Source organism: Schistocerca nitens, chromosome 4, assembly GCF_023898315.1.
Source record: "Schistocerca nitens isolate TAMUIC-IGC-003100 chromosome 4, iqSchNite1.1, whole genome shotgun sequence".
NCBI classification, from domain to species: Eukaryota; Metazoa; Arthropoda; class Insecta; order Orthoptera; family Acrididae; genus Schistocerca; species Schistocerca nitens.
In genome coordinates, this window is record NC_064617.1 from 922,936,836 (window position 1) to 923,081,014 (window position 144,179).

General features: G+C 41.4%; 1 protein-coding gene across 1 annotated transcript; it reads left to right on the plus strand.

The window, feature by feature from the left end:
- Window positions 1–23,705: 23,705 nt before the first annotated feature.
- On the plus strand, window positions 23,706–83,682 carry LOC126253548 (ubiquitin domain-containing protein UBFD1-like). The gene is made up of 6 exons (XM_049954954.1): window positions 23,706–24,003; window positions 24,390–24,602; window positions 51,779–51,930; window positions 63,065–63,187; window positions 77,155–77,343; window positions 83,108–83,682. Exons 1-6 carry the CDS (start codon window positions 23,991–23,993, stop codon window positions 83,216–83,218), a joined length of 801 nt encoding a protein of 266 aa, XP_049810911.1. The 5' UTR covers window positions 23,706–23,990; the 3' UTR covers window positions 83,219–83,682.
- Window positions 83,683–144,179: the final 60,497 nt, after the last annotated feature.

Consider the following 144,179-nt stretch of genomic DNA (forward strand, 5'->3'; position numbering starts at 1 on the left):
TATTCAACCAAGGCAAGGTTAAATATCTAAAGACCCTTTCCAAAAGAATCAGGATTTCGAGTCATACACTAGCAAAGTCACCAATCGTTAAGCATATCCAATGGAAATAACAGCTGCTGGTGTGTACTTTCAGACTGCCATTTTTGGTGGTAATCACCCAATCACAAATCTCGCAAGGTTAGGCATAAGCAGTACATGACATTAGCCTAAAGGACATCAGCCAACACGGTTTTTTTATATGTCTTACTGAAGCTGCAGCTCAAAAACACATCTTCAGAGTTTTCCATTAGGTGGAGCAGAGGATCAGAAACTATTTGGATCGAGAGCAGTGGGGTGGAAGTTGACAAAAGTGGGTACTCCCATTATTAAACTGAATTCCTCGACTGTCAAGAGGCTTCTTCAGCTTATATCTTGCAAATGTATGACAGACTGCAAAGATCAATGTGGGTGTAGGACAGCAGGACTATTTTGCACAAACTGTGAAACTGTACCAGCACTGTGAAGGGTCATGCTCCAACATCGACGACAATTGTAATGCAGGAGATGAAGACGAGGTGGATGAGCCCCTTGCAGTACCCATGTCTGAAGCAGCTGAGGCGACAGAAGGTGTTAATACACGTAATATTTTGCAGCGTTATGCATTCTTAACCATGGATATAACGTATTTTTCATTTATTGGACTTCTTCCTCAGGTACAGGCAGCACTCGTGACATGGCGTTTGCGTATTGCGGGGAAGATAACTGAATAGATTCTTGGTTTTGTTCCAATAATAATAATTATTACTCAGACACCACAAATGGCTGCCACACACATTTTGCAAAAATACGTCTTCTCCACTCGAGAACTAAAGACAGAGTCTCTCTATTAATTGACAAAACACTTGAATGAGGTTTCCCTCATTGGTTACCGCTTTGCGTCATAGTAAAATACACTTTTGTTGACGCTTACAGCGATCGCACTAATGTTTTTGTAAGTGGTTTTTTTAAGTAGCAATACACTAGAATGGCATTCATCACTAAATTAAAATTTTTTCAGTTGAAAAACAGCGACAGCTCTGTTCTGGCTGAACCTTCCACAGCCCCTGACCCTTTTCCAGGATCTTGAAAACCCGAGACCCTTCACCTGGACCTTCTAGTGCCCAAGAAACATTGCCTTGGCCACTAACAACCAAACAGAGACGAGTAAAAAAACTACACACATGATGTATTGTCCAATTTCCTTACTGACGTCTTTTTCATAAATATTTGGAAAAGTAACTTATTCGGGAGTAGTCGCACACTTGAGAGGAAACAGTTTACTTAGCATATTACTCTTTGATTCCAGAAATGCTGCTCGACTGAGAATGCTATTTATACAGTCACTCATTAAATAGTACATGCATTAAATAATAACATATCGCCAGCTGGTATTTTCTCCAAGGCCTTCGATTGTGTAGATCATGATACTCTCTTACAAGGGAACCTCCCCATCGCACCCCCCTCAGATTTAGTTATAAGTTGGCAGAGTGGATAGGCCTTGAAAAACTGAACACAGATCAATCGAGAAAACAGGAAGAAGTTGTGTGGAACTATGAAAAAAATTAGCAAAATATACGAACTGAGTAGTCCACGTGCAACATATGCAACTTCAAGGGTAACTAGCAGTGAGGAGTGCCGTGGTCTTGTGGTTAGTGTGAGCAGCTGTGGAGTGAGAGGTCCTTGGTTCAAGTCTTCCCTCGACTGAAAATTTTAATTTTTTTGTTTTCAGGCAATTATTATCTGTCCGTCTGTCCGTTCGATGCGATCACTTTTTTGGGAGTGATTATCACATCCACAAGAAAACCTAAATCGGGCAAGGCAGAAGAATCTTTTTACCCATTCGCCAAGTGTACAAGTTAGGTGGGTCGACAACATATTACTGTCATGTGACGCACATGCCGTCAACAGTATCGTATACAATATATCAGACGTGTTTTCCTGTGGAGGAATCGGTTGACCTATGACCTTGCGATCAAATGGTTCGCATTGGAGAGGCACGTCCTTTCGTCTACTAATCGCACGGTTTTGCGGTGCGATCGCAAAACACAGACACTAAACTTATTACACTGAACAGAGACGTCAATGAACGAACGGACAGATCATAAGTTTGCGAAAATAAAGAAAGTAAATTTTTCACTCGGGGGAGGACTTGAACCATGGACCTCTCATTCCACAGCTGCTCATGCTAACCACAGGTCCACGGCGCTCCTGACTGCACATTACCCTTGAAGTTGCCTATGTTGCACGTGGACTTCTCAGTTCGTATATTTTGCTAATTTTTTTCATAGTTCCACACAACTTCTTCCTGTTTTCTCGATTGATCTGTGTTCAGTTTTTCAAGGCCTATCCACTCTGCCAACTTATAGCTAAATCTGAGGGGGGTGCGATGGGGAGGTTCCCTTGTTAGAAAAATTCAAGTTTTGTAGAACTGAGGGCTTCACACATAGATGGTCTGATTTATACTTAAAAAAACAGAATGTAAAGTTGTAATGAATAATTCAGACAATATTAGAAAGGTAGAAAATTTTAATGACTAGGGTAAAAATCACAAAGGGAATCCCACAGAGTTTAATTTTGGTTCTAGTGCTATTTTCTATAGATATGAATGACTGTCCACTTAACATTCAAAAAACAAAATTGGTATTTTTTGTGAACAGTACTAGTGCCCCAATACAGACAGTAAATGATATTTTCCAAAGACTTATTACGTGGTTTTGTGAAAATGGACTCCCCCAAAATTTCGAAGAAACACACTACATTCAGTTCTGTACAACAAATAGGATCATGAAAACAGCTGATGTAGTACATCAGTGCCCAATAACAAAACGGCTGACATGTGGTGAAATAAGTCTTAAATCTAATTTAAAATCATTTCTCCTGGATAGCTCCCATTCCATTGACAAATTTCTACTTATAAACAGCCATTAAAAAAAAGCTAGTTTTAATTGTAGCGACAGGAGTAGGAATAAAATGATAAGGTGTTGGTGCAATCTACATGTACATGTGCATAAACATGTACATGTACATGTATACTCTACAAATAACACTTAAGTGCTTGGCAGGGGTTCATCGAAACACCTCCGCAAGAATTCTCTATTATTCCACTCTCTAACAATTCGCAGGAAAAACGAATACAATAATCGTTTCTCCCCTGTAGGTTTGCGCTAGCAAAATATTTTTGCATTCGGAGGAGAATGTTGGCGACTGAAATTTCGTGAGAAGTTCCCCACAATGAGAAACCCCCTTTTTTTTTTTAAGAAAGTGGTGTACAACCCAAATCCTGTGTTATGTCCATGAAATACTCTTCTCTATTTCTCGATAATAGAAAACGCACTACCCTTCTTTGAACTTCCTCAATGTACTCTGTTAATCCTACCTGGTAAGAATCCCACACCTCGCAGCAGTACCCCAAAAGAGGATGTACAAGCATAGTGTAGGCAGTCTTCTAAGTTATCTGTCAATAAATCGCAGTCATTATTTCGGCTTCTCCACAATGTTCTCTATGTGTTCTTACCAATATAAGTTGTTCATAACTGTAATTCCTACGATGACTTTGCGGCCTTTAGATTTGATGGATTTGTGGTGCAACCATTGTTTTTTTACAGATTCTTCTTAGCGCTCACGTGGGTGACCTCACACTTCTTTATTTGGGGTCAATTACCAACATGCACACCATCAAATATCTTTCTTAAATCGTTTCGCAATTTGATTTGATCTTCTGATGACTTTACTACACAATAAACTACAGCATCACCTGAAAACAACCTTAAGACGCCTGCTTATACTGTCTCCTAAATCGTTTATATAGATAAGACACTGCAGAGGGCCTATGATACAACCTTGGGGAATGTCAGAAATCACTTCTGTTTTACGCGATGACGTTCTGTCAATCATTACGAATTGTGACCTCTCTGATAGGAATTTACAAACCCATTTGCATAACAGACGTTATCTGTAAACACCCAACTTGATTACAAGCCACTTGTGAGGTACAAGTGTCAAAGCCTTCTGGAAATCTATAAATACGGGATTAATTAGAAATCCTTTGTCAATAGCACTCAACACTTCGTGTGAGTAAAAAGGCAGTTGTGTTTCACAAGAACAATGCTTTCTAAATCCATATTGACTGTGTGTCACTAGATCGTTCTCTTCGAGGTAATTCAGTGTTCGAACATAATATATGTTCTAAAATCCTGCTGCATATCGACGTTAATGATTTGGGCCTGTAATTTAGTGGGTTACTCCTGTTGCCTTTCTTGAATATTCGTGTGAACTGTGCAATTCCCAGTCTTTGGGCACGACTATCGTCGAGCGAGAGGTTGTATATGATTGTTAAGTACAGAGCTATTGCATCAGCATACTCTGAAAGGAACTTAACTGGTATACATTCTTGGCCGGAAGACGTGCTTTTATTAAGTGATTTAAGTTGCTTCACAACTCGAAGGGTATGTAATTGTAAGTTACTTATGTTGGCAGCTGTTCTTGATTCGAATTCTGAAATGTTTACTTCGTCTTTTTTTTGGGGTGGGGGTAACGGAATTTTGGAAGCCTGTGTTTAGTAACTCTGCTTTAACAGCACTGTCATGGATAGTATTTATATTGCTATCCGGCAGAGAAGGCATTGATTGTGTCTTGCTGGTAGCATACTTCACATTCGATTAGAGTCTCTTTGGACTTTCTGGCAGGTTTCAAGACAAATTTTAGTTGTGGAAACTATTATAATCATCTTGCTTTGAAGCCCACACTAAATTTCGAGCTTCTGTAAGAGATCGCCAATCTTGAGGATTTTGTGATCGTTTAAATCTGGCATGCCTGTTTCGTTGTTTCTGCTACAGCGTTCTGTCCTGTTTTGTGTACCATGGTTTGTACCGTCGTTTGTTAATTTATTTTGCATAAATCTCTCAGTTGCTATCGATACTATTTCTTTGAATTAAAGCCACATCTGGTCTACACTAACATTGTTAATTTGGAATGAGTGGAGATTGTCTCTCATGATGCCGTAAGGGACTTTTTGTCTGCTGTTCTAAAGAGGTGTATTTCTCCCCATCCGTCCCTTCCCAAATGTAAAATCTAGCAGTGGGGAGGGGGGAGTGTACAGTAGAGCGAACGAAGAATCTTGCCAGGGAGAAGGAGGAGATACGAATATACAGGGATTGTGGGAGCTAGATGAGAAGTGGGTAGAAGAATTATTGATGTCAGTAAATAGGGACTTAGAGGAAGCTATGGAAGCATTTCATGACGGTGATGACCAGAATGGGGGTCAGCCGAGTAAAAATAATGTAGAAGGAGAAGATGAGGTAGAAGAGTTAATGGAGGAACTAATTACTGTAGAAAAGGGAGCTGTAGATTTGCAGAAGTGTTTTAATCTATCCATAGTGGATAAGCTAAAGAATGTAGGAAAGGAGAATAGTGAAAGCAATCCTGTAGATATTTGTATAATCTCTGGGCGCAATGAAGGTTTCGAAAGGCATAAAATTGTACACGACTTGCTTGAGGAGGATGAAGTCACTATTAAGGAAGAAAGGAAAGTTCGACCAGTAATCAATCTGTTAGTGCAAGGGGTAGAAGTACAGTGCCTAGATGATAGTGGCAGTGATTTGTGTGCTGTTAGTCAGCAATGGTTAGATGCTTTGCCTAATAAAAGAGAGCTAGTAATTATGCCTGTCATGGGACTCTAGATAATTGTAGCCACAGGAAAAGTGAAGAAGCATGTAAAGTATGAAGTGATGTTGCCTATCAGTATAAATGGTAACCAGTTGTATCATAACTTTCTAGTTATTGAGGGCTTAAGAATAGATATGTTAGTGGGAATTGATTTCTTAATGAAGTAAAAGGGGAGGCTGGACTTTGAAAACGACAGTATAAGCCTGGAAGTGAGTGGGAAAAACATTATAGTGCCTTTCTCTAAGAAAAAAAGCTTACAAAGAGAGAAGGAGTAACAGGGGGTGTTGTTGTGATGAATAGTGGTAACAGTGTGAGTGAAGTATGTGTGGAAAAAGGAGCTGAGAAAGTTAGAGTAATGAGACAGGCGGAAATAATTTGAAAAATAAAATGATGCGTTATTATGATTTTGCAGTAGTGGGGTGTTGTCATGTTGTATATGAAGGTATACGTTTCGAAGTAGTAGTGAGAGAAGTAACAGAGATGACTAATTATAGAGTATAATAAAAGGGCTCAGAGTAATGAGGAGGAAGGGCATAACTTGTTGTAGAAGTGAGTGTTATCCTGTTGGATAATGGTAAAGGAATTGTGGAGTGTTGTAACAAAAGTTGAGGTTTGAAAAAAAAGGTTGTTAGTTAGCATTTGATTACTAATGGAAAGCGAGTAAGATGATTTGCATGAAGATGCATGGTCACAGTGGAAAATGAATCTATCCCAAAAATGACATGAAATTTACCGGAGGTGACTAGTAAAATAAACCGATAGAGACGACAACCAAAATATTACTAATACTAATGCTACCAGGTGTGAAAGGTAAGAGTGAATGGGTGTAAATAGTTATATGAATTTGAATTTAATATCTTATGTGATTTTGAAGTCATGCTCAAGTTTTGAATTTTGTGTATTATTTATTGTAAAAGACTTCTTAAAATTTTTTGAAGAAGAAATCATAAAGTTAAGCGTATTTATGGAACATGGTAAAACCTGTCATAAAGACTTTGCCATAGTTGTCAATATTTGAGAAAAGATTTAGTGGATAGGGAATAATCAGAATTTAACCTAATTAAGTGATTTCAGTGTATGCCTTAAATAGCAACGCATAATTTTGCTGAAGTAGCTCTTAAACACTTTAAAAGAAAATGCAAATTTTCTTGCAGTTTAAGAGTTAAATATTCTGTTAATTTGCTTTGAATAGTTAAAATATAATTAATTAAAGATTATAGCATAGGGAGAACAATTTTTTGCTATGTGTTGACACGGTTATGTATATTAGTAGTCTTAGACGAAACATGTTTTGTAGGTACAGGGTGTTTCAAAAATGACCGGTATATTTGAAACGGCAATAAAAACTAAACGAGCAGTGATAGAAATACACCATTTGTTGCAATATGCTTGGGACAACAGTACATTTTCAGGCGGACAAACTTTCGAAATTACAGTAGTTACAATTTTCAACAACAGATGGCGCTGCAAGTGATGTGAAAGATATAGAAGACAACACAGTCTGTGGGTGCGCCATTCTGTACGTCGTCTTTCTGCTGTAAGTGTGTGCTGTTCACAACGTACAAGTGTGCTGTAGACAACATGGTTTATTCCTTAGAACAGAGGATTTTTCTGGTGTTGGAATTCCACCGCCTAGAACACAGTGTTGTTGCAACAAGACGAAGTTTTCAACGGTGGTTTAATGTAACCAAAGGACCGAAAAGCGATACAATAAAGGATCTGTTTGAAAAATTTCAACGGACTGGGAACGTGATGGATGAACGTCCTGGAAAGGTAGGGCGACCGCGTTCGGCAACCACAGAGGGCAACGCGCAGCTAGTGCAGCAGGTGATCCAACAGCGGCCTCGGGTTTCCGTTCACCGTGTTGCAGCTGCGGTCCAAATGACGCCAACGTCCACGTATCGTCTCATGCGCCAGAGTTTACACCTCTATCCGTACAAAATTCAAACGCAGCAACCCCTCAGCGCCGCTACCATTGCTGCATGAGAGACATTCGCTAACGATATAGTGCACAGGATTGATGACGGCGATATGCATGTGGGCAGCATTTGGTTTACTGACGAAGCTTATTTTTACCTGGACGGCTTCGTCAATAAACAGAACTGGCGCATATGGGGAACCGAAAAGCCCCATGTTGCAGTCCCATCGTCCCTGCATCCTCAAAAAGTACTGGTCTGGGCCGCCATTTCGTCCAAAGGAATCATTGGCCCATTTTTCAGATCCGAAACGATTACTGCATCACGCTATCTGGACATTCTTCGTGAATTTGTGGCGGTACAAACTACCTTAGACGACACTGCGAACACCTCGTGGTTTATGCAAGATGGTGCCCGGCCACATTGCACGGCCGACGTCTTTAATTTCCTGAATGAATATTTCGATGATCGTGTGATTGCTTTGGGCTATCCGAAACATACAGGAGGCGGCGTGGATTGGCCTCCCTATTCGCCAGACATGAACTCCTGTGACTTCTTTCTGTGGGGACACTTGAAAGACCAGGTGTACCGCCAGAATCCAGAAACAATTGAACAGCTGAAGCAGTACATCTCATCTGCATGTGAAGCCATTCCGCCAGACACGTTGTCAAAGGTTTCGGGTAATTTCATTCAGAGACTACGCCATATTATTGCTACGCATGGTGGATATGTGGAAAATATCGTACTATAGAGTTTCCCAGACCGCAGCGCCATCTGTTGTTGAAAATTGTAACTACTGTAATTTCGAAAGTTAGTCTGCCTGAAAATTTACTGCTGTCCCAAGCATATTGCAACAAATGGTGTATTTCTATCGATGCTCGTTTAGTTTTTATTTCCGTTTCAAATATACCGGTCATTTTTGAAACACCCTGTAAAAACCACTGTACAATAAGGACTGGCCTGAGAGTGGACCAATGTGCAATGTTATGGACGCCAACCAACTAAGGTGTTGTGACATGCTAAGAGAAAAATCGTGAGGGAGAGGACACTTATGCAGTGCAATGTGTAAGGTAGGAGTGATTTCAAAATTACACCAGGACACCAATCAAAGTGCAGGTGGAGATTCAATGAAATATTGAGTTCATGTAAATAAGAGGAGGTAAAAGGCGAAAATTTTAATTGTAATGGACAAGAACTATTTTATGTAAAGTCACAATTTGTGGAAAGTTTGATTTTGAAGGAAAAAATTAATTAGTTCAACTGTAAAGTTTTGTAAAAAATTCCTAAAAAAATCAAAAAGTTTTGTAAAATATTAGACTTAGTTAGGCTAGTATGCCAAGTCTGAAGTAAGAATTCTGTAACTTAGATTAGTAATTTTCAAATTTCACATTTGTTTTGAGAGTAAGGAGACAGTCGCAATTTAGTAAAATTATAAAAACTTGTTTTCAACAATTTTTATAATTACAGGGGGTGTGAGGAGTAGGGCCTTCGCATCACTCCTGTCACTTGTTAGGACGATATTGTTATAGGCATGAGTCATCGACAGATGTCACCAGCTGACATGGACCTGAGTTACAGAGCTGTACGTAGTTGTACTAGTAGGTGGCAGAGGTCAGCAGTTGACGGACAGTGCTATCAGTCGTAGTCAAAACAATGTTGTAAAGTTATGTTTGATTAATATTTAATGTATTTGCATAACTATAATTGTTTTATATGTGTAGTAATTAGCAGTGTGAGTGTTGTATGAGTGAAGAAGAACAGAAGTAAATGAAAATTGTTTTGTTTATTCACAAAGTACCAGTTAAACTATACAGGGGATTTACTATAATTAAATATGCAGTCAGTTTATGGTACTAATAAATCGTGAGTAGAACACAAATTAATCGTTAATTTCAGGAGTAATTTTATATTTGATACTTTTCTAAATTTATTTATTTTGCAATTGCCATAGAAAGAAATGTTTTACTATGATTGGTCATTGAAGTAAAGCGCGGGTTAGCGCGGGATAATACTGCAACCTGATTTGCTGTTTGTGATATCAGCCAATAAGAAAAATGCAGGCTCGCAGCAATCTATGCTGGGAACAAAGCCTTTGGTGTGATCTAGGGGGGTCAGGGCTGAGGGTTCGAACTAGTAACATCTGATTGAAAGCAGCTCCGACGAAAGTACTGTAAAATCGCGGAAAAATGCTAATTACGAGTTCACGAAGTAGTACAAAGTTTATTTAAGTGAACGGTATAGTGGAAGTACGTGTGAATTTCGGACGGAATATCAAAATTATTGCTTTTGACTGTTAGTTAAAACCGCGTGGCGTGTTGTGCAATCTAAGACTGGAACAGGTATTACGTGTAGAGCAGAGTGCACAACATTTGAGCGAGCATTTTCATAACTAAACGATCTAGTGAACTCTATTAACTTCAGTAACTGGTGTAAATACCATAAACTGGCTACGGGTGTGATTGTTGTGTGCGTGTGAACTTTACATTGTGTTGCTACTTAGTACGGACTTGGCAGTATTAACTGTGATCTTTATCAGGAAAATACACCTGAAAATTTGCATTGCCAAGTTAAAACTTTTATTTCAGTAGCTAGCCACATCCCGTTTACCGCAAAATTCTATGATGTTGCGACCTGCAATAGACAGTAGTGGTCTAGTATTTTCTACTACAGACTTTAGCTAGACAAATGAACATTGCTGGACTCTGGCAGGGCGGTAAAAGTTAGCGTGCCGCGCCACAATCCTACCCCAAACAACTCCTCCCAATGGACTTCTTTCAATACCTCCACATATTCTGGAAGGTAATCATAATGATGGACGCCAACGCTAGGCAAAGGAATTTAGGAGACACCAAGGAAAATAACAACGGAAAACTCCTTTTTGATCTGCTGACAACAGAACCGTGGAGCAGACTCCCAATCAATCAATCGACATATATAGGACACGCAGGCCACTCCACACAAAACCACATCATCTACAGTCCATGCTTACAAGAAGCCATGACACAACAAACAATAGACCCAACGATAACAAGCGACCACCTACCAAGACTGTTCACAACCATAGCAGTCCCCCCTCCCCACCTCCCAGATCAGAAACATGGGCTATTAGAAACTATAAAGCAGCTGAATGGGAGGGATACCAGCCAAAAATACGGGACGAAATAGCCGACCCAGTAACGACCTCAAACAACCAGGATCTAGTAACGGTCACCAACAAAATAGAATCGACAATTCAAACCGCAATCGAAGAAAATATCCCCAAAAAAGTAATACAAAACCGGAAACCCACCATTCCACAGGCAGCACTAGCGCTTATAAGAGAAAAAAGGGTGTACACGGAAATCAAAAGAACAAATGACACTAAAAGGAACAGGCTAAACGCGAGGATAAACCGAATATTCTCCGAATACCGACAAAACAAATGGACTGAAACATGCAAAGAACTAGACTACAGGGATGGAGGCAAATTTTGGAACAAGTTTAAAACACTCACAGGCCAAAAACAATCCAATGTACCATTCCTGTTAATCAGGAAAGCCCCCCTAGAAACAGTAGCGCCAATACTAACGACACTATTTAACTACTGTTTAACCAGGGAAACGACACCAGACACATGGAAAAAAGGAAAACTCATTATGCTACCAAAATCGAATAAACCAAAAACAAACCCCAGCTCGTACAGATCTGTCACACTGCTAAACGTAATAGGAGAGACATATGAGAGAATTATAACAGATCGGATCAGAAAATACGTGGAAAACAAGTACATAATACCCTCCATCCATGCGGGATTCCGCTAAAACCACTCCACAAATGACCCGCTCATGAGATTATCCAATTATGTCACACAAGGATTTAATAACAGTCAATGCACCCTGGCGATATTTTTAGATATTGAGCGAGCCTTCGATAAAATTCTCATAGCGGTCTGCTAACACAGCTAATCAATATAGGAATCCCCAAAAACTGGTGAGGATAATAACAGGACAAATATACCGAGCGAGGTGGCGCAGTGGTTAGCACACTGGACTCACATTCGGGAGGACGACGGTTCAATCCCGCGTCCGGCCATCCTGATTTAGGTTTTCCGTAATTTCCCTAAATCGCTATAGGCAAATTCCAGGATGGTTCCTTTGAAAGGGCGCGGCCGACTTCCATCCCCATCCTTTCCTAATCCGATGAGACCGATGACCTCGCTGTTTGCCGGCCGAAGTGGCCGCGCGGTTCTGGCGCTGCAGTCTGGAACCGCGAGACCGCTACGGTCGCAGGTTCGAATCCTGCCTCGGGCATGGATGTGTGTGATGTCCTTAGGTTAGTTAGGTTTAACTAGTTCTAAGTTCTAGGGGACTAATGACCTCAGCAGTTGAGTCCCATAGTGCTCAGAGCCATTTGAACCATTTGAACCTCGCTGTTTGAACTCTCCCCCAAACAACCCAACCCAACCCAACAGGACAAATAAGGGAAGGCAATGCCGGGTACACGTAGGAAACGAAACATCGGACTACTTCACGCCACAGGCTGGCGTACTGCAGGGAGAAATCATCTCCCCATTGTTATATACACTTTACACGGAAAACATTCCGACCACGGACGGCAATAAAGAAACATTAGCCTTGTATGCAGATGATAAGGCATACTGGGTCACAGGCAGCCAAACACACACAATACAAAGAAAAGCAACTGCATATTTAAATAAACTAGAAAAATGGATGGCAAAAAATAGGATCAAGCCCATCCCCAACAAGACTCAAATGGTACTTTTTCGGCATCGAGACTTAACCAAGAAAATAAACGAAATTAAAGAGACATAAGACTCACACTATGGGGTACGCCACTCCAACTATGGAACACAGCTGAATATATAGGGATCCAATACGACAAACTTAATACCTGAGTCCCCTAGACTTAGAACTACTTGAACCTAACTAACCTAAAGACATCACACACATCCATGCCCGAGGCAGGATTCGAAACTGCGACTGTAGCATCCACGTGGTTCCGGACTTAAGCACCTAGGAATTGGCACACCCACCAACAAGAATTACTAAATAGAATCAGGAAAAGACAAAACTTCATCAGAGAGGTACAAGGAAGGTTTGAAGTATGTAGCACACGAACAGCAGCATACACATATAAAACCTTTATAAGACCAATGCTAGAATATGGGGTCCCAGCACTAAGATGAATGGCAGCCATAATAGCAAATAAAATGTACACAACAGAAAAACGACTCCTACGGAGTTTCCTTAAATTGCACAACACTACATCAAGCAATGAGGTATACAGGATCATCAAAATCACACCACTGCAAACACGTCTAGCCAACCTGAGTCACCCTGACTTAGAGCACATAATAACTACCAGAATCAACAAAACAAGGAACCGAAATTCAAATACATTCACCCCAATAGGACAGTGACTCAAAACACAACCAAAGCATTCCCAGAACTAGCGCCAACGATGGCACCACATCTGGATGAAAAATAACAAGAGCAAGATTAGAAGAACCACAGACACAACCAACAACAAGATCACAGCAACCAACCACAGCAAACAGCAAGGGGGATCTTCGCCCCACAAAAAAAAAAAAAAAATAATAATAATAATAAATAAATAAATAAGTAAAAAAGTCTGGTATCCATTCTCAGCGGTATTCATCAGCAGAAACAGCGTTCTTCTAAAGATGGCGAATAGTTGGATCGCCAAAATATTGAATTGAGTGATTTTAGGATCCAGCAGCAAACCTGAAGAGAGTTTCAAGACTTATTACTCCAGGAAAGCCTACGAAGTCAGATAAATGGGGTATGTTTTCTGATGATGCCAAGGTCTTGACTTGTTTCATAACAAAATACTGGGTGGTCATAGTGAAAGTGCAGCTACTCACGAAAGTCCAATGTGGGCTGTAATGTTTGTATGGTAACAGAACTTGGAAGATATGGTAATGCGTTAATACAGAACCGATTTACGCTGAAAACCACATTAGTTTCAGCTGTGGCCACCAGGTGCAAATCTGAAGCTATACATAATCTGTATGATGATATGATATCGACGTTGCCATTTGGCAAGCTATAATGTGAGTGGACAGCATGGCTATCGAGAAGAGAGATTGGGCACTCTTAATGAATCAGTTTTATGTGAATGACAGCAATTACAATGCTGCATTGAGAGAGTTCACCAACTGAAGTGTCATTATATGATGTAAGGAAGATGATAATGAAATCCGAAAACATGGGTGAGTTTGGTGTGACATCTGGAAGGGCAAGACGTTCTATCCCGGTCAAAGTTATTGACAAGGTTGCTGTTCCTGTAACTGATCATGCAGTACATGCCCCGACTAGCGCTGGTGCTCATGCAGTGAAACGAGAATTGTCTATCCCATAGTCAATGATACAGGAAGTTTTGTGGTCTGTTTTATTCCAGTACTGGTACAATATTCGCGGCGACGTTCAGAATTTGCTCTTCTGTTTCTGGCGTGGATCGAAGTTGATGACTTGTGGCCAGGCAATATTCTATGAGAGACCAGACACATTTTACAATATACAGTGCAGTGAATAAACAGAAGTAGCGAATTTGATGTACTGCTAAACCGCATGTTGTGCATGAAGAGTCATTGCACTCACCATATGTGACTGGTCGGTGTGGATTCACAAGCTCATTTATTCTCAGTCCATTCTTCTTTGAAGAGAATACACACAGAGGGCCTGTCAGGTGTATTGTGACGTCTGCAGGTTAGGGAGTCAAGAAGAAACGTAATCGACGGAAACGAGAGAACACATGATATTTAATGGGAATAAGTGCGCGATGATCACCGCTCACTGACTTGCAAACAGATGCAGTGAAGGAGGTGGAATGAGAGAAGAGTACATGGCCCAAATCACCATACACACTCAGAACTGAATGAGACAGGATAGACATGACCAAGGGGGTGCATCGTTGCCTGGCCGTTTTCAAAAACAGAAGTATTATGAAGTGGAAGAGGAGATGAAAGGAGAAGGTGATGAGGTCGACAATGATATTTGTTCAGTGTGTGCTAGTATTATATACGTGTAGTGCCGGAAACAACATATACTGTCGTTTTAGTGAACAGAGGAATTTTCCTTCTTTTGGCATCTTGCAATTGCGAGACTTACAAGTGTAGGAACTGATAATTTTAGAGCTTAAACTATTTCGGTTTTTTGTAGTAAGTGTAAAAGCTGAGAGGCGCTATGTTTTTCATGTTTGCTGCATGATGGAGAGCTGCAGATTGGGGGTTCAGGTGACGCACGTCAGCACCACACTGCACCTTGCTCGCCGCTGATGAAAGCTGAGAAAGAGAGGTGGTGGTTGCACAAAAAGGGCTGCATGCTTGTTCTGTTAACTCTTCGCTCGAGCAGCCAGAGGACATAGACCTTCATCCATACAGCTCGCAACACCCACTACCTATTGCAACAGTTGGCACTCTGATGCGTTCACACAATGTTCATAACGGAGGAAACCTGTCGAAATCAGCTGCTAACCACTACCTGTCAGTGAATGTGTGCATTGCTTAAGATGTTGTGTGGGAAAATGAAATGTCATTTATCTGTGTGTTTGCAAATTTTCTGTTCCAGGAAATTGATCTTCGACTTGTAGTAATTGTATTTCTGGTGTTTGTAAACCATAAGTGCTAAATCTTTTTTACATTATGTTTTACATTACTGACACAAAAACAAAGAATGAACTTGTATGTTGGGGGCTTGTTTTGGGGAAGGAGACCAGACAGTGAGGTCATCGGTCTCATTGGATTAGGGAAGGACAGGGAAGGAGGCCGGCCGTGCCCTTTCAAAGGAACCATCCCGGCATTTGCGTGGAGTGATTTAGGGAAATCACGGAAAACCTAAATCAGGATGGCCGGACGCGGGATTGAACCTTCGTCCTCCCGAATGTAAGTCCAGTGTCTAAACACTGCGCCACCTCGCTCGGTGAACTTGTATGTGTATATATTTTAACTGATACACACAATATATTTACTGATGTCATGTTATTGTTTACTCTTGAGGTATAACTATTTTCCATTTGGTTTGTGTTTCTACAGATATGGCAACGTACAGTAAAAACTTCTTGTCAATTAGAAGTACTGAAGTGGACAGTAAATATTGCTGTACTTTGCTTTTTCTGTTTGCTCCATTGACTTAACCAGTGTAAATTAACCTGAATTTCATGTCAGTAATTACACTCTACTTCATGTAAAGTCCTGAGATGTTTTACCACATTAGGTGGATAGATGTTAAACAATTAGCTTCCATTTTAATGAATGTTTAGATTTCATTTAATGGCTTCTATATATTAAGGTACATTCATATATAAATTGTCATAAAAGTGTAGATACGTTTTACTTAACCTGATCAATGTCTGGCTACACAGCTCACTTAAGGTATCATAATTCCTGGATTTATGGAAATATGTTTGGATGAAGTAGTAAGTTATACCTTGTTACAGTATCAGGCAATATTTTCAATGATGTTTAGCTGTGTAGAAAGAGAAGTCTGCAATGTTTAGAGTTGTGTCAGAGGTCATCATTTTTTAATTTTTTGTGCAATCTGTGAACATAACAGCAGCTGATTATGTGAACATGCATCTACAACTGCAACTTATAGTCTTACTTATTGGACAAATCAATAATTAGGATGAGATGTGTGGTCCAGAGCTTTAACTGGAATGCATTAAGTAGTTTTGGAATAGTACCCATGGTCACTGATTTCACATTGTGTTGTTGTATAATCTAATCACATAACAAATTGGATTTCCATGTATATTCTATGTCTACTCAGGACATATATAGACAAAAATGTAAATATATTGTAAATTTTCATTGTAGGAATGAGAGAATGTGAAGCATATGTGATATTTTTATTGTATTACGATATGATGACTCATTGTTCATTACTCTGAAGTTATTTCTTTCTCTGGGAATCTTGCTGGGTCAAAATTTCTTTGATATTTCTATATTCATTTTGGGTTTATGGAGAACTTTTTGTCACATCTTTTGAAAAAATTCCTGTGGGGGCGGGTGTGTGTAAAGAGTACTGCTGTCTTTGATGTTATGACATAGTGATATCATGCTCCTTATTCAACGCTGTATTCTGGTATCTTAGAACTTGTGTGCACTTTTTCTCTGACTGCGACATTGACCTGCTACTTAATCTCAATAATGCCCAAGCACTACTAGTCACACACAGAGATTGGAGTGTCAAATAATCAACACATTTAAGACCAAGCAATCAGCTGGCTGGGACGAAATATCTAGTGCCCTGGTTAAGAAGTGTCACAAACAATTAGTTAAACCTATTATCTATCACATTAACTGCTGTATGAGGGAAACGCCTACTCATTAAAAATTTGCATGGGTTAAGCTAATATACACTCCTGGAAATTGAAATAAGAACACCGTGAATTCATTGTCCCAGGAAGGGGAAACTTTATTGACACATTCCTGGGGTCAGATATATCACATGATCACACTGACAGAACCACAGGTACATACACACAGGCAACAGAGCATGCACAATGTCGGCACTAGTACAGTGTATATCCACCTTTTGCAGCAATGCAGGCTGCTATTCTCCCATGGAGACGATCGTAGAGATGCTGGATGTAGTCCTGTGGAACGGCTTGCCATGCCATTTCCACCTGGCGCCTCAGTTGGACCAGCGTTCGTGCTGGACGTGCAGACCGCGTGAGACGACGCTTCATCCAGTCCCAAACATGCTCAATGGGGGACAGATCCGGAGATCTTGCTGGCCAGGGTAGTTGACTTACACCTTCTAGAGCACGTTGGGTGGCACGGGATACATGCGGACGTGCATTGTCCTGTTGGAACAGCAAGTTCCCTTGCCGGTCTAGGAATGGTAGAACGATGGGTTCGATGACGGTTTGGATGTACCGTGCACTATTCAGTGTCCCCTCGACGATCACCAGTGGTGTACGGCCAGTGTAGGAGATCGCTCCCCACACCATGATGCCGGGTGTTGGCCCTGTGTGCCTCGGTCGTATGCAGTCCTGATTGTGGCGCTCACCTGCACGGCGCCAAACACGCATACGACCATCATTGGCACCAAGGCAGAAGCGACTCTCATCGCTGAAGACGACACGTCTCCATTCGTCCCTCCATTCACGCCTGTCGCGACACCACTGGAGGCGGGCTGCACGATGTTGGGGCGTGAGCGGAAGACGGCCTAACGGTGTGCGGGACCGTAGCCCAGCTTCATGGAGACGGTTGCGAATGGTCCTCGCCGATACCCCAGGAGCAACAGTGTCCCTAATTTGCTGGGAAGTGGCGGTGCGGTCCCCTACGGCACTGCGTAGGATCCTACGGTCTTGGCGTGCATCCGTGCGTCGCTGCGGTCCGGTCCCAGGTCGACGGGCACGTGCACCTTCCGCCGACCACTGGCGACAACATCGATGTACTGTGGAGACCTCACGCCCCACGTGTTGAGCAATTCGGCGGTACGTCCACCCGGCCTCCCGCATGCCCACTATACGCCCTCGCTCAAAGTCCGTCAACTGCACGTACGGTTCACGTCCACGCTGTCGCGGCATGCTACCAGTGTTAAAGACTGCGATGGAGCTATGCCACGGCAAACTGGCTGACACTGACGGCGGCGGTGCACAAATGCTGCGCAGCTAGCGCCATTCGACGGCCAACACCGCGGTTCCTGGTGTGTCCGCTGTGCCGTGCGTGTGATCATTGCTTGTACAGCCCTCTCCAGTGTCCGGAGCAAGTATGGTGGGTCTGACACACCGGTGTTAATGTGTTCTTTTTTCCATTTCCAGGAGTGTATAATAAAGAATCCAGAAAACAGGTTGAAAACTTTAGGCCAATATCATTAGTACCCATATTTAGTAAAATCTTTGAATAAGTTTTGCTTTCACAACTCACTGAATATTTCACAAAAAATAATCTACTCACTGAAACACAATATGGTATCAGAAAAAAAAACACAGCACTGCCACAGCAATCTCTGAATTTTTACATGGTGTATATAGTGTACTAGGTACAGGAAATTTGTCAGCGGATATATTCCTTGATTTTACCAAAGCATTGGATTCAGTTAAGCATGACCTATTAATAAAGAAACTTAATTAACATAACTTTAAAGATTCAGCAATATACCTAGTAATCAGCTACCTGTCAAACCGGCAGCAGTGCACAAGGCTAAGCTATTAAATTAATGACTGAGTTGTAACCTGTCAGTCTTTCAGTGAAACAGTGAAATGAGGAGTCTCCTGGGGGTCAATTTTCAGCCCCTTTTCTCTTCTTAGTAGACGTGCATGATGTCACCCACCTACAAAACTCGAAAATCGTGAATTATGAGGATGACACATCTCTGCTGTTTTTTGGTAAAAATACCTGTGAACTAACATCTTCTACAACAGATGGAGTAATAAATATAATTTTTTGCATGAACAGGTAAATGTATATGTTAATAAATCGCGATTATTATCATTTAAGACTGTTAACTCGACTCATACATCTATAAATCGTATATGTGGAACTGAAGCAACAGATGCTAATAGCTGCAGATTCTTAGGACTATACATAGATGAAAACTTGTGGTGGTCAAATCATATTGACTTTGTATGTGGGAGGATTAGTAGTGGATGATATGCACTCAGTCACCTAGTATAAATAGTTACAAACACTACTATCAAAACTTCTTTACTATGGAACAATATATCCCTTGCTAACGTATGATATTAAAATATGGGGCTGTGTTGCAGATACACACCTCAATAGATTCATGTTGCTGCAAAAGAAGGCAGTTAGAATAATGAATCGTTTAGGTTTTCATGACTCTTATAGATAGGTTTTTGTACAATATAAATGCTTACAGTATATTCCTTGTATTTATATAAGGTATATTATTTTTTGTAGATCATCAGAAAGATTATAGAAAGTGCAATAATATATGTGACCACAATACCAGAAATAAAAATAACTACTTTAGACAAAGAAGTAAACTAAAAATAACAAACCACAGCCCATACATCAGTGGTCTGTTTATACTCACTTTCTGAATTTTCAGTTGAAAACATGTGATCTAACAGTTTTCATTAGAAATTAGACATATTTTAATTATATGCCTACTTTTGTGGCTTTAAATTCTCTATTGTGGGCTTTTATTGTACGTAGTTTTGTTAATTTATGTCACCTATCTGTTTGCAAAATTCATCTTCTTTGCTGACTCTATACAAATAAATAAATAAATAAGTTGTAGGAGTTACATTTCAGATGGTTAGATGCAGTCACAACTCAGATAAAGTGGCAGAAGAATTTGGTAGAAAGTATGAGCATAAGTCGAAAACATTGTGTTGGTTCATGTGGTAAACATATTTAAGTGTTTTACTTTAGTCGCAGAAGGCGCACGAAATTATGTATGAAAATTGTGGTTGTTACAACATTGTGTTTCTTAATCAGTAGCTCCTGTGGTGGAACACCTTACTATTATACATAACTGAAAAAGGCTTTTGTGATCAGTGATTACCTGTTAAATTAATGTGGAAATGCAATACAGCTATGCTTGTTTCTGCATGAATGTGAAACGAACTTAAATGTTGATACAGGAGTTGTGAGGTTAGGTAGTGTTAGGAAGTCTGTTACATGTCAAAAGGATAATAAATTAAAGAGTCATTTCACAATGACATTTTGCAACTTTTAAGCGAGTGAGTTTCACATATGAATAGTGCAAGAGAAATGCCTTCACATTAGGCACATGGTAAACTTTAATTAGTAAGAAGGTGTATTCTCTTTGCAATGCTCCCACTGTCGACTCCAATAGCTGCAAAATAAATAAATTATAAAGGGAGAGCTTTACAATCCTTCATGTCAATTTGCTGTGGAATTACTCTACATGTCTTATGCTCATGTATTATGACGTGTTTGCAGAATAATACATCCTCTATAAAAATTATCATGGATTTTACAAACAGAGCTCTTGTGAAACTCTGCTCGATCTATTCCTTCATGAGATTCACAGCATTGTAGATAATGGCTTTCAGGTTGATGCTGTGTTCTTTGACTTCAGGTAAACATTAAACACCATGCTCCACTGTTGTTTACTGAATAAATACAAACTTACTAAATATCAGATCAGATTTGCAGCTGGATTCAAGATTTCTGTGAAGCTGGAACTCAATATGTCACTTTTAATAGAACACAATCGACAAATACAAAGATAATTTCAAGAGTTCCCCTAGGAAATGTAATAGGACTATAGCTGGTTCCAAATATATATAAACGATCTAGTAGAAAAGATCGAAACCTTCATAGGGCTGTTTGCACATGATGCAGCTGTCTATAAAAAGATAGCAATGCCAGTATACTGTAGCGATTTTCAGGTGGAACTGAACAGGATTGATTAATGGTTCAAGGACTGGCAGTTGGCTCTTAATGTAAATGAATATAACATATTGAGCATGTGTGGGAGAACAAATCTACTGCTGTAAAACTGCTCAAATGATGCCAAATTACTGGAACCAACATCTACCATACAATATCTGGTAGGAACTATCCAGAGCGACCTTAAGTGGTGTGCCCACATAAAACAAATAATAAGAAAAACGAATGCCAGACTGAGATTCATAGGAAGACTCTCAAAGAAATGTAATCTGTACGTGAAAGAAGTTGTTTACAGAACACTTGTTCGACCCATTCTTGAGTACTGTTCATCAGTATGAGACCCTTACCAGGTAGGATTAATGGGAGAAACAGATATGTTCTAATGAAGAGCGGCACGTTTCGTCATGGGAGCATTTAGTCAGTGAGAGAGTGTTAACAGAGATTTTCCATAAACTCTTGTGTAAGACGCTACAAGAGATGCATTGTGCATCACAGAGACGTTCTTTGCTGAAATTCTGAGAGAGTATGTTCTGGGAAGAGTCGGAAAGCATATTACTTTCTCTCACATACGTCTTAAAAACTCTCCACAGAGGAAATTCGAGAAATTAGAGCTAATACACAGGTTTAACGACAGTCATTCTTAACATGTGCCATTCATGAATGGAACCAGGAAGGGGGGCAGGGGGAACCAGTTAGTGGTATTGGGAGTACGCTCTGCCTAACACTGTCAAGTGTTTTGTGGAGTACTGATGTTTATGTAAATCTAATCCACCTGACTAGCGATAACATACTTCAAAATCCTCAAAAGTCACAAGTTTGGATTGCATAGGAGTTACGTAACTGAGAATGCTATATACGCATTCACCCATCAAATTTTACAAGCATTGAATAACAATACAGCACCGTTTGGTATTTTCTGTTGACTGTGTGAATCACAATATTCTCCCAGATGAGCTGAAGATTTAAGAAATTGATGCTGTAGGCAACCGAGGAATAATGCTATTTCCAACCAAAAGAATACAGAAAGTTGTACTTAATAAATAATTCAACCAGTGTAAGCAAGAGAGATTTTTCTGACTGAGAAAAAAAATGTTTAAGAGGTTCCACAAGGCTCTACCCTGGGTCCACCACTATTTCTCATAGATTTAAATGACCTTCTGTCAAATATACTATACAACAAACAGAATTAGTTCTTTTTGTGGATGACACTAGTATTGTAATCGATGGAAACATTTATACAGCAACTGAAGAAATGGTAAATAATGTTCTGAATATTATTATTGAGTGGTTTTCTGCAAGTGGCGACTCCCTCAATTTCAAAATGACTCAGCATATTCAGTTCGGGTCGTATAGAGGTTACTACACTACAGATAAGTGTAACACAGCAGTATGTTGTATCTTGCATTTACTCATTGAACAATGTCACATGTAATAATATTCTAGGGTAACTCATCTTTAACGAAAAAATTCGTCATTGCTCAAAAAGATGCTGCAAGAATAATGAGTGGTGATTACACACAAACATTTGTTTAAGGGTGTAGGTATTTTGACTTCTGATTCAAAGTGTATTTATTCCCTCATGAAGTTTGCTGTAAATAATCCACTGCATTTTAAATGGAACAGTGATGTACAAAATTTTCAATGCCAGATGAGGAAATGATGTTATTACTCCACATTAAAGCTGTCTGCAGCACAGAAATGTATGTACAGTGTTGCAATCAAATGTTTTGATCACTTGCCCAATGATATAAAATGTCTGACAGACAAGTTAAATCTGGAACAGACTGCAAAAGTTTCTCCTTGACAATTCCTTCTGTTCTGTACAATAATAATTGTTACTTTTGTAAGGTGTAAAAGCTGGTACATATAAATCAACTAGCTCACAACTACATCTAAAAAAATCTTAAATGGTCAGCATGTAGCCATATTAACACTGAATATCGTATGTAATGTGAATGTAAAATGACTTTTTCCATATCATTACGATTAATCTTACAAATAATCCATAGAAGATGAAACTAACCAACTAACTAACTAACTCTGCTCTCATAATTTGTATAGGGGCCTTTCATTATTCAGTGCCACTGGAGATAGTTTGGGTTTACTCTTTATAATTACTTTTATTTTGCTTTGGAAACAAGGAAAATAAACACATTTGGCTCAGACTGAGAATAAAAATGTCCTTTGTTACAATGAGAAGCACATGCAGCGTTAACTGATATTACTTTCAGTTATTGCGCTGAACAGGACTATCCGATTACGGATAGGAAGATCGACCTTCTGCCATTGCTGCCTGTCCGACCAAACGTTTCACACTCCATTCCTCTTAATCTCAGAATGTTGTGATTACCGTTGAAGTTCTACTGTCTTTCTTTTTCTTCTCTAGATAAAAATTTATTTTTGAACATGTGAACTGGATCAGGAGCACGCATTGGCTTGAGGTAAGTGTTAAACTTTATACCTCAAAATCCAGGCTCTGTGATGACGATTTCGCTGAAGTTCAATGAACATCTCGCTTTTGGGATGTTGTGCATCGAGGGGCTGAAGCGTTCAAGGCTTTAATGAGAATTATACTTGCAGCGAAAATAATTCCCAGCTGGTCTTATCTTTTTAATAAGGGACTCATACTCCTCACGGTATGAATATTTACGGTATGGACTTCCATTGTCGTTTGAATTTTGCCGCCCAGTGAGACAAAGATGGAAATTTAATAGTCATTCATTTTTCTTACAGTCCAGCCAACGTGTCAATTGTCAGAATTTGACTATTTCTGCCGTAAAAGTGCATGTGTGTGTTGTGCATTAATGAAGTTGTAAATTCTAACTAATTTCTGCAGTAGCGAAAACATCTTCTGAGACTGTTAACCAGTAAGCGTCCAGGCACAATAGTTCAAATTTATGTTTAGTTTCCGGCACTAATCATCTGTTTCGGCATCTAGAAGAACTGCATCTCGGAAGAATAAACAACGAAGATACTGCATTTCGAAATTCAAGTTAATGATTGGTTGAGCTTCGTCAAACTATAAGTTAACCAATATGGAGTGTGTTGGTATGAATATATTTATTTGCATAGTGATCTATTGTAGCGTTTTCTCATACGATTGCTCGTCTGTTCGGCAGCGTAGTTTTAAAATGTAAACAAATTAGACCAATAGTTAATTCTTTTTATCTGCTGTTTAAATCCTTTGTCAGTCATGCAGCTTTTCAAATAGTGCATGTCATTTTAGAGTAATATCAGGACAAAAGCTAGACGATTTTTATTGTAAAATTAAAATTAATTTTAAGTTGTAACCGATTATAATTTCGTATTTACACGTTAAGGGCGCTACGGCTGAAATAATACGCCGTAGTTGATGGGCTGTTTTTTCCCAGTGTTTGTACGTTATAACGCATAGTAGGACTGAAGGGTTACTTTCATTTTATTTGCATTTTTAGGGGCAGAAAAGGGTGATTGTAGTAGTGAAAACTGTAGGCCTAATGCAGAATGTTTGCAAGAGACAGAAAAGGAAAGTGGTACTGTTCCTGATGGTGATGTGAATGTTGAAAAAGTGGACTTCAAAGTAATATACAACAAGACGAAATACGATATTAGTTTTGGTTTAGATAGCACTGTCGGGCAGCTGAAGGAACACCTGCAGGATGTCATAGGTAGGTTCTGTGTGTTTTATTACGCTTAAATCTTAGTACTATGTTTTGGCATGATACATGTAGTTTATTTTTCCCTGTTTAGTGTTTAGCACTATTTCCTCTCTTATTCATAATATTTATAAGATCAATTGGTTTAGTTCATTGTGTTGCTGACGAATGTTTAGAAACATGCTCATTTGTGCCACTGTAGTTTCTAACCCTTGATTTATCAATTTTGCAGAGTCATTGATCATACAACTAGTAGTTTTATAAGAATGTGATCCTTGCTTCACCACTCAAATATTTTGTCAATTGTAGCAGGAAAACTGGCGGTAAAAATGAGGTTGGGTGTAGGTATAGATCTACTGTGGCACAATCTTGTGTAATTCGCGAAAAAATGACACATATTACATTAGTATAAAATTAGTATCTGTTTAAACCAACAAACTTGTGGGAACAAAATGTCAGCATCTGTATTTTTGTGACATTTAGCCTATTTGTGTATGCTTTCCACAGTGATATTTTGAACATTATTGTTGGAACAAGAACCATTTGTTTCATCTATATTGATTGCTCTTTCGAACAGAACACTGTTATTATCCACTTGTTGATATTTAGGCTAGAGTATGGCATGCTGTGTTTTTACTGAAATATTTGTAGATCAGCCATGATTTGATATTTTGTGTTAAAGGCCTATGCAGTTAGCGCACACACCCTACTATTTTGAAAACTACAACATGTTTATAAAACTGAGTGGGAAAATAAATGTTTGTCAGCAGTCATGTTGTGGTTTCAGTTATTAGAGAAATAATAAGTAACTGAACAAGTTTTGCAAATATTTTTTGTTATAATCAAATAAATAGAAATCATTGCTTGGTCATTTCAAGAAAGCCTTGTAGTGCACTACAAGCACAATTAGTAATTAGTGTTAGGCCTTCCTCACATTTGACTGACTGTGAGCAGAGAGATACGTTAGACTGCTTTACCAGTTTTCTGTAATGAAATGATTTTGATTAGCTGATAAATTGCCGCACTTAATATTTTGTAATTTCTATTTTTGTTATGTTTAAATTATGTGTTTTCTTCTATTGATAAGATGGAAATAATTCTGTGTTGAAATGAGCATCTGATACATCGGGGCCGAAGTAATCATGTAATTTCAACACAGTTAAAGGTGCAGAAAAGGTAATAATTGGGTTATGAATTTTCGAAGCCAGTGAATGTAAATGCCAAATACGTGTTGTGGTAATAATGAACTGAAGTGCTCTGGCATGTTTACGTTCGCTGTACACTTTTCATCATTAAAACAAAAACTGCAGAGTACTTTTCGAAAACATATGTTAGATAATGGACGAGTCTCAGTGTGTTTCAGTAGTTATTATGTGCATATATCGTACATAAACTACGACAAATACAAGGGCAGTACACTACCTGTTTCCTAGTTCGGGCTTATAAGTTAATTGGAATGTTGTGGAGTTCAGTGTGTATTTAAATAGGGTACAACTTGTTGTGGACTGTTTCAGTTTTTTTAACTTCTACTCTGTATTTGATTTCTGAACATGCAGTGAAGACATTCGAAAGGTAGCTAACTTTGGGTCGGGTTGACTAATTCATAAATGCCATATGAAATAATGCCACCAATTTAAACAGTAAGCCATGCTGGTATAAGTTCAAATAACACTTATGTGATAGTGTTCAACTACAGTTGGACTTCGTCATAAATTGACATTAATGTTATGGGTAAGTCAAAAATTACATCTACCATCTCAAAACTAACAACAGTATTGAGCATATATATCGATCAGTTGGATGGAATTGAACTTGTCATTCTGTGTGTATTTTCCACAATAAAAACAAAGATTTAAAGATCAGCAAATACCAGACTTTAACCTTTGTATGGAAGCATTTGTCGAAATTTTTGACGTAAACGCCATATGAAGTGACAAGCCAAAAAATGTAATACCATATGATAAATAATACAACAAATATTATATGAAAGTGATAAGGTTTAAAAATTACCATTTGTAGTGTCTTTGTTTATACTCTGTGGGGCCACTGGGGTGATTTTGAAATAATTTTTGAAAGGTTGCGATATTATTCAAATATTTTTTGACGTAGTCCCACTTTTTTATTCACAGCTTCAAATGGATAACAGAAAGCAGGGAAGCTTTTTGAGGGTCCCTTGTGTTCTGAATCACACCGAAATTCCATGTATTTGTCCGCCTGCTCAACTGAGTGGTAATGTGCTTCCCTACCATGCAGCGGGCCCAGGTTCGATTCCCAGCCAAATTGGATATTTTCTCCAATCATGGACTGGGTGTTGTGTTGTCCTCATCATTTCATCATCACTGGCACACATGTATTTATTGGTTGAAAGTATAACTTTAGGTTGGGCAACAACAATTTTTCTGTGTTTCCATGGCTGAGAGACTTTTCTTTTAATGAGTTTTTGATAATTGCTTCATCCTCTTGTGACCGTGTTTCTTAAGTTTTATCTTTGTTGTTCGAAGATCTAAAGTCTTGATCATTGGTAAGAAGCAGATCGGCTCTTACGAGAAAATAACGTGGTATCTTGTTGAAATGCCAAAAGTCTGAGAGAGGGAAAATTGAATCATTGTGATTACATTTGTGTCCAGAGCAGCCATCAGAAAAAAAATATGTACTTAATGGACATGCTACGAACTTCTGTTTCCTTTCTTTGCTTCAGTTTCACCAAACAGAAAGAGCATATTTTTTATTTGTCGAATTTTTAAAATTATTGTTTTCCATTGTTTATATAAGTAGGTGACGTCTAGAGGGAGTATTTTTGGTCATGATAGATTCTACATGAAGTCAAAATTTGTGCAGTGTCACCATGTTGTAAGCACAATTTAGTTCTGGGCTTCAGTTTCAGATGACAGTTCATATCAGTTCAAGGAGGAAAAGGGGAAAAAATCTTTCTTTAAAGTATCAGGTGTTACTGCATTTAAGATGTATTAAATGAAGTACTAAACATATATTTTTACGTTCGACCCAGAAACATTCCTGTCCTGGGAGACAGGCTGCAAACAGTGGCACCTCATCAAATTCAAAAAGATTTTTTCCCGATAAACTGCTTTTATTTTCCTTTTTCTCTTAATCAGTATTGTGCAATATTACTTTCCATATAGCGGTGAACTTCAGTTTTTCAGTGAAACGGATTTTATAAAAATGGAAAATAATTCCACACATTAAACCAGTTCCATTAACATATCTTCACATATTGAGTGTATGAATGAAAATACAGTTTTATTTGACATAGCATTTTAATTCTTGTTACATACTGATAGACATGATTGTCAAACACACAAAAACTTCAAAAACAGGTGTGCAAATTGTAACACATGCTGGTTCCAAACAATAGCACTTTTATAATTCCCACTTAGGACTGAAATTATCAGTTAAGTGAATTAAATGTAGGTTTGTCAGTTTCTTCCTTTGATAGTGTGTGATGCATAATAAGTCTTCAAAAATGTCTTACCAATCTGGCTATTTCCTCGTTTTCTCACATTAATTACATCCTTTACTTTTATCTGTTATCCTTTTTGCAATTTAAAGTCTACTGCTCACTTTTGTGTTTTTTGCTCACCTTTCTTTCTTTTGTCAAAATTTTCGATAGTAGAGCAGTTTGTTTGGGAAGGATTGCACCTTATTCATGATGTGGTCACCTACACATTCTCAATACACGGAAAACTCCTCTGGCCCAGAAGCCAACACAGTAGCCAATGGACTCTGAACAATGGACAGCACAGTGGCTGGGTGATGCCTATGAGGAGAGCCCTCAATGAAAGTAGATGACATTGTGGTTCACACCTCACAAATTAAAAAATTAAACTTACACCAGATAATAGCTGTCTAGAACTGGCTGTTGCAGTGGCTGGAAGAAGAAAATTTATTGCAGCTACACAGGGTGTTACTGTGGTTTGCACACTGTGGTAAAATTCAGGTGGAATGGGAATCATTTGCCCTGTTGTAAATTTTCAGTATTTTGACTAAATTACTGACACAAATGTCAGAATGGTTCCTTAGACAAAACTGCTAATTTTTTCCCCCTGGGCCAATTGTAAAGACACCATAGGGCCAGTCCATGCCAAGTGATCTAATTTTTGGAAAAAGTTACTACATGACCACCACAGATGTTGCTGAAGTTTTGTGTGAACATTCACACATATTCCCAATGAACATAGGTAAGATTTTACATTTGCCAATATAATAGTTACAGAGATATAATCATTTGTTTGTCCCTGTAGCACAGTATTTAACAGTGCAGCCCCTGAGATTTTTTAACTTTGAGACATAATGTCTCTGGTAGTATTTTCGTGAAAGAAACAAAACTTGGCAAACTTTTACAGCCTTTTGCACTCTCGGAAAATAATAAAAACAAATTTCTTGAGCAGTTTTCATATAACTTACCAGTACAAGATCTTACAATATAAAATTTCATTCTCCTACTGCATTCTCATAGTTTACAATTCGAGGAGGGCAAAATTGGCTTTTTTTTTTAAACACCAAAATGGTTATTGTTAAATAGTTTAAAAAATAATAAGATGGAGATGCACTGAAAATGTGTCCATATTTTGCTGAAACTCAAATTAAATCTGACATCTTTGATTATGTTCTAAAATTGTTTAGTAATCTCCGGGGAAGGCAATATAAAAAAAAAATGTTGATGACTCGGAAGTGAGATAAAGCATGACTAACTAGAAAAGCTTCAAAGAAAGATGTCTTTTGTCATGACTCATCATGACATATTTCAGTCTGTTATTCTGCCAAGCTGATTATGAACTTCAAAATTGAACTGTGCATTACCAAGGTACTGGAGATCATACCAGTAAAATTCTTGCATAACAGTTGCAACATACATATTCCAAAGTGCTAAAAAGTTTTACATCATCGTTACAGTGTGTAAATTTATTTGAAGTTCTCACAATGAAATGCAGTTCCAAGTTTGAGTCTTGGTCTGGCACACAGTTTTAATCTGCCAGGTAGTTTCTTATTTGAAGTCCATAGCAAAGTGAGAAAAGCAGTATTCCCACTGCCATAGGGGCCATGCCCAACAGCTGTCAGTGGGTTTCTGTATCAAAGGTTCCCAAGCCCAACAAGGGTTTTGTTACACAGGATCACAAGCATGATGGTATATTTAAATGTTAGAGGCCAAAGTTAGAAAAGGTCTATTTTTGGATCCTAAGCTTAAGTTTACTTCAAGCCACTTTAATTTTTTTACAGGTTTCACTAACATGCCGTTGAATTTCGTGACGAAAAACATATTGCCAGCCAGATGATGTTGGAATAAGTGTGATAATGTGGTGATGTGATGTGATGTGATGTGATGTGCTGTTCCAGAACCCAGCACTTTTCACTCCTTGGTGGACAATGAAATGAATTTGCTGGGCCATGTGGGTGCATAAAGCTTTTTAAAGCATACTTCTACTCAGTGGAAGCTCCACAGATATTCCCAATTCACCACTCTTCTTGTTAAATGCATGCAGCATACCAATGGTAGGCCATGAATAGCTGATAACTCCAATTTGTTAAATTTTACAGATGAAGCGAAAATTGTTCCTTAAAAAATAGTTTAAAGTGACCCAGAGAGTTGCTACATGTATAATGGTATAGTAGAAGCCTAGCTATTGACAGATTAGACTAATCCACCCACTTTCAAATCTCTTTGTGGTTATGGAGTTACTGGGCACTGGACTTGCAAGTTTTCACAGACAGATGACTTAGGTTTTCATTGCCTACCATCAATATTGCTGTGGCTAGAGGTCTGGGGTCACCTTCATCACTGTCACTAATTTTGGCCAGAAAGGATAATGAATTATTTGGAAACTTGCTGACCTGATTTGTTTTATCAGTTGGCAAAATGGCATTAAATTTGCTTTCATCAGCACAGCAGAAATTGAATGAAATCAAGGAGTGACAAATCCTGGGTTCCAGAATAGCATATTATTAAAATTATTCCAGCATCATCTGTGACATCATCTGGCTTGCAGTGCGGTTTTCATCTTAACGTTCAACAGCAAATTAATGAAACCTGAGGAAAAAAAAAAAAAAAAAAAGGAATAGTGGTGTTAAGTAAACATAAGTGTAGGATTGTAAAAGAGACCTCTTCTAGCTTTAGACTCTTAACACTTAAATATATCATCGCGATCGGGATCCTGTATAAAGAAGCCCTTATTGGGCTTGGAACCCTTTTGGTAAATTAACCCACTAGCAGCTGCTGTTGCACAGCTGTTGAGTGTGGCCTCTATTGCAGTGAGAAAGCTGGTTTTCTCACTTTAAAAGAAACCTGCAGTGATTAAGCATCCATAGACCACTGTAACTCATTTATACAGTATTTTACCAGTACAGTAATGTTCCACATGAACTACAACTATGCAAACACAAATATGCTATATTTTAAACCAGAATTAAACTAGCAAGTCAGTAGCATTGTACAATAAAAAAGATATATCCAGAGTTCTTTACAGCATAAATTTGATCAGAAAAAGAAAAAAAAAATCTGGCAGACTGCTGTGGATTTTATCAAAATCACACAATGTGACAGTAGTGTAAAACTTGAAGGCAGTTTATAGGGTGTATGTTGCAGCTGTTATGCAATAATTTTTCTGGTATTATCTGCAGTGCCTTGGTAATGTACAGAAGTTTTGAAATTATAACCAGTTTGTTTCTGTAGCTGTCGTAGCAGAAAAACAGGCTGAAGTATGTTGTGAGGAGTTGTGACAAAAGACACACTTTCCTCCTCCCCCTCCTGAGGTGTTTTGACTCAATCTCACTTCGTAATCAACATCTTTTGATATTACCTTTCCTAGAGGGTACTAAACAATTATAGAACATAACAAAAGACATCAGATTTGAGTATCTGTGGAATATGGGCACACTTCTAATTCACATCCACCTTGTTATTGCTTTTTAGGGCCTTATATGCTTGCATTGCAAAACCAAATCTAATTTTTTGGTGGTTTAGAAATCGGCTTTCTAATGTAATTGGTTTAAAAGAGTTTTCGGGATACTCTTCTTGTAAAAGTGGGGCATTTTTGCAAAAAATAAGAAATGTAAAGTTTTCCCTTAATTTGTAAACTGCTGGAAAGCAGTGGGAGAATGAAATTTTATTTTCTAAGACCTTGTATTGGTAAGCTATTACACACAAAGTTTCAGATTTATGTCACAATTGCTTCCAGAGATACTTTGCATTATTTTCCAAGCGTCTGTTTTTTTGGCTGACTTTGCTTCAAATCATCTATATGAAAATTGCTCAAGAAATCTGTTATTATTTTGCTTAATAGTGCAAAAAGTTTTACAAGATGGCTAAGTTTTGTTTCTTTCAAGAAAATATTGCCAGAGATATTGTATCACAAAGTTGCCAAAAAAAACTCAGGAGTACATTTTGGGATCAAACAAATGAGTATGTTGCTGCAAATATTACATTGGCAAAAGTAAAACTGTACCTATGTTCATCGGGTCCAAATGTTCACACAACATTTCAGCAAAATCTGTGATTGTCCTACGGGGAGCTCTATACCACTTGGCATGGTATGACTGGTAAGGGTTGAATGAATCACATTTTCCAACAGTGAAAAATACCATAAAATCATTAATGTAACATGATCACCACATGGTAAGTTTCATGCGTCCATGTTTAATTCCAACAAATTTACTTTTGTGGAGAGGAACATCAACAGTATTTAAGAGGGTGTGGTAGGTACCCTTTAGAGGCTCATTGCTGAAGTATAGATCAAAATTTCTGTCATAGTTACTGCGAATAGCAAATGGTATACAGATTTCAGTGGTGCCACATTGAAAATTAGCTCAGGTAATTGTGACAGCAGTTTGATCAAAAGTGGTGCCTATAATTGCACTTTCCTGTTCAGTGTTTCTCGATTCAAATTCTTCCAAACTTGTGATCTGTCTCCAGGTCACAGTATGATCATTTACAGTATGGTGTGACACTTGATTTATAACTATGAAATAATGTTAAAAATGTCAGACAACAGTTTATGAAGTTGTGGTAATTTGACCGGAAACTCATGCTAGGTAATACCTGCTAGTGCAGTAATTGTAGTGTATTGAAGTTCTTTGTTGCAGATTGTCAGGTGCTACCTGTCTACTTTTAGACTTCAGGAAGCTCTTCAGTTGCTGTGAGTTTAGGATATATTTATTCTTGCATCTGTGATAGCCAGGTCCACATGGATCCAGCAGTAATAATGATTGCATGTGACTCAATGTGACTTGGGTGTCCCTAACATCCCCCATTATCCGCCCCTTGTGCAGCACCTACTTCCTTTCTTGTGCTGGAATCCCCCATCTCAGACACTCCTTGTTTCTCCTATATCCCTTCCCATGGTGACAGTGTTTGATGTTAACCCAGCTCTGTCTCTAGCTTCTGTTGATTTACATCTTTATGCATTTCCTCTGCATCAGTTTTTCAGCAGAAGTAATTTCTGGTCCCTTTTTGCCTTTGACCTCCATTTTCAAAATTTTTTCTATAGTGTTCATCAGATGGGGAAGAATAGCTTAAATAGCACAAACTTTTTACGCCGCTAAAGATCCCCTGCCTACAGTGACTACTTAGGCTCATTTATGCACTTAAATGCCAATGCAGTAGCCAGTCTAATTTGATAGGGATCATTAATGTACCACTTTGATAGGCTTGTGACAACACAGGGATCACACTTCTGATGCCTGAGCTGCTAGCTCCCCATGCATGTGTAGAAATACATACCCAACTTCTTGGGGCATTGGGACTCCTGTCAACAACCTATAAGCCAGATGATCATTGCTGTGGCTAGGTGGCATCTGTGTGGAGAGCCCTTTATCAGAATATGTGGAATCAGTGTTGATGTTTCACACATGAAACATTTCAAACTACATCAATGTAATGGCTCTATTGATATGCCTGTCTCAACTAATAGGTATTGCCATTTCATTGAGGACAGTTATATAGGATATAACATAAATGATAAAGCAGAACAAACACAGAACAAGCAGCCAGAGGTGTTCACACACACTTCTCAGATTAAGCACCTTCTGTGAACAAATTCCTATAAACATTACACTCGAAACAATAGGTCATTCCATTTCAAATCAACCAATAAAAAAATTTTAACCTTTATGTTTTACAGTTTTGTAATTTTTTTGTCATACTATTCAACTTATCAAACTAACATCAAATAAAAAATTAGAGTATAATGAATAACAATCTGTTATCTGACAATGGCTCAAGAAAGCTGAAAGCCGGTTCATAACGAACTAATAAATAGTGTGCACCACCAACATATGGTACAGTATTTTTTTGATTTACACAAGGTGTTTGATACAACATGGCATTTTCACATTTTGTCATATTTGCACGAATAGGGTTTACAAGGAAATTTACCAGTCATCATCTGTGTGTGTTTTTTCCCCTCGACTATTTAGACCCTTAGTAACAGATACATGCAGGACAGTAGAGTCGCATAAGGGTCAGTGCCACACTTTTTGCAATTACAATAAACGGCATTGAAGATGTGATGGCACAGAGTCACACCAGAATTATATTTAGTTGATCTTTGTTTATGTTATAGCTCCATATCACTATGTAAAGCAGAATGCCAACTACAGACAGCTATATGGAAAGCAAGAAAATGGGCACAAAACCATGAATACCATTTCTCTCCGACTAAATCAAGAGCTGTGTACATTTGTAGAATACAGCCTCCCCATCCTTGGTGAGAAGTACATGTTGAAACCCAATGGAAATAAAGGATCACTACCATTTTCTAAGACTTCTTTTTGATGATAAGTTTATATGGTTGCCACATACGCAACAACTCAAGACTTCCAGCATGAAGGAACTCGGTATTCTCCATTTCCTCACTAACAGTACCTAGGCCGCGAATCACAGTTTCATTAATATTTTGTAAAGAACTCATTTTATCCTATTTGGACTACGGAAGCAGCTGTAACAGGACATCTGGCAGCATAGGGCTGGGAGACATCAGACACGAACTTCAACGTCCTCCAATTATCAGTATGCAACACTCCACCACAAACACCTCCATGGTATGTTCCCCAACCAGAAGTAAAGATAGACCTAAGTTGTGGCCACTTGTATTCAAGTTCCAATTTTTATCACTGTGTGCTTTATTCAGTCATCAAGAGTATTCACATGTTAAATCTCCTTTAGGCCGTTTGCCCACTGGTGCAACGCACCTGCAAGGAAATGTATGAGCATTGGACAGCTGTCACTTCAGAGTCTGACCCATTGTGCTGCATTGTACCTTGTCCACAGGCGCAACTGCGGTCCATGTGCAATGCAACATGTATGTGCGTAACTCCCACACAACCACGTCCAATGCAACTGCTCTGGCAGTTGCGTCACAACTCTGGTGTGACTTCCCGCACTGTATGTTCTTTCTTGGTTATTAGTTATGTCAGATTGGGTCCAAGTAATTTGTGCTAAGCTGGCTGTAACAATGGAGAGTCATCCGTGTCTATATAGTCACAGTTTGCCAGTATATTCAAACAAAATTGCTGTGGAAAAAGCATGAGAAACTGTAGGAAAAGAAACTGATGCGAGTGGTAAGTACATTGGTTGTTATTTCAGTAGTATCAGCATTGAAGTGTTTCAGGTTGGCTTGAGCTGCGTGATGGTTTGTTCTACTTCACGTCGTGCACCAAGCACTTAATAAGTTGCCACTTCAACATAAATAAGTTGCCACTTGAACATTCCTTTTATATACAATGAATGTTGTTTACTGAATAGTCGGTTGCTGTTAAGTATTATTAATCAAGGTCCAACTAGCCTGTGTCCTGAATCTGTGTGCCTTTGTCCCCAAATTTGGCTCAGACTTCGCCTCCTTACAGACTGCAGATAAAGCTGCAGAAAATTAACTTCTCATTTTTGTTCACCTCACCACCTAAATAAAAAGTGAGATTCAATTCACCTTCTTATATTATCTTCAAAATTAGAACTCAATACATGATAAATGAGGACAGCTACCAACCCGTATACTGCCTCTCTGTGCCATGTACATAACAAGTCTGATATTCAGCCAGGTAGTTAACAAGTATAATACCTTTATTATCTTTGAGATTTCGTGTTCTTAGATTTCATAGAGCTCTTTCCTTCTGCACTGCCTGCTCTATGGAAATCCTATCTCCACCTCAGCATGTACGATTGTCTGACTGCTACCCACTTCCATACATTCGCTGGATCATTAGCTCTGGTATCATCATCTACAATTTAAAACACCTCCCAACAATAAGGTGCTCACCACTTATCGATTACTCTCTGACATGTGTATTTAAGGATGTTATACCTCTTATTTAGGGAATGGGATGTATCACTACAGTGTACATATATCGTGGCGATGTACAGCAATTTAACTGTATGTAGATAATGTATTGTTCAGTGTTATGTGTTTTTTAATTATTATTGTGAAGTATTTTTATTAGAGCAACAAAAAAATCATCATGTGTTTGCATAGCTGATAATTGTTTTTATTTTGATTTAATTATTATTAACATAATACTTCCATAGCCAAGGTAAAGCAATATTTGGTGTCAGGAAATATTGCGTTAAAAGATTTTGTAATTGTTGGGCATTTGAGGTGTCATCAATGGGAGTGATGCCAGCTACTTGTACTGGCTGTCAAATTTGATCCTGGTCAAAGCCATATTTGCTTACTCTCTTCTCTGTTTCTGATATTGTGTAGCGGGCGCGCGCGCGCGCACACACACACACACACACACACACACACACACAGCTTTTATGATGCTACTCACTGTTTAGATTCTTTTGCAAAATGCAGGCTCATCATACTCAATGCATGACCCTGACTCAATCTACAGTTGAATATCCATGTGAGGTGATTGTCTTTTTTATGAAATGGTTGCATGAGATATTTTTGCAAAGGAACTACTTCATCCACAACAAAATAAAATGAGAACTTTAGTCTTGTAATGTCTTGAGGTAAGATACAAGGTTCAGGCAAACCAAGAGTTCATTGTTGTAGCCTGTGGTTCAGGCTTGAAGCTTTTAAAATTCCACCATCACCGTTTCTTCCCAAGATATCCTGTTTCATTTGCAGTGACATTTGCCATCGGAATTGGCTGCAGCCATCAGCATGATTGAATGGTATGACTTATAGCTGAAATCGGTTAGTCCGCTTCTAAGAATTTTCTTAAAAGTGTATGTGGGTTCCATGTATCGTGCCTATGCAGTTAGGTAGTTCCAAAGAGAATGAAAATGCTGTTTGTTCCCAGAGAGTTTTGTCTGATCTGGCATGCATTGCTTCTGCAGCATGTTCCAAATAGCTTCGCAGAATTTCTTTGCTGTTCTTCCAATGGTACAATTCCCAAGAATGAAATAAAATGATAGTGAGGGGTGACTGCATTCACTTCCCAAGTGCCTAAAACAAAACTATCTGTTATAAGGGGAGTTGTAAGCGAAATTACACTGATAAATTTTATAATTTTTTCTTGAGCTGTTGTCAAACTTAGAAAACTGAAACTTGGCAACTGAAAACACTGTGCTTAAAGGAATACTACTTTTTACAGTATTTTTAATGGTATTAAATTAAAATTGAAACACTGAAAAAAGTGATGTACCTGTTTTTCCAATACCATTGCTGATAGACAACTGAAATTTGGGGTAGCTTTAGTTGATGTAGGTACAAACAAATTGGTGGAAAGAATTTTTTAAAATAATGTACTTTTCTTTATATTTTAATTACCTTCTGTAAAGAAACATGGAGAAATGGGGACTGTATTTTCAAGGAGTCAAAACCAGGTTGTAGTGGCGGCAAATGAAAGAAAGAATATTATTTGTATAAGGAACTACAGTTTCTGGTTCCAGTCATGAAACCTTAAGCTAGCAGACGTTGCTGGAAGTTTGCCTCCAGCTCCCAAACAAGAAAGTGAGGCTCTCAGCAGTGCACATATCAGTGATGATGAAGAAGAAATTGATGATGATGATAATGAGATGTCAAATGAATATGCTTCCCCAGATAATAAAACTCCAATACAGGCATCGCAACCCAGTACTAAGTCTCAGCCTACCTCGGTATTTCTGAAATGAAGACCAAACACACTGTGAAGAAGGTAAAAGTCTAATCACTAACATCTGCAGCTGATAAAGCTTTTATAGACTTTTGTAATCAGCAGATTAATTTCATAGAAGACCGTCTGAGTAAACATGTTTCAGTAACAGATGTGAAAAACATGACACACAATTTCGTCTGTTCAGAAGTGAAATGGTACTATTGACAGATGGTATTCTCGACTCCTCCAACTTGTCAGTCATCTCCGTGCCCACAGATGACTGCATGAAACACCTCTTCCATATAAAACTCACAAACATGTATCCTCAGTTCTGTGTGCCACATCCCATGAACCATTTACTTCCTAGGATTCCCAGTACCCATCAGTCAATTGGTGGCAGTTTGGTGCAGGCAGCCCAAATGTTTAGTTCTATGAACTCACATTGTTATTTTTCATGTCTTTGTGTTAATTTTTTTTAAATACAATAGAATTATAACATTTGTAATGAGCTTAAATTTATAAATACATGGATTTGCTTCACGGTAAATTTCTTTTATACTTTATAATGATTAATAAATGCACCTTACCTCAAAATAAGTGGTCTTTATTCAACTGAAATACTTTTCCTCCATTTTATGTCCGTTTTTGAAATAATTGAGCGAAGATTTTCAGCCAGCTCCCCAGCTTCTTTGACATTCTATAAATTCCTTTGAATTTTACTTAAAATTTTTCGAATTCTTGCACTAATACAAAAGCTGAACATGGCTGATTATTGTGAATGAGAGGATGAAACCAGAATTTGTTTTCTTCGAAGCTTCCTCAACTACTAATATGCCACGAGAAAATTACAAAGTGCATAGCTTGGCATTGTTGAGCAAACTGACAAAATTCAGCACTTTTGAGATGGTTGCCCATTGCAAAAATGTTGCATCAATGGACAAAGAATGTGTGATGCAATTCTCCTTCAACTGTAGCCAAAACGTTCTGCATCAGTGGATGAACAGCCCTACACAGACAGCTCCAGAGATAATGAATAAGTTTTCTATGCATACATAAACAATTACAGTTGAGAACAACATTCTCTGTCAAAAGAATGCAGCATACATTCTGCAGAGTTGATCGCCATACATAGAACATTGCAAAAGTGATAATTTTTCCTTGACAGATTTTCATTGTTTTGCGAACAATAGGTAGGTGCTACCCAAAACATCCATTGGTCTCTTCTGTCACCCATGACAAACTGTCGAACTGTATGCCCTCAGCATACAGTGCTTTTTTTTTTAACCATGTTGGCATTCCAGGTAATGAGCTGGCTGACAAACTAGCTAAAGAAGCAACAGGGATGGAAGCACTCAAATTCAATGTCCCAACTGATGAACTGAGGACACACATTAGACCCTGCATCCTGAAGAAACGGGAAGACAAATGGCAATTAAGTACACGATACAATTAACTACGGACTATTGACACACTGCTAAGGCAAACTTTGCTACAAACCTCAAGGAGGAAGGTATTGCCTTATCCAGATTACGAATTGAACATACCAAAATAACTGTAACATCAACATAGTTGAGTCTCTTTACATTTACAGTCATCTTGAACATCCCAATTATCCAATGAGGGAAAGGAGACCAAAAGCTTAACATTGAATCTGAACTATTTGTCAATCCTGGTAGCTTGTCACGTTGTTGAGAGGTGAAGGTTAGATTACAGACAGATTGAAAATTTCTGTGATCCAAACCTGATTCTGTCCTACAACCTCTGTTTCCACACTCTTGCCTTAGCTTTAGATCACCAAGCCCAAAAATACATGCACTCTTTGACATGACTTAAAAAAGGTATGTTGTTTTCAATATTTTGTAGTCATTTGACACTACTTGGACATGTATCTTCGAACTGCTCTCTGAATAGCGCTTCTACACACATTTGCACATTTTTATGCCATTTTCCCACTCGATGTTATTTCAGATATCTGTTTTGCCGTTCAATCCATATTTGTTGTCAATTTTACCCTTTTATCCCATTGAGAAATCTGAAGTACTTACCTTACTGTGATATGTTGACCATTCAGCATCATAAAAAATACCTTATCTGTTCTAGTTTGACAAATAATAAATTTCTTGTTTACTGTGAGTGCGTAGTGCGTGGAGCTGAAACCTCAGTGTATTGTCGTTGAAAAATGAAGTGCTCACAGATGTGTTGTGGAAACTGCATTGCGAATATGGTTTTACAGCATGTGAATGTCAGTATTCACAAAGTCTGGGGCCAATGGGCACCTTAGCTTCTGAAGAGTCTCAGATATATTTTAGATATTTTGCAGTACACTAGAGCAAACCCTCCTATCAGGATACATTTTTGGGTATGAATAGCTCCCATTGGTTGCAGGATCATTTTCAAAGTGTATATTAGGATTCAACTTACATACAAAATTTGCAGCTTTCAAGAGAGATATCAATGTACATCTAACAAAGAAGTTGTTGAAGGAAAAAATGCCCTGATCTGTTATAGTTCCCTGGATAGTTTTGAATAGTTGTTCCAGCAGAGAAAATTTCTCTTCTGTGTAAGAATATAAGTTAGTTTATGCTTTGTTACATTGCTTGCAGACACCCACAGCAGTCCATTATGAAAAAGTAATATGCACCTCTTGCTACAAAAGTGTCGAGATGTTGATGTATCAGTAAGCAGTTTAAGGGGCACACGAAAACAAGAAATATGATGCAACAGTCAAAGGGAGTACTCCGTGACTAAAACAACTTGTTGTTTGATATTTGTCACACTGCAGTACAGTACTATCAGCTGCACCTCTGTTAAAGCTCAAACAGCACATTGTGGTGGGTGACCAGCACTGGCGCTTCTCCAACTTGCCCATCACTCAGCAGGAGAATGGACTGCTGTCAGATTGTGTCTACACTGCACTTCTTGAAAACTGCATGTGATCTGACGTTTGGCAGTGGCTAGTCCGTATCATGTTGTAAGGTTTGTTTAGATCAATTAAATTCCAAGGTTTTCAAAGCTGACAAATTATTTTAATCTGACTATTGTGATGTTGAAATGGACTAGGAAACAGTCAGTGGTTAAAGGGTCACTGCAGGTGAGGGGAAAACAAACAGCCATTGTTTAGAGTCTTTATGCCAGTGTCTTAGGACAAGTTAACTTTGATGCACATGTTATAAAAAACAGTGTTGATGAATAACGAGTTTTATGGGTAACTTTTGTGATTGAGGACCTTTACTCTTCCACAGAATAACACTTTTACCCACACATTCCTTCCTACTCCCACCCAGTGCTCAAGTGATTTCTGATTGTTAAAGATTTGTTTGTGTTTCTATATATGTTGATTACTTAAAGATCCCCAATGATATCCCCTCAGTGGGCTCACAACTATCTCATTAGTGAGTTGGTGGGTAAACAAGGGGCCCAAAGCTACTGCAGCACTTCATTCCTTTCTTGTGATGTGTAACGTGCCACACTATTATTTATTAATTTATATTTAATTGTTGCTTGCTGTGGTCTAGCTGTTTGGAAAATAAGGTGTAGGAAATTCATACATAGCCGGTTTTGGAGGATGACCTTACCCCAGACATACATGCGTCGATAAATAAAGTTCTGAACCTTTGCCTACAGCACATGCCTTGTCTATTCTCCCACATTGTTCTATAACTTGGTTCCTTCCATAATGTTGTAATAATAATGAAGAGATTGTAATATGTGAACATTTTGGGCAACACAGTTAATTTATTTCGCTTTAATTTCAAGTATCACATCCATACTTGTTCTGATCGCATTCACACTATAATTACAGTCACTCATTTGCCTCAAGCTTATATGAGTTTATCATTACCAATTCCTTGCAGCATGGTCGCATTTTAATTACCTGTCAACTACTCTGATAAGAAATGAAGCCATGCTTTAAAATTATTGTTTTACCACAAACACTTTTCTCTCATACGTATGCGTCCTACTCGTGTGAGGGCACTGGTGCAATTGACTCATTCCTTCATGCCATATGACTCCAGGTGCCAGTCTGTTCCTTTTAGAACTATGGGGCATCTCTGTCAGCGATGCTGCTGCACTGTAGCAAAGAAGTGTAAGGATGGATATATTTGATCCATCAAGTACAGGATCAATATGTATCTCCCAACTAATTATTCTCAAAATCCAAGTGAGATTTTGAAAGTAAAAGAAAAATTCTCCCAAATACTGAAAAAGAAAATTCGCTCCTGACTGAAAATAATTGAAAATGGCAGTGGTGCCCTCTTAGCTTGGCAACATTAATTCTCTCTCTCTCTCTCTCTCTCTCTCTCTCTCTCTCTCTCTCTCTCTCTCTGTGTCTCTCTCTCTCTCTACCACTGTAATGTGCTGCGAGCTCACTCTTCTTCCATGCCACTCAGGTTTATGTTACGTACACGATGACTAGGTGACCTATTGACAGCTGGCTCGCCCCTGTTGTTGTTAGCTGATAGGACCGATTTTTGTGCTTGCTGAAGACATCCAGCTGGCTGTTGAATTCTCTCCAGTCCATTGGCTGCTTCATTCACTGCCTGAAGTCTCACCACACCGTCAGGCTGCTCTCCGCAGTGCCATTCGTCAGGCTGCTCTCCGCAGTGCCATTCTGCAGTCAAATGCAGCACCTCGCTTCACTTGCTCTTAGCATGTAACAACCCATCACACAGTGCGAGCCCCAGCTTCTTCTAGTAATTTCTTTATGGCTGCTTGCACCCGTTACACTGTCTAACAAGTGTTGTTAGGGCTGGGCCCACTCTTACTATATCTTGTGCTTTCAACACAACAGACTAAATAAGAGGCTGTGTAACTGAATATGTTCAAAGCAGTCTGTCACTAAACTACATATACTCTTAATTTTTAGACATGTCCATTACAAGAGTCACAAAAAACATTCATAAACTTAAATAGAAGGAAACATAGTCGAATTAATATACCAATACAGTATTGACATGTTCATTATTGGCAGTTAGATATATTGCACGTAATTACTTCATCAGCACTGTTAATTTTACTTCCTATTTTCCTCTTCTTCTGGGGGGGACAGATCTCTAGTAAAGTATTTCTTTACATGTGCCATGTTGCGTACCATTTATGTATTCTTAAAGTTCCAACGTGTTTGGGAGTTTCAGTGCTGTAACCTTATATTGTCCTTTATATGCATGATGGAACTTTTAACACCGAATCCATGACATCCTAAATTGTAGGATACTCCAGTTTATCATATTATCTTCACCTAGCATAAGGTCTTCAGTAACTGTTTGTTCCACTATTTTGACCTTTTCCTTCCATGTAACATATATATCGTAGAGATCGGTAGAGTCCTGAGCTGGCAGGGAATCAAACCAGTCTTCTGCCACCCAGGAAGATTAAGGAAATGTTGCGACCCATGAAAGATAATCTCGGCCTGAGAGTACCGGAAATTTACAGCATTCCTTGTGAGTGTGGCAAAATTATATGGGCCAGTCTATAAGAACTGTTGCCGATCGTTGTGTGGAACATCGGCGTCACCTGAAATACAGGTATCTAGAAAAATCAGCGTTGGCTGAGCACAGTTTGTTAAATAAACATAAGATTCTATTCGATGCAACAAGAATACTTGCTCACACTTCAAACTATTGGGACTCTGTCATCAGGGAAGCAGTTGAAATTAGACTATGTGAAAATAATTTCAACAGAGACTCCGGATATGCACGCACCAAAGCATGGAAGCGCGCAACTGATAAAGAAAGAGCGCAAGGGAGACTTCTTACATTCCTCGCAGTTCTCCGTCTGTTGCGATGGATGGCGCTACAAGCAGCACTGGATAAAGTGCGGAAACAAAGTCTGTGGACATAGAGGCCACCACCTCCGTTTTCACCGTGACATCATCCAGCCAATCAGAAGCCGTCCACTGCTTATAAAAGCGGAAGCCTCACTGGTCCACGACAGTCAGTTTTACCCCTGATGAAGATGACGGAGGTAGTCATCGAAAGCTCAGGATTTTATCCAAATTTGACGCGGCAAGTGAACAGAGAACTTTTTATGCAAGGACTCTGTTGTGAAGAACTTCGTAGTCATATATATGCGACTTCTTTGATCAAATCTACAGTGAGGCCCTATTACACCATCAAGTTTCTTTGACAAAGATATTCGAAAAAGAAATTTGCTAGTGTAACACCAGCCTAAGCAAAGAAGGGAAAGCAGAAAGGTGGAAGGAGTATATAGACACTCTACACAAGGGTGATGTGCCCCCAGGGGGTCCACAACTCTTTTGTGGATACGTGCGTAGCGAGCACGGGACCCCGAGCTAATGTGGCCCTCCTTCCTTTCCGGGCTGCATACCTTCCCTTTCCGCATCCTTCCCCGTCCCCCATCTTCGCCCCCCCCCCTCCCCCTCACCTCTGGCTCTTTCCTTCCCTTTCTCCCCCTCTGGGAGTATGGTTTGTGCCTACGTCCGGAGACGGACGCTCGAAACTGTTACAAATTCCTTGCTTTCTACACTTGCAAGTCTTCGTCCTTCCTCTGTCCTTCTCTTTTCCTTCCCTCTTCTCTTTGCCCTTTTCTCCGCTGTGGCGTTTGAGACCCCTCTTCTTTCCTTTCCCTTTCTCCTTTTTCCTCCCTGTGCGTGTCTGAAGGCCGACCCACGCACTTCCATGCGTAGCCGGTGATGGGGTAACGCGTAATTCCCCGCCCCGGGTAGACAGGTAGGACACGTACGTACCCCCTGGTAACAGCCAGGCCCAGGGAGGAGTGATTACCCAAGCTGATACCTTCCGAAAGTGCCGATTGGTCCCTCCGTCCGTTTGTCGGGAGGTGTGACCTGAGGTGTGAACAATCACCTAAGGCGGGAGTGCCCTCAGAGAGGGCCCCCACAATGGAGGAGCGCGCCATCGGAGACGCCGGTAATCATGGGGGATTCTTCCGCAATGGTTTCCTCACCTTCCACTATGTCTGCTCACAAGCGTAAGTTCACTGAGTCTCAGCCACAGACAGTTCTTCCATCGTTGCCACAGTTCCATGTTGTTTCTCGGTCTGACGAAGGTCACGACTTCTCCACGGTCAACCCTTTCATTATTCAGAAAGGTGTCGACGCAATTGCAGGTCCTGTAAAGTCTTGTTCCAGATTACGGAATGGCACCCTGTTGTTAGAAACAGTCAGTGCCCTCCAGGCACAAAAATTGCTGCGTACCTCACTACTACACACCTTCCCTGTCCGGGTGGAACCGCACCGTACTTTAAATTCCTCGCGTGGAGTCGTTTATACACGCTCCCTCGATGGATTGTCTGACGAAGAAATTCAGCACTACCCGTCTGACCAGGGCGTAACGGCTGTTCATAGAGTTATGAAAAGGGTTGCCACGAACATCATTCCAACCCGCACTGTCTTCTTGACATTTGACAAAGTTCAACTCCCATCGAAAATCAAAGCAGGCTATGAGATAATTTCCGTTCGCCCTTACGTCCCAAACCCTACTCGTTGCTATCGGTGTCAGCGGTTCAATCACACCAGCCAGTCCTGTTCCAATCCGGCCAAATGTGTTATGTGTGGCAAGGATGTCCATGAGGGTGCTTGTCCACCTCCATCCCCTCACTGCATCAACTGTATGGGTGACCACGCTGCTTCCTCTCGAGATTGCCCTGTTTTTAAGGACGAAAAGCTCATCCAGGAAATTAGAGTGAAGGAAAAGGTGTCGACCTTTGCTGCTTGAAAATTATTCGCCAGTCGACAGCCCACCATGCCTCAGACAGGAAAATACAGCACTGTCCTTGCTTCTCCTCGGCCAACAAAGGAGGCGGCCACGCAGACTTGCGACCTCTCCTTTAGTGCCACGGTCGTCAGATCGGCCAGCGCAAAGATCGCCCGTTCAACCTCACCACTTTTGCTTGGCCACTCTCTGGCTCACCCTTCGTCTGGTTCTGCTAAATATTGAGCCCAAAAGTCAGACACCAAGACTTCGGAAAAAGAGCATACTCGTGAAGAGTTTTTACGTACCGCAACTTCCCAACCATCGGTTCCTCCTTCATCTAAACATCATACTTCCAAGAAGGCTACAAAGAAACCCAGTTCCTCTCCTTCTCCGCCAAGGCGTGTCCCATCTACAGCACCACCTGGCGGAAATCGCCCTCGGCCGTCTTCTGTGTCGCCGAGGCGCACTGTTGGCGGCCGATCGCTGGTGGCAGGAGCTGCTCATGAACAACCTATGGATCAGGATCTTCTGCCTTCGGCTGAATGCCATTCGATGTTGTCGGTCGCAAGCTCTGAGCATTCGTTGAGTTGACAGCAACCTTGGTCACATTCCTCCATTTTCTGTTCACCCTATGTCCATTATCCACTGGAATATCCGCAGTCTTCGAGCCAATCGGGATGAATTGTCGATCCTCTTACGTTCCTACTCGCCGGTCATCTTCTGTCTTCAGGAAACAAAGCTGCGTCCCCATGACCGCTTTGTTCTCCCTCCTTTTCAGTCCGTCCGATATGATCTCCCCTCTGTTGCAGGCACTCCAGCACATGGAGGACTCGTGCTTCTTCTCCATGAAACTCTCCATTATCACCCAATCTACTTAAACACTTCCTTCCAAGCTGTCGCCGTCCGTCTTTCCCTTTCCGGATACACGTTCTCTCTTTGTACTGTATACATTCCATCGTCCACACCAATGGCACGAGCTGATCTCCTTCATCTTCTTGGTCAGCTTCCACCCCCCTATTTGCTGGTTGGGGACTTCAATGACCACCACCCGCTTTGGGGATCTCCACATCCTTGTCCACGTGGCTCACTATTGCTAGACGTCATCCACCAAGCGGATCTAGTTTGCCTCAACACTGGGGTCCCTACGTTTTTGTCTGCCTCCACGACAAATTTCTCTCATTTGGACCTTGCGGTCGGTACTGTTCCGCTAGCTCGGCGCTTCGAATGGTTCTCCCTTGAAGATACACACTCGAGTGACCACTTTCCATGTGTCCTTAGACTGCAGCCTCAACTGCCATATATGTGCCCGCGACGCTGGAAGTTTGCCCAAGCTGATTGGACACTTTTTTCGTTTCTAGCGACATTCGATGACCGTCCCTTTCCCAGCATCGATGATGAGGTCACACATATTACCGACGTTATTCTTGCAGCTGCGGAACATTCAATACCACGCACCTCCGAATTGCCCCGGCGCCCCCCAGTTCCTTGGTGGAACGAGGCATGCCGTGATGCAATACGTGAGCGGCGACGTGCTCTCCACGTTTTCCACCACCATCCTACTTTGGCCAACTGTATCCGCTATAAGCAGTTCCATGCGCGATGCCGTCGTGTCATCCGCGATAGCAAGAAGGCAAGCTGGAAATTCTTTATTAGCTCATTTAACACCTTCACTCCCTCCTCGGAAGTTTGGAGTCGGCTTCGACGGTTCTCAGGCACGCCTAGTTTCTCCCCGGTCTCTGGGCTCACTGTCGCACATGATACATTCGTGGACCCTGTCGCAATTTCTAACTCGTTGGGTCAGCACTTTGCTGAGATTTCGAGCTCTTCAAATTACCCGCCAGCGTTTCTCCCGAAGAAACGTGCAGCGGAAGTGCGACCTCTTGCTTTCTCCTCTCAAAATCGTGAAAGCTACAATACTGTTTTCTCCATGCGGGAACTCCAACATGCACTCTCTTCTTCTCGCTCCTCCGCCCCAGGACCGGATGGTATCCACGTCCAAATGTTGCTGCATTTATCAACCCACAGTCTGCGTTACCTACTTCACCTTTATAATCGAATTTGGACCGGCAGTACTTTTCCCAGACGATGGCGGGAAGCTATCGTTGTTCCTGTTCCGAAACCTGGAAAGGACAAACATCTCCCCTCTAGTATCGCCCCATTTCTCTCGCGAGTAGTGTCTGTAAGGTTTTGGAGCGTATGGTGAATTACCGTTTAGCGTGGTGGCTGGAATCCCGCAGTCTTTTAACACCTGCCCAATGCGGATTCCGAAAGCATCGTTCTGCAGTTGACCATCTTGTTGTTCTCTCCACTTATATCATGAACAATTTTCTCCGGAAACGCCAAACAGTAGCAATATTTTTTGATCTGGAGAGAGCATACGATACCTGTTGGAGGACAGGCATCGTCCGCACACTGTTCTCTTGGGGCTTTCGAGGTCGGCTGCCCCTTTTTCTTCGCGAATTTATGGCAGAGCGCACATTTAGGGTGCGGGTGAACACTACTCTCTCCCGTACTTTCTCCCAAGAAAACAGGGTACCCCAGGGCTCCGTGCTGAGTGTTGTACTGTTTGCCATTGCCATAAATCCAATTATGGATTGTCTCCTTCCTGATGTCTCGGGCTCCCTCTTTGTGGACGATTTTGCGATCTACTACAGCTCTCAACAGACCAGCCTTCTTGAACAACGTCTTCAAGGATGTCTCGATTGCCTCCAATCTTGGAGCATCGAAACCGGCTTCCGTTTTTCTCCCAATAAGACCGTTTGTGTTAATTTTTGGCGACGTAAGGAGTTTCTTCCGCCCTCCTTACATCTAGGTCCTGTCAACCTTCCGTTTTCAAACGTCGCTAAATTCTTGGGTCTTATGTTTGACAGAAAACTGTGCTGGTCCTCCCACGTTTCCTATCTTTCGGCTCGCTGTCTGCGATCCCTCAACACCCTCCGTGTCCTGAATGGTACCTCCTGGGGAGCGGACCGAGTGGTCCTTCTCCGCCTCTATCGCGCCTTAGTGCGCTCGAAATTGGACTATGGAAGCATAGTCTACTCCTCTGCTCGGCTGTCTATTCTTCGGCGTCTCGACTCTATCCACCACCGTGGATTACGTTTAGTGTCTGGAGCTTTTTACACCAGCCCTGTGGAAAGCCTTTATGCTGAGACTGCTGAACCTCCGCTGTCCAATCGGCGAGCAGTCCTTCTGAGCCGTTATGCTAGCCATCTGTCTTCCATGCCTGCTAATCCAGATCCCATGACATTTTTTTCGACGCCTCCTTTGATGTAGGGTATGCAGGCCGCCCCTCCTCCCTACTACCACCGGGAGTCCGCTTCCGTCAACTGCTCCATTCTCTTTCCTTCCGCTTTCCTAAAACCTTCTTGACAACTTGGGGTACGGCACCGCCTTGGCTCCATCCCCGTATCTGCCTCCTCCGTGACCTTTGTCGATTTCCCAAGGATGGTACCCCTTTACTTGTTTATCGTCGGGCATTTGCTGCTCTCTGTGCACAAATGATGGACGCCACATTTATTTACACCGACGCCTCGAAAACACAAAGGTGTAGGGAGTGCCTATATCGTTGGCGACACCCCAAATCACTTTCGGCTTCCCGACCAGTGTTCGGTTTATACTGCGGAGCTTTACGCTGTTCTCCAGGCTGTCCACTACATCCGCCGCCATCAGCGGATACAGTACGTTATCTGCTCAGATTCTCCCAGCTCTCTCCTCAGTCTCCAAGTTCTTTATCCTGTGCACCCTCTGGTCCACCGGATTCAGGACTGTCTGCGCTTGCTCCACCTGGGGTGCGTCTCGGTGGCGTTCCTCTGGCTCCCAGGACACATTGGTATATGTGGAAATGAGGTGGCAGATATTGCAGCCAAGGCTGCAGTCTCTCTTCTTCGGCCAGCTATTCAATCGATTCCCTGCGCCGATCTACGGAGCGTTTTATGTCGTCGTGTTGTTCATTTATGGAACGCGCATTGGTCGACACCTCCCCATAATAAATTGCGGGACGTGAAAGCTCTTCCTTGTGCTTGGACCTCTTCCTCCCGAACGCGTCGTCGGGAGGAGGTAATTTTAACTAGACTCCGGATAGGGCACTGTCTTTTTAGCCATCGACATCTTTTAAGCGGCGATCCTCCCCCACTCTGTCCCCACTGCTCTCAGCTGTGGACGGTAAGACACCTTTTAATTGAGTGCCCCTATTTTAACCCGTTACGCTCCCGTCTACAGCTATCGCCTGATATATCGTCGATTTTAGCAGATGACACGCACTCAGCCGACTGTGTTCTCAAGTTTATTAGTGCCAGTGAAATGATGTCAGTCATTTGAAGCTTTTTTTTGGGGGACAACCAACCCCTTTCTGTAGTGGATTTTTAAGCCTTCCTTCTGCTTTTAGTTTCTCCAATTTTATGACTTTCGTTCCCATTGCTGCTGGTTTTCAATTTCGGTTTTTTACTGTTTCCTAAGCCACGGACCGGGCGCTAATGACCATAGCAGTTTTGCGCCAAAAAAAAAAAAAAAAACAACAACAACAACGACGGTGCGGCAGATATTGCAGCCAAGGCTGCAGTCTCTCTTCTTCGGCCAGCTATTCAATCGATTCCCTTCGCCGATCGCCGATCTACGGAGCGTTTTATGTCGTCGTGTTGTGTTCGTGTATTGCTGAGGCAATATTACAGAAGTGGAAGAGGGCGTAGATGAAAATGAAATGGGAGGTATGATACTGTATGAAGAATTTGGCAGAGCACTGAAAGACTTGGGAGTACACAACATTCCATTAGAACTACTGATAGCCATGGGAGTGCCAGCCATGACAAAACTCTTCCATCTGGTGAGCAAGATGTATGAGACAGAAAAATACCTTCAGATTTCAAGAAGAATACAATAATTCTAATCCCAAAGAAAGCTGGTGTTGACAGGTGTTGAAGTTACTGAACTACAAGTTTAATAAGTCACGGCTGCAAAATATTGACATGAATTCTATACTGATGAATGGAAAAACTGGTAGAAGCCAGCCTTGGGGATGATAAGTTCAGATTCCATAGAAATGCTGGAACATGTGAGGTAATACTCACCATTACGACTTATCTTAGAAGATAGTTTAAGGAAAGGCAAACCCACATTTCTAGCATTTGTAGACTTGGAGAAAGCTTTTGACAATGTTGACTGGCATACTCTTTCAAATTCTGAAGATGGCATTGGTCAAATAAAGGGAGCAAAAGGCTATTTACAATTTGTACAGATACCAGATGGTAGTTATGATGAGGGTCAAGGGGCATGAAAGGGAAGCAGTGGTTGGGAAGGGAGTGAGACAGGATTGTAGCCTATCCCTGATGTTATTCAGTCTGTATATTGAGCAAGCAGTAAAGCAAGGAAAAGAAAACATGGGAGTAGGAATTAAAATCCATGGAGAAGAAATAAAAACTCTGAGGTTTGCCAATGACATTCTAGTTCTGTCAGAGACAGCAAAGGAATTGGAAGAGCAGTTGAACGGAATGGATAGTGTCTTGAAAGGAGGATATAAGAACATCATCAACAAAAGGGTAATGGAATGTAGTCGAATGAAGTCAGGTGATGCTGAGGGGATTAGATTAGGAAATTTAAAGTAGTAGATGAGTTTTGCTATTTGGGGAGCAAAATAACTAATGATGGTTGAAGTAGAGAGGATATAAAATGTTGACTGGCAATGGCAGGAAAAGCGTTTCTGAAGAAGAGAAATTTGTTAACATCGAATATAGATTTAAGTGCCAGGAAGTCTTTTCTAAAAGTATTTCTATGGAATGTAGCCATGTATGGATGTGAAACGTTGACAATACATAGTTTAGACAAGAAGAGAATAGAAGATTTCGAAATGCGGTGCTACAGTAGAATGCTGAAGATTAGATGGGTAGATCATGAAACTAATGAGGAGGTACTGAATCGAATTGGGGAGAAGAGGAATTTGTGATACAGCTTGACTAGAAGAAGGAATCGGTTGGTAAGACATATTTTGAGGAGGGATCACCAATTGTATTGGAGGGCAGTGCGGAGGGTAAAAATCGTAGAGGGAGACCAAGAGATGATTACACTAAGCAAATTCAGAAGGATGTAGGATGCAATAGTTACTATGAGGTGTAGAAGCTTGCACAGGATAGATTAGCATGGACAGCTGCATCAAACCAGTCTCTGGACTGAAGAGCACGACGATGACGACGACAACAACAACCACCAACACCACCACCATTTAGTTAAGCCCCTTCAAAATTTTTATCGTCTTTTACTTTGGTATGTTGAACTTTCATGATGGTTATATTTCATGTGAAGATAAAGGTAGACATAAAAAAACCAAGTGTACACTGTAGTAAAACTATCATAAATGAGCATTTGTATATTTACAGTTGAGAAAGTATGTATGTCTTGGCATCTCACATAATTTCTGTTATGCATTTCTTGTATAGTTAATATCTACATAATCTGACTGGAACAGAAATAAGAGGATTATGGTTTATTTTGCAGGTGTTCCACAGGCCATGCAGAAAGTTATGATAAAAGGACTTGCAAAAGATGAAAGGACACTGAGGGAACTTGGTGTTGTTAAAGGTGCTAAAGTAATGGTTGTAGGATCAAAATTGGATGATGTGCTGGCAGTGTCTACCCCCAGCAAGCAGGTATTGTGTTTGTCGTCACTGTTGCATTGTAGCTTATTTGTGTAAGTTTGTAAGAAAAAAACAAATAATGGAGAAAGGAATTCAGGGAACTTGTTTACATCCAGATTAATGTGGCTGGCACAATATTATCTTGTTCTAGTAAAAGTACAACTCACGCCCCCTCCCCCTTTGTACCCTACACCCCCCCCCCCCCCCCCAGTGTTCACTAGGAACGAGAGATGGTTCTAAGGTCAGTGTGATTTTGAGAGTCCATAGGTACTTTCTGTCATTTATTCATAGAACAAGAGAATTCGCAGCTGCTTGTAGGTTTGTTGACTGATGCTGACACAACAGAATCAACTATTAACATTGGTCTGCTCACCATGCTAACAATAAGACAACTGATGTTTGCTGCAAGCACTTCACTACTTGTGTTGCATGTGGCATTTTCCTCTTACCGTGCCCCTCATCCCTCTCACAGCGGACTTTGTATGGTACGAAAAGAAAAGGATTGTTCAATAAATAATGCCCACACTTTTTTCGCAGAACGTGTTTATTCTTGAAATTCAGAATCTGGTTACACTATCAGTTGATAATTATTTTACATGTACTATTTTTCTGCATAGTCTCCAGGACATTGTATGGCCTTATGTCAGCATTGCGTAAGATCACAAACATCCTGTTGGTAAAAGCTCTTGTCCTATGTTCACTACCATGAATTACGTTCTCATTGTCTTCACAGTGTGTTCCACATGGAGAATCCTTAAGTGGTCCATTCGCATGAATGGACACAGGCGGACAGTGTGTGCAAACTGTTGCCTCATCAGGAAAGAGGGAAGGAGAGGGAAAGACGAAAGGATGTGGGTTTTAAGGGAGAGGGTAAGGAGTCATTCCCACATAGAATGCATCATAGTGTAGGCAGGTCAGTTGGTAAATCACGTGGGTGCTTTCACACGTGGCTCTGCCTTTGATCGTGTACACCGTCCGGGTTACAGGACTGGAGTAGGCTGAATGTGTATTAATTACTGTAAAAAAAAAAATGAGACATTATTTATTGAACAGCTCATTCATACACCTGTATGGCTACATTTTATTGGCACAGGTTTGATAGGGGTTTGTGTCGGGTGTGAGAGGGAGAGGCAGCAGGTGCACAGGGTAGAAATGTGGCACCAGTGAGCTCATTCTGGTTGCAGGCATGGGAGTAGTGTGGAGCACACAATTGTGCTGGCTTCAAATTATGCTAGCCCCTGACCTGCACTAACCACCTCTTCTGATCCATAACCCTAACTTCTGTCATACCACAATCACACCCTATTTCCCACAGTATCTTTCTACCTCTGTAGTATTTCATTCTCCCAGTGAGCTTCTCTATATCATTAGTGTCTTTTGCACAATTCCTCTTGCCTGCAACCAGAACGAGTTCTTCAATGCAGTGTTGCCATACTGTGCATCTGCTGCTTCCTTCTCCCCCGCCCTTCCCCACATCCTTTCTTACCCCACCCACTCTACCTGGTACAACCCCCGTTCCAGTTGAGCTGCCGTGCTGGCACAATTTAATCAGCCAGAACAATGAACTCCTATACATGTATGAATGTGTAGACTATTGTTCTGAAGAGGGACTCATCCAAAACCACGCCCCACGTGTTGAGCAATTCGGCGGTACGTCCACCCGGCCTCCCGCATGCCCACTATACGCCCTCGCTCAAAGTCCGTCAACTGCACATACGGTTCACGTCCACACTGTCGCGGCATGCTACCAGTGTTAAAGACTGCGATGGAGCTCCGTATGCCACGGCAAACTGGCTGACACTGACGGCGGCGGTGCACAAATGCTGCGCAGCTAGCGCCATTCGACGGCCAACACCGCGGTTCCTGGTGTGTCCGCTGTGCCGTGCGTGTGATCATTGCTTGTACAGCCCTCTCGCAGTGTCCGGAGCAAGTATGGTGGGTCTGACACACCGGTGTCAATGTGTTATTTTTTCCATTTCCAGGAGTGTAGTACAGGCTGACAGGTCTGAATGGTTGTACTATGGTTGCTTTAGAAGGAAGGTACTGTACAATACATGCGGGTTGTAGCATATTCCTAGAGTCATCATTTAAAAGTTTATGTTGAAACTTTGTTAATAGACTTTCTTGGAATAGTTATGTTAGTCTTAAAGAGTCTTCCAGTTCAGTTCCTTCGTTATCTGTGTGACACTCTCCCATGGATCAAACAAACCTGTGACCATTTGTGCAACCTTTCTCTGTATTCGTTCGATATCCCCAGTTAGTCTGCTTATTACGGGTCCCACACTGTTGGATCACACAAGTGATTTGTAAGCAATCTCCTTTGTAGACTGATTGCACTTCCCCAGTATTCTACCAATCAACCAAAGTCTACCACCTGTTTTACGCACAACTGAGCATATGTGATCATTCTATTTCATATCCCTGCAAAGTTTTATACCGGGTATTTCTATGAATTGGCAGATTCCAACAGTGACTCTTTGATATTATACTCACAGGATATTAATTTTTTTTTCATTTTGTGAAGTGCAAAATTTTACGTTTCTTAACATTTAGAGCAAGCTGCCAATCTCTGCACCACACTGAAATCTTATCAAGATTGCATCATCTGCAAAAAGTCTGCAAGGTCATTAATATACACTATGCGATCAAAAGTATTCGGACATCAGCAAAAACATAGATTTTTCATATTAGATGCTTTGTGCTACCACCTACTGCCAGGTACACCATAACAGCAACCTCAGTAGTCATTAGACAGCATGAGAGAGCAGAATGGGGCACTCTGTGGAACCCATGGACTTCGAACGTGATCAGGTGATTGGGTGTCACTTCTGTCATACATCTGTATTTGAGATTTCCACAATCCTAGTGATAGTGAAATGGAAACATGAAGGGACACGTACAGCACAAAAGTGTACAGCTTGACCTCGTCTGTTGACTTACAGACACCGCTGACAGTTGAAGAGCATTGTAATGGGTAATAGGCAGACACGTATCCAGACCATCACACAGAAATTCCAGACTGCATCAGGATCCACTACAGTTACTATGACAGTTAGGTGGGAGGTGAGAAAACTTGGATTTCATGGTTGAGCGGCTGCTCATAAGCCACAAATCATGCCGGAAATGCCAAATGACGCCCTGCTTGTTGTGAGGAGCATAAACATTGGACGATGGAACAGTGGAAAAACATTGCGTGGAGTGACGAATCACGGTACACAGTGATCCGATGGCAGGGTGTAGGTATGGCGAATGCCCGGTGAACATCATCTGCCAGCATGTGTAGTGCCCACAGTAAAATTCGGAAGCGGTGGTGTTATGGTGTGCTTGTGTTTTCCTGGAGGGGGCTTGCACCCCTTGTTGTTGTGCGTGGCAGTATCACAGCACAGGCCTACATTGATGTTTTAAGCATCTCCTTGCTTCCCATTGTAGAAGAGCAATTCAGGGATGGCGATTGCATCTTTCAACACGATGTTCTTAATGCACGGCCTGTGGCGGAGTGTTTACACAACAATAACATCCCTGTAATGGACTGGCCTGCACAGAGTCACCTTTGGGATGTTTTGGAACGCCGACTTTGTGCCAGGCCTCACTGACTATCACCAATACCTCTCCTCAGTGCAGCTCTCCATGACAATTGGGCTGCCATTCCCCAAGAAACTTTCCAGCACCTGATTGAATGTATGCCTGCACGAGTGGAAGCTGTCATAAAGGCTAAGGGTGGGCCAACACCATTTAGAATTCCAGTATTGCCGAAGGAGGGTGCCACAAACGTGTAAGTCATTTTTAGCCAGGTGTCCAGATACTTTCGATCACATAGTGTCTGTGCAAGATGAACAGCAAGGGTCCCAACACGCTTCCCTGGGACACAACTGAAGTTACTTGAACATCTGACAGTGACTCTCCATCCGAGATAACGTGTTGCATCCTCCCTACCAAAAAGTCCCCAATCCAGTCACAAATTTCACTTGATACCTGATGTGATCGTGCTTTTAACAATAAGCGTAGGTGTGGTACTGAGTCAGATGCTTTTTGGAAATCAGGAAATACTGCTTCTACCTGATTGCCTGAATCCAAAGCTTTGAGTACGTCTTGAGAAAAGTGTGAGTTGGGTTTCATACGATCGATGCTTTTCGAATCCATGTTGGTTGGCATTGAGGTCATTCTGTCCAAGATACCTCATTATGTTTTAGCTCAGAATATGTTCTAAGATTCTACAACAAATTTATGTCAATATGGGAGTCTCTTCGAGAGGATGTTATATTCGTAGGTTTCTCCTGTACAAACAATTTCTTGAATGCAAAATTTAAGACTTTGGCTTTTGTTTTGCTATTTTCAACTGCCACACAGACTGGTCAACACGGGTCTAAATGGAAGCCTTAGATGTGTGAAAGAAGGTTGTATACATGGATGAAGCCTGGAGATACTAGAAGGTATTAGATAGATTATATAATGGTAAGACGGAGATTTAGGAAAGAGGTTTTAAATTGTAAGACATTTCCAGGGGCAGATGTGGACTCTGACCACAATCTATTGGTTATGAACTATAGATTAAAACTGAAGAAACTGCAAAAAGGTGGGAATTTAAGGAGATGGGACTGGGATAAACTGACTAAACCAAAGGTTGTACAGAATTTCAGGGAGAGCATAAGGGAAAAATGGACAGAAATGGGGGGAAAGAAATACAGTAGAAGAAGAATGGGTAGCTTTGAGGGATGAAGTAGTGAAGGCAGCAGAGGATAAAGTAGGTAAAAAGAAGAGGGCTAGTAGAAATCCTTGGGTAACAGAAGAAATATTGAATTTAGTTGATGAAAGGAGAAAATATAAAAATGCAGTAAATGAAGCAGGCAAAAAGGAATACAAACGTCAGAACCGCTATGGTCGCAGGTTCGAATCCTGCCTCACGCATGGATGTGTGTGATGTCCTTAGGTTAGTTAGGTTTAATTAGTTTTAAGTTCTAGGTGACTGATGACCTCAGAAGTTAAGTCGCATAGTGCTCAGAGCTGTTTGAACCAGGGATGGTTAGAGGACAAATGTAAGGATGTAGAGGCTTATCTCACTAGGGGTAAGATAGATACTGCCTACAGGAAATTTAAAGAGACCCTCGGAGGAAAGAGAACCACTGTATGAATTTCAAGAGCTCAGATGGAAACCCCGTTCTAAGCAAGGAAGGGAAAGCAGAAAGGTGGAAGGAGTATATAGAGGGTCTATACAAGGGCGATGTACTTGAGGACAATATTATGGAAATGGAAGAAAATGTAGATGAAGATGAAATGGGAGATGCGATACTGCGTGAAGAGTTTGACAGAGCACTTGAAAGATCTGAGTCTAAACAAGTTCCCCAGAGTAGACAACATTCCATTGGAACTACTGACGGCGTTGGGAGAGCCAGTCCTGACAAAACTCTACCATCTGGTGAGCAAGATGTATGAAACAGGCGAAATACCCTCAGACTTCAAGAGGAATATAATAATTCCAATCCCAAAGGAAGGAGGTTCTGACAGATGTGAAAATTACTGAACTGTCAGTTTAATAAGCCACGGCTGCAAAATACTAACATGAATTCTTTACAGACAAATGGAAAAACTGGTAGAAGCCGACCTCAGTGAAGATCAGTTTGGAACACGTGAGGCAATACTGACCCTAAGACTTATCTTAGAAGATAGATTAAGCAAAGGCAAACCTATGTTTCTAGCATTTGTAGACTTAGAGAAAGCTTTTGACAATGTTGACTGGAATCCTTTCTTTCAAATTCTGATGGTGGCAGGGGTAAAATACAGGGATCAAAAAGCTATTTACAATTTGTACAGAAACCAGATGGCAGTTACAAGAGTCGAGGAGCATGAAAGGGAAGCAGCGGTTGGGAAGGGAGTGAGACAGGGTTGTAGCCTATCCCTGATGTTATTCAGTCTGTATATTGAGCTAGCAGTAAAGCAAGGAAAAGAAAACTTTGGAGTAGGAATTAAAATCCATGGAGAAGAAATAAAAACTTTGAAGTTTGCTGATGACATTGTAATTCTGTCAGAGACAGAAAAGGACCTGGAAGAGCAGCTGAACGGAATGTACAGTGTCTTGAAAGGAGGATATAAGATGAACATCAACAAAAGCACAACAAGGATAATGGAATGTAGTGGAATTAAATTGGGTGATGCTGAGGGAATTAGATTAGGAAATGAGACACTTAAAGTAGTAGATGAGTTTTGCTATTTGGGGAGCAAAATAAATAATGATGGTCGAAGTAGAGAGGATATAAAATGTAGACTGGCAATGGCAAGGAAAGCGTTTCTGAAGATTAGATTAGATTAATTATTCAGAGATGCTTATGCGTGTACGCAGTTAAGTCGCATATGAGAAGTACCTTCGCCCTCTTCTTGATATTTGAAGTGCGGCTGTTAGCTGCATCCAAGGTAACTGGACACGAGCTGTTCCAGCAGTAGCAACAAGCAGCCAGGTGCTACCTGGAAACATTTTCTTTGCGCGCCCAAGTTGCCAGATTCGCACATATGCAGTGCAGTCTGATTTGTAGTGAGGTGAGGGGTAGTCTCCACGTGAACCGTGTTTACATTTAGTGATTTTGTTGTTTTCTCTTGGTTGACAACTGTCAAGTCAAATGAAAACAAAACTGATTTCTGTGGCCCATAGCTATAAAGTGAATTAAATATGTTCATGTAATTATGGAAGGGTATAATATGGTATTAGTTTCAATTTTCTGATTGGATTTTATTTCCAGGTTTTTGGCAGTTGGGCATTAATTGCCTTGCAGAACACTGAAGTTATTTTTGTTGATTTCATAAAAAAAAGGCTTTAATTAATCTTTTCCTCAGAGGCAGTCAGTTTATTGGAAACACTATTGGCTATAGTTCAATTCTTTTATCTTGGCGGCTCGCACAGGCTTGCTCAGGTGTGGGAGTTGCTGCGTTGCCAGTCGCACGCACCATGAGAAGCAGCGCCATAGTATAGTATAGTTCACAAACTTACGTTTAGGGGGGAGCGCGCAGTTTATGAAGTAAAGCCGCCACGGCCACATTATCCCTTTCGCTGCTGCAGAGACGTACTCCCCGCATTTTGTCATCACTGCGCTGCTCGCCTGTACAGACGCATGGTGTTCTGTCTGCTTTGACACACTTGTCATTCAATTTCACAAGAAATATTTGGCCCAAAAAATTTGATTTTTACACCTCCCCCCCATAAATGACTTAATTTTGTTTTGATGTTCAATGCAGTTATTTTGCAGCATTAAATGTAGTAAACCATTGCACGAAATTTTGAAAAGTTTGCAGAGGTAAAAGTCCGTAGAGTATACTTTCCGTACGGTCGATTTTAGTTGCTACAATGTTGAGAATGAAATGTGGACAAGATACCTAAATTTCAAATAAAATTTACTGTTTAACAATATCTCATTTAATTTAAGTACCAGATAGGTGTCGTATGTAATATTGAGAAATATTCCGTCTTTCTCGACTGTAATAAAAGTTTTATTTACACTGGGCGTGTTTGGCTTTATTTTAAAACACTTCAGTCAATCAAAAGGAAGTAGACAAAATACATTAAACAAAACTGTGGACTTGGAAAAACAGGACTTGAATATACTGTGTATCCGTGAAGTGCTCTGAGCTATGTCAAATATAATTTTTGTGTGTGGCACACACAAACAGCATTTATTTGCTAAAACACTGATCAGCCGACACAAACGTTGAATATTGTGTTACCGCAGCACAAAACTACCAAAGGTGACTTGGCAATTGAGGAGACAAAATACTGTCCACTGAAGATGCTTCAAAAGAGAAAAACACGTCCGGTCTAAATAAGACGCTTATTACAGCTGCAGGAGAGGAATGTATTTCAAATTCTGCTCTAAATAATACTTTTAATACTGAAACTTCCTGTCGCAAAAGAATATATCTCAATATGAATAGTAAAACAGCGACTGCGGAAGAGAAGATATACAAACAAAACAGATAACATGAATATTGTATGTGTGCCTTTTCATTGTTTTTAATTTCTGTGCAAAGAAATATTGGAAGACAAAATTAGAAAAACCGAAAATTTATTATGGTTATAATGAAGAGACAAAGTACTAGAAATTTCAAAAACATTATATTCAAACGAATAAAATTCATGAAGTAAGACACTTCGATGTTGTTTTTAAATAAAGAAAATATTAATCACCGAACAAGGCTTGAACTCGGAACCTTTCGCTTAGCAGTCAAACACCTTAACCATTACGCTAAGGCAGCTCGTTGTTCATCTGAGCTTCTGGAGGACTCTACGATATCATGCAAAATACCGATAAACACTGTTGGTATGACTATGAATTACTCATGTTTCGTTGAAGTACAATAGGAAATAAACAATTACGGCTGTTCTTTATTGCGAAAAAGCATTTCGTGAGAATGATACAAACACCTTTCCTTGCTATCACCTGAATTAGGAGGCTTATTGCTTTTTGGTTTAATTGATTAATAGAATATGAAGCAATTGGTATAAAGAATGCTTTTTCCAAACTTTCTATAAAAGAAAGTCTGCTATCAAGACATTGCTTTTGTTCAGTTATTTTATTTATGACTGAATGTTTCTAAAACTGAAGACACTCGTCCGTGCTCTGCACTGCAGTCGAGCTCTGGCAACGTCGTTGTCTGTTCATTGGCTGACTGTGTTTTGTGACGTCAGATGCGCAGAACGAACCTAAACTCGGCCACCGTTGTAAATGACGCGCACTATAGTGTCAAATGTTCGCAGAATTTCAAGTGCACATTGTTATCTTTTGGAACGTATGGCATTATGCCATAATAAAGAACTAAACATGAGATAATATGGTACTGGTACTCAAAGAAAATTTGCATCCCGGAAACCACTCTGAAAAGATTAATATCAGCTTGGAGCGTACGTCTTTGTGAATCTGGACATACGAATGTGCTATTTAAGTCTAATAATCGTTTACGAAATTCTGATGCTCATGGAGTATCCTCTGATGTCCTGTTTTGTTTGTTACGTAATGTAAGGTCTCTTAATGCTATATACGTACGAACATATGGACTACCTACATCATCATAGCTGCACAGGCACAATAATGCCGCTTTCTGGTCTAATAGATCGCGGGAAAACATTGTGATCGGTGGTTTTAAAAGCGTTACTTTCAGAGTACATTTCATTTTACGCAATATGAGTAATGTTACATGTGCGAAGAAAAACAAGACAAAACCTTACACTCCAATCACGTTTCAATACCGACTGCGTTTACGTGGGAGCAAAAATCAATTGTGGAGTTGGAAAACTGGCAACCGGAAGCGGATTTCCAGAATAGATTTTGAAATGTTTACTTGACCACCCTCAAGCAGTATTGGGAGATCACTTTACAAAATCCAGTTTTGGGTGCCCCATGTAAACGCAATGAATATCTGCTACCATCAGCTGGTGAGGTCACATGACATGAGCTATGATTGGCTTACAAAAGCACATCGTGATCTCCAATTTCAATGCTTTGGGAACAAACATTCTGTGTTTGATGGAATTTGATTATATACGTTCGTAATACGAAAATATGCAGCGTACTTGTTGCTGCAAATCAAGTGTCTTTTGAAAACACATTTTTTTCTGGGGTTTGTTTCTTAAAGGGGCGGGAGGTTCTACGCTAGTGTACAAAACCTTGATCATTCAAAGGATTGATAAGTTTTCCGATTCTGAAGGAAAGTATACTGTCACTTAACATGAAAAAGTGTATTTTTTAACTGGCAAAATTCCAGGAATTTTTTTTCCTTGTCCACGTATACACCCTGTAATCATAGGTGGTGGTCGAAAAACACATTTCACATCATATTTCCACAGAAAACTACCAATGCTGTAGGAAGTATATTCTGTGCAGGCAAAAGGACAGTAGACTTTGGTGCCACATCATTATTAACATCACTTGCCGAATTCACAATTGATGCTTGGTACAACTGATCTGTCATTCACTATGCCGTTCATAGTAAGCCAACACGCACTGGTTACTATATACAGGCTGATAGTGAAGCCAGTACGCATTAATTTGTATCCATAGGCTGACAGTTGTCACCATTTGCTTTAGCATGAAGGGGTTCTTTGTACCGTGGTTTGTAAGGCCCACATCATCTGGAAGCTGACCTTCCATCAGAATGGCTACAGCAAAAGACAGAGCAGTCGCACTTTGCACCAGTGACCAACAGTGAATCTTGTGAGAGGTGATAATAACAATGTTACACCGTAAACTATGGCCTTTTTGTTTTACACAGGAAGTATTTCCAACAAGGTTGGTCATGTTCTGCAGAAAAATGATGTGAAATGTGTTTTTTGGCCAAAATCTAAGATTATAGCCTTTTTAGGAACTTAAATGATGATTTTGCTGTGTGTATCTATTGCATTCATTGCAATTGTAATATGTTGTATATTGGTCAAACTAGTATGACTGTGGAGGAATGGTGTACTGAGCATAAGTATCGCACATTTAAAACAGCTGAACAAATCTATTGTTGCAGAATGCTTGTCTTGGAACAAGTCATCCTATGGAATATCAGAATAGTGAGATTCAGGCATGCTCTTCCAGCTATTGGGATAGTATTGATAAGGAAGCAAGCTCAAATCAAATTAACATGTAACCTTGGAAATAGAGATGGAGATTTTGCTTAAATTCTGCTTGAAATCCTGCTCTATCTCTGGTCAAACAACAGAGCAACAGCAGTTTATTAATATTCATTATCAGTAACTTCTGACGTTGGTCATCTCTAGTTTTGTGATGGCAGTAGTGTTTAAAGTGTGTGTGTGTGTGTGTTTTTTTGTACATTTCTGCGTGTGATCTGCATACCAAGGTTTTAAATTTTCCTGCACAACATTTTCTCAATGCATTTGTATATTGAAAATGGCTGAGTGTGCACCTATCAAGAAAGTGGTTATTGTCAAAGATGTTACTCAGATGCATTCTTGTAAGTTATTTGAATATTTCACCATTGTTTTTATTTTTATATACACAGCTCGACAGCTTTGTGGGGGTATGTGTGCACGCAATCTCTTTAGCTGTCTGTCTATACATAATTCCCACTGCCTTTCTGTCCATAGATTTTTAAGCAAGCATCATTTGTATTTGTCAGCACATCCATTAGTCATCATAAGAAGTAACACCGTTCTTGTTAATAGGAATTGCTAGAAGAGAAAGCTGTATCCACAAGCAAGGAGCCGTTTTGCAAACAGAAACAACATCGGAAGGTGTTGGATAAAGGTGTTCCAGAAGATGCAATGCCTGGAATAAAAAATGCAAAGGTGAGATCTAATTGGGTAATGTTTTGAGATCCCTGATATCACTATTAATAAACATAATTTTCATTTTCCAGTTCTGACATTTTGCTCCAGTATGTAATAACTAAACTCCATCTGAACAGGCCTCAAAAGGTTCTACGGTGCCAATCGACCGGTCACTGGATACGTCCATTGTGCAAGATTGCTTTAAAATTCCTCACAATTGCTTGATCTAAAACTTCTTAATAGCTGTTGATTTATGTCTCTGTTTACTATTGGTGTCAGTGCTGGGGGTGGTAGTGAAGAACAAAATAAATGCCTATTTCTCTGTGAATTCCCTGTACTTGGTCCGTAAAATTTCAGCTATGTAGTGTATGTTTCCTTTGAATATTTCATACAGGTTCCAAATTGATTTCAGGTTTCGTTCGCCTCTACTTGTATAATTTTTCAGCTGTGTGTCTTTGATTTAGCACTAGCCCACATTATTTTTATGCATATGTTTGTTTAGTATGGTGTTGAACATTTATGTTAAAGTTGATGACCTTCAAATAATATGTAATTACTATTTATTAAGAATGCTGTAAGTGGAGTAATTTTTGTAGCAATAAAAGGCTGTATTTTGGATTTAATGAAAAAACACTGCAAGATGCTATGTTTCAACATCTGAAAATAACTGATCCTTCTCAATTTTAATACTGCACAAAGTTACAGAAACAGGAATGAGGGTTACATTTTTATGACTGCGTGCCTAAACCCTATGTATATGGTTTCCCCATGGTGTCAGTTCTCTTGCTTGTCTCACAGCCAGCTAAAGATTTGTTCCTGTAACATTAATTAGCCATGGCGGATTGTGGACACACAATGAGGTCCATTGTTATTTGGCAAGATCCCTATACATTCTGATATTCAAACGCTTCAAATTTTGGGCCTTCCTATTTACAACTAAAACATTACATTATGAGTGTAATTACTCATTATAATTTCAACTACGTAGTCTGTTGGAATGGATTGTCGAACAATCACTCGGTTCAAAAGCCAGGACCACACACACTAAAAATCCACTATTCAAACAACAAAATTTAGATGAGCGACACAGTTCTTGAACCCCCCCCTCCCCACTCCTCTCCCCATGAGGCTCGCCGCTCTTTGGCGGGTTCGGGCTAGGCTACCACGGAGCCCCTGCCTTTGCAGCATCTTTTCCCTTCCATGCTGCATATCTAAGTCTCTCTCTCTCTCTCTCTCTCTCTGTCTCTTCTTCTTCTTCTTCTTCTTCTTCTTCTTCTCCTCCTCTCTCTCTCTCTCTCTCTCTCTCTCTCTCTCTTTCTTCCCCCCCCCCCCCTCTTTTTTTAAAATCACACTGTTAACAACAGATTTTCGAGTGATTCTCCAATTTGCTGGTGCTCAGAAACGGCACATATACGTATAGGCTTGAAATGAATGCCAATATGGTGCCTCACAACTCTGTTCTGAAGGGAGATGGCGTGCATGTGACATAGGTGCCGTTGTGCCATCTCTTTGGTCAATGCTCAGACACACTCTCAGAATATGTGATCTACTAGACATTGCCTTGCATGTTCGGGAAGACTCTCGAACGTGCTATTCCATGCTATGACATCAGAAACTCGGCACACTCAACGTTCAGATGCACGGTCCGTGTGCCGACGGCTTAAAACCAGTGCATCCCCTTTGAGGGGGGGGGGGGGGGGGGGGGCAGAAGGAGTGCGGCATTGGAGATGCTGGCAGTCGTGGGGAATGTTCTTGCTGTGAGCCAATCATCTTCTTCACAGTCATTGTCTACTAAATGTAAACGGAATGAGGCTAATGATTCAAAGATTCTCCCAGCTGCACCATATTTCCTCATGGTTTCATGTGCTGAAGGCAGTGAGTCTCTTGCTACAGTAAATATGTTTGTTACTCAGAAAGATGATAGAATTGCTGGCCCTGTGAAATCCTGCTCTCATTTACGCAATGGCACTTTGGTTTTAGAGACTACTTGTGATTCTCAAGCACAGCAACTGCTTGCAGCTTTGCTCCTCCATGGCTATTCTGTTTGTGTTGAGACCCATCGAACCCTGGATTCTTGCCATGGAGTTATTCACACTAGGCTGCTCGATGGTGTGACCGAGGCAGAAATCCAAACATACCTCTCCGATCGGGGTGTCATTGCAGTCTATTGGGTGATGAAAAAGGTGGATGCATCCCTAGTGCCCACACGCATTCTTTTTCTCATTTTTGATGGAGTGGTGCTTCCGTCCAAGATCAAAGCAGGATATGAAGCTATCACAGTTCGACCGCGCATTCCAACCTGATGCACTGCTACATTGTTACAACCACAATCAAATGTCTTGTCGACACCGGCCCAAATGTGTAACCTGTGGTAGGGATGCTCACAAGGGCGATTGTCCCTCCCCTCCTCCCCGCTGTATCATTTGCAATGGCAACCAGGCCACCTCTTCCTGAGATTGTCCCTTGTATCCCGATGAACGGCCATCCAGGAGGTCCGGGTGAAGGAAAAAGTGCCCGACCCAGTTGCTTGCAAGTTCTTGGTGAGTCGGATATCCTAGGATATCCTACGTCCTACCATCTGGCACTTAAAGTACTGCTCTTGCTACATCTCATTCCACGAAGGACGTGGCAAGGTGGTCATTTGACCTCTGATTCAGCATTGCAGTTGTAAAATTGCCCAGTGTTATGGTAGCATCCCCAGCTCCCCCAGCTGTGCAACAACCCATTAAACTATTGCCTCACGGGGCAAAGTCACCTGCTACACAACTGGCAAGCTGGAAACGACAGAAGGAATACTCCCGTGAAGACTTCTTACATCCCTTGAGCCAACCGGAAGTGCTCCAACAAAACAAAGGCAAGTGGTCTTCTCCTTTGCCGACTTCAAGGTCCTCTTCAACGGTGTTGCCACGTGATACCATTGCCTGGCTGACCTCTCTATTGCTGGTGCGCACCTCCAACCATTTTTCTGCACTGGACTCCACAGACCGACAGTAGGAAAATGCCGACGCCTTTGTAGATCTCATGGAGAAGGATCCACCAGCCTCTACATCTACATCTACATCTACATCCATACTCCGCAAGCCACCTGACGGTGTGTGGCGGAGGGTACTTTGAGTACCTCTATCGGTTCTCCCTTCTATTCCAGGCTCGTGTTGTTTGTGGAAAGAAAGATTGTCGGTATGCCTCTGTGTGGGCTCTAATCTCTCTGATTTTATCCTCATGTCTCTTCGTGAGGGAGCAATATACTGCTTGACTCCTCAGTGAAGGTATGTTTTCGAAACTTCAACAAAAGCCTGTACCGAGCTACTGAGCGTCTCTCTTGCAGAGTCTTCCACTTGAGTTTATCTATAATCTCCGTAACGCTTTCGCGATTACTAAATGATCCTGTAACGAAGCGCGCTGCTCTCCGTTGGATCTTCTCTATCTCTTCTATCAACCCTATCTAGTACGGATCCCACACCGGTGAGCAGTATTCAAGCAATGGGCGAGCAAGTGAACTGTAACCTCCTTCCTTTGTTTTCGGAGTGCATTTCCGTAGGATTCTTCCAATGAATCTCAGTCTGGCATCTGATTTACCAACGATCAACTTTATATGATCATTCTATTTTAAATCACTCCTAATGTGTACTCCCAGATAATTTATGGAATTAACTGCTTCCGGTTGCTGACTTGCTATACTGTAGCTAAATGATAAAGGATCTTTCTTTCTATGTCTACATTGAGATTAAATTGCCATTCCCTGCACCATGCGTCAATTCGTTGCCGATCCTCCTGCATTTCAGTACAATTTTCCATTGTTACAACCTCTCGATATACTACAGCATCATCTGCAAAAAGCCTCAGTGAACTTCCGTTGTTATCCACAAGGTCATTTATGTATATTGTGAATAGCAATGGTCCTACGACACACCCCTGCGGTACACCTGAAATCACTCTTACTTCGGAAGACTTCTCTCTATTGAGAACGACATGCTGTGTTCTGTTACCTAGGAACTGTTCAATCCAATCACACAATTGGTCTGATAGTCCATATGCTCTTACTTTGTTCATTAAACAACTGTGGGGAACTGTATCGAACACCTTGCGGAAGTCAGAAACACAGCATCTACCTGTGAACCCGTGTCAATGGCCCTCTGAGTCTCGTGGACGAATAGCGCGAGCTGGGTTTCGCACGACTGTCTTTTTCGAAACCCATGCTGATTCCTACAGAGTAGATTTCTAGTCTCCAAAAAAGTCATTATACTCGAACATAATACGTGTTCCAAAATTCTACAACTGATTGACGTTACAGATATAGGTCTATAGTTCTGCACATCTGTTCGACGTCCTTTCTTGAAAACGAGGATGACCTGTGCCCTTTTCCAATTCTTTGGAGCGCTGCACTCTTCTAGAGACCTACAGTACACTGCTGCAAGAAGGGGGGCAAGTTCCTTCACGTACTCTGTGTAAAATCGAACTGGTATCCCATCAGGTCCAGCAGCATTTCCTCTTTTGAGTGATTTTAATTGTTTTTCTATCCCTCTGTCACCTATTTCGATGTCTACCATTTTGTCATCTGTGCGACAATCTGTAGCAGCGAGTCTTCAAAGGCTGGCAGTTGCCAGTTGCCAAAGTGGTACCCCTTCATTTTTCCCCTTGTCCATTTTCCTCGTCATGACTCCTCAAGTGGAACGTTTGCAGCATCCACTTGTTCTCTGCCTCTAGGAACCAAAATTGCGTCCTCATGACTGCTTTGAGCTCTCTCATTTCTCCTCGATCCACTGTGATCTTCCCCCTGAGCAAAGCATTCCATCTCATGGGGGAGTCATGCTGCTCATCCGGGATGATATTCGTAGTCAACCCATCTCCCTGACAACCGCTTCAAACTGTTACACTCCACATTTTTCTTCCTAACTTGACCTTTTCCTTTTGTACTGTTCACATTCCTTCGTCATTCGGTGTCACCAGGGCAGACTTGCTCCAGCTTATTGGGCATCTCCCTCTCCCCTTTTCTGTTGCTAAGTGACACACACACACACACACACACACACACACACACACACACACACACACTTTTAATATTTACATGGATAATTGTTCAGTGCATGTTACTTGTCCCATAACTGTTTGATGCTGTGTATTGTTGTTCTTATGTCAAGTCACATGATTTTGGTATTATCGTTCTGAAATAAATCGCCAGTACTAAGCCGTCAACGCCGATATGAAATACCCAACTTCTGTGGCAAGAATCTTAATTACTTTGACAGATTTACTCTAAATTGTGTCCCGCAGCTGTGGCATCAACACTGCATGATAAATGCACTACAGGAGCCAAGCCATGACTCCTCTGCATTCACACTATGAGCTCGCCAGAGTTTCGACTATACATATTCGCATGCATGGTAGGCTGCAGTACTACAATATGTTTACACCACCTTGCTGCCAGCAGTAATTCTGCAGTTTGTAAGACTACCTTTACCAAAACTGGAGAAGGAATTAACATTGGATGGAGGGGTGTATTGCTTTTCCACACAGTTGTTAAACTTGGTGTCACTGTTGAGACAATGACCAGTAGTGCATAAATCGGTTTAGCTATCATATCCAAGAACAGTCCAGTGGCAGAGTTTGTCAGATAATTTATAATGTTGTTGAAGCACAACTTTTAAGAAATACAATCAATGGATCAGTTGCACTTATATAAATCTCCAAAACAAAATACGGAGTGTGGCACAGAACACAGCTCACATTTACATCACGTGTCACAGTGATCCGTGTCTTGCAGTAATTCATCAAAAGAAAATTACCCAGAGATAGTTCATATGATCCAGTCCTTAATGGATGCCGTAACTTGAAATAATCAGTTGTGCCAATGACAATGAAGTCCCAAATTCGCTAATATATTCTTAGGAATCAACATTACTAAGTTTCTTCAATACTTGTTCTTTTATGGAAATGTTGACATGTTTACATTAGAGTGCTGACCTCTTTTACTCACAAGAGTAATGCGGAGATGTTACCATACGGCAAGTCTCCCCTGACCTGTGGTTCTGGATGAATTTCCCAAAGTCTTCCCCTTCTTCCTTCTCCTTCAACCCTTCTGCCTGAAGGAGGAGCCACTGGCTCCAAAAGCTTGCCAATTACAACAGTCATTTATATTTGTGTACTGCCATCGCTTGGTGAGTAGATTTTTTTGCCTATCCGATTAAATAACTTGTAAATCTTGACATTTAGCTTTCTAATCCTGTCCGCAAAATTCTTGATGGCTTCTCTTTTGTATTCGAGACAAATTGTTCAGCTGTTCCCAATACTTACAGCTGTTTCTGCTTCTATATTGCTGCAGCAAGCCTACCTTCAGAATTTCAAATCTCTGCATGTTCCTAAACTCTTTGTGATACACTGCCTATGCCTTAGTGTCTCCCACCAAACATAAGTTAGCCAAATGTAAAGCTGTTCCCGTGACCCACATCCCAGGTTTATGTATGTTAACAGGTTGTTTATAACTGCTAACATGACCTCTCCTGCTGGGTACTTGAAAAGAGAGAGACTAGGATAGCGATACTAGTGTGGAGGATGGCTACTGATATTTCCAGTATGTCAGTATTGATCCTTTTTGTCTTCTCTGTGAGGAGGACATAAAGTTAACTCATACGTATGTAAGATTATCACATAATAAAGATGTGGTGCCTCTTCATCCAAAGTACATTGCTCGCAAAATGTACATAAGGTTCATTGTGAACAAAGCAAATGAGGGTAGTAACTTGAAAACACTGTACCTCCTCTAGGGTTGGCCAGTAGTGCTATTTGATGAATTACACAGGGCAAGTGGGGCGTATATTTCCTTCTAAATGAACTTTGTGTGTGCTGCTTCTAACATCTGAGCATGGATACCCATTCCAGCCAAAGGCAGTTTCTGGAGGTCATGCCTATAAACAAACACCATTAATCATTGGCCAAACAAACAAATCGAAGAGGAATTTTCGTATGAAAATTGTTAATATTTTCTGCAGGTGACATCAAAAGTCAACCTGCATGCACCTGTGAACTCGGTTTTGCTTCAACTGTTATGCCAGCATATGAATCTGGTGGCCAAAGCAAATTCCCCATTATGAGTACTAGCCTGCTATTGACCATATGTCTTTCTCCAAAAATTCCTCGTACAGAGAAAATTTATTATTTTTAGTTGTCATTTTCCATATTCAGAAAAAACAACTTAAATTTCCAATAAAGTAATCTTACTTAACTTACATAAAGTTGCTACAATTTTGTCGGCAATGATTCCAGATTCAGCTTTCTACTGAAAACAAGATGAGCAGACATAATTTCCTGTTGCAGGAAAATGTTTGTGTTTGATAAATGTAAAGCATGTTGCAATTATTTGGAACTAAATTTGCATTGATGAAGGAAATGGGCTGATTTTAAATAACAGCTTCTTGGTCAGCACATAGAACTTGTCCAACTGTAAAACATTGATGTAGCAGGTTGGAGATTTGTCAAATACACAGAAAGCACTCGGTGTGCTGATTTCACGTGATTGGCATGACCAAAAATATCAGTAACTCCCAAAGTGAGGACAGTGTTTTCTATAGCAAATTTCCTATGATTCAACCACTTGTGCCCATTTAGTTCCCCTTCTTAATCCTGTCTTGTTTTTTAGTTTTTGTTTCCCAGTTCCTGTCTGTCTGCTCCTAGCTTTTGTTGTAACCCCGTCCCTTGCAGTAGGTATGCTTGACAGGTAGCCTACACAAGCTGCAGCTGCCTTAGAGAGAACGGAGGCGCACCTGCACCCTGTGAGGACAGCATTAGAAGAGTTGGCTCCAAACACACACATTTTTCATTTGTCTATTTTTCAATTACCATTCTTTTTTGAAAATGTTTTAAACAAAAGAACACACACATCCGTTTCTGGGGTGTGACTTTCTTCCTTGGACGTTTACTATTGATAACTTTGTTTCTGCTGTTGAAAATGCACGTGTTTGCTTTAAATAGAATTGTATTGTATGAAAACAACTCTTATCACTGAAATTTCCACAATAATGCATTTACTCGATTATAAGACAAGTTTTTTTTCCCCGGTTTGTTGTTCAAAAAGTAAAGAATCGTCTTATATTAGCAAATTAAACTACTGCTGCTGAGGTTGACATTTTTACATTGTTTAATAAAGTATATTGGAGTCTTCTTATATTAACAGATGAAGTTATGGCTTTTATTTTGAAGAATTTAGAAAGGCAGGCCTGTGCAAATGATACTCACCTTTCAGGTTCAGGATTTCCCGATATGCCGAAACGCTCAATGCAGTATTGACATTGCATGAACAATCGTGTGACATTTGACTGGCTCAGCACTGAGACTCTATGATCTAACCATTACAACAATCCATTGGTGTGCTTAAAATTTTGTGAAATGCAGAAGGAAACAGCACAAAATTTTATCATTTTACAAGCTCTTGTTCTATTTGAGCAGGTTTGCAATAAAAGTTCACATACATGTATGAGTACAAACATTATGCTGCTTTTTAAGTAAACATTCAAAAGCAGAAATGCTGTCCTTAAAATCCTTGGTTCTGAACTTGGATCAATATTTTATTTGATTACAAGAGACTGTAATGATTTACTAAGTGGGTTGCAAACGAGAAAGTCTGTCACTGTTCATTATTAGAATACCAGGTAAAAATGTTTCCAACTTTTAATCAGCTATAGAACATGATGCTGACATTCAGATGAAACAAGAAGGAAAATTTATTGAGAACGAAACAAAAGAAATCATATTAAAATGACTGTAATTGTTGTCACAAGAAAAAAGTACAGCGGCTAAATCTGTTGTGTGGAGATGGTACCAACAGACATCAGTAAATGGTGGGACGAGCGCAAGTTTGAGAATTGGGCTGATTGTGATTGCGATCTTCACCTATGTACTAGTTGCTGTTATTACATATGACTTGCACCCTAAAAGATATTGCAGTCCGTGTTCAGTTGCTAAAGCATAATACCACAAAAGGGTCGGAGGGGGAGTAGTGAGCAGTTAGCAAATTACGTTGTGTTGCCAACCGTGGGAATCGATACTGCATAGTTTAACGTTTCAGGAACATCTACCATGTTTAAACTGGAGTATCCCTAAATCTGTTTAATTTGCAGTTTACCTGAATACATTTGTAGCCAGTTGTTGTTGTTGTTGTTGTTGTTGTTGTTGTTGTTGTGGTCTTCAGTCCTGAGACTGGTTTGATGCAGCTCTCCATGCTACTCTATCCTGTGCAAGCTTCTTCATCTCCCAGTACCTACTGCAACCTACATCCTTCTGAATCTGCTTAGTGTATTGATCTCTTGGTCTCCCTCTACGATTTTTACCCTCCACACTGCCCTCCAATGCTAAATTTGTGATCCCTTGATGCCTCAAAACATGTCCTACCAACCGATCCCTTCTTCTAGTCAAGTTGTGCCACAAACTTCTCTTCTCCCCAATACTATTCAATACCTCCTCATTAGTTACGTGATCTACCCACCTTATCTTCAGCATTCTTCTGTAGCACCACATTTCGAAAGCTTCTATTCTCTTCTTGTCCAAACTGGTTATCGTCCATGTTTCACTTCGATACATGGCTACACTCCATACAAATACTTTCAGAAACGACTTCCTGACACTTAAATCTATACTCGATGTTAACAAATTTCTCTTCTTCAGAAACGATTTCCTTGCCATTGCCAGTCTACATTTTATATCCTCTCTACTTCGACCATCATCAGTTATTTTGCTCCCTAAATAGCAAAACTCCTTTACTACTTTAAGTGTCTCATTTCCTAATCTAATCCCCTCAGCATCACCCGATTTAATTTGACTACATTCCATTATCCTCATTTTGCTTTTGTTGATGTTCATCTTATATCCTCCTTTCAAGACACTGTCCATTCCGTTCAACTGCTCTTCCAAGTCCTTTACTGTCTCTGACAGAATTACAATGTCATCGGCGAACCTCAAAGTTTTTACTTCTTCTCCATGAATTTTAATCTACTCCGAATTTTCTTTTGTTTCCTTTACTGCTTGCTCAATATACAGATTGAATAACATTGGGGAGAGGCTACAACCCTGTCTCACTCCTTTCCCAACCACTGCTTCCCTTTCATGCCCCTCGACTCTTATAACTGCCATCTGGTTTCTGTACAAATTGTAAATAGCCTTTCGCTCCCTGTATTTTACCCCTGCCACCTTCAGAATTTGAAAGAGAGTATTCCAGTTAACGTTGTCAAAAGCTTTCTCTAAGTCTACAAATGCTAGAAACGTAGGTTTGCCTTTTCTTAATCTTTCTTCTAAGATAAGTCGTAAGGTTGGTATTGCCTCGCGTGTTCCAACATTTCTACGGAATCCAAACTGATCTTCCCCGAGGTCCGCTTCTACCAGTTTTTCCATTCGTTTGTAAAGAATTCGCGTTAGTATTTTGCAGCTGTGACTTATTAAACTGATAGTTCGGTAATTTTCACATCTGTCAACACCTGCTTCCTTTGGGATTGGAATTATTATATTCTTCTTGAAGTCTGAGGGTATTTCGCCTGTCTAATACATCTTGCTCACCAGATGGTAGAGTTTTGTCATGACTGGCTCTCCCAAGGCCATCAGTAGTTCTAATGGAATGTTGTCTACTCCCGGGGCCTTGTTTCGACTCGGGTCTTTCAGTGCTCTGTCAAACTCTTCACGCAGTATCTTATCTCCCATTTCGTCTTCATCTACATCCTCTTCCATTTCCATAATATTGTCCTCAAGTACTTCGCCCTTGTATAAACCCTCTATATACTCCTTCCACCTTTCTGCCTTCCCTTCTTTGCTTAGAACGGGGATGCCATCTGAGCTCTTGATATTCATACAAGTGGTTCTCTTCTCTCCAAAGGTCTCTTTAATTTTCCTGTAGGCAGTATCTATCTTACCCCTAGTGAGACAAGCCTCTACTTCCTTGCATCTGTCCTCTAGCCATCCCTGCTTAGCCATTTTGCACTTCCTGTCGATTTCATTTTTGAGACGTTTGTATTCCTTTTTGCCTGTTTCATTTACTGCATTTTTATATTTTCTCCTTTCATCAATTAAATTCAATATTTCTTCTGTTACCCAAGGATTTCTATTAGCCCTCGTCTTTTTACCTACTTGACCCTCTGCTGCCTTCACTACTTCATCCCTCAGAGCTACCCATTCCTCTTCTACTGTATTTCTTTCCCCCATTCCTGTCAATTGTTCCCTTATGCTCTCCCTGAAACTCTCTACAACCTCTTGTTCTTTCAGTTCATCCAGGTCCCATATCCTTAAATTCCCACCTTTTTGCAGTGTCTTCAGTTTCAATCTGCAGATCATAACCAATAGATTGTGGTCAGAATCCACATCTGCCCCTGGAAATGTCTTACAATTTAAAACCTGGTTCCTAAATCTCTGTCTTACCATTATATAATCTATCTGATACCTTTTAGTATCTCCTGGATTCTTCCAGGTATACAACCTTCTTTTATGATTCTTGAACCAAGTGTTAGCTATGATTAGGTTATGCTCTGTGCAAAATTCTACAAGGCGGCTTCCTCTTTCATTTCTTCCCCCCAATCCATATTCACCTACTATGTTTCCTTCTCTCCCTTTTCCTACTGACGAATTCCAGTCGCCCATGACTATTAAATTTTCGTCTCCCTCCACTACCTGGATAATTTCTTTTATCTTGTCATACATTTCATCAATTTCTTCATCATCTGCAGAGCTAGTTGGCATATAAACTTGTACTAATGTAGTAGGCATGGGCTTCGTATCTATCTTGGCCACAATAATGCGTTCACTATGCTGTTTGTAGTAGCTAACCCGCACTCCTATTTTTTTATTCATTATTAAACCTGCTCCTGCATTACCCCTATTTGATTTTGTATTTATAACCCTGTAATCACCTGACCAAAAGTCTTGTTCCTCCTGCCACCGAACTTCACTAATTCCCACTATATCTAACTTTAACCTATCCATTTCCCTTTTTAAATTTTCTAACCTACCTGCCCGATTAAGGGATCTGACATTCCATGCTCCGATTCGTAGAACGCCAGTTTTCTTTCTCCTGATAACGACGTCCTCTTGAGTAGTCCCCGCCCGGAGATCCGAATGGGGGACTATTTTACCTCCGGAATATTTTACCCAAGAGGACGCCATCATCATTTAATCATACAGTAAAGCTGCATGTCCTCGGGAAAAATTACGGCTGTAGTTTCCCCTTGCTTTCAGCTGTTCGCAGTACCAGCACAGCAAGGCCGTTTTGGTTAACGTTACAAGGCCAGATCAGTCAATCATCCAGACTGTTGCCCCTGCAACTACTGAAAAGGCTGCTGCCCCTCTTCAGGAACCACATGTTTGTCTGGCCTCTCAACAGATACCTCTCCGTTGTGGTTGCACCTACGGTACGGCCATCTGTATCGCTGAGGCACGCAAGCCTCCCCACCAACGGCAAGGTCCATTGTTCATGGGGGATTGTAGCCAGTGTTGAATTGAATTTAAATTTGGTCAAATGCTCAACAAGAGTACTAATTTCTGCAGGAGACGATAAAAGCCTAGATGGGGGCCGGTGGTGGTCTTATTTGTTTCATGCTGCAGTGTCATCTATGCTCATCGTGACATATGACAGGAATGAAAGGGGGTGTGTTAACTGTTGGCTCTACACAGCCAATGAGAGAGAGAGAGAGAGAGAGAGAGAGAGAGAGAGAGAGAGAGTGAGAGTGCAGCAGGCAGATGATATAGTTTGAAGCAAGAGACATTGTAACATTCCCATGTCAGTATAGAAGTGAAATCGAACATGTAATTGGAATAAACAGCTGTGTTCCCAGGTCCCACAGTAACCACAATCTCAGAAATTGCCACATATTCAGAAGAAATAGCCAAATGTTTGTGACAGCAAAAATATAAATTTCACAGCTGTGCTTTGAGTATGACGAAGATTAAAAATAGTGATACCACTGGTGACAAGGTTAGTAAGTGAAAAATTTAGAAAAGAAAACACCTTACAAATTAATGCAAATCATTTCTTTTTCATTTTATTTCTCATAATATTATCTAAATGTAGATAATAAATGTAGAATATGTATAATATTAACTTTTTAGACCCAAAATATGTTGAAAATTAATTTTTCTCAATAAGCCTCATGGAAAAAGAGGATTGTTTTATAATAAGGGTTGTTTTATACTTAGGTAAATATGGTAATTACCACTCTTCCTATTTATAAGTAGCTCTGCTCCTGTTACACCATTTTGTGCTGCTGTTGAAACTACACCTTTTTCATCTGACTGGAAATCCTTACACCTTATCTTCTTTCTGATTCGCTTCAAATGGTCTCCCCCCCCCCCCCCCCCCACCCACCCACCCCATTCCACCCCACCCCACACCGAAGTGATGGTCTTTTAATTATTGTGTATTTCATTACTTGTTACTTCATTTAAAGGTTCATTTTACACCTGCCAAAATATCTCATTAGTACAGGAAATTTGAACTACATTTGAATTCTTTCTGTTCCAAGACACAGACCTTATTTGTTTCACCTGATAGAAATAGTGACAGTGAAGGATAGTATGGTGTAGAAAGTTCATTTCTTGTGCTAGACTATCTGTGTTCATTCACATTTGCATCAGTGAATGAGTGGAAGTTGTTTGTATTGAAAAGAGCAACCATTTGTTGGTGATAGATATCAAATCATAATCTAGATGTTCGTTGGGAATGTTCATGTTAGTTTGATTCACAAATAAGTATGAAAAAATCGTAAATTGTTTTTGAAGGAGTATGGCATACATGTATACATTGTGTTATCATTTGATGAGAGATGTAATTACAGGTAACTGCTGATTGTGATGCTTTAGTAATTAATCTATAAAATGAAGAAAGTTGCATAATATTAGGAAATTGCTATTCTAAATCTGTTCTGTGTTTTTCGTACTTTCAGAAAAATGCAGTTTTCATTAAGATCACCTTTATGATCTGTTTTGTATTTAAAAAGGGTGTTTTTTTTTTTTTTCTTTAGGATCCATTGCCACCATTTCCTCTGTCAGGAATGTTAAATAAATCTGGTGGAAAGGTACGTCTCACTTTCAAAATGGAGCAAGATCAGGTGTGGATTGGCACTAAAGAACGCACTGACAAGATACCCATGACATCAATTAAGGCAGTTGTTAGTGAGCCGATTGATGGCCATGATGAGTATCACATAATGGTAATAGCCTCATTTCATTCATTATATCTTCATAGTTATAGCCTATTTGTTTTGTTACTACACACAGGAATTTGGAAAATTCCTAGGTTACCCCTTAAAATATATCACTCCAATGTTTAATGATTTTATTTCACAGTCACAGAAAGACACAAAAATTATAGAAGATACAGTACTAGTTCATAATGTTGATATGGTACATATTTTCTAAATAGATTGAGATTTTTGTTTCAAGTAGCAAATGTTTTCTTGTTCACATTCACTAAGATTTTATCTGTCAAGGTACTGAAGAAAGTATGCTGTTATAAATGGAAGCTGTACAATTTTGTAATGACTTTTGCTGACTCCTGAAAATACTTTACAGTGATAAAATCTATATTATCTGCTAAAAGGTAACCTGTCAACATTATCTGTATGAGGCTGCACTCACTTCGCCACTTGCTCTCCCTCAGTCAACGCCTTGGCGTACAAGTTGTTGTTCAAGACATAACTCTCTTGCAGCATGAAACAGTCTTGACACTCTTTGTGTCAGTTTGTGTTCCTTGCTTGTTAAATCCCAAATTAATTTATTTATACACAAGTTCTGCTTGCTGATAAATGCCACAGTTACAGTCCTTGGGAATTAAAACTGCATATTTGTACTCCATATTGGACATCTCATATAAAATCAAAGGTGCTGTAACTTACCAAACAAGAAAGCGTTGGTTGTTGATAGGCACAATAAAAGACACACAAACACACACACAAATGTCAAGCTTTCGCAACCCAAGGTTGCTTCATTGGGAAAGAGGGAAGGAGAGGGAAATATGAAAGGATGTGGGTTTTAAGGGAGAGGGTAAGGAGTCATTCCAATCCCGGGAGCGGAAAGACTTACCTTAGGGGAAAAAAAGGACAGGTGTACACTCGCACACACACATATCTATCCGCATCCATGGATTGTCTGTGTATGTGCAGATGGATATATGTGTGTGTGTGTGTGTGTGTGTGTGTGTGTGTGTGTGTGTGTGGGCGCGCGCGAGTGTATACCTGTCCTTTTTTCCCCCTAAGGTAAGTCTTTCCACTCCAGGGATTGGAATGACTCCTTACCCTCTCCCTTAAAACCCACATCCTTTCGTCTTTCCCTCTCCTTCCCTCTTTCCTGATGAGGCAACAGTTTGTTGCGAAAGCTTGAATTTCGTGTGTATGTTTGTGTTTGTTTGTGTGGGAAAAATATATCTAAAAACACACATGATGTGACTTACTGAACGAAAGTGCTGGCAGGTCAATAGAAACACAAACAAACACAAACATACACACGAAATTCTAGCTTTCGCAATCAACGGTTGCTTTGTCAGGAAAGAGGGAAGGAGAGGGAAAGACGAAAGGATGTGGGTTTTAAGGGAGAGGGTAAGGAGTCATTCCAATCCCGGGAGCGGAAAGGCTTACCTTAGGGGGAAAAAAGGATGGGTATACAAGCGCGCACGCGAGCGCGCGCTCACACACACACACACACACACACACACACACACACACACACACACACACACACACACATTTTCTGTGTATGTGCGGAAGGATGTGTGTGTGTGTGCGGCGGAAAGACACTCTTGGTGGAGTGGGGAGGATTTCATGAAGGATGGATCTCATTTCAGGGCAGGATTTGAGGAAGTCTTTTGGTTATGGTTTGGAAGTGGGTTACGTATTATTGAGTATATATAGGCGGGATAAAATTGTATAGTAGATTACGGTAAAAGGGGGAAGGTGAATACAAAGTGAGACTACTGGTAAAAACGGAAAGAGAAAATAAAGAGAAAATAAGACAACAGGAAAGATTTCGAAATGCAACAGCGACAATAACAAACGTAATTGTTGGGTTCAAATTAATGATATGGTTATAATAGAGGGAAACATTCCACGTAGGAAATATCCTGCCCTGAAATGAGATCCATCCTTCATGAAATCCTCCCCACTCCACCAAGAGTGTCATTCCGCCGTCCACCTAACCTTCGTAACCTGTTAGTTCATCCCTATGAAATCCCCAAACCACCTTCCCTACCCTCTGGCTCCTACCCTTGTAACCACCCCCGGTGTAAAACCTGTCCCATGCACCCTCCCACCACCACCTACTCCAGTCCTGTAACCCGGAAGTTGTACACGATCAAAGGCAGAGCCACGTGTGAAAGCACCCACGTGATCTACCAACTGACCTGCCTACACTGTGACGCATTCTATGTGGGAATGACCAGCAACAAACTGTCCATTCGCATGAATGGACACAGGCAGACAGTGTTTGTTGGTAATGAGGATCACCCTGTGGCTAAACATGCCTTGGTGCACGGCCAGCACATCTTGGCACAGTGTTACACCGTCCGGGTTATCTGGATACTTCCCACTAACACCAACCTATCCGAACTCCGGAGATGGGAACTTGCGCTTCAATATATCCTCTCTTCCCGTTATCCACCAGGCCTCAATCTCCGCTAATTTCAAGTTGCCGCCACTCATACCTCACCTGTCATTCAACATCTTTGCCTCTGCACTTTTGCCTCGACTGACATCTCTGCCCAAACTCTTTGTCTTTAAATATGTCTGCTTGTGTCTGTGTATGTGTGGATGGTTGTGTGTGTGTGTGTGTGTGTGTGTGTGTGTGTGTGTGTGCGCGCGAGTGTGTACCCGTCCTTTTTTCCCCCTAAGGTAAGTCTTTCCGCTCCCGGGATTGGAATGACTCCTTACCCTCTCCCTTAAAACCCACATCCTTTCGTCTTTCCCTCTCCTTCCCTTTTTCCTGATGAGGCAACAGTTTGTTGCGAAAGCTTGAATTCTGTGTGTATGTTTGTGTTTGTTTGTGTGTTGGTCGACCTGCCAGCACTTTCATTTGGTAAGTCACATCATCTTTGTTTTTATACACACACACAGGGTGAAGCGAAATTCGCACACGCAGGCTTCGCAGTGCGGCTTCTCACATGCCAGTGATAAAAAACTGTCTGTCATAAAATTTCGTCCAGCCAGTACATACAGCAGAAAAAGGACGTTAAAGAGTGGCAATCTGGCAACACATTGTATTTGTGTTGTACTGTTGGTGCACAGTGGATAGAGTTTTGGGTTAGAATGCAGGAGGTCGAGGGTTTGATCCTGGGTTTAAGCGTATGTTTTTTATTTGGTAAATGTAGTCCAAGTGGTACGGTATCTGACATCTTAAACGTCAACAGTGATTGCAGCGGGTCCTCTGGAAAACATTTGCACTTACATACGGCAATCATGGAAATGAAACATTAGTTAGCTTTGAAAGATGCCCTTTCCACATCATGGGATCAAATTTATTTGCACCACTTCCTCTACTAGAAGCGAAACCTGTTTTCTTTGTTCCCTGCTCTAATGGTCACATAGATTAGTACCAACTATTATTCTTGCTTCGTTCAGGTCCATTACACTTCGTTAGGGCCTTACATTACCAGTAGGACTAGCAACGTGCTTTGCAAATAATGTCCAAACTCGGTTACTGCACCACTGGCCCTTAAAATTGCTACACACGAAGATGGCGTGCTACAGACGCAAAATTTAACCAATGATTAGCTCTTCAGAGCATTCACACAAGGTTGGCGCCGGTGGCGACACCTACAACATGCTGACATAAGGAAAGTTTCCAACCGATTTCTCATACACAAACAGCAGTTGACTGGCATTGCCTGGTGAAACATTGTTGTGATGCCTTGTGTGAGGAGGAGAAATGCGTACCATCACATTTCCGACTTTAATAAAGGTTGGATTGTAGCCTATCGCAATTGCGGTTTATCGTATCGCGACATTGCTGCTCGCATTGGTCGCGTTCCAATGACTATTAGCAGAATATGGAATCGGTGGCTACAGGAGGGTAATACGGAACACAGTGCTGGATCCCAATGGTCTCGTATCACTAGCAGTCAAGTTGACAGGCATCTTATCTGCATGGCTGTAAAGGATCGTGCAGCCACGTCTCGATCCCTGAATCAACAGATGGGGACTTTCACAAGACAACCACCATATGCACGAACAGTTGGACGACGTTTGCAGCAACATGGACTATCAGCTCGGAGACCATGGGTGCGGTTACCCTTGACACTGCATCACAGACAGGAGCACCTGCGATGGTGTACTCAACGATGAACCTGGGTGCACGAATGGCAAAACGCCATATTTTCGGATGAATCCAGGTTCTGTTTACAGCATCGTGATAGTCGCTCCCGTGTTTGGCGACATCGTGGTGAAAGCCGCCATACTGGAGTATCACCCGGCGTGATGGTATGGGGTGCCATTGGTTACACGTCTCAGTCACCACTTGTTCGCATTGACGGCACATTGAACAGTGGACGTTAGATTTCAGATGTGTTAAGACCCGTGGCTCCAACTTTCATTCGATCCCTGCAAAACCCTACATTTCAGCAAGATAATGCACGACTGCATGTTGCAGGTCCTGTACGGGCCTTTCTGGATACAGAAAATGTTAGACTGCTGCCCTGGCCAGCACATTCTCCACATCTCTCACCAATTGGAAACGTCTGGTCAATGTTGGCCGAGCAACTGGCTCATCACGATACGCCAGTCACTACTCTTGATGAACTGTGGTACTGTGTTGAAGTTGCATGGGCAACTGTACCTGTACACACCTGACTCAATGCCCAGGCGTATCATGGCAGTTATTATGGCCAGAGGTGGTTGTTCTGGGTACTGATTTCTCAGGATCTATGCACCCAAATTGCGTGAAAATGTAATCACATGTCAGTTCTAGTATAATATATTTGTCCAATGAATACCCGTTTATCATCTGCATTTCTTCTTGGTGTAGCAATTTGAATGGCCAGTAGTGTTTTTGTATGTGTTATCACCATGGTCCCATTAATTGTTTCAACTGTCTATTTCTTATTTGTCTAACCACGTATTTGTTGTGTTCAGCATTACAAAATGTTATAAACTTAGGGTACATATGACATAAGAAATGGTGTATTTTACAGTATGAAATGTCAGAATGAAATTAACGAATAAAAAAAAAAATGCACCCCAACCCAGGATAGAACCCTCAGCCTTCTGCATGGTAACTCAAAACTCTAGCCATTGTGTCAACTGTGCAGCAGGATTAAACTGTCCTCTCAGGTGTAGCTACAATACGTGTTGTTACAGTGCTGCCAGAGTGCCACTCTTTAACGTCCTTTTTCTGCCAGATATACTAACCAGACGAAATTCTGGGCGAGACGTTTTTTTATCGCTGGCGTGTGATGAGTTATAGTTCCATCAAACACAAAAATCCCATAATTTATGTGAACAATATTACGGACAAAGATAGATTGCTACTCACAGTAAAGCTGACACATTGAATGGCAGATACACACAACAAGGAGACAGTTACACAGTTACATTGTTCAGAAGAGAAAATGTACCCCCCTACAAACACACACACACACACACACACACACACACACACACACACACACACCAGGAATCCGTCACTCTATCGCAGAGGAATTTTGGAAAGTAAGCAAGAGATACCAGCAGATTTAACCATTAATCAGACTGTTAAATGTGTCAGTAGAATAGTTAATTTGGTTAGATCATTTTATGAAGGTTCTGGATTTAATTTCTAGACCAATAAATAGTTTTAAAGGATTTGGAAGTTCTTTTACAGTGTATAAGTTGCCAGATAGTGGAGTATTCATTTAGCAATTTACCCGAATATATTTAGCCATAGCCTTTAAATTATCTGTGAGCCAGAACAGTTTTAAAATGTGCTAGTGACATTCAAAAACTATTCTTGCAGGGAATTCAGCTTGGGCCAACAGAGGCCTCAAGATACTGGGTGTACTGGGTGCCAGCTCAGTATGTAGATGCCATCAAGGATGCCATTCTTGGAAAGTGGCAGTACTTCTGATTCTATTCTGTGGTGACTAAAAATTCAGAGTCCATTGTGGGTGCTTCTGCCCTTTCAAGTAAAACAGTTTTGTGATGTGACTGTAATAAGACATGATATGTATTTTTCAGCACGATTTTTCATTCAATTCGATTGAAGTGGAGGCGTGCATCTGCAGTGAGAAAGTTACCAGACACTGATATGAATATGTGATTTATCTGTATTGAGACTTTTAGGTCTTTTTTATGTAAAGCAAAATATAATACTCTTACTGTTGCTAGCACAACAGATTGGACTGATATATGTATTTATGAGTTATCAACCTCGCCTTTGCTTTCGATAGCTGGACTTTATGGTATGTCAGTTTATGAGATTGTTTAATTATGTTTTGTTGATTGTAACAATGATTGCTGTTAAATTTTTATGTTTTGATTATATATATATAATAAATGCACAAATGAAAACAGTTTTTCTTTTAGTATGAACTGAGACTTGTTAATGGAATTACCAGGGCAGCTCAATCAGAATAGGCACTGTTTGATCTATATACTTTTCCCAGTGTGGTGTACTAGTTAAATACCTCCTTACTAGTGTTTGATGAGTGCTTCTTTAACTCTTTCACTGCTGTGAGCATGTGTATACATCTTGCTACACCATTCCCCAGGTGTTGTGGACGTCTATATGTGCGCCTCTTAGATTTTCCTACAGTGTTATGGGTGTTCCATATCTCAGCGAATAAAATAGTTTATAGCATTTATCATACAACATATGTGCCTCATTGCCTGCTATCATTTACTGAAAGAAAGGCGAAAAACTCATTTCAGTATCTTGAATCATTTAGGAGATATGATGATTTTTATGAACATGTGGTTCATGATGCACAAGAGCATAAATAGGCACGTCGTGAATGACTGTTCTAGTATGACTTTTCCAAGTTTTGTCTCCTGTTACAGTGTTGTATACAGATTTTAACTTTCCTCACTCAAATTTTCTGAGCATTTCATTACGCCAGCTGACAAGCCTGTTTTTTGAGCTTTGGTCAAATTGTGCTGAAATCATCATGAACAGATCTTCAGAGTTAAATATTCATTCAAAATCAAATCTACTGCTAATTTCAATTTGTCTATGATGCCTCCATTTCACAGTAAGTCACATGCCAACCATCTTCAATTGTGTTGGACTAATTCATCACTGGAAGCCTGACTCGCAACAAAAACCTGCAAACCTCAATACTAAACAGTCTTTGCTGAAGGTAGTTGACTGCCAAATATAGAATGAAGTGATTTCAGAGATTGTTGTTGAGTTAGGCATTTACGAAAATTATGAAAAATCCTCGGAAAACTTTTACATCAGATTTCCATATTTTTGCAACATTGTTTCTTTGAACATTAATTGTAAACAAACTACCCAGCCATTTTCTGAGATGCCACATATACTTATATATTATTTGTGTTGTGCACGTAAATTCAAGCAGCTCATCTGAGATGGTGTCGCCAAATATGTTCATCAGTTTCCTAAAACTGAGCAAGAGAGCGATACAAAAATTGGAAATAGGACAGTAGTAAGGATCAGACCCGAGCCAAAGGCTGAGCAGTCTCGTGTGCAACATCTATGCTATGGTAACAACTGACACTAATTTCGTCTGATGGGCTGCTCAAATGTACACATGCTACAGCCTGATTGGCTAACTTAAGTGCTAATTAACTCAGAAGTCAGGTATTTTTGGCTGAGTATGTTAGGCTGAATGACGGGTAGCATTTTCTACTGTGGTATTTATGAATGTTACTGTTGATTTGAACTGCAGTAAATTTTTGACAACTTTGTGAGGGAATAAATGTACTGTGCCTATTATCCAAATACCCAATCGATAAAGAAGTGAATCTGATAGACTAAAACTGTGTACCACACAGACAGAGTGAAAGACTGATTGTGGAAACAGTTTTCTAGGCTATGGCTAAGTCATTTTTCCACAGTGTCCTTTATTCCGAGAGTTCTAGTGCCACAAGACACAGAACAACTTCTGTGAGGTTGTAAAGTGAGAGGTATGTGCTGGCGAAAGGCAGGTTAAGAGGTGGACCTAATATTGATTATTCTCCATTTTAAATATGCTTCACTGTGTGCACTCCCTGGGTTTCTTAATACAACAGTTTGCACCCCCTCAGATAGTACAGGATGTTTAAAAAACTATATACATATTAGAAAGTATTTATAGCTTTACCATGGCTAGGTTATTGGAGGAATGAATACATTGTCTAGTTTATATACATTCCTGCTAGGCATTGTCTTCTGTTTGCTTGGTTACCTGTTGTAAATCGGCTATTCCACAGCAGAAATCATTTGTGTTCTGTAATTTGCGAAGTGTAACTCCGTGAGGACAGTGCAAAGACGTTAGTGGTTGGTGTGCCAAACTGATCTTCCAAATAGGGTGGAATAAGTACAGATGGTGTTAACAGTTTGTAGACACAGGATGTGTATGTAAAGGAAAGAGTCCTGGCTGCCCTCATGTTTCCGACAAAAATGTCACATGGATTCAAACGGCTTCCCAACATAGTCCTACAATATCAGCTCTTGTGATTCAGGACTTTTAACTGCCTACAACAATAATTTGGCATATCTTATGATGTCAGTTGGTTATTAAGCTGTACAAGTTGCAGCTGTTTCAGGCTCTGCATCATGATGACAAATGCAAACGTGGCATTTTCTGATGAGTTTCAGAATGATATTGTCAATGATCACACTTTTGCACAGCAAATCATCTTCAGCGGTGAAGTGACTTTCCATCTTAGTGGGAAAGTAATCAAACACAATGTTTGAATCTGAGGCGTACAGAACCCACATGGACACACTGAACATGTAGGAGATTCTCCCAAATCAATTCATTTTGTGTAATATCCCACTTGTCTGTTTACTGCCCATTCTTCTTTGATGGAAACTTGGTTAACAGTCAGTAGGATTTTACGATGTTATAAAAGTGGCTGGTTCCGAGGCTGAACAAGGACAACTTCATTTTTCACTGCAGTCACCAAGTGCATGAGTATATGAATGAAACTCTATCAAACTGTTGGTTTAGTTTTCAAACAGCTGGCAAATTAGCACTTCGCGGTTGGCCTCCATGGTCAGTGGACTTGATTCCCTGTGGTTTCCTCTTGTGGGGTTTTGTTAAGGATAACGTTGATGTGCCAATAGTACCACTGAACCTGGAGGAGTTGAAGAACTGGATCTATACTGGCTTAACATCAGTGACAATATACATGCTTACCCGAGTAGGGGAGGAATTGGAGTTCTGATGATATATTGTTTATGTTGCTGGTGGAGGACATATTGATCATTCATAATCTAAACGCGAGAGGTATGTAAATGTGTCCCAAGTTTCACAGTTGTATGTCTTAACATTTTAATAAATATATACATTTGAAAGATGTATATTCTTTTTGAAACACCAGCAAATTTGTCTCAGCCAATGAAGATCAAAAATTAAATGTCTTAAGAATTTTGACTAATCTATTTCATTGATTCCTGTATCATTGTGCATTATTTCTGATAGCATGGTCAGGCCTTGTGCAGTACTGAATTGCATGTATTGTGTTTTATCCAAATTAAGTGACAGTCGATATGCAGATAATCAGTTATTAATTTTCAAGAAAATAATTTGTATTTTTTCAGATGTTGAGATTTCTGCATTAGCCATGTCCATGATACTACTTCTGTCATCATCAGATTTAACTATTTCTGCTGCTTGGATATATGACAGTGTATCATTTACATATTTAGAGAACAAGAATAGACCGAATACTGATACCTGTGCCAATAAGTCTCCATTTTAAAGACTGTTTATTTGTGGACACTCCCTGGGTTTTTAAAGCAACAGTTTGCACTCTCTTAGTAGTATTAAAACCAGTTATGAACAAGTACTTGAATAATTATGATTGAAACAAACAGCTGTATTGTAATCCAACGCCAGTCTGCCATCAACATACGAACCACAATGACAAAGACCAATGAAGACTTCAAATGGAAACATTACAACTTATTAAGCATGTTACGCCAGCATGTGGGATCAACAAAGTTGAGTGCAATGGGGCCAAAATCAACTGGATTCCGTAACTCCCAGTAAAATCCCTCCAATGGTCAGGTGACACTGCATTTTGGAGTCTCTGATGGAGTGGCAATGTTCAATGAAGGAAATCTTGCAAGGTATGAAGTCCTGAAAAGACTTCTATTCTTTCACAGTTAAATTTAATGGAAATGATAGTTGCTATGTACCATATATTGTAGATGCCGAGTTGCAGATAGGCATCACCACTATGTTGTGAGTAACAATTGTCCTTTAAGTGTTAAGTTTAGATGAAAGAGTTAGAGCATCAGACAGAGCTGTTAGAAACCTTGAAAACAGGTCAAGACAGTGTGGACAAGCAGGAAAAAGGAATTTGCAAGATGTGCCATTTCCCAGAACTCCTGTTTTTTTAGGAGTAAAGTGTACTTTTTCTCAGCTTCTAATTTGTTAATTTCTGAGCTTCTAATTTGTTCAAAATCACAGGGTATACTTACTCGAGTGTTGTCCATATTTTAACATGGGGGATTTCTTATTTTGTAAAAATCAAAGAAGTTAGGGCCTGACATAAATCAAAAAGTGTAGGCAGTTTTTGTTTTAATGTTTTACTGAAATAACTGTTAACTCAAAACTAATAAAACTAGTTTTAGAGATCCCTCTGTTAAAGTAGTTACAAATGTATAGCCTACAAGTCTCTTCTTTTTAAATTTTATTCCTAATAGATTTTGAAAGAAGATACCTTTTATATGAATAAATTTTACATTGTTTAAGATTTCCTAACCTGTCCCTTCCGTTAAGCCTATGTATCTTCGTATCAGGGTACAACTTAACATGATATATACATAGAATTGTCAAAACATACTGTAGTATAACATTTTCAGCATTGAGATGACTGTATGTGCAAGCCAATAAACTAAAAGAAATGACGAAACGTATTCTTAGATGTCTTCTCGTTATGAAAACAACAAACATGCTGTGAAAGCTATCATTAAGGTGCAGCGCGATCTACAGGGTACTTCCTGCCATGTAGCACTCGGAGCTCGCAGGGGTCTGTGACCTGGCCTGGCCCAGACCACTGCATTCGACGCAGCTAGGTGGACATGCCACACTACCGAGGGGGCACATGAGACACGCCGCACACCATATGTTAGTATGGGGGATGCGCTTCCCACTGCACCATCTGCTGCCCTCACTGAAAGATTTTATATTCACAGATGTCTTGCTTGTGTTTGTTATATACATTTTAAATTGCTACTGTGGATGTTTGATGAGAACTGTGTGTCTTACTTTTGTAACAATACACTGGATTTTTAGTTCTGTGACTCATTACAGTTGAAACCTTATATAACATCTATGATCAAGACACTTGTAAATAAATTGACATATTTTTCTAATTACTAAATTTAGAACATGATAAGCTGAGGCTGAAATAAAGCTGCAAATATTTTCCCTGCTGCTCAGTAATAATTTGGCAATAAACAGTGTTTTAAAAAACAGTGTATGTAAATCAAACATATGCAACAAAATCTGCAATAAATGAAAACTTTTGTACCCTACAAACAACGGAAAATGAAGCCAAATGTCTGAAAAGAGTTTCAGCATTCGTTTTCACTCATTTGTGTCTGACAGATTTACTATAAATAAAAAGAAAAGCATCAACATTTTCCAGTGTAAAAGTGACAATCTTGTCTTGAGAATAAAACCGGCAGAACTAAAATTTCTTTCAGAACCAGAGCTAGATGCTTGTATACACAATATTTTTTGTCAATCTTCTGAAGAGTCGAAAAAATTTTGCCCACTTGTTTTCCAGTAAGAAGCCATGTTTCCTTCCATTTTGCAGTTTTGATTTAAATATCCCCCCAACTCGTTTATTGGAATATGACTATCACTGACATCTGCAAACAAATCAAAGTTCTATATTTTTTACTAGTAGTGGAGTTCTTGTGGAATTTTATGAAAGAATTGCCTCTTCGGAGCTTGCACATGCCTTTTTCATGATAATGCTTTGTACCTTTATTTAAAAAGTATAAACTCTTTAATACATCATTTTGCAAATCCACACCTATGTGAACCCTACTCCGAATCAGAAAGTTAATTGAAAATAAAACCAAATGTTTTGTTGTTGAAGGTATTTGAATTAATTCACTCAATTTCAGGGCTCTACCAAGTTCGCTAACAAATTTGATCGGGCAATCTGATAAAGTTTTCTTATATAAAAGGTCTGCTCAAAAATTTTTTGTAACTTTGTCCACAAAATTTTTCTGTGATCCCCTTTTACATATTGTGCATAGTCTCTTCAAAATATTCTTCTCCACAGTTGATACACTGCTCCTAGCGCTGTTTCCACTTCCGGAATCAGTCTCGGTACACCTCTTTCTGGATTGCATGAAGCACTGTATGCAGATTTTCTTTTGTCTCATCTATCTTGCAAATCTTCATCCTTTCAGCAGGGTTTTCAGCTATGGAGAAGATAAAGGTGCACTGGGGCCAGGTGTGGAGAGTATGGAGGATGAGGTTGCACAGTGATTTCGTTTCTTGTGCAATAGTAACACACCAACAGGGATGAATGTGCGGGTGTGTTATTGTGCTGCAAGAGGCGTAAGTTGTGTCGCTACATTTCAGGCAATTTCCTTCTCACAGGCATCACAACACATCCCAATAGTACTGTCAATTAACAGTTTGTCCCTGTGGCACGAATTCATGATGAACTAATCCTTCCAAGCCGAAGAAAATACCACCATAGTTTTGACATTTGACCTGACCTGATGAGCTTTTTTTGGTCTTGGAGAACCGTTCCCCATCCATTGTGAAGACTCTCAATATCGTAATTGTAGACTGACATCTCATTACAAGTTAAGATTCTCTTAAGGAATATCTGATTCTCATTTACGTGGCCCAATAGCTCTTCATATTGCGAGGCGGAAGACCTCTTGACTCATGAGCTGTGGGGCGAACTTGAAGATGATGTGTCAGGATTTTGTGACATGATCCAACTGAAATGTTACATTTTTCTGCCATCTCTCAGTCAGTCTTCAATTGGCTTGGACAGTTTCATTGACATTCCTGTATGAGCATAATCGGTAGACGCTGAAGAGTATCCTGAACTAGGGTTATCTTTAACTTGCGCCCGGCCATTTTAAACCGTGTGAACCATTCACAACACTGAGAACGGCTTAAGTACTCATCACCGTAGGCATCCTGCATCATTTGTTGTGTCTCTGTAAAAGTTTTCTTGAGTTTCACAAACAATTTAACGCAGACGTGTTGCTCTTGTAACTCTGCCATCTAGAAATTTGCAAACTGTACGACATAGCATTCTACTCAATACTGCCCCCAACAATAACTAACAGATGTACAACAATGAAACTTCCGACAGTTACACATTAAACACAGGCATGTGCACGGATGCCAACCTCATTTGTGCAAAATTAAGAATGTTCTGGAATTTTTTGAACAGATCTCGTTTTCGGCTGTTCTTTAAGCGAGGGAACACAACTCTGAACCTATGAGGCCTATACTTGATTCTGTGACTGACCTCGGTTTTGACAGAGAGGTGTCAGTTCCCTTCGGAACTGGCCACTGAGGGCCTACTAACATAGCCATAAATGGATTGTATGTCATACCTCTGCCATGACTTCGCAGCTCTTACCTTCAGAGATGATTTTTAAATGACGAAATGGTGGCCAAAGAGAAGTTGCTACCTCATGCCACCTCTGGATAATCAACTTTTCCTTTAATTATAATTTGAAGGGTCCGTGTAACAGTCCTATTTCAGAGGCTTCTCCGTCCTGTGGTACCTGACTCAAATGCTGTAATAGTATCATCTTCCATTCCTTGAAGGACTGCAAAGATTCTCATCTTTTAAATGCTATAAAATAAACTACAGTGTATAAAAATTCAGTAATAGTGTAGCATACATGCCATAAGCAGAGAAATGAGTTCGTTCATCACCGTGATATCAGTTCCTTCCATTTGGGCCATTTCTCCCTTCTCAGACAGCTTTTCGCACAAAGCTGAATATTGGCTTACTACCAATTCTAATAATGTCAACCGTTTATTCTATTGAGTATCACTGGACAGTTCTAGGGGTCTGTCAAGAGCATAAAGGAGGCAACTTTTCTTTGCATAATTGACAAGTTCTTTTGCCGCAGTCTAAAGACCATGAACTAACGGACGATTGATGCACATACAGAGTTTCTTAAACCTTTTGGGTCAAAATGAAAGAGGTGATAGTGGGTCGACAACCGATTATATTGAGATAGGGGACCAATGATCATAAATGCATATTTATTCTGTTTACGGACATACAAACAGTACACCGCATGACGATGATGTAGGTCATTGTAATTACTCAAAGTGATGACTGCCAGTTTCAATTCACACATGGAAATGGTGCATGAAGTTCTGCTGCACTCTCTTGAAGATCCCTGGTGTCTGTGGTACCAGGAGACAGGTAGCTTGGACCCCAGCAAGCAGGTCTTCATCCATTTCTACGCGGGTTTCTCACATGCACATCTTGATGTAACCCCAGAGGAGAAAGTATAGAGGTGTGAAGGCCCCCGTAAATGATCAAAGATTTTGTCAAACTTGTCTATGCTTGCCAAATATTTGATCGAGTAGGGTGCTGTTGGACCTGCTTGTCAAGTATAGTGTGTTTGCGAGAAATTTTGACTGACAGAAAGTTTGACAAGATGGTGGACGTTGTTTATGTTGATGATTTGACACACATGTTTAGTGAAAAATTGTTTTGTTAAAATTTATCTCACTGTATCATGAGTTTCCACAACTATAGAAATAGCAGTCACTGATTAAAAAAAAAAAAGAGCATTGATAGCTGCCAAAATTGTAGAGGTATCACATCTTTCCCAGCTACACATTATGCCAGAAGAGGTTATGAACAAGATCACTATTTTATGCGTAAGATACAAGCAGGAGTGCAGAAATAAAAGAAATCGAAATTCTCCAGTTTTTCCAAGGACGATGGGGTCTCTATGTTCCTGTGTTACGGTATTTTAATGAACTGTCAATAGAGGAGCAAGTAGAAGAGAATAAATTTTCACATGCATATGTTTCTTTTTCAGTTAGGGGTGAAGTGACTCTAAACTACCCATTTAATGTTTCACTGTCCATCCGCAGAAAGTAGTTGTAACCATCAGGTTCTGAGTGCAACATTTCCATTTACAGGTTTTCATGTGTATATTTCTCCCTCATTTTAAACCTCCTCTCAACCATCATATTCTTCTTCTTCTTCTTCTTCTTCTTCTTCTTCTTTAAACACAGTGCCAGAGTCAATGATAGAAATGCTTTATCTGCATTTGTAACCATTCCCACTAGTGCCAAAATGCAGTATGCATGAGAAGTGTCTGCGACTTTGACAGACAGGTTCCTTTTTTTTTTTTTTTTTTTTTTAATGAGGTCTTTAACAAGTTTTCAGAAGTTTCATTGTCCATTTGAAGAAAGTTGATATAATCTTCTGGTTATGAGAGTAATATTTCCTTTAGCAGACTTTCATGGGTTAAATCCCTCTCTCACTTTAAGCCATTCCCTGGACCAGTGTGCTGTTTTCTTCTTCTTCTTCAAACACAGTATCAAAGTCAATGACAGGACTGTTGCGTCGACATTTGCGACCATTGTCACTACTGTCAAAATACTCACAAACATGAACAGCATCTGTTCAAAGTGAGGTTAAACGGAGAAACTTCGTTTGTACGCATACGGGCTTGTTTCAGAAATCCGTAGCTGGACAAGGACTCATTTGACAAACACGTTTGAACGTTTGCGGGGGACTTCAGATCCGATGATCAAGCTGGCCATAGCACAGGACCTCTACTTTCCATCCAATGATGAGGGTATGTGTTTATCTGGTGCTTGTGAACATTAACATCGAAGTGAACTGGTGCACCAACGAGTTGAACAATACAAACTATAGGAAGTTTGGCATTGCAGCACTGAGGTGGATAATTCATTAACAGAAGTGAACACGGCACTCAAAACCCGTTAGTCCCATGCCGTGTGGCATGAATGACCCTGTCTCTTGGAAGTTGGTGTCCACGAAGATAAACTTTTTCCAGTTATGATGATGCCTGTTGGGAAAGCATTCTCTGCACATTTGTGCTGCTTTGTGGTCACTACATCTTGCTGTACCTTATGTTAAATGAATGTCTGCCAACTCTCGTGACAAATTACTTTCCATTTCTGACTACATGTCATGCACTGTACGCAGTAATGCACATTACGTGGACACATCACAAGCTGTCTGATGTAATGGATGACTGACACCAAGGATAACGGTGTTCGTGCGGCACAGGTTAATGGGTTGGTTTTGATGAATGCGGTCGCCACATAGCACACATGCTGTGAGCTAAGGTGTGTACAATATGTATGATGCACAGGTGTATGCACTGTTTATCAACTGCTGCCTGTTCCAATCTACAACAGATTCCCAGGATCTTTGTGAGAATGGAGCAGAATTGCACGCACCATTACAATGCATGAATTTATGACATTTGCCTGCTTTATTTCTTCATTGATAGTCCTCTGTGTCGATGTACTGCTTTGTTATACTGGCTGAAAAATGAGGCGGTTGAAGTTCAACACTGACTACTGTAAATGATGTAGCCAGCAGTTGTGTTTCACAGTTCTTTAGTTTCATTGTTAACCCCCCCCCGCCAATATTACACAGTTATATAGCCAGTTCATTATTGGTTAATGATAAACCTTATTAGTACATTGCAGGCAAACATCAGCACATCGCTACAATAGTTTGCTGTAGAACATCTATAAGCAACAAAAACCTAACCACAAATTCTTGAAGAATAATATGGTACGTTTGACACTATTTCCCAAATAAATTGAACACACACTGTCATTGTTTTAACACATGGCCTATTGGTGTTACACTAATTCCACTGTTAAGTTAATGCATTATCATTACTCTACCTGATACAGACTTCTCGTCTGAAAATCGACCATGGACTGACCGTTTTGGGACCTAAAATCGGGCCTTTATATATCCTCACAAAAACAGGCAGTGAAACTATAAATTGTTTGATGTTTAATTTACAGAAATTACAATTAAAACGTACCTCATTCAATTAACTGAATACACGGAAAAATTCTTTCTTTTTAACAGTTTATTCTGCCACAAATGTTAGGACAAATTATTTGTTTAAATAATTAGATTAACAGACATATTTATACAAACAATGCTTTTGACAAATCTGGTAATTATTTTGGAATTAATTAGGGGCTATCTTTGCTAATTGTTTTCGAATAGAGCCAAATAAATACTTTTAAGAATCTTAGTAGTTCTTCTTCCAAATGTTTATAGGTAGTATACAATTTATACTTCTTTATTAGTCAACAATGGAATTTAAGTCATGAAACAATTACTGATTTCACCCTATAACAAAAGTATTAGCTAGGAATGGTCAAAATGAATTAGGACATTAATTACATACACAAAACTAAGCACAAAGTTAGACCTGGTGGTATATTTCTTAAGACTGAGGACCAACCTTTCTCTCTTATGAAAATACAGATTATACTCATGTATATTAATGGTAATTAGTCAAAAATGAAAATAAAATTGATTTAAGGAGGCAGATGGCAAAATAAGAAAGGAAGTATATAGATCGTAGCTTGCTTCATCACATTACCTCCTCATTGTGTTGACCAGATAGATATTGCAAATAGCTAACTGGGCAATACAATGACACAGGTGACACCAGAATGTGGGTTTAACAATCTACACATAAAAGCATATTACATAAGAAATCTTATCAAAAACTACAGTACATATGTTTTTCAAATTTCTGCTTTTATGAACTGGCCATATGAAAATCCCCATACAAAATATTTGCATATTCTGTATTGTTGGAGGGTTGTTTGAAATGTTATCAGAATCACCACAAGATGTCAGCACTAGCACAATGAGTTGCTCACGTGATATTCATGGGCCTGTTGCCACATCATTGCTTTTGGAAGAGAGCTGTGGTGGTGACGTGGCTCTGTTGTTGTTTCCGCGTAGTGATTTGCAAAGATCGAAAAAATCAAGATTTGATCAGTGATTAAGTACTTCGTAAAGAAAGGTATGAAAGCAAAGGACATTCATGCCAATTTCCAGAATACACTGGGGGACTCTGCTCCCTAATTTTCAACTGTTGCCAAGTGGACAAATGAATTTAAATTTGATTGAGAGAGCTTAGAGGATGATCCACGCAGTGGTTGGCCAAGATGTCTCACTACTCCAGAAATCATTGCACAAAATGGTCATGGGGGACAGACGTCATTTGAAAGGGTATATCACATTTTAGTTGAAGAACTAGAAATGAAAAAATTATCTGCAAGATGGGTGCCGAAACTGTTGACACGTGCCGTTGCTATGGCAACATTACACAAACTAAAGTAAGAACTGTTGCTACACCCACCTTATTCACCTGATATGGCTCCAACAGACTTCCATCTCTTCCCAAACCTGAAAATTTTCCTTGGTGGACGAACATTCACTTCAAATGAAGAATTGATAGCTGGAGTTGACAACTATTTTGCTGGCCTGTGGGAAACTCATTTTCGAGATGGGATCAAGGCACTAGAACATCCCTGGACCAAGTGCATTAATCTACAAGAGACTATATTGAAAAATAAAAAAAGTTTCAGGGATGTAAGCACTTTTTTTTCTATTCTGTTCTGAGAACTTTTCAAACCACCTTAGTACAATGGCACAAAATATCCACAAATTATATTTTTAATGAAATTAAGCATCTTCATCATATGTGATTTCCTTTTTTGATAAGCAAAGATTGCATTCTAAGATACATATCACTTTATATAAGTCCTGTCTTGCTTCAAAAAATATATGATCCTGGGTTGCAGAAAGCTAAATTGCACTGCACATTGCAGTTCATTTTTAGACAAAAATTTTCACTTGCTCGATATTTAGTACTTTTCACAAGCATTTTCTCTCTTTTAATGAGCTTTCACACATTTCCTCACCAAGTCGTCCACGCCTTCAGCAGGTCCAAGTGGCAGTTAGTTAGGAAACACACTGCCATCAATTCCTTTGGAGGTGGTTCTCCTCTGCCGCAGTACATGAAAAAATTAGACAAAATACCCTACTTCAGTACACTCACTTTTACTTCTAACTAAGTATAAGGAAAAAATGTTTCACAATAACGGAAAATAATTATTACCTCATAAACATATAAATTACACAGTTCTCATTACATCTCAATAATTAACATTAAATTTGACTATAGTACAAAAGGTGGGGACAAGTGAAAATTTAAAATCAACTACACATTACACTACAAAAAAGTACACTATGTCATAATTCTGTCTCAAACTGGTTAAACTCGAAAGATTTGGGTTTCTTCCCCATTTGCAAAATCACTAAAATGCCAAGTCCTGGTTTGAAATTCACACCGTTTATGGACTCATATCACCTTAATATCCAAAATAAGTACATTAACTCTAGCAAAAACTTGAGATGTGCAGTAGTATAGATTTACTAATATATATATATACACTCCTGGAAATTGAAATAAGAACACCGTGAATTCATTGTCCCAGGAAGGGGAAACTTTATTGACACATTCCTGGGGTCAGATACATCACATGATCACACTGACAGAACCACAGGCACATAGACACAGGCAACAGAGCATGCACAATGTCGGCACTAGTACAGTGTATATCCACCTTTCGCAGCAATGCAGGCTGCTATTCTCCCATGGAGACGATCGTAGAGATGCTGGATGTAGTCCTGTGGAATGGCTTGCCATGCCATTTCCACCTGGCGCCTCAGTTGGACCAGCGTTCGTGCTGGACGTGCAGACCGCGTGAGACGACGCTTCATCCAGTCCCAAACATGCTCAATGGGGGACAGATCCGGAGATCTTGCTGGCCAGGGTAGTTGACTTACACCTTCTAGAGCACGTTGGGTGGCACGGGATACTTGCGGACGTGCATTGTCCTGTTGGAACAGCAAGTTCCCTTGCCGGTCTAGGAATGGTAGAACGATGGGTTCGATGACGGTTTGGATGTACCGTGCACTATTCAGTGTCCCCTCGACGATCACCAGTGGTGTTCGGCCAGTGTAGGAGATCGCTCCCCACACCATGATGCCGGGTGTTGGCCCTGTGTGCCTCGGTCGTATGCAGTCCTGATTGTGGCGCTCACCTGCACGGCGCCAAACACGCATACGACCATCATTGGCACCAAGGCAGAAGCGACTCTCATCGCTGAAGACGACACGTCTCCATTCGTCCCTCCATTCACGCCTGTCGCGACACCACTGGAGGCGGGCTGCACGATGTTGGGGCGTGAGCGGAAGACGGCCTAACGGTGTGCGGGACCGTAGCCCAGCTTCATGGAGACGGTTGCGAATGGTCCTCGCCGATACCCCAGGAGCAACAGTGTCCCTAATTTGCTGGGAAGTGGCGGTGCGGTCCCCTACGGCACTGCGTAGGATCCTACGGTCTTGGCGTGCATCCGTGCGTCGCTGCGGTCCGGTCCCAGGTCGACGGGCACGTGCACCTTCCGCCGACCACTGGCGACAACATCGATGTACTGTGGAGACCTCACGCCCCACGTGTTGAGCAATTCGGCGGTACGTCCACCCGGCCTCCCGCATGCCCACTATACGCCCTCGCTCAAAGTCCGTCAACTGCACATACGGTTCACGTCCACGCTGTTGCGGCATGCTACCAGTGTTAAAGACTGCGATGGAGCTCCGTATGCCACGGCAAACTGGCTGACACTGACGGCGGCGGTGCACAAATGCTGCGCAGCTAGCGCCATTCGACAGCCAACACCGCGGTTCCTGGTGTGTCCGCTGTGCCGTGCGTGTGATCATTGCTTGTACAGCCCTCTCGCAGTGTCCGGAGCAAGTATGGTGGGTCTGACACACCGGTGTCAATGTGTTCTTTTTTCCATTTCCATATATATATATATATATATATATATATATATATATATATATATATATATATAACAGAGGGAAACATTCCACGTGGAAAAAATATATCTAAAAAGAAAGATGATGAGACTTACCAAACAAAAGCGCTGGCAGGTCGATAGACACACAAAAAAACACAAATATACACACAAAATTCTAGCTTTCGCAACCAACGGTTGCTTCGTCAGGAAAGAGGGAAGGAGAGGGAAAGATGAAAGGATGTGGGTTTTAAGGGAGAGGGTAAGGACACAAGCAGACATATCTGCTTGTGTCTGTATGTGTGGATGGATATGTGTGTGTGTGTGCGAGTGTATACCTGTCCTTTTTTCCCCCTAAGGTAAGTCTTTCCGCTCCCGGGATTGGAATGACTCCTTACCCTCTCCCTTAAAACCCACATCCTTTCATCTTTCCCTCTCCTTCCCTCTTTCCTGACGAAGCAACCGTTGGTTGCGAAAGCTAGAATTTTGTGTGTATATTTGTGTTTTTTTGTGTGTCTATCGACCTGCCAGCACTTTTGTTTCGTAAGTCTCATCATCATATATATATATATATATATATATATATATATATATATATATAAACAAAGATGATGTGACTTACCAAATGAAAGTGCTGGCAGGTCGACAGACACACAAATGAACACAAACATACACACAAAATTCAAGCTTTCGCAACAAACTGTTGCCTCATCAGGAAAGAGGGAAGGAGAGGGAAAGGCAAAAGGATATGGGTTTTAAGGGAGAAGGTAAGGAGTCATTCCAATCCCAGGAGCGGAAAGACTTACCTTAGGGGGAAAAAAGGACGGGTATACACTGGCACACACACACATATCCATCCACACATATACAGACACAAGCAGACATCTCACAAGCAGACATATTTAAAGACAAAGAGTTTGGGCAGAGATGTCAGTCGAGGCAAAAGTGCAGAGGCAAAGATATTGTTGAATGACAGGTGAGGTATGAGTGGCGGCAACTTGAAATTAGCGGAGATTGAGGCCTGGTGGATAACGAGAAGAGAGGATATATTGAAGAGCAAGTTCCCATCTCCGGAGCTCGGATAGGTTGGTGTTAGTGGGAAGTATCCAGATAACCCGGACGGTGTAACACTGCGCCAAGATGTGCTGGCCGTGCACCAAGACATGTTTAGCCACAGGGTGATCCTCATTACCAACAAACACTGTCTGCCTGTGTCCATTCATGCGAATGGACAGTTTGTTGCTGGTCATTCCCACATAGAATGCATCACAGTGTAGGCAGGTCAGTTGGTAGATCACGTGGGTGCTTTCACACGTGGCTCTGCCTTTGATCGTGTACACCCTCCGGGTTACAGGACTGGAGTAGGTGGTGGTGGGAGGGTGCATGGGACAGGTTTTACACCGGGGGCGGTTACAAGGGTAGGAGCCAGAGGGTAGGGAAGGTGGTTTGGGGATTTCATAGGGATGAACTAAGAGGTTACGAAGGTTAGGTGGACGGCGGAAAGACACTCTTGTTGGAGTGGGGAGGATTTCATGAAGGATGGATCTCATTTCAGGGCAGGATTTGAGGAAGTCGTATCCCTGCTGGAGAGCCACATTCAGAATCTGATCCAGTCCCGGAAAGTATCCTGTCACAAGTGGGGCACTTTTGTGGTTCTTCTGTGGGAGGTTCTGGGTTTGAGAGGATGAGGAAATGGCTCTGGTTATTTGCTTCTGTACCAGGTCGGGAGGGTAGTTGCGGGATGCGAAAGCTGTTGTCAGGTTGTTGGTGTAATGGTTCAGGGATTCCGGACTGGAGCAGATTCGTTTGCCACGAAGACCTAGGTTGTAGGGAAGGGACCGTTTGATGTGGAATGGGTGGCAGCTGTCGTAATGGAGGTACTGTTGCTTGTTGGTGGGTTTGATGTGGACGGACGTGTGAACCTGGCCATTGGACAGGTGGAGGTCAACATCAAGGAAAGTGGCATGGGATTTGGAGTAGGACCAGGTGAATCTGATGGAACCAAAGGAGTTGAGGTTGGAGAGGAAATTCTGGAGTTCTTCTTCACTGTGAGTCCAGATCATGAAGATGTCATCAATAAATCTGTACCAAACTTTGGGTTGGCAGGCCTGGGTAACCAAGAAGGCTTCCTCTAAGCGACCCATGAATAGGTTGGCGTACGAAGGGGCCATCCTGGTACCCATGGCTGTTCCCTTTAATTGTTGGTATGTCTGGTCTTCAAAAGTGAAGAAGTTGTGGGTCAGGATGAAGCTGGCTAAGGTAATGAGGAAAGAGGTTTTAGGTAGGGTGGCAGGTGATCGGCGTGAAAGGAAGTGCTCCATCGCAGCGAGGCCCTGGACGTGCGGGATATTTGTGTATAAGGAAGTGGCATCAATGGTTACAAGGATGGTTTCTGGGGGTAACGGATTGGGTAAGGATTCCAGGCGTTCGAGAAAGTGGTTGGTGTCTTTGATGAAGGATGGGAGACTGCATGTAATGGGTTGAAGGTGTTGATCTACGTAGGCAGAGATACGTTCTGTGGGGGCTTGGTAACCAGCTACAATGGGGCGGCCGGGATGATTGGGTTTGTGAATTTTAGGAAGAAGGTAGAAGGTATATATATAAAGGTATATATATAAAAAAACAAAGATGATGTGACTTACCAAATGAAAGTGCTGGCAGGTCGACAGACACACAAACAAACACAAACATACACACAAAATTCAAGCTTTCGCAACAAACTGTTGCCTCATCAGGAAAGAGGGAAGGAGAGGGGAAAGACGAAAGGATGTGGGTTTTAAGGGAGAGGGTAAGGAGTCAGTGTGGATGGATATGTGTGTGTGTGCGAGTGTATACCCGTCCTTTTTTCCCCCTAAGGTAAGTCTTTCCGCTCCCAGGATTGGAATGACTCCTTACCCTCCCTTAAAACCCACATCCTTTCGTCTTTCCCTCTCCTTCCCTCTTTCCTGATGAGGCAACAGTTTGTTGCGAAAGCTTGAATTTTGTGTGTTTGTTTGTGTGTCTGTCGACCTGCCAGCACTTTCATTTGGTAAGTCACATCATCTTTGTTTTTAGATATATTTTTCCTACGTGGAATGTTTCCCTCTATATATATATATATATTTCGTATGGCTAATAGAATACAGCAGTAAATAAGTAGTAACACGAACAACGTATAAAAACAATGAATGGTCAATGTTACAGGCAACAAACAATTATTAGATCTAAAAAAGGAAGTAAAACACAAAATACATAGAAATTATAGTAATAGTATCTAGTAATAGGTTTTTCAGAAGGAGAAAAGTAGACCAGACTCATGCCAGAAGCATCTCCCTCCAGGAGGTGCAGCTCCTGCATTGTGCCAGGGAATCTCCTCGTAGGGCAGTCCATTGCGATATGATGTAGAGTTTGTGGATTCCCACAGTCGCAGTTGGGTGAGTCAGTCTGTCCCCATTTGTGCTTCCAGTAATTACATCTACCATAGCCTGTTTGGATACAATTTAAAGTTGTCCAAGATTTTCTGGGAAGACCAAAGCCCTCGGGCCATACGGTTGGGTCCGAGACTAAGTTAAGGTGATCAGGGTTAGACATATCCCATTCCCAACGCCAGGCTTCGTCGATATCATAATTGTTCTCGATCAGCTGTTGCCCTAATCTCCATGATGGCTTACGGGACTTGAGCCTGTGGCTGGGATTCTTGCAGTCTTCGTGTAAGGGAAGGTCACGGTTGTTAGCGCACTTTTGCCATTCCCTTTTCAGTGCAGATCTTCGCCTTAGATGAGGTGGGGCTATGTTAGCCAGTACCGGGAGCCATTGGTGGGGCGTCGGTTTAATAGTTCCTGAGATGAGCCTCATGGTGTCGTTTAGCCGGGTGTCCACCGTTGCTGTATGAGTGCTGTTTAGCCAGACCAGAGCGCAGTATTCAGCCACCGAATATACTAGTGCAAGAGCAGATGTTCTGAGAACTGTGGCGCTTGCTCCCCAGCTACTTCCAGTGAGTTTGTGTAGGACATTATTTCTGGTTTTGATTTTTGCTGCGCATTTGTATAAGTGCTCTCTGTACGTTAGAGATCGGTCCAATGTAATTCCCAGATACTTTGGGAGGGGATTGTAGTTTAGCAGCTGGCCTCTGAACTCTACGTAGGGTGCATAGTTTGCCTGTCTGTTGTTGAAGTGGAAACAGGAGACTTGGGTTTTAGAAGTATTAGGTCTGAACCTCCATGTTTCGAAATATTCATCCATTTTGATAAGGTCTTCCTCAATGATTCTTTTGGAATTGTGGAAATCTTGATGTTGACATGTGAGAGCAATATCGTCTGCATAGATAAACTTCTTAGAAGATGTCTCTGGTAGGTCTGATGTATATATATATTAAAAAGTAATGGAGCTAGCATGGATCCTTGGGGCAGGCCATCATTTAACCTATATTTCTTGCTTATCTCTCCATCTAGGTGTACTTCAAAAAATCTATTTGAAAGCATATTGTTGATTAGGGTAGCCGTTTTCTTGCAAGGAATAATGCGTTGGAGTTTAAGAATCATTGCCTCCCTCCACACTGTGTCATATGCTGACGATAGATCTATGAACACGGCGACTGTCTTTTTCTTCCTTTGAAATCCACTCTCAATATGTGTGGTAAGAGATAATACTTGATCACAGCAGCTCCGACCGGGTCTAAATCCGGCTTGTTCAATAGGAATGAAATTCTCAGCAATGGGTTTTATTCTGTTGAGAATAAGTCTCTCCAATAGTTTGTAGCATACACTTAGAAGAGCTATAGGTCTATAGTCCTCTGGGAGCTTTCCATCTTTGCCAGGCTTGAGAATGGCGACAATCTAGGTTTGTTTAAATAGTGGTGGTAGTGTTTCCGATCGTTGGATGTCATTGTAAAACTGAGTTAGCCACAGTAGAGCTCGAGGTCCTAGGTGCCGTAAGAACTCGGGGTAGACCTCATCTAAACCAGCCGCTTTACCCATTTTCATTTCTTTCGGTGCTTCTGTGATCCCTAGGATGGTAAAGATTTTTGAGAAATTGTTGTCGGGTGTGGATTGTCGGAGCTTGGTTCTCAGTTCTTTCTCTACTTTCATAGTCTTATCCTTGTTGCTGCGTGGTGTTTTTCTCGTAAGGTTAACTATTCTGTTTGCTACCTCTTTGGGGTGTATGTTGCCACCCATACAGGTTTTAATGGAGCTTTCACGTAGGTTTTTAAGAAGGCACCAGGCTTTCTTGCTGGAGTGCTTGAAGTCCATATTTTCATGAGAGTGTGCCACTTTTCTCGTCTTGCTGAGTCCAGGCATTGGAGAAGCTCGTCCGCAATTTCAGGATCATTGTTTTGTGAATATGCATTATATAGGTCTATGCATTCTTGGCTCCAGCCGTGAATATAAGTTTTCCTGTAGCCTCTGGGAATGTGTTTTTTGGCAACGGCTAGGAGTAATCCCACAAAGCGGTTGCAGTTCTTCGATGCGGGTGGGATCCATTGGATGTTGTGGTCCATTTCGGCGGTAAAGGCTTCCCAGTTGGCTTTGCCAAAATTCCATCGAGGTTTAGGTGTAGATCTCACTATTGGAATCTGTATACCGACATGTAGCAGGACGGGCCTGTGCGGCTACGAGGAAAATCAGGCAAGATCTGTTTATTGCAGTGTAATGGTAGCTTTTTGGCGTCTCTGGAAACAAAGCACAGATCGGGGTTGTAGTCTCTTTTCCATCTAGCCGAGTGGAAAGTCCCTTTATCCTTTAGATCATGGATCAAGAAGACGTCTTCTATGTCCGCCCATTTCATTACTCCTTCCCCATCCTCATTGGTGTTGTTATATCCCCACTGAGTACTGTGGCTGTTGAAATCGCCCATTATCACTGTAGGATGTTGTATGTTGGAAATAGCAGAGTCATTCCATGACTGAGTTGGGGGTTTGTAGAGGTTGATGACTTCAATATCAGCAATTTTTGTTCTTATGACGTAGGCGCTTGGGTCAGTGTGTGTTTTTATATCGTGGACCTGGTCAGTGTTGTTTTTAAAGCAGGTGGCAGTGCCATAGTTAGCGTGGTAAGTTGCTGCAGCAAGGGAATAGCCTGGAAGTTTGCATCTATTTTTCAACTGCTTTTCGTCGGCGCAATGTGTTTCCTGGAGCAAGACAGCATCCACTGAATGGTTGTCCAGGACTTTAATTAGGCAGTCAGATTTAGCTCTACTCATTCCTTCTACGTTGAGTTGTAGGATTTTAAGGACATCTCCAATGTCCTTGGACAACGGGTTCTGAGAGGAACCGTTGTTTTACTAATAATTACATTATGAAAAAAGCAGAGAGTCACCATCACAAGTTTACTATTCTAATCAAAATTAAGGGGATTAAAGTTGTACCAAATCATTGCCCTACATCTTCACTCAACTCAGCACTACTCTCATTAAACAAGAACATTAAATCCTCGCAAAATCACAAAATGTTACCAAATAGTTAACCTGTCAAATTATTCACATAAATTTAGCACCACAGTTATCAATTAATCAGCAAAATTAGTTTTCTTCATTCCAGTGTTACCACTTTAAGCTCACTATTCATCAGAACACAAATAGAAGTTTTCAGATAATCTATAGATCCAATAATGCAGCATTATATGACTTGTACCTCACTAAAATATTGCTCTTTCTGTTACGCTCTCATTCCCAGCTGCAGTGTCATGAATTGCACAGTATACACAGTACCCAATATTGCCTAGTTCAAAAATAGATCCTCCATGTAGTTACACCACATTTGTTTGTATACAGTTACCTTTTTCATTACTCAATCATGTCTGTCAGCTCCATTATTTTCCTTACATTTTTTATCCCATTAGTTAGTGGAGTGATTTCTCAAAAAAATATCCCTACTGCAGCTAATAAATAAACACCTGATCTGCTTATCCAATGCAAAATTGATTCTACTGAAAAACACTCCACAGTAACAGATCCTTATGCTAAGGCAAACTTAACTCTCATCACCGATGAGACAAAATTATCACTTACGAAAAACTATTATTTCACTGTATTCCATCCAGTTGCTTGAGACTCTAGCCTGAAGGCTGATATACATACACATCTTGCATATTCTTTCCATACATTACTTCAGGCAACTATGTTTAAAGTTTTGTTTCCGTAATGTTAGAAGAGGCTGTACCATGACACACTTCTATATGTAGATAGTTATCGCCATATACTGATTGCACTGAACACAAACACTTGTATTATATCACAATTAATATTAGGATGTAATATTCAAGATGATTTTTACAGTGTTTTGCCTCTGCTGCTGTACCAAATTATACTAATTTCACACAAGAGCTGATTACTTTAGATGTTAATTATAGTTTTCAGGTAATCTGCACCTTCTCCTCCACATATGCTAACAATTTTTATTTTCTGTTTATCTTACCTCTTTGTTTGACAGAAATTCCTTAACCGTGACACCAATTTACTTTCATCATATTTCATAAAACCAGAATAAACACAGTATCTCATACATTTTTAACAAATACCTGCCTTTTCTTCCATCCTCTTACGATTCCATTACTTATCACTAACAAAACATAATATATATAGATAACATTAGAGAAACTGTAACCCGGAAGGTGTACACGATCAAAGGCAGAGCCACATGTGAAAGCACCCACGTGATTTACCAACTGACCTGCCTACACTGTGATGCATTCTATGTGGGAATGACCAGCAACAAACTGTCCATTCGCATGAATGGACACAGGCAGACAGTGTTTGTTGGTAATGAGGATCACCCTGTGGCTAAACATGCCTTGGTGCACGGCCAGCACATCTTGGCACAGTGTTACACCGTCCGGGTTATCTGGATACTTCCCACCAACACCAACCTATCCGAACTCCAGAGATGGGAACTTGCTCTTCAATATATCCTCTCTTCCCGTTACCCACCAGGCCTCAATCTCCGCTAATTTCAAGTTGCCGCCACTCATACCTCACCTGTCATTCAACATCATCTTTGCCTCTTCACTTCCGCCTCGACTGACATCTCTGCCCAAACCCTTTGTCTTTAAATATGTCTGCTTGTGTCTGTATATGTGTGGATGGATATGTGCGTGTGTGCGAGTGTATACCTGTCCTTTTTTCCCCCTAAGGTAAGTCTTTCCGCTCCCGGGATTGGAATGACTCCTTACCCTCTCCCTTAAAACCCACATCCTTTCGTCTTTCCCTCTCCTTCCCCTCTTTCCTGATGAGGCAACAGTTTGTTGCGAAAGCTTGAATTTTGTGTGTGTGTTTGTGTTTGTTTGTGTGTCTATCGACCTGCCAGCGCTTTCGTTCGGTAAGTCACATCATCTTTGTTCTTACATATAACATTAGAGAAACATTTTCTAAAATATTCCTATGCTAAAGTATCCTGCTGTACAAAATCTCATGAAAGTCAAAGATAGAATGTTTGTGATTCACTTATAAACTACAGATAGGATAGGAGAAGAGTCTCTGACTGTCTCAGGAAACACGAAAAATGAGACAGACAGCTGGGGTAAGCATTATCGCCACATATGGAATACAGCAAAGAATGTTGAACCCCCTACTTGCTAACTGCACAAAAAATTCGTCTCAAATATTACATCAATGCTGAGATTTTGAATCACCAGGAAATTGCACTCCAACAACTGTCTTGCCAATTTCCTTGTTAATAGTATCTCTTGTTTCACACTCTTTGATAGCTTACCAGTAGCACCAATAATTTTGAATCCAGTCACATGTATCACTAGTATACCCTCTGTGTTCTTAATAGATTCAAAAAATGCCTGTGAAGTGCCATTCAAATCACTACAGCTGTCCAGTAAGCACTTAACATGTATACCTTGTACATTTGCAGTTATTACTGGGTGTCACACTTCTTTTTTGCTTTCCATGTGGTCTTCATACAACAAATCCACATTAATCCTTTCCCTGGAAAAACCATCATCCTGTTTAACAAAATAAATATCAGACACAATCAAATGACAGATAGCACGACCCTCTTCCCTATTACCACTCTCTAACTCTAGCTCTTCATTAGGCCTAATATTTTCCTCCTTTATTCTTTCTTTACTTAACATATTATCATCATTATCAATTATAAGTTCAAATTCCCCATGCTCATCACCACTGGATTCATCACTGCTATCATCATTACAACTACTGTCAGAATAAGACCCATTGTCACTGTCATTGTCCTCAGATACTTGGCTAATTAGTTGATCCTTGTTTCCAGTGTTAGATCACAAAGCAAAACACCTTAATTCCTTAGTTCTCTTAAAAAATTTACCATCCATTTTGATAATTTGGTCATCCTGAGCAACAGAAACACACACACTGTTTCATCACTTAATTTTATTATAGTAACTTCCTCCTCTCTTTTTACAGGATAAACAATGCTGCATGCACTATCGTTCAACATCTCACTAGAATTGGAATTTACACTTGTCTTATAATTGTCATTTACATTACCCTTACCTTTGATTACAGCACATTTATATACATGTGGCTCTTCATCACTACCTGGTCTAGTGCGAGCTAAAACTGAAGCATTATAGAGTTTAAATGTTTTGATCCAAAATTACCATCTTCTCCATTTCTGTTACTTGAATTTTTCCTACGATTTCCGTGCCCATTCTGGCTATCCTCCACCCAACCATTCCTTGAATTCCTATTATAATTAGTTCTGTTCATTCTATTTACCTGAAATTCTCTCCCTGATTGATTATTGTCATCAGAATTTCTCCTACAATTTTCCAAAAGGGCTTCACCCTCTCCACTTTATCAACATAATTTAAAAAAAATCGCTAATATTACCCCCAGGGGCAGGTACAAGCAATTCTCTAACTTTCTGAAGCAACTTGGTTTCTAAACTCATAATTATTGATTCACTACCTAGCTCTTTGTCCAAATATTTCAGTTTGTTTATTCAAAGCTGAGAGAAATCTTTCACAGTACCCTTCCTAGACTCAAATCTCTCTCCTCCCCAAAATTCTCTTATGCTTCTCTTCCGACCAATATTCACCTAAAAATGCTTTCTTAAAGCTATGCCATGAAGTACAACTATCAGCTACCTGAGTTGCCCATCCATAAGAGGTTTTCAAAAAACCTCTCACAAATGACATTTTCTCTTTGTCATTCCATTTTTCAGGCAAATCATTAAATTCCCTAATGAAGTCCGGTGGATGCACTTCCCCATATGGTTAAGATTATTAAATTTCTTACAACTAACAAATGAAGGACCCTTTGGGTCACTACAAACTCTATGCTTTAGATTTTGTACCTCTTCCATCTTTTTCTCTATTTCAGCCAATGTTGAATCTACAATTTTTATTTACTTGTACCAGTTTTTCCTCTACCACTACTGCACACATGATTTCTACCTCCATTTCTAAATCATTTTTAATCTAATCAATGTGGTTCTCAAGTTTAACCCTATTTCCGGCACAAAATTTGCTGGCTGCTTTGACTTCATCTTTACACTGTTTCTCGAAAGCCTCCACCCTCCTACTATAGTCATCACAAAGCCACTTTCTCTCTTCTACATATTTACTGCTCATTTATGTTAATTTCTCATTAGTGTTATGTACTACTTTCTTTATCTTTTCATCACAATCTTTAACTACTGCCTCAACCTTCTTATTTAATTCTGAAACATTAGAGCTGAGTACCTTAATCTCATTTTTAATTGCTTTCTTCAGTTCATCCTTTAAGCTAACCATGTCATTTCTAAAGCTATCAGTTTTCTTTTCCATGCCATTAATGTCTTCTTTCATACTATTTTCCACCCTATTAATGTCTTCTTTTGTACACATACCACTCATAATTTGCATTAACATCACATCCAATTTTCCATCTGCCATAAACTGTTGCCCTCATGCTGACTTTCACTACTAGATTCCTCCCCCTTAGCCTTAATGATTTCATCCACTTCAGTACTGTTTTCGTCCATTTCACTCACATTGCCACACAATGTAGATGACACTTTTATCATTTTGTTTGCAATAGGACTTTCGTCCCCATCATTCAAAGTTACATTCATGTCCAATTTATAGCCACTATCATCTACAGAACCAGTCTTTCTGTTTATTTAAAAACTTAACCTCCACAGCCGTGTTGTTGTCCATTCTCCCCTAACACACTGTCTTGTTTGTTAAGGCCACTCATTATGTATCACTTAATGTAAAATAGCTTTTCCTACAAATTACCTTGTTTTTATTCATTACTCTGCTGCTGCTGTGGTTGTCATCTCGATTTGTCATCTCCATGGCCGCTAGAAGTTGTAATTTTCTCAGTGATGTGTGTTGTTTATCCCGGTCGGCTGCATCCACCTGTGTGCTGATTGGTTGCTCTTGTACTCAATGGCTGCTTCCATAGAACCCACTCGCTGATAGGCTGCTGTCATACTGTGGCCATGAAACCCATGCACTGATTGGCTGTTGCACTTCCCGCTTTAATAGTGGCTACATCAATTCTGATATTTCAACAATAATTGAATTTCACACTCCCAAAATATTGTCTGTTCACTGCCCTTGACAAAATTCTGATGCCACATGTACCACACACTCACTTCATTAAAATCACTGTATTACAAACCGTTCTTGAGTTCACTGTTCAAAGTACGTGAGTCCTTGCTTATCGTATCCAAATACGATCACTTGCTTTATTTCTTCGTTGATAGACCTCGGTATTGATGTTCTGCATTGTTATACTGGCTGAAAAGTGGGGGATGGAAGTTCAACACTGACTACTGTAAATGATGTAGCCGACTGGCCTACCGCACCCTGACTCGACTCTCATCGTAACCCTTCGGCATGCTACCTCCGCCGGCCGGAGTGGCCGTGCGGTTCTAGGCGCTACAGTCTGGAGCCGCGAGACCACTACGGTCGCAGGTTCAAATCCTGCCTCGGGCATGGATGTGTGTGATGTCCTTAGGTTAGTTAGGTTTAAGTAGTTCTAAGTTCTAGAGGACTGATGACCTCAGAAGTTGAGTCCCATAGTGCTCAGAGCCATTTGAACCATGCTACCTCCGCTCTGGCTGTCTGCTATATCACAGCATTCTAATCAGTGCTTGCTTAATTAAAAAGGCTATAACTTTAGCTTCATGGCCCGTACAACAACCGGGTTTCTTTCTGAAGCCACTTCATATTATTAGCTATTGAACAAAGTTCTTAAAACTATTGATTATCTGAAGCATGGTCATTTGTGCACAGCACTTTGCCACGTTTTACCCCGCTACCATTGTTCGTGTAAAATAAGCTTGCCTTTTTCAGAAGCAGTGTTCATTGATATGTTACCTCTGCAGTGCTTTAAAATTATATCTTTATGATTACCCAATTTCAATTTTTCACTTCTTTGTTTCTCTTTTGGTACACCTTCAGTCTTCCTTTTCAATGATTAAGCTTAATACTACTGATTCTCATTTCTCTGCCCAGCACACCAATTTCCATCCCACTTACTACTATTGTCACTTAAGTACTGGACACCAATAACTTTCTTATTAGATATATACAGACAGTAACTTTGCACTATGACTACTATCATTTTACTACTACAGTTTCCAATTACTGTCTTTGGTTGCCTATCACACCAACTGTGAACTTACCAACCTACGGATTTGAGGCCTCAGCATCATTCATGCCACCTCTTACACTTCTTTTTCTGTTTGCTTAAATTTGTTACTTTATCTTGTATAATACCCCTTTATTCCCAACCTTCACACTGGCATATTACTTTTGTATGTCTGCGAGAAATGCACTTTCAGCTACTCTCTTGTGCTCTTAAATTTTTGATTCACTTTAATATACGTAATATATGTACAGGACTATTCTAATCTGTGTCTGGTGCTCATGGCTGCTTAGTCCATTCCACACATCTTACAGGACTCTACTTTCACATCTTACAACTACGTCATAGAGTATTGCTACCTTAACTACTGCTACAGAAAAACAAACATAACGCTTCTTTAATAGTTAGTGCTTTCTGTGGTCTCTGATCATTATTCCTCATCTTTGCTCTCTACTGTCAATTAATCTCACATTCCAGCAGTGCTTTGCGTGTAGTACTAGCCTCCATCTTCCTTCATCCTAAAATTTAACCCTTTTCTTTAACTTTAAATACCCCTTTATTGCACGTAAGTTCTGTTACTCTGCATTTCCACAACTACTTCTCTCCACTCAGAGTCTTGTCCTCCCTCCTTTTACATTCCTGTGAAGAATCTTTGATACACAAATGGTTAGTACAAGAGACTGAAGCACAGGAAGAAAGAATTGCTTCAAACTGCTGAGGTGCACACAATCGCAAATTGTGAAGTCTCTCCTAAACTGAGAGACTCCCTACGCTTAATTATCGCTCTCTCCCTCACATACCTCTTCAATTCTATTACATTTGTTAGTCCAAAATCTCGTTTGGAACCAGGATAGACGAGTCAATAGGTGTTAATATGTGGTGAACTCTCCACCAAAAATGGGCCGTGATACACTAGCAGAAATTTCTTTGTCTATTGGGACACCATTTTCGATCGATCTTTGGTCTTGACTGGTACGAAATCCCCTGGTTTAAACACAGTTGCCTGAGCCATAACATCATGTCTTTTCTTTCTTTCAGCTGCCTGTTGACACATTCTTTCTCTGGCCAACTTTTCTATTTCATTTTTAGCTAGAACTCTGCTCACTGGAAAAACTAGTTCACCCCCAATAACATTCGTTGGTTTATGTCCAAACATTAATTCACATGGCGCAAAACCTGTTGCTTCATGCCATACATTATTGATTATCTCTTCAAAATTTACAATAAAGTTTGCCCAAGTTGTGTTTCTACTGTGACAATAAGTCCTACATAACCAGTTCAACTCCTTCATGACCTGCTCACGGGCGTTCCCATGAGGAAAATATGGCGAAATTCTGACATGACTCAGTCAATGTCACTTCAACATTTCTGTAAACTTGTGGGATGTAAACTGAAGGATGTTGTCTGACAATAAAGCAGCTGGCTTCCCCATTTGCACAAAATAATCTTTCTCCAGTTTTTCAATAAATATCCTGGCATTTGTCCTCCTGATTGGGTACAACTTTATGTGTTTTGCAAACACATATAACACTGGATACTGGGAGTGGTCAAAACAAGTCTGCCGCAATCAGTTCTCGAGTTCCTTCTACTCGCACATTCTGTCGCAAACCTTGAATGGGAACCATAACTGCTCTCACCTTTTGACATTGATCACAAGCTTAGTCTCCTCTCTGCACCCTTCGCCACATGTTCTCAAATATTACCACTTCTTGTAACTTTGCAATGCACTTTCATGCCCCATAATGTCCATAACTTTCACGCACTAGGTCTATTAATTCATCTACATATTGCTGCAGAAAACAGATTTCCACTCCTCCTGATCCTCTATCCTCCTCCTAAACAATAAGCCTTGATGAATTTTATAAAATATTTGCACTTTGTGATGTTGCTTTGATCCTAAAATTTGCTTGACATATCTTAAATGTTCATCCTGATTCTGCTATCTTCTTATATGCTTACATACTCGCCTAATTACGGCCTCATGGTTCGATCCTCTCATCATCAGTACTCACAAACCATCCAAGTTTTCCTTTTTCTCAAGCTCTCTCCCCCTTATCAGCATTCTGGATAATGCAGCTTTAATAATGTTATCCCATCCTTTAATGTATCTAATTTTCATGTCAAACTGCTGTAGATACATCGCCCAACGTCCCAGTCTAGTACTACGCAAACAACATCACTTCATAGAGCTTAACGACCTCCTGCAGGTCTGGGAGTTAGAATAGGCCTGAGGTATTCCTGCCTGTCATACGAGGCGACTAAAAGGAGTTTCACACATTTCGGTCTTTATGTGATGGTCCCCTGTGGGGTTTGACCTCCATTCTTCAAAATTTTCTCGAAGAGTGAGCCAACTGGGGAAGGGCACCTTACAAGGTGCATCATGTCTCTTGGGTAAGGACACCTTCCTGGGTGCATTTTCCACCATGCACTATGCAGTGTTAATTTCTGCGTCAACGATGGCCATGGACTTCTTTGCACCTTATATCCAACACATTAGCCAGTCCGTTGTTGTGGGGCTGCCATGTACTCTGTTGGTTGTAGCCCCCTGACCACGCAGGGATCGCTCTGCTGATACCTGCGCCATTAACTCCCCACGTATGCCAGGGGGTGGATCCCCATCCCCCTGGAGCATCGGACTCCCAGCAATGGACATCCTGCCAGGTGGCCTTTGCTGCGGCTGGGTGGCGCCCGTGGGGAGGGCCCTTGGTCGGAGTGGGTGGCATCAGGGTGGATGTCACGTGATGAAGCGTAGTCCATCATCTCTTGCTGGTGGTGCAACACCAGCAGTCTCTAAGCGATCACGAGCTCAATTAAACCCATAGAAGTACAACCCCAAATCGGTCTCCTCCCTGGCCACACCATGGGAGGAACGTCAGGCTAAGGGTAGCAGCAGATCATATTTGTCACAGTACCTTGTATGTTCGGGAGCTGATGGGGAATCTTTCACGATGATGAAGCCTCAGTTTTTTGTTGAACATTTAGAGGACAAGTTAGGGGAGGTGGAGGGCTTGTCCAAAATGAGATCTTGGTCAGTCTTGATCAAAACAGCATCCTCTGCCCAGTCGCGGGAGTTACTCGCTTGTGACAAGCTGGGGGATGTTTCTGTAACCATCATGGCCCATAAGAGCTTAAATATGGTCCAGGGTATTATATTCCACAAAGACCTTCTTTTGCAGTCTGACAATGAGCTGCACACCAATTTAGAGTGGAGAGGTGTACATTTCGTCCTGCATGTCCACCAGGGTCCAAAGGACAATCAGGTTTCCACCGGTCGCTTCATCTTGGACTTTGAGAGTGATACATTACCCGAGAAGGTCAAGGTGATAGTCTACCAATGTGACGTAAAGCCCTATATCCCTCCCCCGATGGGGTGCTTTAAGTGCTGGAAGTTTGGCCATATGTCTTCCTGCTGTACTTCCAGCGTCACATGCTGAGATAGCAGACGCCCATCACATCCCAATACTCCATGTGCCCTGCCTCCCATCTGTGTCAACTGCAGAGAACACCATTCGCCTTGCTCACCTGACTCCATGATTCTCCAGAAAGAAAGGAAAATCAAGGAGTACAAGACCGTGGACAGACTGACCTACACTGAAGCTAAGAGAAAATTTGAACGCCTGCATCCTGTGCATATGACATCATCTTGCGCCACCGCTACAACAGTTCTGGCACCATCAACTCTGCCAACCCAGCTCACCTCTCAGAGCCGGAAGACTACACCTGCCCCCTTGATGGTGGGGGGCATTTCCCTCCCTGTTGCTCCTGCACCACCTTCTTCGGGAGCAACATCCCCACAACCATTGGGGATGTCCATCCCCACTTCTAAGCTGGAGAAGCATAAGTCTTCTTCAGCTTCTCTCGCTAGGAAGTGGTCCCTTGGGTACCTCCCTTCCCAGGTTTCTTCTGGTGGGAAAGACGACACCCGCCAGTGGCTGAAGAGCCCAAAAGCAGCTGGTCTTACGGCTTCACACTCATCCTCAGTCCCAAAGACTGAGTCAGTGAAGTCCTCCCAGCCAGGGAAACCCATGGAGCAGCGAGAGAAATTCAAAAAGAAAACCCATAAGACCAAGGAAATTGTGGTGGCTCCCACACCAACGCTACCTACAAGCTCTGTGGCTGAGGATGTGGAGATTTTGGCGTCTGCTGAGGACCTAGATCTCGCCAGACCCTCAGACACAATGGATATAGACTGCTCAGGCAATAAATCGGTGGCAGCAGGTGACTCTGAGGCGTAAACTGCTTCATTGAATGTTCCATGCCTTCACAGTCTCACGATGTCATCCTCCAGTGGAATTGCGGCGGTATTTTTCCGCCGCATGGCTGAGCTACGGTAACTGTTAAGTTTTACACCTGCTATCTGCATTGCCCTTCAGGAAATCTGGTTCCCAGCAGTGTGGACCTCTCCCCCCACGGCTATAAGGGATATTACAGGAACTTTAGCGATTATTATCGAGTGTCAGGTGGAGTTTGCGTTTTTGTCCTAAACTTGGTCCTTAGTGAACATGTGCCCCTTGAAACCCCTCTTGAAGCTGTGGCTGTCAGCAAAAGGACGACGCAGGAAATAACTGTCTGCAATGTACATCTTCCTCCAGATGTTGCAGTACCCCTGAATGTATTAGCTTCACTGATTGATCAACTCCTTAAACCTTTCCTACTTCTGGGAGATTTTAATCCCCGTAACCCATGCTAACTGGCCGAGGCAGAGATGTCGAAATTTTACTGTTGCACTTCGACCTCTGCCTCTGAAATACTGGGGCTGCCACGCATTTCAGTGTGGCTCATGATATTCACTCTGCCATTGATTTATCAATTTGCAGCCCAGGACTTCTCCCATCTATCCACTGGAGAGCACATGACGACCTGTGTGGTAGTGCTGGGGAACTTTCACCTCTGCTGTCACCGCTGAATCTCCCCCACACGGTAACATCGATGTGATGGTTGAGCAGGTGACTATCACAATTGTTTCTGCGGCAGAAAACGCTCTTTAGGGTGCCCGAGGCGTAAGGCAGTCCCTTGGTGGTCGCCAGAAGTCGCTGAAGCAATTAAGGAGTATCGGCGAGCTCTACAGCGGCATAAGCGGCACCCTTCCCTGGAGCTCCTCATAGCCTTTAAACGCCTCCATGCCCGTGTTCACTACCTTATCAAATAACGGAAGAAGGAGTGTTGGGAGAGATACGTCTCCACCATTGGGCACCACACGGCACCTTCCCACGTCTGGACGAAGATCAAACTTCTTTTCGGGTACCAGGCCCCAACAGCTGTCCCCAATGTTACCATAAATGGCGAGTTACGTACCGACGCAAACGCGATTACCAAGCACTTTGCTGAGCACTTTGGTTGAGCCTCGGTGTCAGAGAACTACTCCCCAGCCTTTTACACACTCAAACGGCGGTTGGAAGGGAACATCCTCTCATTTACTACACGTTGCAGTGAATCCTATAACGCCCCATTTGCAGAGTGGGAGCTCCTCAGCGCACGTTGCCCCGACACAGTTCCTGGGCCTGATCACACCCACAGCCAGATGATTAAACATCTCTCATCTGACTACAAGGCGACATCTTTCCATCATGTTCAACTGGATCTGGTGCAATGGTGTCTTCCCATCGCAATGGCGGGAGAGCACCATCATTCCTGTGCTCAAACCCAGTAAAAACCCGCTTGATGTGGACAACTATCGGCCCATAAGCCTCACCAACGTTCTTTGTAAGCTGCTGGAATGTATGGTATGTCAGCGGTTGGGTTGGGTCCTGGAGTCGCGTGGCTTGCTGGCTCCATGTCAGGGCGGCTTCTGCCAAGGTTGCTCTACCACTGATAATCTTGTATCTATCAAGTCTGCCATCCAAACAGCCTTTTCCAGATGGCAACACCTGATTGTCGTCTTTTTTGACGTATGTAAAGTATACGACACGACTTGGCGACATCGTATCCTTGCCATATTGTATGACTTCCTGTCGCTCCATACTTTCCGTGTCCAAGTTGGTGACTCCCATAGCTCCATCCATATCCAGGAGAATGGAGTCCCACAGGGATCTGTATTGAGTGTGTCTCAATTTTTGTGGCCAGTAATGGTCTAGCAGCATCTGTCGGGCCCTCCGTCTCACCTTCTCTGTATGCAGATGACTTCTGCATTTCGTACTGCTACTCCAGTACTGTTGTTGCTGAGCGCCGCCTCCAGGGAGCCATCCACAAGGTGCAGTCATGGGCTCTAGCCCATGGCTTCCAGTTTTCAGCTGCAAAGTCGTGTGTCGTGCACTTCTGTCGGCGTCATATCATTCATCCGAAACCCGCACTTTACCGTAATGACGATCCACTCCCTGTAGTGGAGGCATATCAATTCCTAGGACTGCTTTTCGATGCTTGATTGACTTGGCTCCCTCATCTTCGTCAGCTTAAGCAGAAGTGCTGGCAGCACCTCAATGCCCTCCATTGCCTGAGCAACACCAATTGGGGTGCAGATCGCTGTATGCTGCTGCAGCTCTACAGAGCCCTTGTCCAATCCCGAATTGTCTATGGGAGTGTGGTTTATGGTTCGGCAGCGCCTTCAGCATTGCATTTACTCGACCCTGTGCACCACTGTGGGGTTCGATTAGCGACAGGAGCTTTTAGGATGAGTCCAGTGACCAGCGTCCTAGTGGAGGTTGGTGTCCCTCCACTGCAGATCAGACGTGCGCAACTGCTCGCCAGTTACGCAGCACACATTCATAGTTCCCCTGAGCATCCGAATTACCGTCTCCTTTTCCCGCCCGCGGCAGTCCATCTCCCATATCGGCGGCCCAGATCGGGGCTAACGATTGTGGTTCGCGTGCGGTCCCTTCTCTCCGAACTGGAGTCCTTCCCTTTACCACCACTACTTGCGGTCCATTCACGTACGCCTCCACGTGCGCCTCGGCCGCGGCTTCGTCTGGATCTTTTGCATGGCCCTAAGGACTCCGTTAACCCCACTGCTCTCTGCTGTCACTCCCTCTCGACTCTTGACGTGTTCCAGGGCTCTGAAGTGGTTTACACCGACGGCTCAATGGCTGATGGTCACGAAGGCTTTGCATATGTTCATGGAGGATATACTGAGCAGTACTCCTTGCCAGTTGGCTGCAGTGTTTTCACTGCAGAGTTGGTGGCCATATCTCGTGCTCTTGAGTACATCCGCTCATGCCCTGGCGTGTCATTTCCCCTGTGTACTGACTCATTGAGCAGCCTACATGCTATCGACCAGTGCTACCCTCGCCACCCTCTGGTAGCGTCCATTCAGGAGTCCATCTATGTCCTGGAACAGTCCCGCCATTCCATGGTGTTTGTGTGGACCCCAGGACACGTCGGAATCCCCGGAAACGAACTTGCCGACAGGCTGGCCAAACAGGCAACACGGAAACCGCTTCTGGAGATAGGCATCTCCAAAGCTGACGTGCGTTCTGTCTTACACTGCAGGGTTTTCTGGCTGTGGGAGACGGAATGGCATAACAGCATGCATAACAAACTACGTGTCATTAAGGAGACTATGAATGTGCAGAAGTCTTTCATGCGGGCCTCTCGCAGGGAATCAGTTGTCCTCTGATGGCTCCGCATTGGCCATACGTGGCTAACGCATGGTTATGTACTCAATCGCGAGGACCCACCTCAGTGTCGCTGTGGCTCCCTAATGACAGTCGTCCACCTCTTGGTGGACTGCCCACTTCTAGCCGCTCTGCGGCAGACTTTTAACTTTCCCAGCACCCTGCCTTCGGTGTTGGGCGACAATGCCTCCACAGCAGCTTTAGTTTTAAGTTTTATCCATGAGAGTGGGTTTTATACTTCTATGTAGGTTTTAGCGCATGTCCTTCGTCCCTTTGTGGCCTCCACCTTAGTGCTTTTAGGGTGGAGGTTTTAATGTGTTACAGAGTGGCTGGCTTTCCCTTTTTATTCTCGTGGTTGGCCAGCCACAGTAATCTGCTTTCATGTTTTACTCTCTTCTGTTTCTATCGTCTCTCAGTTGTTTTCTTGTCCTCTTTTGTTCCTTTCAGTGTTCGTTGCCTTCCCTTCGTTCTTGTGGCTTTTCCTTTCTTTCCGTTTTGTGTTATATGTTTCGTCCGTTTTATTCTCACACTTGTGGCATTGTTTTATTAGGACCAAGGGACCCATGACCTCGTAGTTTGATCCCTTCTCCCGCCTCTAAATCAACCAACCAACCAATCATAAAGCTTAACAACCGATGCTCAGTAAGCACTATTGTGTGATGACCCAACAAATAACCCTCAGACTTCTGAAACCCATACAATATAGCCAGGGCTTCCTGTTCTGGAACACAGTAGTTCCTTTCAGCTGCCGTAAGCTTTCTGATAGAGAATGCGATGGTTTGATGGCAGAGTTCTCCCTCCTGAAATATTTCTACCACAGTGCTGTAGCGACAAGAATCTGAAGACATGTAGAAAGGTCTACTGAAATCTGGATGATACAGAATTTTGCTGCTTAATAGTTGAGTCTTCAGTTCCTGAAAACTACCTCTCATTCCTCTGACCACTTCCAGGGCACATTCTTTTTCAATAACTGATTCAGTGCTGGGTTATTAAATGCTTTTGATGACACAAAACGCTGATAGAACCCATAAAGGCCATACATAGCCCTCAAATCATTCTTATTCTTTGGCTGGAGATACTTCTCAATGGCCCTAAGTTTTCCACCCTTTGGTTGTTTTCCTGTTTGATCAGTGATATGACCCAGAAATTTAATCTTTTCCTTCAGCCAGTCTGTCTTACCAAACTTAAGTTTCATACCCCCTTTCTGCATGGCCACCAGTACTTTTTCCAATAATGCACCATGCTGCTCCCATGTCTATGTGGCTATTAATAAATCGTCGACATACACAGTAAGCTGGTCCATTAGCCCAAGTCCCAACACCTGTTACATAGCTCTTACAAAGACACAGACAGAAATGTTAAGACCAAATGACAAGACGCAAAATTGATAACAGATTCCTTTATGCAGGAACACTGTACATTTCTTAGATTGTTGTGCTACCTTTATATTCCAATATCCAGAGGTCACATCCATGGACGATAAAAATTTTACTACGTGGAACTTCTGCAAAAGTTCATCTATCGATATGGGCCTATTGGTGTTTCGTTCCACAATTGCATTCAATCTCCTCGCATCCAAGACAAGTCGCACACTTCCATCCTTCTTAGGTACTACAAACAACGGATTGATATATTCACTACTTGCTCTTTCAATTACCCCCCATGATATTATGCGATCTATCTCTTCTTGTATTGCTTTTCTCTGGGCAAATGGTATTACTTAAGTCTTCGGGGCATAGACCTCGCGTGGCTTAATAGTTAAACTGCGCATGGTGCATCACAAAAGACTCCACAACTCCGTTTTAAAATTTCACTCTGTTCCCTTTTCTGTTGTTCAGACAAACTCCCCAATTCTGACACCCTCTATTGTATTTTCTCTTGAATAGTCTCCACCACATCCTTGTCCGCCCCCGGTAGCTGAGCGGTCAGTGCGACAGAATGTTAATCCTAAGGGCCCGGGTTCGATTCCCGGCTGGGTCGGAGATTTTCTCCGCTCAGGGACTGGGTGTTGTGTTGTCCTAATCATCATCAATTCATCCCCATCGACGCGCAAGTCGCTGAAGTGGCGTCAAATCGAAAGGCTTGCACCCAGCGAACGGTCTACCCGACGGGAAGCCCTGGTCACACGACATTTATTATTTACCACATCCTTACCCCAACTCAAGCTAGTATCGTTACTAATTTCACCTCTGCTGCAATGCCTCCCTCTCGCACGTACTTCCATATGCTGATTATGGACCTCTTGATGTTTCTCAAATGAGTCGCACGTTGTTCGACTAGCGACCAATGCCTGAATCGTATCCTTAACATGCAACTTAAAACTTCAGATCTTATCTGACCACTTATATTACCCACTTCAGTATTTATTTTTGTTTCGAAAACCCTCTGTTTACCTTCTCACTCAGTTGCGGAGTTGTGATATGCAGTAGCATGCTCATCCAATGCTTTGGTTATTTTATCTAACCCCCTCCTTGTGCCCTATAGCACATTCCTTCTTCACTTGGTCCCGATCAGTACCCACTTTATTACTACTTGTTGCAGTTTAATGTCTACTTGCTCCTCCAATTGCAACTTACACTGCGTGAACTGCTCAGCGTTGTCTTTCTTCACCTCCTCGCGCAAATTCGACACTTCCAATGCAGTACTGGAGCTTACTTGTTCATTACCTTGCTTAATATCTTTACTGATTTCTTCCTGAAATTGCATCAAAGTTCAAAGAAGTGACACCAAGAACACATTTTTCTCTTCCCCTAGTACTTCTGAAATCATCTGGTCTACTATTGATTCTGACTGCCTTAAGTAGCCTCAACCCCTTCAGAGACTGAATCACTCAAGTTCAGTGGCACCTCTTTTGTCTGTTCAGTCTCTACTTTGCTGTCAACCGCCAATAAAATTCTCGTTGAATGCAGATGTTGGTTAAACACCTCTGTACTGTTTAATTCCCTCGTTATACTATATATTTTAACGCCCTCCTCAGCATCACCCTTGGCTTCTTCTGCTGTGCTACTTTTATCCTTCTCAGCCAGTCTATTTTCTAAAGTTAGAACGCTGGTCAACAGTTGGGACAGAATTCGGTTTCTTAGCTTTCGACGACTTCTATGACGTACTGCCTGGTTGCTGCACATCCCGCGTTGGTCTGCTATCGCCGACCTCTTTGTGCGGTTCTTCTTCACCGGCTCCTCCTCACATGGTCTGCTGTCCACTGGTCTTCTACGTCCATCGCGCGCTGTCACCGTTCCTTTTTGTGCGGCCGTTCGGCGCGCCCAGCACAGCTTCCCAGACTGCGGCGCCCTCTTTCTTGTTACGCTTCGAGCCCCCGATTCACAGCTACTACGCAGCCCCTTTCAACCGGTACTGTCTCCACGTACTAAGCACGCAAGCGAAACTTACTGAGCCGCTCGGCTGCAGCAATTACTTACAGTACAGTATTCTACTATAACACTTATCCTTTGCATTTTTTTTTTTTTTTTTTTTTTTTTTTGGAGATCTTATGGGACTTAACTGCTAAGGTCATCAGTCCCTAAGCTTACACACTACTTAACCTAAATTATCCTAAGGACAAACACACATACCCATGCCCGAGGGAGGACTCGAACCTCCGCCAGGATCAGCCGCACAATCCATGACTGCAGTTGCATAAATTACACGACCAGTAACTCCGTCTACCACTCGTATTCCGTAACGCCGTTTTAGTCATCTTTTATGTTCCTCTCACACTTTACTGGCCACCTCTTGTGGCATTTCTTTCACAAGCTTCCAGCCCTTCTGTGAAGCACTTCGTACTACTCCGTGATGCATATCTGTTTACTCATATCTACATCTACATCGTTACACTGCAATTCATACTTAAGTGCCTCGCAGAGGGTTCATCGAACCACTTTCATACTACTTCTCTACCATTCCACTCTTGAATGGCGCGTGGGAAAAAGGGACACCTAAATCTTCCCGTTCGAGCTCTGATTTCTCTTATTTTGTTATGATGATCATTTCTCCCTACGTAGGTGGGTGTCAACAAAATATTTTCGCATTCGGAAGAGAAAGTTGGTGATTGAAATTTCGTAAATAGATCTCGCCGCAAAGAAAACCACCTTTGTTTCAATGACTGCCAACCCAACTCGCGTATCATATCAGTGACACTCTCACCCCTATTGCGCGATAACACGAAACGAGCTGCCCTTCTTTGAACTTTCTCGATATCCTCCGTCAATCCCACCTGGTAAGGATCCCATACCGTGCAGCAATATTCCAGCAGAGGACGGACAAGTGTAATGTAGGCTGTCTCTTTAGTGGGTTTGTCGCATCTTCTAAGTGTTCTACCAACAATGTGCAGTCTTTGTTTCGCCTTACCCAAAATATTATCTATGTGGTCCTTCCAATTTAATGTGCTCGTAATTGTAATTCCTAGATATTTAGTTGAATTGACAGCCCTTAGATTTGTGCGATTTTTCGTATACCCAAAACTTATCGGGTTTCTTTTAATACCCATGTGGATGACCTCGCACTTTTCTTTGTTTAGTGCCAATTGCCACTTTTCGCACCATAGAGAAATTCTCTCTAGATCATTTTTTAATTGGAATTGACCGTCTGATGATTTTACCAGACGGTAAATTGCAGCATCATCTGCAAACAATCTAAGGGGGCTGCTCAGATTATCACCTAGATTTATGTAAATCAGGAACAGCAGAGGGCCTATGGCACTACCTTGTGGAACGCCAGATATCACTTCTGTTCTACTCGATGGTTTACCGTCTATCACTACGAACTGTGTATCAAAAACCTTCTGGAAATCTAGGAATATGGAATCGACCTGAGATCCCTTGCCGACAGCACTCAGTACAAGAGCTAATTGTGTTTCACAAGAACGATATTTTCTGAACCCGTGTTGGTTATGTATCAATAAGTCATGTTCTTCGAGGTGGTTCATAATGTTCGAGTACAGGATATGCTCCAAAATCCTACTGGAAATTGAGGTCAGTGATATGGGTCTGTAATTCAATGGGTTACTCCTATTTCCTTTCTTGAATATTGGTGTGACCTGTGCTACTTTCCAGTCTTTAGGAACAGACCTTTCGTCAAGTGAGCGGTTGTATATGATTGCTAAGAAAGGCGCTATTGTGTCTGCATACTCTGAAAGGAACCTGATTGGTATATCATCTGGACCGGAAGACTTGCCTTTCTTAAGTGATTTGAGTTGTTTCGCAACACCTTAGATATCTACTTTTATGTCTCTCATGCTAACAGCTGTTCAGGTTTCGCATTCTGGAATGTTTACTTCGTCTTCTTTCGTGAAGGAATTACCGAAAACTGTATTTAGTAACTCCGCTTTGGTGGCACCATCACTAGTAACATTTCCATCTCTATCGTGTAGTGAGGGTATTGACGGTTTTTCCACTGGTTACTTTCCATACGACCAGAATCTCTTTGGATTTTCTACCTTATTTTGAGACAATGTTTCATTGTGGAAACTATTAAAAGCATCTCGCAGTGACGTCCGCACTAAATTTCGAGCTTCCGTGAAACTTAGCGAGTCTTGGAGATTTTGCGTTCTTCTGAATTTGGCATACTTTTTTTCGTTGCTTCTGCAACAGTGTTCTGATGTGTTTTGTGTACCATGGTGGATCAGTACCATCTCTTATTAACTTATTCAGTATGAATCTATCAATTGCTGTCGATACTGTATCTTTGAATTCGAGCCATATCTGGTCTACACTTACATAATTAGCTTGGAAGGAATGGAGACTCTCTCTTAGGAAGGCATCAAGCGAATTTTTATCTACTGTTTTAAATTATATTTTGCGTTTATTTTTAGTGGCTTTGGTTGATATGGTTTTGAGTCTCGCTACAATGACCTAATCCCTGTATCCGCCATGATGCTCTCTATTAGATCAGGATTATTTGTGACTAAAAGGTAAAGTGTGTTTTCGCAACCAGATACAATTCGTGTGGGCTCATGAACTAATTGTTCAAAGTGATCCTCAGTGAAAGCATTCAGTACAATTTCGGAAGATGTTTTCTGTGTTCCACCGGCTTTGAACATGTATTTTCGCCAACAAATCGAGGGTAAACTTAAGTCTTCACCAATTATAACTGTATGGATGGGGTACTTATCTGTAATGAGATTCAAGTTTTCTTTGAACCGTTCAGCTATTATATCATCTGAGTCGGGGGGGTCGGTAGAAGGAGCCAATTATTATTTAGGTACGGCTGTCGAGTATAACCTCTACCCATAGTAATTCGCAGGCACTATCTATTTCAACTTCACTACAAGTTAAACTGCTACCAACAAACACAAACACACCACCACCTACTTTATTTAATCTATCATTTCTGAACACGCTTTGCGCCTCTGTAAAAAAATCGGCAGAATTTATCTCCGGCTTTAGTCAGCTTTCTGTTCCTATAACGATTTCAGTTTCGGTGCTTTCTGTCAGCGCTTGAAGCTCTGGTACTTTTCCAACACAGCTGCGACAATTTAGGCCGGCCGAAGTGGCCGTGCGGTTAAAGGCGCTGCAGTGTGGAACCGCAAGACCGCTACGGTCGCAGGTTCGAATCCTGCCTCGGGCATGGATGTTTGTGATGTCCTTAGGTTAGTTAGGTTTAACTAGTTCTAAGTTCTAGGGGACTAATGACCTCAGCAGTTGAGTCCCATAGTGCTCAGAGCCATTTGCGACAATTTACAACTACAATACCGACTGTTGCTTGGGCGATTCTCGTCGTTTCTTTGCCCTGTACCCTTTGAGACTGGAGCCCTTTTTGATCTTTCCCGAGACTAACCTAAAAAACCGCCCAGTCCACGTCACACAGCCCCTGTTACCCGTGTAGCCGCCTCCTGTGTGTAGTAGACACCTGACCTATTTAGCGGAACCTGAAACCCCACAACCCGATGGCGCAAGTCGAGGAATCTGGAGCCTACACGGTCGCAGAACTGTCTGAGCCTCTGATTCAGACCCTCCACTCGGCTCTGTACGAAAGGTCCGCAATCGGTCCTGTCGACGATGCTGGAGATGGTGAGCTCTGCTGTCATCTCGCTAGCAAGACTGGCAGTCTTCACCAACTCAGATAGCTGCCGGAAACCAGAGAGAATCTCTTCCGATCCATAGCGACACACGTCATCAGTGCCGACATGAGTCACCACCTGCAGTTGGCTGCACCCTGTACCCTTCATGGTATCCGGAAGGACCCTTTCCACGTCTTGGATGACTCCCCCCCCCCCCCCCTAGTATACATACAGAGTGCATATTGGCTTTCTTCCCGTCCTTAGATGCCGTATCCCTAAGGAGCTCCATCGCCCACCTAACATTGGAGCTCCCAATGACGAGCAATCCCATTCTCTGCCAATAGCACCATTTTGTAACATCCCTTGCTGATGCACCATTTTGTAACATTCCTGAGGCCGATGTACCACCTTGTAACATCCCCTCTGCGAAATAACAAACCCTAACTTATAACGTACTGGACCCCTCTGGACTGTCTGGCAGGGTAAGCGGTAGATCTACAGGGGTAAGTGGCAGGTCCTCTTTGTGACTTACCTGTGCGGTGGCAGCGTAGTCAGCCTCCGAATTTACTCGACCTGTAATCTTACCTGCCCGTACCTGCAATTCAGCTGCTCGTACATTATTTGGCACCCTGTGGATTCTGGACTTAGTAAATACGCAGAACTAAGATTTTGGAGAGGAATCTCAGTGCTACTAAATAATGCAGTGCAGCTCTGATAAAAGCAGTTGTATTCTAGAGACACGTAGGCCTCAAAATCCTTTGATACAATTTATTACAAACAAACTGCAAAATCGTAGTTTGCCCGCTAGAATCCAGTCAGATAGCAGTCAAACGCATGTGCCCCTCTAGGTGGGTTTAAGGCCGCTGTCAGATACCGATTGGATTTGGTTGTTGTCTCAATCAGGCTAATCCCAATTGGGATTGTATTAATATAATTCACTCAGCTGCCACGTGGGTCTTTTAGTGCACAAGGCCAGGAACTTGTACACTCCTGGAAATGGAAAAAAGAACACATTGACACCGGTGTGTCAGACCCACCATACTTGCTCCGGACACTGCGAGAGGGCTGTACAAGCAATGATCACACGCACGGCACAGCGGACACACCAGGAACCGCGGTGTTGGCCGTCGAATGGCGCTAGCTGCGCAGCATTTGTGCACCGCCGCCGTCAGTGTCAGCCAGTTTGCCGTGGCATAGCTCCATCGCAGTCTTTAACACTGGTAGCATGCCGCGACAGCGTGGACGTGAACCGTACGTGCAGTTGACGGACTTTGAGCGAGGGCGTATAGTGGGCATGCGGGAGGCCGGGTGGACGTACCGCCGAATTGCTCAACACGTGGGGCGTGAGGTCTCCACAGTACATCGATGTTGTCGCCAGTGGTCGGCGGAAGGTGCACGTGCCCGTCGACCTGGGACCGGACCGCAGCGACGCACGGATGCACGCCAAGACCGTAGGATCCTACGCAGTGCCGTAGGGGACCGCACCGCCACTTCCCAGCAAATTAGGGACACTGTTGCTCCTGGGGTATCGGCGAGGACCATTCGCAACCGTCTCCATGAAGCTGGGCTACGGTCCCGCACACCGTTAGGCCGTCTTCCGCTCACGCCCCAACATCGTGCAGCCCGCCTCCAGTGGTGTCGCGACAGGCGTGAATGGAGGGACGAATGGAGACGTGTCGTCATCAGCGATGAGAGTCGCTTCTGCCTTGGTGCCAATGATGGTCGTATGCGTGTTTGGCGCCGTGCAGGTGAGCGCCACAATCAGGACTGCATACGACCGAGGCACACAGGGCCAACACCCGGCATCATGGTGTGGGGAGCGATCTCCTACACTGGCCGTACACCACTGGTGATCGTCGAGGGGACACTGAATAGTGCACGGTACATCCAAACCGTCATCGAACCCATCGTTCTACCATTCCTAGACCGGCAAGGGAACTTGCTGTTCCAACAGGACAATGCACGTCCGCATGTATCCCGTGCCACCCAACGTGCTCTAGAAGGTGTAAGTCAACTACCCTGGCCAGCAAGATCTCCGGATCTGTCCCCCATTGAGCATGTTTGGGACTGGATGAAGCGTCGTCTCACGCGGTCTGCACGTCCAGCACGAACGCTGGTCCAACTGAGGCGCCAGGTGGAAATGGCATGGCAAGCCGTTCCACAGGACTACATCCAGCATCTCTACGATCGTCTCCATGGGAGAATAGCAGCCTGCATTGCTGCGAAAGGTGGATATACACTGTACTAGTGCCGACATTGTGCATGATCTGTTGCCTGTGTCTATGTGCCTGTGGTTCTGTCAGTGTGATCATGTGATGTATCTGACCCCAGGAATGTGTCAATAAAGTTTCCCCTTCCTGGGACAATGAATTCACGGTGTTCTTATTTCAATTTCCAGGAGTGTATTATTGGATGCTACAGAACTCAGTCTTTACTTACACTTGATACCCCACATAAAAATAAGCATGATCGTAACCAATTGGTCACAATGATCATTAGCAGAAAACAAAAACAGACTTGCAACACCAGGAGCAAGCACAGCAGCTGATTACTGTGTTCAATGATTGTCGTGTTGTTGCACGCAATAAGCTTTGCTCAACTATTTGGTCTATGCCTCAGTAATTGTCACATATTAAGATCAACATTAATTCACAGTCAAAATAAGTTCACCACCTACACGAATGTTCCTTTGTCACCATCTTATTCGGATTTAGCCAAAAAGCAAAGCTTAGTTGGTAATCTTGCAGGAGCGCAAGTGGCGGCCCTCCGTACTGCTCCCTGTTCGAACCGCTAGCCCTCAACAATGGCGTGCTGTGTGCCCCTTCTCCCCCACTAAACAGCTTGTGACATCAGCCACCATATCTTCCCTTAAAACACACACATTTTACCTTATACTTTCCCTGTTGCTTTCTGCGCATATACACTTTTGGTTTACACTCTTCTGCAAATTTTACTCTGACCCTCTGCTCTAATTAAAATTTTTTTCAAACGAACCACTTTTTTACCCTTCAGCAGCCTCTGGTTGGACCAGTCCACTTTCTGCATCCCCAAGGGTTGTCCGCCTGTGGGTGCTGCGTCGTGTTTCCAAGCTACCCCTGGTTTTTCTGTGTCCTTCCGCCTTCAAGTTCTTGCAGGTCACCGTGCTGGCCAACCGCGCCCTACTCGGCTCTTATCGTCTGCCTCTGCTCTGGCCATCCATCTGTCTGCTGTCCCGCTACTTTCTAATCGGCGCCCTCTTAATTTAAAAGGCTATAACTTTAGCTTCATTGCCTGTACAACAACCGGGTTTCATTCTGAAGCCACCTCATATTTTAGCTATCGAATGAAGTTCTTGAAACTATTGCTTATATGAAGCACGGTCACTCCTGCACAACACACTGTAAAGCAAAAGAGCTGTGTTTTAATGGAAAAATATAACAAAATATGCAGGATTAATATTTTGCCAGAAATTTTAATGTTTAATTTTTTATTGTCTTTTTTATAAAAAGCCATAACTCAAATTCCTGAGAAGGTTATACGACCACTGAACTACAGTTATTAATTTATGGTACAAACTGTATCATTAACAGAGTTTTTAATTTTGCACATCCAAAATTAACTTTTTTTTCTACATTCAATCGTCTAAAAATCAGAATGTAATTGCAGGGTCTCGTATTTTTTAGTTCCAGGGAGACATCAACACGTTGCGAACAGTTCCTCAAAATTTCATGGCATCAGCGTCTACCGTATCTTCCTTCGTCGTCGGCGTTGTCGCTGTTGCCGTGAGGCGCCGTTATACCAAGTGGAAAGGCGCGTCGATCTTAGAGTATGAGATATGGTAACCTTAAGTCATTGACAACACACAACGTCACGGTAGCACCTGATTCCAGAATAGCTGCAGTAGTTAGGATCTACGAACTACCCCTTCTTGACCAGGTCCCCAAAACTTAACTCGTAACGAGATCCCTTCGAAGCAAAAACGATCGTCTATAAAGGCTTCGTACAACGATAAGAAACGTTACGGTTTATGGAATAATAACAGATACGACCAAACTGTCTTGTTTCTTCTGTTTTATTTAACGTAACTTTGTTCACAGTTTTATTTCGCATATGCGATTGCCTGAACCCTAACTCCCAAGTTCCATCGAAACCCTTTGATGAACAGTTTTGGTTGCTCGACACCAACAGTTTTATTTCGCATAATATTGATACAGTTTTTCCTCCTTTTCATAAATTGGAGCCCGCTCTCCGCGATACAATTAAAAAAAAAAAAAAAAAAAAAAAACAGTCTCAATACCGCGTCCTTCGTGAGATGCGTATAGATTTATCCCGGAATTGACCGCCCTGTAGGTGTACTCAATTTCATGACCACACTTCGCTATCCGTGATTTCGTGTAACTAAATGTCCTTTTGTTACTCTGATTGTATACCGTAGTTATTTTTTCACTACGCACTATTAGCACTTCTTTACTTGTTTATTTCTAAGAGTAAACGAAAGAAATGACGCCGTATCATCGGCTTCGTCGATATAAAGCGAAACACCTCAATATGCCCAATTTTACCTCTTCTTATAGGATCGGCTACCTTACTCATTAATTTACTACATATTATTTCCAATAACACTAAACAGATATCGCCGTTATATTTTAATTGTATTCAAAAGCATGTTATTATTATTATGACCAACCAATTCGTAACAAATCGCGAGGCGTGCGTTTTTAACGATAGCTTTACACTCGCCCAGCCTTTATGCATGCAATATTATATATAAATATACAGACAGGACCGAAAGATCGATCTCTCTACCGTAACCAATAGATGCAAATACGCTACTCAAGTTCCGTTACATCTACCTTGACTTGTATTGTTACAAGCGCATATACTTTTTGAGAAAAGTCTTCTACTAACGTAAAAAATCTAAAACAGAGAAAATGAGTTCAAAGATTTTCTTCTCATACTTCTACATGTAATAAGCTTACCTCAATTTTAAAATCCTCCATACTGACACTCCTCATCTTCCAAGTTTCTCTTCTCTCCTCTTCGAATCTGCCTGGCCTGTATCTGCAGGTACGACACTGATCTGTTAGCTTTCTTGACCCTACTCTCGTTGATGGTGCATAATGCTTTTGTTGTAGACATACCAGGCTCTATACCAACTCTCTTCAGCACTTCAGTTCTGCCATTATTTCCATTATTGTAACATAAAACTGCATCATAGACACCTATTTTGAGTACTTCAAGTCCACAGAATGTCCTTTTTGAGCATCTAATCCAAATTAAATTATTGACGCTTTCATTTGCATTTTGTGTCTTTCCATGAAGACATTTCCTCAATAAATCAGGGTTAGCAAGAAACCAGAATGTGGGCTTAATTGCATTCATAACATGTTCTGGTAATGAGTCGTTTATGTGAATATGTCTCTTTTCTGTTGTTGAACTTACACCAATAGTCTTTCGGACACAGATTGTGCATTGGTATTTGGTCAGTGGATAGTTTGTGGAAAAAAATTGCCCACACAACATGCCTCATTGCCTCTAAATCATGTGTGTTTTTCCTGATAGCTCTCTCATAAAATAACCGTAGATAATCAAATTCTTTCAGAGTAAGCCTGCCTTTTCTTCCTAGTGGTTTTCCATCCTCAAGTACTTCACCTTTCCTCTCTTTCAGCAACCGACGAAAACTACCACCAAGCCTCTTTTGGCTGTGGCCAACACATTCCAACTTCTCTATTGTTGTATTGTACGGATTTTTATCAGTTACAGCTTTGAACGAAGAGGAGTCCCCATCACCAAGGTATTTGGTATATCTAGTACCATACTGGTCCTCATATCTGGAGAACACCCTCACAACTGCAGAGCCTCCATGCCCCCACTTGAGCCACTATTAATTTTAGAGCATGCTACTTTATTCTTTTCTTGCCACAGTTTGTCACTGTCTTCATTGTTGGAAACTTTCCTTGTTGCACACTGGTGGCAGTATCTAGACATAATTCCCACATCTAAAACTTTACCTAAGTCAATACAAATAACAGATGCAACTCCATACAGAGACGTGTGACCCCTTTTCATCCAGGTCCTACTCCTATCTACAGACACACACATGTCAGTAACATTGGTAGGAGATTCACTGTCATGAACATCTACCCCAGGATCTATTTCTTTTTGGTTTATTTCCACCAATTCCTCCACTGCTTTCTTCATGGAAACTGTGACAGTATCCCATACAGCATCGGAAATTCCTTTATTTATTTTTTTAAACCACCCAACAAATTACCTCCTTTCCTGCCCTGTCCAAAGCATCTCAGAGCACTTACTATCCTAAAATTGCTTTCATGGGTACCATTGTCAGTTTTTTTTTGGAGGAGGAAAATGAAACTTCATAGCCACACAAATTACAAATTAATCTAAAATCACAAGCTGTTCCCACTCTCCTTTCATCAACAACACTCATGCATTCCGTATTTTTACAGCTAACACACGAACATGAAAACTTTATAGCCTGGCAGAGAAGCTCTAAATCAATAAGTCCGAATCCAGTGGAATCCATATCAACATCATTCACGCACCTATACAATTCTCCTGTCCCAAGTTTCAATTCTGAAGCTGAGAGATTATGTTCTTCATTTCGAGTTGCTTCCTCATTTTTGTTGGTTAACTCATTTTCATGAAACCTCCATTCCCTAAACACAGTTTTTCCACCACTCATTATGCATAAATCTTGACTTCCACGTAAAGGTTTGCGAATTCAACCTTCCGCCTACTAATATGTATTAGTATTGTCAAAACGTAAATAAACCATATGCAAGAAAATTTTCAGGCAACTAGATGTCAGCCAGAGATGTAGATGTCAGCCAAAGATATCGAAATAAAATAGCCTTCACACTGACAAAAATTCCTCTGAAGCAAGCAGTTTCCCAAATGTCGAAAAAAGTGGGAGTGGCCGCCGGTGCAGAGTTCATCAGTTTAACAATTTAAAGGCATTTCTAAAGCTGCTATCTCGATAAAATTCACACACAACATAGACTAAACTGAGTAGATCAATAAAATAATATTTTTGAAAAATCGATTTTTTGGACCAAAATCCTTTATATCCTCCCTTAATACATGGTCTATTGGTGTTACACTAATTCCATTGTTAGGTTAATGCATTACCATTACTCTAACTGATACAGACTTCCTGTCTGAAAATAGTCCATGGACTGACCATGTCTGGACCTAAAATCGGGCCTTTATATATCCTCACAATAATAGGCAGTGAAACTATACATTGTTTGATGTTTAAGTTAGAGAAATTACAATTAAAACATACTTCATTCAATTAACTGAATACACAGAAAAATTCTTTCTTTTTAACAGTTTCTTCTACCACAAAAGTTAGGCCAAATTGTTTGTTTATATAATGAAATTAACAGACATACTTATACAGACAATGCTTTTGACAAATCTGGTAATTATTTTGGAATTAATTAAGGACTGACTTTTTTAATATGTTTTCGAACGGAGCCAAATAAATGCTTTAAGAATCCTAGTAGTTCTTCTTCCGAATGTTTATATTTAGTACACAATTTATATTTGTTTTTAAGTCAGCAATACAATTTAAGTCACAAAACAATTACTGATTTCACCCTATAACAAAAGTATTAGCTAGGAATGGTCAAAATGAATTAGGACATTAATTACATACACAAAACTAAGCACAAAGTTAGACCTGGTGCAGGGGCGGGCAAACGTTGCACGCGGCTCATGAGCGCACAGCGCTGCACGTGTGCTGCTCGCGTGGAATCGTCGACCGGGGCAGTGGCGACAGCCGGCAGTACCAGGCCAAGCTGCGGACATTGATGCGAAGCGACCACTACGTAGTGAACGTTGTATTGCAAGAACCGGAAAATGCAGAGTGAATCAAGGGAACGGAGAAGTGGAGATTCGCTATCTTTTAAAAAGGAATGGGGGGATCATTTTTTTTTCTTTGTGCAAAAACGTGAAAATTCGAAATGTTTAATATGTGGCAGTATTCTCGCTGGTCAGCGGACGTTTAATATTGAACGCCATTATAATAAATTTCACAAGGACGAGTACAATTTATTGTCGGATTCTGAGCGGATGGGGAAATTGACTGACCTTAAGAAGAGCGATCTGACGATACTAGATGAATCTGTGTAAGTTGCTGTTGTCACGAGAGATCTGCGACCTTCTTTCGTCATGTCTCTCATCTAACTGATTTAACATTTTATGGAACACTGTTTACAATTTTTCAGGACGACAATAATGATAGCCCGGCGTTACGTGCAAGTTATAAGATTGCGCTTAATATAGTGAGAACTGGAAAACCATTTGCTGAAGGTGAGTTTATAAAGGAGTGCATGAATGACGCTGCTGATTTACTTTGCCCACTGAATAAAAATCAGTTTCGAGCTATCACTCTTTCTCGGCGGACTGTAAGTCGTCGTGTAAGTGCCATGGCAGGTGACGTTTACCGTCAATTAAGGAGTGCAGTGCAGAAGTTTATTGCATTTTCCATCGCACGTGATGTGTCCACATATATTTCAGACAACACGCAATTAGTGATTTATGTCCGCCGCGTGGTCACTGCTCTGCACATAACTGAGGATTTTTTAGATATGACATCTTTAAAAAGCACGACCACCGGCGCGGACATCCTAAAAGCAGTTGAAGAAGCTGTCGATTCAGCTGGCTTAAACTGAGAACGTTTGGTGTCAGTGACAACAGATGGAGCACCTGCAATGAAAGCGAAACAAATGGGATTTGTTGGATTACTAAGAAAAAAGCATCAGCGTACAGAAGAATCATTGTACAGCATCCTCTGCATTTTGCACCAAGAAGTACTCTGTGCAAAAGCAGCAAAACTGGGGTACGTCGTGCAAGTGGTTATTCAGGCAGTTAATTATTTGAGAGCCCACGGGATTACACATAGTTTCACACATATTTAGCTGAAATTGGAGCAGAGTACGGCGACATAAAATCCCACAGTGAAGGCCGCTGGCGTAGGCTCGGTAACGTACTCAAAAGATTTTTTGAGCTGAGAATACCAATAAATCAGTTTTTAAAGGACAAAGGAACGTACGATCCCAAGTTAGAAGATTTCGAGTGGGTTGCCAACCTTGCATTTTTAGTTGACATTTCCGGGCACGTGAATGCATTGAACACAAGTTTGCATGGAGAAAATCAGCTAATTAGTGAAATGGCTGAAAAGGTGCAAGCTTTCACTAGCAAACTTGAGCTGTGGGAACGACAGCTCTCGTCAGGGAACGCACTGCATTTCCCTACTCTGTCTACTGTGCGAGAATAGAATCGCAAAGAATATGTTTCCGTACTTAGTGCAATAAAAGAGGAATTTCTCAAGCAATTGGGGGATATATCATATTTATCCCAAGCATTTGAATGGTTCTAGAGACCATTTGCTGTTTCTGTAGATTATATGCATCCCAATTTGCAAATGGAATTGATAGATCTATAGTGTAATTCTCGTCTGAGAGACAAGTTCCTTTTGGCAAGACGTGTAATAGACGATTATCAAGACTTTCGACAGCAAGAGTTTCCTCGTCTCCATTGTGAAGCTGCGAAGATAGTGTCAATGTTTGGCTAGACATACGTTTGTGAGAGATTTTTTTCTGTTATGAAAATTAATAAGTCTCGGTTAGGAGCAAACATCAGCGATGAAAATTTACGTAACTGTTTGCGTTTGTCTGTATGTAGAAATTTTGTTCCAGACATTAAACGTATTGTAAACCCCACCTGTGATAATTAAATAAAACGTATCGTAGGTAATAGGTACTCTTTCATAGCATAATTTTTTCCAATCACTCCTACAAACCTTATGCCTTCATTCAATAAAACAATCTAGGGAACAAAACGCATTACAGAGGAAGGAGCGGTGAGACGGTATGGTGGGGAGAGAAGCGGGTGGCCAGCTTTTCGCCCTGAACAATTATTATGAACTGTGCTTATGTTATGCAGCACTCGCTGTGATGTCCCTAACACAATAAATCTGCATTTCCGACCACTGGTTCCCTATCTCATTGTAATCGGTCATGTACCAGTCTGACCCGTAGCTCTATACTTACTGAACAATTCAATCATGAATAATCCCGCAGTTCATGAACAATGTTGGCACCTTGATCAGTCATAAAATGCATGTCTTTCAAAGCAGTCATGGATGCCAAGAGACATAAAATGTCCTAAACAATTCTGTACGAACATTATGACCTCCTTTTTGGTTCAACTGGAAATTGGTATCTCTTAGGCTCTTAGCACTTTGTGCCATGTGCCGCAACATGGTTGTGGTATGAAGTGCCTTTCCGAATTCTTTTCCATAAGTCGCTCCACTGTTGACTAACGTCTGAACAATATGCACAAAACCTTTGCCCGCTTCAGTCCTGTACAATTGTAAGTCTCGCACACACATTTATTCATAACTTTCTCCTGCGCAGATTTAGGAAGGCATTTCTTGTCCATACAGGACCTTCGTTTATTAGACACACATGGATAGTGAGAAATGTGCAAAGTGGCACTTGACCCTTTAGCATAAGCATAAACTTCACTGGACAGCGAAGAGCAATTGAAATTAATGTTTTTCCTATAGCTATCTGCTGTAGGCTAAAATACCAGTACTGTCACCAGCTCATAGCCCACAGCACACCAGTGCTTGCGCAAGGCACTGGCTAACTGCCCAGCCTGTGCAGTGACGTCACGGGCCCACTCACTGCGACTGTGGCTCGCAGGCTGCATCCCAATGCGCAATTCTGCTGGGCCCCTAGCTCACCGGTGCTTGCGTATAGCAATGGGGGCCAGGGCCAATGAGGTATAGGAACCCTACAACAAACTTACGATGTCACACTAGTTGGCATGTCTGCCACGCTTCGTGAACACTGAGCTCCATGCAGAGCCAATGGGATATCAATATTTAATTGTAAAGGTACCCATTAAGGGTCTTAATTTTGTCGTGTGTTGTCGAGAACTCGCATGTAATTAAACACACAGTCAAGAATTATTAAACTCATCTGAAATAACTAATCGCTCCCTGCCAGAGATGGCTCCTGGCCCTCGCAAGACATGCAGTGTCACATGCTGTGACGTATGCGCCACAGCCTGTCTTCCTCGTGAGCCTCGCCGGGCCGTTCAGTGATGTCAACGGGCTCACTCCATCGGACATAGCAGTCCAGTGCAGCCGGCAGCCACAGCCCCCTGGCCGGGCCTCTGTGTATGAGTCTGCCACCCGTATGTGGCTTTCTGTGTAACCAAACAATGTTTAAGTATTGTTGGAGATTTAAACAGGGAGTTTGATTCCGCTACAGTTGGGGTACGCCTCACAGGCAACTTGCTCGACAACAATAATTTGAAGGAACACATAAAGGAAGTTGGCACAGCACATAAGAGCAGCTTTTTTTCCACCTTTGTTTGATCCACAATGCAAAAGCATGCTCATTGTTATGGAAGGGAGAACCACTCACACACAAATGAAGACCATGCTCCATGATCAAGTGTCTGGTGGTACACTTTCAAAAGAGAGGATGGTAATTGCTATCGTATTGTCTCACTGTGATCAGTCACATAATGCTACTGTTGGCAAAATAAGAGGTTTCAAGGAATCATTGGACATCACTTCTAAAGATGTATGAGAAATCTGCAATGGGAAAAAAACCCTGTACTCCACATTCGGGGAAGGGGGGGGGGCATACGCAAGTATCCTTCTTGCTCTTTCCCCCACCCCCCATCTCCCCCTTCCCCTTCCTGATGCTTATGAGAGGGATGGGGTGGTTATATATCAGCTTGAAAGGCTGCCAACTTTTAGTTGTGCCTGTGCTGTGCGCACAGTTAATCAGCAGCTGTGGTATAATATGCGACACGGAAGAAACTAGATTTTGTGAAAGCGTGTTATACAGATACTCATGATCAAACACTCCTCAGTTTATTTCTCGTTGACACATATCCTGAGACGTCATCATCCTACTAGATCTCTGAAGTTGTTGACAGTCGTAAACAAGAGACAACTGACGCGAGGGTTATCTGATATGTAACGTTCACTACTTTTGATTGCAGTTGTAGTTATGTTACGATTCAATAGTAATGCAACACATTTATTTCTTGGCCAATTTCCATTTCCATTGTTGTGGAACATTGTGGAATATTCCCATTTCAGGTACCATAGTTCCATGAAGTTGCGATAAGTAGTGGCACTACATGTAGCCTTCAAAATGGTGTGTGTAATGGAGATGCATGCCAAGCAGACAGCTGTCACTGAGTTTCTTTTGGCGGAAAACCAAAGTATTTCAGATATTCATAGATGCTTGCAGAGTGCCTATGGAAACCTGTTAGTGAACAAAAGCATGGTGAATCATTAGGCGAGACATCTATAATCATCGCAACAAGGTCATGCAAACCTGTTCCTTCTGGGTTCCTCACTGCCTAACAGAGTAGACCATAAGGAGCAATGAAGGACCGCCTGTGCAGAATTGCTTGCACTTTACCAGGCTGATGATGACAATTTTTTGTTGAACATCATCACAGGCAATGAAACATGGATTCACTTCAAACCAGAAACAAAACGGCAATGCATAGTGTGGCGTCACACTATCTCTCCTGTGAAGCAAAGGGTCAAAGCTGGCACATCCTCAGCCAATAAAGTTATGGCAACAGTCTTCTGGGACTCTGAAGGGGTTGTTCTGTTTGATGTATTTCCTCTTGGCGCAATGATGAACTCTGAAGTATATTGTGCTACTCTCAGGAAATTGAAGTAATACCTTCAGCATGTTTGTTGGCCACAAAAATGCAAACAAACTTCTCCTTCTCCATGACAACGTAAGGCCTCATACAAGTCTGCTCACCCGAAAGGAGCTCACAAAACTTCATTGGACTGCTCTGCCTCATCCACCCTACAGCCCGGACCTCTCACCTTTCAACTCACATTGGTTTGATCCAATGAAAGATGCACTCAACAGGAAGCAGTACAAATGTTGGGGAGTTTATTGATGCAGCAGGAAGTTGACTCTGACGTCAGCTGGTACCATGGTACCATGCAAACATACAGGTCCTCCCAGTAAGGTGATATAAGGCCAGTGCTTTGAATGAAGACTATGTTGAAAAATAGAGTTTTGTAGCCGAAAGAGTCAGAAATAATATGATATATTGGAATTCTGAATAGAACCAACCTGCTTTCAGAAAAAAAGTGTTGCATTACTTATTGAACACCCCTCGTTTATTGAAATATATACTAGAATTTTTGTGGTTAGTAGAATATTCCCAGATTATCCTAATTTTCAGTAAGCCAGATTACATTCAGTCCCACCTAGTCTGTGTTCTTGCATAGATGTTTTAAATTCCTTGTCAATAAACAACAACTACGTCCCATTTCCAGAGATTTGTTATTATTATCACCTTAGTTCTGTAATGTTTTTTCATCTGTTTTGAAGAAAAACATTTTGTATCAATATCTTTTTACTTTACTCGTAAATTGTAGCAACTTAGTTTCGTAATGAACTACTTATGTTTTCTGGCAGAATGAAAATAATGTAGGAGTGAAGGAGACCACTTACCAAGCAACATAAAATGTTGAGTCATCAACACAGGTACACCTTTGCACCTACATTTTTCCAGCTGGACACACAATGCCAACATTGCAATTCGACAGGTGGATTGGGGTGTAGGGGGAGGGAAGGTTGGGGATGGGTAGCTTGCAACTCGGAGGGAGGTACCAGGTGTACAGGCTAGGAATGCAGGAGAAAGTGGTGGCACGCTGCCAGACTAGACACGTGGCAGGCAGGTACGAGAGCCAGTAAGGTGTGGCACACGATGAAGATGACATGAAGGCATGGAATAGGATGAGGTGACAGGACAGAGGAAGGGAAACTGTTGGGTGGATGATGTGGCATTAATAGTTTAGCAGATATTGATGGGAGGAGGATTACAGGAGTGAAGGATGTGTTGCAAGTATAATTCCCGTCTATGTAGTTCAGGAAAGCTGGTTCTCGGAGGAAAGCTCCAGATAGCACAAGTTTTGAACCAGCCCTTGAACTTGGACATGTGCTCAGCAGCGTATTGTACCACTGGTTGGTCTGCTTCATTCCTGGCCGTCATTTGTTCTGATGGAAAGCTGGTTGGTGGTCATGCCCTCATAAAAAGCTGTACAGAAACTGTAGCAGAGTTGGTATATGATGTGGCTACTTTCAGGATGGCCCTTCCTCTGATGGGATAGGATAAGCCTGTGACGGAAATGGAGCTGTATTTGCTGGGTATGTGAATTGGGCAGTTCTTTCACTTGGGCTTTGCATAGAGATAAGACCCCAGTGGCAAAGAGTAGGGAGCTGGAGCAGTAGTGCTGCTTCCCTTGGAGATGCTACATGCCCGTCCCCCTCCCTTCCTTCTGCTTCCCACATCTCTCTCTGTACCCAGCCCACCTGACACAACCACCACCCCAGACCACCTGCAAACTGCAATCATTGCAGTGTGTGTGTGTGAACTTGTCTGCTATACCGTGAGTGGTTGCCTTTACACCTAAATTATTTTCCTTCTACTTGCTTTTCATAGTTTGTAAACAACATTGTTAAATGAACTTGTTTATCAACAACTTGCACTTGATTTACCAGTCTTGTAATAGAAAAAATTATATTGCGTAGTTTAGTGTTCACTACAATTTAGACCATACATGATTGTGAGTCAAGTGCAGCTAAAAGTATAAAAGATTATCTGATACCTGTCTTCTTTCAGAAGTAAACACAACTTATTGCACTGTGTTAATGCCACTAGGTCAAGTTATAGGGTTAAACATAGTGTTAAACACTGCATGATAGAAAACCAAATTACTAGCAATTAATAGTGGCCTAGTGATAGATCTTTGTACAATTTTTAATCATTCATGAATAGGGAACTCCTAATACACAGTTCAGTCACGACCTGTGTTCAGTGTCAACATGCAATAACCACTTACAGGTGGCATGTTGCAGCACTAGCAGTGGAGAGTATATAAAGTATATTGGGGAAGGCACAGAAAACAGTGCAGCCAATGTCATAATGTGGAAACAGAGTGATTTAGCTTACGTCCATAAGGGCATGATCATTGACTTTCATGCCAAGGCTGGAAGCAATTCGGAAATGACTAAGTTTTCATACCAGAGTTGCCACAAGTTCTGGAAGTCGGCAAAATCAGAGAACTTCAAACATGTCAGGGAAATATCAGGTAAATTTCAGAAAAACATTGCAAAAATCATGTTTTTGTCTCAGTAGATGAAAGAGTTTGTTTACTGAGATGTCACGCATCGCCACTGGGTGGGCGCAGCTGAGAATGTGTGCCACTTCCATACGCCCTCATTCTTACTACTTCTCCACTTTCTGCCACGCCAGAGGCGTGAGGAGTAGTTTGTTTGGATCTGATTCTCAGAGACTGCTGATGTAGCAGCTGGAGATGGGAGTCATGTGTGCACAAGTTGTGTCTGAGTGAATGTGTGCGTGCTCTCATTTTGTGACAAAGGCTATGACCAAAAATTTAGTTGTGAGAGTGAGATTGTCTTTTCTATGTGCCTCTGCATATCAGCGACCACCTTTGTGGTGTTTTGCTACCTATCCTCATTAGTATTGACTCTCAGAGTATTTGCACAAGTTATCTGTTGCATGGATTGATCGTTGCATGGATTGATCAGTGTGATCTCATTTCAGCAACATGATGTCTGTGACATGGGAATATCTGACCACACGAGTGGACTTCCCTGATGGGCCAAAACCACAAACCATTTCTGTGGGTATCCCTAATAGAATCGCCCAGCTGATCTGAAGCCCATTGTTTCCCACTAATGTGCCGGCCCTACCCGTCGGATTTAGTCTCATCGATATGCCTGCAGGCCAGGTCTGTTTGTGTTTGGCATAATGTGGTGGATTTTTGCAGTTTATCCATGGACCAAGGACTGTGGTGCTCCTCAGCAGGCCAGAGGCCATGGGTGATGGATTTCAGAAATTGCAATTGTCTCACCACAAGTACACTGTACAGTGCGGTGTTTTATAGACATTTTATTTATTGTGTTACATTTTGGTACTTCGAAAGTAGTTTATGCATTAGAAAGCATGGATGATAAGGAGAAGAAATTGTGACAGTCGCTGGTAGTTGGTACACTGTATTCAGATATTTCTTGAAAGAAAAACCATGCAATACCTGTAAAATAATAGACTTAACACAGCTGGTAATAACCAACAATAACAAAGATAGTAGAACCAACATTTTATTTCCCTACCTTATACACTTCTTTCAAGAGGCCTGCTTTCATCTGAGGCTATTTCTAAAATCAGCAAAAGTATTCTAAATCTGTCTTGTGACTCCAACAAAATGCAGATTTATGTCACCAACTGTGTTTCATTTTATTGAAATAAAATAAGTGATCTTAATGAAACACATACAACAATTGGGTGCTTTCTCCAACTAAAACCAGTTAAGTAAAAAGATGCTTATGATGTTAGTACTTAAGAGTTTTGCTCACACATTTAGAAATATGGAAGTCCTTACATTCTTTTGTCAACTTATGTCTTTACTTACCCTTGAGATCACAAAACTTGTTGGGGGAAAATACTAAACCTTGCCTGGAAATCAGGGAATTTCACTTGGGGAAACTTGTGGCAACCCTGTATACAGCTTGCATGTCACCATGGTTAAAGTATACCATGAATTGCAAAATGGCACCATCTAAAACTGGGACTGAGGCAACTGTGGTGCGCCAAAAGCCGTAGATGACAGGAATGAACGACGCCTGCACAGATGTGTATTGGTGAACAGATGTGCAACTGTTGAGCAACTGACCACCCAAATGAACCAACAGGCTACCAACAGTATCTTCTCAACAATTGTTTAACAAACATTGCTGCATGAGAGCGTCCGCAGTAAGCACCCAGTTCACACGTCCATGCTGAATGCTCCTTCGGACATACGGCCTTTGGGTATATAATGCGAAATGTCTGAAAGCAAACACCCTGCAACAGTCATCAGAGTATTATTGTCTGGGGAATGTTTTCATGGCATTCCCTAGGTGATCTCATCATTCAGGAAGCCACAATGGATCAACAAAACTATGCATCTATCTTTTCGGACCATGTCCACCCTTACATGCAGTTTATATTAAAAACAAAGATTCCGTGACTTACCAAACGGGAAAGCACTGGTAGATAGGCACAATAAAAAACATACAAACACACACACACACAAAATTTCAAGCTTTCGCAACCAACGGTTGCTTCGTCAGGAAAGAGGGAAGGAGAGGGAAAGATGAAAGGATGTGGGTTTTAAGTGAGAGGGTAAGGAGTCATCCCAATCCCGGGAGCGGAAAGACTTACCTTAGGGGGAAAAAAGGACAGGTATACACTCGCACACACACACACATATCCATCCACACATATACAGACACAAGCAGACATATTTAAATATGCGAAAGTTTGAAATTTTGTGTGTGTGTTTGTGTGTTTTTTTATTGTGCCTATCTACCAGCGCTTTCCCGTTTGGTAAGTCATGGAATCTCTGTTTTTTAATACAGGGCGTTTCAAAAAGAAAGAGCAGATTTCAAACATTTATTTCTCAAAAACTACAAATGATAGAAACACAATTCCAACGGTCCTTCACTCAATATGAGTACCAAATGTTACACAACAAATATCAAAACTGTACCTCAATATGAGCACCATTTGTTACACGACAAATATCAAACCGGTATCTCATTTCTTGCCACACACGACGCAACTGGTCTTTAGTTACCGAATTCACGGCCGCAACAATTCGATGTCGTACCTCTTGAAGAGTAGCGGGCATAGGTGGGACATAAACACAGTCCTTTATGTACCCCCACAAATAAAAATCGCAGGGTGTAAGGTCTGGTGACCTGGGAGGCCACAGACGATGACATTGATCTTGTGCTCCTGCTCTTCCAATCCACCGTCCTGGAATGGTGTTATTTAGGTACCGTCGTACAGGTTCAGAGAAGTGTGGTGGGGCGCCATCTTGCATGAAGATGAAGTGATTTGAATCTTCCTGAAGTTGAGGAAATAGCCAGTTTTCTAACATGTCCAGGTAAATGGTTCCTGTGATAGTTTTCTCCATGAAAAAGAAAGGTCCATAAACTTTGTTTACCGAAATTGCACAAAAGACGTTAACCTTTGGTGAGTCTCTTTCATGTTGAATAACGTCCCTCGGAGTTTCACTCGCCCAAATTCGTACGTTATGCCGATTAACTTTACCAGAAATGTGAAACGTTGATTCATCTGAAAAAATTAATCGTTCGGCAAAATTGTCCTCTTCCATGTCCTGTAGAATTGCAGTTGAAAATTCGAACCTTTTGTTGTGGTCGTCAGGACGCAATGCTTGCAATAACTGCAGTTTGTACGGCTTCATGTGCAGACGGTTACTCAGAACGCGCCATACCGTTGTTTTAGACATGTTTAGTTCGTGACTTGCCCGTGCCGTGGATTTTCTAGGGCTCCTTTCGTAAGCTGCACGGACACGCTCGACATTTTCATCCGATGTGCGTGGACGACCCGTGCTTTTTCGCTTGCAGATGCAACCATCTTCTACGAATCTGTGATGCCACTCATAAATTTGCTTATGACGAGGCGGCTGTTTGTTGAATTGACGGCGGAATGCACGTTGCACACCAACAATGGACTCTAACTTTGCAAATTGCAGCACACAAAATGATCGTTCCTGTGGTGTCGTCGCCATTTTCCTACAAACAAACGCCAGCGCCACTGCGGATTTGCATGGAACTTCTGCGCGGACCATTGAAAAACTTTGAACCTTTCTCTGACAAGAAACGTTTGAATTGTGTTTCTATCATTTGTAGTTTTTGAGAAATAAATGTTTGAAATCTGCTCTTTCTTTTTGAAACGCCCTGTATATTTTTCCCCTGTGGAATGTTTCTTTCTATTTTACTTACATGCAGTTTGTTTTTT

Bases quoted from the DNA above. Each gene is read 5' to 3' on its own strand.
- LOC126253548 (XM_049954954.1), top strand. The intron at 24,603-51,778 runs GTAGGTTCTGTG...TTTATTTTGCAG, and splicing joins ACACCTGCAGGATGTCATAG to GTGTTCCACAGGCCATGCAG. The intron at 77,344-83,107 runs GTAATAGCCTCA...CTATTCTTGCAG, and splicing joins ATGATGAGTATCACATAATG to GGAATTCAGCTTGGGCCAAC.